The sequence below is a fragment of the Mercurialis annua genome, linkage group LG5, assembly GCF_937616625.2.
Source record: "Mercurialis annua linkage group LG5, ddMerAnnu1.2, whole genome shotgun sequence".
Taxonomy (NCBI): Eukaryota; Viridiplantae; Streptophyta; class Magnoliopsida; order Malpighiales; family Euphorbiaceae; genus Mercurialis; species Mercurialis annua.
Window position 1 is genome coordinate 14,399,251 of NC_065574.1, and position 123,204 is coordinate 14,522,454.

General features: G+C 34.6%; 5 protein-coding genes and 1 long non-coding RNA gene across 16 annotated transcripts in view; 3 read left to right on the plus strand and 3 right to left on the minus strand.

The window, feature by feature from the left end:
• LOC126679960 (uncharacterized) overlaps positions 1-1,728 on the minus strand; it is a 2,474-nt gene extending 746 nt beyond the window's left edge. The window contains exons 1-2 of one of the 2 annotated variants that reach the window (XR_007641013.2): positions 1,567-1,720; positions 238-325 (exon numbers count right to left, since the gene is read on the minus strand). This is a non-coding gene — a long non-coding RNA (uncharacterized LOC126679960). Of the gene's footprint in view, positions 1-174; positions 326-1,566 lie in introns of those variants that run through there. The other variant, XR_008790763.1, reaches the window with a different exon arrangement.
• A 17,346-nt stretch (positions 1,729-19,074) lies between these two features.
• LOC126680906 (lysine-specific demethylase JMJ26-like) lies at positions 19,075-41,587 on the minus strand. Of its 2 annotated transcripts, none has more exons than XM_050376188.2 (16): positions 41,428-41,587; positions 41,241-41,356; positions 40,906-41,002; positions 40,667-40,811; positions 40,312-40,375; positions 39,469-40,177; positions 38,006-38,332; positions 35,953-36,261; positions 34,681-34,753; positions 25,091-25,176; positions 23,752-23,871; positions 22,199-22,266; positions 20,348-20,586; positions 20,232-20,267; positions 20,029-20,159; positions 19,075-19,952 (listed from the first exon to the last, which is right to left on the minus strand). In XM_050376188.2, the coding sequence occupies exons 1-16, from the start codon at positions 41,548-41,550 to the stop codon at positions 19,260-19,262; spliced, it is 3,336 nt and encodes a 1,111-aa protein (XP_050232145.1). In that variant the 5' UTR covers positions 41,551-41,587; the 3' UTR covers positions 19,075-19,259. The 2 variants fall into 2 exon arrangements, with proteins under 2 accessions (XP_050232145.1, XP_050232146.1); XM_050376189.1 differs by having other exon boundaries at positions 41,436-41,582.
• A 31,420-nt stretch (positions 41,588-73,007) lies between these two features.
• On the plus strand, positions 73,008-79,595 carry LOC126680908 (alpha-1,3-arabinosyltransferase XAT2-like). Of its 5 annotated transcripts, none has more exons than XM_050376191.2 (5): positions 73,010-73,291; positions 73,549-73,635; positions 76,892-76,945; positions 77,496-77,558; positions 78,333-79,595. In XM_050376191.2, exons 1-5 carry the CDS (start codon positions 73,150-73,152, stop codon positions 79,502-79,504), a joined length of 1,518 nt encoding a protein of 505 aa, XP_050232148.1. In that variant the 5' UTR covers positions 73,010-73,149; the 3' UTR covers positions 79,505-79,595. The 5 variants fall into 5 exon arrangements, with proteins under 5 accessions (XP_050232149.1, XP_050232148.1, XP_050232147.1 ...); XM_050376190.1 differs by having other exon boundaries at positions 73,013-73,291; positions 77,490-77,558; XM_050376192.2 differs by lacking the exon at positions 77,496-77,558 and having other exon boundaries at positions 73,008-73,291.
• LOC126680909 (histone H3-like centromeric protein CENH3) lies at positions 78,984-82,944 on the minus strand. 5 transcript variants are annotated; one of them, XM_056105823.1, is made up of 7 exons: positions 81,716-81,860; positions 81,600-81,643; positions 81,370-81,516; positions 80,766-80,840; positions 80,351-80,426; positions 79,791-79,862; positions 78,984-79,379 (listed from the first exon to the last, which is right to left on the minus strand). In XM_056105823.1, the coding sequence occupies exons 1-6, from the start codon at positions 81,762-81,764 to the stop codon at positions 79,807-79,809; spliced, it is 447 nt and encodes a 148-aa protein (XP_055961798.1). In that variant the 5' UTR covers positions 81,765-81,860; the 3' UTR covers positions 78,984-79,379; positions 79,791-79,806. The 5 variants fall into 5 exon arrangements, with proteins under 5 accessions (XP_055961798.1, XP_050232157.1, XP_050232155.1 ...); XM_050376200.2 differs by lacking the exon at positions 78,984-79,379 and adding an exon at positions 81,886-82,944 and having other exon boundaries at positions 79,570-79,862; positions 81,600-81,640; positions 81,716-81,784; XM_050376198.2 differs by lacking the exon at positions 78,984-79,379 and adding an exon at positions 81,886-82,943 and having other exon boundaries at positions 79,570-79,862; positions 81,716-81,784.
• Positions 82,945-87,945: 5,001 nt separating this feature from the next.
• LOC126681511 (putative disease resistance protein At1g59780) lies at positions 87,946-96,860 on the plus strand. Its single transcript, XM_050377054.2, has 10 exons — positions 87,946-90,874; positions 91,528-91,644; positions 92,884-92,943; positions 93,853-93,936; positions 94,342-94,371; positions 94,543-94,567; positions 94,921-95,068; positions 95,291-95,366; positions 95,702-96,436; positions 96,522-96,860. The coding sequence occupies exons 1-9, from the start codon at positions 88,295-88,297 to the stop codon at positions 96,422-96,424; spliced, it is 3,843 nt and encodes a 1,280-aa protein (XP_050233011.1). The 5' UTR covers positions 87,946-88,294; the 3' UTR covers positions 96,425-96,436; positions 96,522-96,860.
• Positions 96,861-97,827: 967 nt separating this feature from the next.
• On the plus strand, positions 97,828-114,035 carry LOC126680905 (DExH-box ATP-dependent RNA helicase DExH3). Its single transcript, XM_050376187.1, has 19 exons — positions 97,828-98,320; positions 98,749-98,903; positions 99,030-99,117; positions 99,354-99,599; positions 100,067-100,162; positions 102,343-102,531; positions 102,624-102,783; positions 102,872-103,002; positions 104,464-104,637; positions 104,724-104,996; positions 105,197-105,391; positions 108,654-108,857; positions 109,036-109,105; positions 109,214-109,362; positions 111,530-111,838; positions 112,139-112,198; positions 112,317-112,469; positions 112,615-112,725; positions 112,918-114,035. The coding sequence occupies exons 1-19, from the start codon at positions 97,976-97,978 to the stop codon at positions 113,356-113,358; spliced, it is 3,549 nt and encodes a 1,182-aa protein (XP_050232144.1). The 5' UTR covers positions 97,828-97,975; the 3' UTR covers positions 113,359-114,035.
• Positions 114,036-123,204: the final 9,169 nt, after the last annotated feature.

Consider the following 123,204-nt stretch of genomic DNA (forward strand, 5'->3'; position numbering starts at 1 on the left):
CAGGATTCACACAGCACATTCACATGCAACCCATTCTAAATGCAATACTGGTGATCACACAGCACTATTGCCGCCCAATAGTAAGCACGTTTCAATGAATCTAAATCGGTTTCAACACTATGAATAGTTCATGCGATTTAAATTCAAAATAAAATAAAGCATTTGCAAATCATGTAAAGCAGTTCGCAAATATTTTTAATACTAATATTTAGCAGTATAAGTTGTAAACACACTCACAGTACTCGCTTATTCCAAATATAAAAATACCACCCGTCGAATATTCAAAACCTTTGCTCGCCGGTTTCCGCGACAAAACTCGCTGGATCTAATTTAGAGATTAAACATTAATAAATGTAATAACTCTAAATTCTAGGATAAACTCTAGACCGACTCAACCATATAACCACATAATCACAAACCAAATTTGATTCTGACTATCTATTTCCGCGTCATCGTATTTCTATACGATACACCACGTAGTTTATTTAATTCCATAAATAAACATAGAATTATAACTCCATATAATTCTAACACATATTCAATTCACATAATTTTCTAAAAACACACTTTTAGAAAATCTCATCAAACATATCACAATTCAAAATAACCAAAAATATTTTTCCGTAAAATATTTTTGACCCGGGGCTCGGCCCCCCCTTATTTTCTGCCAAAAACATTTCGGCACTAACTACTGCCAACTGAGTTTAGGACTGAGCCAACATGCTCTATCCCCTTCACTCAAACTCCGGTCACCGTATTCCGGTGGTTTTGGCCGGAAAACTCAAAAACGCTAAAAACGCTTAAAAATTCATTTTAAGCCATTTTAACACCGAAATTCACCAAAATCATTTTCAAATACATTTTTAATTTTTTTCTTGTAAAAACAGCAGCCCAAAATTTTAAAATATTTATTTTTCATTATTTTAGCCATTAAAACCGAAATATCAATTAATAATCAAAACCGATTATTAATCCGTCAAAACACTTCGATTAAATCACTTAAATTCCATAAATAATTATCATATGTATTTCCAGAAATTTTTCATGAATTTTTCTGCCCAGAAATTAAAATGACAGTTTTACCCTTTTTCATCAAATTTTAGCCGAATAGAGTTATTAAAAATTAAACCCGATTATTAAACCGCTAAAAATTAACCATCAACCATTTAATTAACATCAACCACAAATATAACTCATACATGAACCAATTTATTTCCAGAAATTAAAAATCCCTTTATTTACCATTTTTAAGCTATTTTTAAGCTTTAAAACAATTAAAAATTGAAACCCAACTAATTAAATTTACACCCGAATTAATTAACATTTTTAATCCACAAAAATTACACTTTAAAGCATATATAAATCTCAACATATAGATCAGCCCAGAAATTTAAATAAATAATTTAATTTTCACGGAAAAAATTATTTAAAACTGAAACCCATATAAACAATTACTAAAACCAACTAATTATCCATCAAACATCACATTTAAACCATCCTATGCATGTTTCTAACACTTAACCAATATCAGCAACTAAAAGTAAGGTTTTGAGCTTGAAATTATACCTTGATTCAACATGCAAATACACCTACACGATCTACGCAATATTCCCGACAATTTTCGTGAAGAAAGTTTTGAGAGAAAATCAAAGAATAAAGCTTGGTGTTTGTGGTTATGGTGTATTCGGCACCCACAAGAAAATGAAGAAGACAATTGAAGACTTGGGCACCAAGACTTCATATGGAAATATCTAGATATTAATTAGGTTGTTCAATTATTTACAAGTTTGCCGTTATGGCATTCTTGTAAATAATTCGAACTCTAGGGGCAAAATAAATTTAACTTTACCAAATATTCAAAAACATTAAATCACATCATATGGGCTGAGTTAAAATATTTTTGGGCCTTTAAAAATATTTAAAATAATTATTTTTACGGTTTTTAGTGAAAAATCACAAAATTCACTTTTAACACGTAAAATTGCCAAAAATCACATTTAAGGCAAACACATAGCAAATCACATTTTTACCCTTATAAATTCATCACGTGAATTTATTCACTATTTTCGAGGTCCTAATCAATTAAAATCGGACACTAGCGAAAATAAACACTAATAATTCTACGGGGTATTACATTCACCCCTCCTTATAAGAAATTCGTCCTCGAATTTCAAAACAAACTATTACCTTGAGCAAACAAGTGGGGATATCGTTTCCGCATATCCGCCTCTGTTTCCCACGTACATTCCTCAATTGTACGGCTCCTCCAGAGCACTTTTACCATAGGTATCTCCTTACTACGGAGTTTCCTAATCTGGGTATCCACAATTTCTACGGGTTCTTCCTCATAAGATAGTTCCTCGTCTATCTCAACCTCCTGAGGTTGAATAAGTCTATGAGGGTCAGGAATATACTTCCTAAGCATCGACACGTGAAACACAGGATGTACTTGCGACATCTCAGACGGTAATGCTAACTTATAAGCTACCGCTCCTATTCGCTCAATAACCTCGTAAGGTCCTGCATACCTCGGCGCTAGCTTTCCTTTCTTTCCAAATCGGATTACAGCTTTCATAGGTGATATTTTAAGAAACACAAAATCTCCGACTTGAAATTCTATATCCTTTCTCCTCACATCAGCATAGCTCTTTTGCCGACTAAATGCAGTTTCTAAACGTTGCTTAATCAACGGAACTTTCTCAGACGTAATCTGAACAATTTCAGCTCCTGTCAATTTTCTCTCTCCAACTTCTTCCCAACAAATTGGAGATCTACACTTACGTCCATACAACGCCTCATACGGTGCCATCTCAATACTGGAATGATAACTATTGTTATATGAGAACTCTACTAACGGTAGATACTCATCCCAATGGCCTCCGAAATCTAAAACACACATTCTTAACATATCCTCCAAAGTCTGGATGGTCCTTTCAGACTGTCCATCCGTTTGGGGATGAAACGCCGTACTAAAATCTAAACGCGTTCCTAAAGCCTCTTGCAGACTTTGCCAAAATCGGGATGTAAAAACTGATCCTCGATCTGACACAATTGACACAGGAACTCCATGTAAACTGACCACTTTGTCAATATAAATCTGTGCCAACTTTGCTGCCGTATAGGTAACCTTGATCGGAATGAAATGAGCCGACTTTGTCATTCGATCAACGATAACCCATATCGAATCAAAACCATGTTGCGACTTAGGCAATCCAACGACAAAATCCATGGTTATTCTTTCCCATTTCCATTCTGGTATTGGTAATTGTTGCAAAAATCCAAATGGTCTCTGATGTTCCAACTTCACCTGTTGGCATATCGGACATTTAGCAACAAATTCTGCTATATCCCTTTTCATACCATTCCACCAATACATCTGCTTAACATCGTGATACATCTTGGTAGAACCAGGATGAACACTATACTTAGATCCATGTGCCTCCATCATAATTCTCTGTTTCAATTCCTCTACATTTGGCACGCACACCCTTGTACCAAATTTCAGAATACCACCTTTCCAATTATACTCAGAGTTCATTCCCTTTTGAACTTCTGCAATAACATGCTTTAGTTGAGGATCCGTTGTCTGAAGTTCCTTAATCTGATCATTCAATGTAGGTTTAATCGTCATTTGAGCTAACAAACTTCCCAAATACGAAACCTCTAATTGAACTCCTTGATCAAACAACGAATGCACTTTTCTAATCATTCGTCTCTTCTCAACTAAAGTAACATGAGCTAAACTTCCTGCTGATTTTCTGCTCAACGCATCAGCTACTACGTTAGCTTTGCCAGGATGATACTGTATCGTACAGTCATAATCCTTTAGCAACTCCATCCACCTCCTCTGTCTGAGATTCAACTCTCTCTGATCAAATATGTATTTCAGACTCTTGTGATCAGTGAATATTTCGCATTTTGCTCCATATAGGTAATGTCTCCAAATCTTTAATGCGAATATTACTGCTGCTAATTCTAGATCATGGGTTGGATAATTAACTTCATGCTTTTTCAACTGGCGAGAAGCATAAGCTATAACTCGTCCATGTTGCATCAGTACACATCCTAACCCGATCCTAGAAGCATCACAATAGACTGTAAGTCCATCACTACCTTCTGGTAATGCCAGAACTGGAGCTGTCGTCAAACACTCCTTCAGCTTCTGGAAACTCACTTCACATTGATCATTCCAAATGAACTTCGCGTTCTTCTGAGTTAGCTTAGTTAATGGTGCAGACAACTTAGAAAAGTCTTGCACAAACCGTCTATAATAACCAGCTAAACCCAAGAAACTACGAATTTCTGTCACTGAACTTGGCCTTTTCCAATCCATCACAGCTTCAATCTTTTTAGGATCCACCTTAATCCCACTTTGAGATACTACATGTCCCAAAAATGCTACCTCTTCTAACCAAAACTCACACTTCGAGAATTTGGCATAAAGCTGATGGTCTCTCAAAGTTTGTAACACAATCCTTAAGTGTTGCGCATGCTCCTCCTCTGTGCGCGAATAAATCAAGATATCATCTATGAACACTATCACAAATTGATCTAGAAACGGTTTAAAAATCCGATTCATCAAATCCATGAAAGCCGCTGGTGCATTTGTCAATCCAAATGACATCACCAAAAATTCATAATGACCGTATCTTGTTCTGAATGCAGTCTTTGGAATATCATCATTTCTGATCTTCAACTGATGATAACCAGACCTCAGATCAATCTTTGAAAAGTACCTCGCTCCTTGCAATTGATCGAATAAATCGTCAATTCTGGGTAAAGGATACTTATTCTTGATTGTGACCTTATTGAGTTGTCTGTAATCTATACAGAGTCTCATAGATCCATCCTTCTTCTTAACAAACAACACAGGTGCTCCCCAAGGTGAGACACTTGGTCGTATAAATCCACGATCAATTAATTCTTCTAATTGATCCTTCAACTCCTTTAGTTCTGCTGGTGCCATACGATACGGAGGTATCGATATTGGACTTGTACCAGGAACTAGATCAATACAGAATTCAATCTCTCGATCTGGTGGTAATCCAGGTAACTCTTCTGGAAACACATCAGAATACTCCGAAACTACTGGTACATCATTCACATTTCCAACTTCCTTCTGAATATCTCGTACCAGAGCTAAAAATCCTTGACATCCTTTACTTAACATCTTTCTCGCTTTCAAAGCCGAGACTAAACTCTTTGGGGTTTCCAACTTCTCTCCCCGAATAGAGATAAGTTCAGTTCCAGGTACATGGAACGTCACTATCTTCTCTCTACAATCCACATTTGCATAATGTCGCGACAACCAATCCATTCCTAGGATGACGTCGAATTCTAAAACATTAAGCAACAACAAATCCGCAAGCAATTCTCGCTCTCCAATTAACACAGGACACGACGGATACACTACAGTAACGTCTATGCTTTCGCCTACAGGTGTAGCTACTAACAATGGGTTTTGCAAAATCACAGGTTGAATTCCTAATTTTAATGCAAAACTCGACGATACAAATGAATGCGTAGCACCGGGATCAAATAAAATTGATGCATCATGCGAGGATATTGAAAATATACCTTGCACTACCGCATTCAACGCATTCGCCTCTTGAGGATTGATCGCAAAAACTCTAGCCTGCCCTCCGCTAGCAGTTGCTCCAGATCCTCGTCCGCCTATGGTCCTTCCTCCACCACGATTACCAAAACCATATCATCTTCCTCGTTGTCCATTAAACACATTCTGGTTCTGTGCCTGCCCAGACACTGCAGGATATACAGGTCTAGGTTGTTGAAACACTGGTTGAACAACACTAGCACTTGAACCTTGTGGTCCAGACATAGGACATTCTCTAGAGAAGTGACCTTGCTGTCCACATGTGTAACAACCTCTCGTTGCCCAATAGCATGCTCCAAAATGCTTCTTCCCACAAGTATTACATAGTGGTACTGTTCCTCCTGAACCTCGTCCACTAGAACTTGATCCAGACATACTGAACCTCCTATCTTTCTTTCCCTTCTTAAATCCTTTACGATATGGTCCAGTGAACCTGTTCGTATTCGAACTAGCAGTTCCTTCTCTTACGAGCTCACTAGTAACATTGATCTTTCCAAATTGGATCAAAGTACTTTCCATCTGACGTGCACTATCGATGATTTGCACCAAATCCTTACTAACATCAGATAGCAATCCAATATATTCGGGTCCTAGCCCCTTAATAAACCTTGAATTCACCCTATCTCTATCCAACATCAGATCAGGTGTGAAACGACTCAACCTTGTGAACTCTGTCACATACTCCTGCACAGTCTTTCCTATCTTATTCAGACTCAACAGTTTCTCTCGATAATTCTCCGTTACTGAAAACGGCAGAAAGAAATTCTTAAATCGAGTGACAAATTCATTCCAAGTCATCTCTCCCATACTTGGTTGAATATGCCTTTGAAACCAATCCTTCGCAGATCCTTTTACTGACATCTCCACCATCAGTATAGACTGTCTTTCACTAGCATTAAGACGTCTAGCATTCATCTCTACTTCCTCTAAGAAATCTAACGCATCGTTCGATCCATCAAACTTCATGGGCTTGAGCCTCATGTAAGCCATAACGAGATCACGATCAACATTAGCACCAACTCTCTGCTGTTGGTAATCCAACTGCTCTCTGTGCATATTCTGCACTTCCGCTTGATTCGTTTGCATGGCTGCTATGCCAGCTAAAAATTGTTCGAAATCAAAGCCCGGAATATTAAAATTAGGCCCACGGCCTCTACCACGACCTCGACCACGTCCACGACCACGACCTTCGCCTGCTGCGGGTATCGCATCGTTATGAACGGACTCCTCATCATGAACATTCTCCTCTTGAATGTTTTCCTCATGCTGATCAGCCATTCTGATCAAAGCACGTCGTCTATTAAAAATCTATCTAAACGTTCTAATCGTATACTATCAGGCTCTACTTACTCCTAACAAGCATACAGACTCGATCCTAGAGCACAGTTGGGAATATTTAAAACAAATGATGACTTAACAAATGACATGACCGAAAATCCTATATGTTGCAGTAGACTCTATACCAATTTCCTAGGTTCACATTCCATACGGTATATAACAATGATACCACCTTTACTATCAACCACTTTTCGACTATCACTCAGTCGGTGGAAATGATACCAACTTTCATTACTCCTTTCATATATTAGTAATGGTTTAAGACTATAAACCATCACTTTGATATCAAACTCGACAATGGCCCGTTTTTCGACCATTGCTCTGATACCACCTTTGTCACGACCCGATTCTCGGCATCGAGACCGGCGCTAGGGAATGGGAGTGGTTGCTCCGAAACCCGTAGCAAGCCTTAAAAATACATTAAAATCACTTAAAATTTTTCGCGGAATTCAAATCATTTTCGAACATTTTAAAATCGCAGTTTAAAACGTTCTATTAAAAATTACCATTTAAAACATGCACATAATTTTTCTCTTTAATTATTGCATTTTAGTTTCAAAACCATTTCTCTATGGTTTATAATGCATCTCATTATGCATACCATCTTACTATGGTAATTACTGCATTTCACTATGCATGCCATTTCTCTAATGGACTTAACTGCATTTCACTATGCAGATGCGTTCGCCGCATTTTATTCAAGTGCAGTCGCCCGGACTTTCGCACAGCATTCACATATTACACATTATCAGAGTTTAGCGTTATAAAATATAAAGCATAAATAAGTCCAACGACTACTAAGGTATCACCGTTCATTATTCTAGCTACTGCAACTCTAGACACATAAAGGAAAGTCATTCTCACTTATTCAATCCAGGGATTTCCGGAACAAGAAATTGGAAATCCACACGTCAAACTACTCGCCTGTAAAAATATTAAATTCAACGGGGTCAGTTATAAAAACTGGTGAATGCGTACAACATGTACTAATAAACATTAATATGAAAGCAATGCATTCCAGATTACCGATTCATATGAAACCCTAAACCATGATTCATGTTCCTATATGCTTTCAAAACAGGAAACATAAATATTCCACATCATTTCATCATATTCGGGTTAACCTTTTCATGGCCGTATTTATTCATTTCTTTTTGTACTCTAGCCTGTCAAATCTGATCATTCATCTTTTACGTATGTGAAGGTCTTTAGACTCTTTCACCATACAACAGATTTCGGCAGTACATATATACCGTCGCCATTTCACTTTTTTAAAGGTTCAACCTCTCAGATCTCGGCAGTTTCTCTTTACTGCCTTTGGTCGTCTATATTCCGTTGCCTCTGAAGATCTGTTCACACAGAGTCTAGGCCGTCGCCTGACTTTCCAGGCCGTCGCCAGGATTCACACAGCACATTCACATGCAACCCATTCTAAATGCAATACTGGTGATCACACAGCACTATTGCCGCCCAATAGTAAGCACGTTTCAATGAATCTAAATCGGTTTCAACACTATGAATAGTTCATGCGATTTAAATTCAAAATAAAATAAAGCATTTGCAAATCATGTAAAGCAGTTCGCAAATATTTTTAATACTAATATTTAGCAGTATAAGTTGTAAACACACTCACAGTACTCGCTTATTCCAAATATAAAAATACCACCCGTCGAATATTCAAAACCTTTGCTCGCCGGTTTCCGCGACAAAACTCGCTGGATCTAATTTAGAGATTAAACATTAATAAATGTAATAACTCTAAATTCTAGGATAAACTCTAGACCGACTCAACCATATAACCACATAATCACAAACCAAATTTGATTCTGACTATCTATTTCCGCGTCATCGTATTTCTATACGATACACCACGTAGTTTATTTAATTCCATAAATAAACATAGAATTATAACTCCATATAATTCTAACACATATTCAATTCACATAATTTTCTAAAAACACACTTTTAGAAAATCTCATCAAACATATCACAATTCAAAATAACCAAAAATATTTTTCCGTAAAATATTTTTGACCCGGGGCTCGGCCCCCCCTTATTTTCTGCCAAAAACATTTCGGCACTAACTACTGCCAACTGAGTTTAGGACTGAGCCAACATGCTCTATCCCCTTCACTCAAACTCCGGTCACCGTATTCCGGTGGTTTTGGCCGGAAAACTCAAAAACGCTAAAAACGCTTAAAAATTCATTTTAAGCCATTTTAACACCGAAATTCACCAAAATCATTTTCAAATACATTTTTAATTTTTTTCTTGTAAAAACAGCAGCCCAAAATTTTAAAATATTTATTTTTCATTATTTTAGCCATTAAAACCGAAATATCAATTAATAATCAAAACCGATTATTAATCCGTCAAAACACTTCGATTAAATCACTTAAATTCCATAAATAATTATCATATGTATTTCCAGAAATTTTTCATGAATTTTTCTGCCCAGAAATTAAAATGACAGTTTTACCCTTTTTCATCAAATTTTAGCCGAATAGAGTTATTAAAAATTAAACCCGATTATTAAACCGCTAAAAATTAACCATCAACCATTTAATTAACATCAACCACAAATATAACTCATACATGAACCAATTTATTTCCAGAAATTAAAAATCCCTTTATTTACCATTTTTAAGCTATTTTTAAGCTTTAAAACAATTAAAAATTGAAACCCAACTAATTAAATTTACACCCGAATTAATTAACATTTTTAATCCACAAAAATTACACTTTAAAGCATATATAAATCTCAACATATAGATCAGCCCAGAAATTTAAATAAATAATTTAATTTTCACGGAAAAAATTATTTAAAACTGAAACCCATATAAACAATTACTAAAACCAACTAATTATCCATCAAACATCACATTTAAACCATCCTATGCATGTTTCTAACACTTAACCAATATCAGCAACTAAAAGTAAGGTTTTGAGCTTGAAATTATACCTTGATTCAACATGCAAATACACCTACACGATCTACGCAATATTCCCGACAATTTTCGTGAAGAAAGTTTTGAGAGAAAATCAAAGAATAAAGCTTGGTGTTTGTGGTTATGGTGTATTCGGCACCCACAAGAAAATGAAGAAGACAATTGAAGACTTGGGCACCAAGACTTCATATGGAAATATCTAGATATTAATTAGGTTGTTCAATTATTTACAAGTTTGCCGTTATGGCATTCTTGTAAATAATTCGAACTCTAGGGGCAAAATAAATTTAACTTTACCAAATATTCAAAAACATTAAATCACATCATATGGGCTGAGTTAAAATATTTTTGGGCCTTTAAAAATATTTAAAATAATTATTTTTACGGTTTTTAGTGAAAAATCACAAAATTCACTTTTAACACGTAAAATTGCCAAAAATCACATTTAAGGCAAACACATAGCAAATCACATTTTTACCCTTATAAATTCATCACGTGAATTTATTCACTATTTTCGAGGTCCTAATCAATTAAAATCGGACACTAGCGAAAATAAACACTAATAATTCTACGGGGTATTACACTATGGCCATATATAGAAATAGTTCTTGTTGGACCCCATATATCAACATGCAGTAAATCAAAACAATTCTCAACAACAGAATTACTAACAGGAAATGGAATTTTCTTTTGTTTGGCCAAATGGCAAGTTTTACAATGTGAATCTACAGGTAACTTGATCAAAGAACAATTATTCTGCAAACACTTTAATCTAGAAGTAGCTAAATGGCCTAATCTATTATGCCAAAGAGAATCAGTTTTAACAGAATTTACAACACAGGAAACATCAATCTCATCATTGTCAAAACATGTTTTATCAAGTTGATAAAGGCCTTGAGTCTTTCTAGCTAATCCAATCATCTTCCAATTGATAGGATCCTGTATTATACAAACATTTTTATAAAGAATCAAGCAATAAGAATAATATTCTGTCAATTTACTAGTGGAAATCAAGTTTAAAAAGAAATTTGGCACATATAACACATTATGCAACTTAAAGTGTTTACTAAACATAACTGTGCCTATATGTGTGACTGCAATTTTCTGTGTATTTGGTAAGGTAACATATATGTCTTTAATAATCTGATAAGAACTAAAAGACTCTAGTGAACAAGTTATGTGATCAGTTGCTCCAGAATCTATAATCCAAGCATTCATATCAGATTTATTAACATAAGTACAGGCAGAAATATGCATACCAGAATCTGTAGCTGCAGGAGTAAAATTTGTAGAGACAATATTAATCTTTGGAGAGCTTGTAGAAGCATTCTGTTGAAGCATACTCATCAACTGATTATATTGCTCCTTAGTAAAAGTTGGTGTTGAATCTTTGTCTTTGTCTTCAGATATTTGCCTTGTGTTAAACATCCCCTCAAATTGTCCATTGTTAGAAATATCATTATACTGATTATAAAACATCTGTTCTTGACTATTATAACCATTTTCTTGATCATCTTCTGTCAAGAATTCACCAACTTGATTAACAAACACTTGAGGTCTAGGTTTAGGCTTGTATCCAGGTGGATACCCATGTTTCTTAAAACATATATCAACTGTATGTCCAGAAAAACCACAGTAGGTACAAACTGGCTTATCACTACTTACTTGATTATATCCTTTTCTCTGAAAAGTCTGAGGCCTAAAATTTCCTGCATTTCCATTACCAGAAGGTGGTCTATTCATTCCATAAGATTTATTTCCATAGTTATTGGATCCATAACCAGAAAATTTTCTTTGAAAAGAATTTGCTTGAGTTGCAAATACAGCAGGATCTACAATCTGATTATTAACATTTAACAAACCAACTCCCATTTGTCTTTCATGTTGCAGAACTAATGAAAAAACTTTGTTGATTCTTGGCAGAGGATCAATCATAAGAACTTGTGTCCTAACATTTGCATATGAATCATTTAAACCCTTTAAGAACCTTATTATGTAATCTGTTTCTTGTTGATCTTTAACTACCTTAAGAGCATCACAGCTACATTGAGGCATACATTTACAAACAGGAATCATCCTAAGATTTGAATATTCATCCCAAAGTATCTTAAGTTGAGTAAAGAAATCAGTAACAGACATACCATTCTGCTTGAAGGCATACATTTCCTCTTGTAAATCTGATATACGAACTGCATCTCCTTGAGAGAATCTATCACATAAATCTTTCCATACTTCTAAGGCTGAATTGATCCATAAAACACTCTGTGCTATAGATGGTGATAATGATCTGATGATCCAAGAAAGAACCATTGTATTACAACGTTCCCAAATAGGATAGATTTCTTGTTCTCTTGATGGAATAGGGATACTTCCATCAACAAATTTAAGTTTGTTCTTAGATAACAAACACATTCTCATAGCTCTTGACCAAGAATTATAATTTTGACCGTTTAATGATGGAGAAACCAAGATTAACGAAGGATTTTCATTTGGGTGTAAGTAAAAAGGACTTGATTGATTATCAAAATCTAAATTTAATTGAGTCATTGAAAAGAAATTAGGGTTTATGAAAGAAAATAAAGAAAGAGAGATCAATTGACAGAAGAAACAGAAGAAGTAAAAATTCAGATAAAAAAGAAAAAGATTAACAAGAATTTGATTTCAAGAACCTGTAACAATGATTCAGAGATTTGCGAGCTGTATTGCTCTGATACCATATAAGAATTTGAAGAACTTGAGCTTATTGAAGCTTATTGCAGAAATTAAGAACAAGAACAGAGATTGATTTGAGAAGAAGAAGAATTGCTTTGTATATTGATTAAGAGAAATAAATTCTTTTATTAAAATACAAAAGAATGATTACATGCCTTTTTATATTAATTGACAACTGTCAATATTATAGGCAATTGTGCTTAACGGCTATATTCCTACAAAGCTAATTCTGTTACTAACAGAATTTACAACAGAATTAAAACTAACTAACTCTAACTAATCTATTCTAAAACTGAACCTTTATTAACATGCTTCAGTATCTCACTTCGAAGAAATTTGATTTTTTTGGATGTACAAACTTAAAAAAAAAAAGTATTACTTTATCCTGTTTAGTGTTTTAGTATTTTATTTTCATGCAAACAAATTTTATTTTTAATGATCAACCTAAATATAAATTTTAATATCTAAAATTAAAAAGGCACACCTCATCTATAAATATTTGTTGTGCTAAAAAAATGAGATCTACATTCTCCATTGTTTTAGCTTGTGTTATCAAACTAATAATATTATTACAAAGTAAAAGAATATTTTTATTAGAATTCATTAAAACTTTTATATAAAATAAAATTAAATTATCTTTTTATTGTTTCACCATTTAAAAACCACAGCTCTTATACTATTTCTATTTTCTTTAACATTATGCAAAAATGGTGAACTTTATTGTAAAATACCAGACTAATTTTTTAAATTTGAACCAGAATTGAATGAGAGAATTTTTATTCTAACAATTTTTTTAGTTTATAATCTTATGCATGTAGCTAATTTCAGTATAGCGTGGTGAATCAGTTTATTTAAGTGAAAAACTCCCATTTATTCAATCTCTTACTGCATATATCATGGTACATTATTGAACAAAGGATTAATTTATCCTTTAAATTTGACATGAAATATCAAAAAAGTAAATTCAAGAAAACAAAATTATTTTTTACATTGAACTTGGCATAACCAGCTTATTTTTTCTCCTCTAACAAAAAAAAAGGATTACCTATTGATTCTTCTTCTCTCTATGTGATCTATTTTTTTTATCGTTCAAAATCATCCTTACATCTATCGATTCTATTCCATTTCTTTCCTTTTACCCATTAATTTAAATCTCATCATAATTTATTATTGTGATCTACTGTTAAGTTTAGGATTTGTTCATTTTAATTTAAATGATTTGATAAAATTTAAAAATTTAAATTTATTTGATTTTAATTAATTCAAATACATTTCATACGTTGATATAATTTTGTGAAGTAAAATAACTTTTCTCAATTTTTTTACATTGAGTGTTTATCAATTAATATAGGGAAAAGGATCATTTATACTCTTATGATTTGGACACAGGATCAAGTTAGTCTTTAACGTCCAAAAAGATTCAAATATACCCTGACGTATTAAACAGTGAACAATCAGGCCTCTCGATTTTGTTTTTGCATCTAAATTAGACCCTGATTGTTCATTTTTTAAAATGTAGTTTGAACTTTTTCGAACATTGAAGGCTTATGTTATTCTGAAGTCAAATTTTAAAAATATAAATGAATCAAATTTTAAAAGTATAAATGATCCTCTTCTATCAGAATAATGGAAGGCAAATGTGATTTGAGGATTGTCCTCAAAATTAAAAAGATATTGACAATTATGTCTGACATGAGTAGGTAAATTGTTGAAAATTATAGTCACATTTAGTGATAATTGATAGATTGGTGTAGAAGTAAGAAGACAAGAATCAAAAGATGCATGTGGTCCTCCTAATTAAGTGAAAAGGGAAAATAAGCAAAATGGGAGAGCCAGCACATGGCGACGATTTAAACAAATCCTAAATCTACAATGAAGTATGTTTAAAAATAAGTTGCTTGTTTTATATTTGTCTTCAATCAACCGTACCATTTCGGTTAGAATTCTTTTTGAAAAGTTTATAGGTATACTTAATTTATCACGTCATCCGTAAGCTATACCGATTATATTATAACTAACACGTCATTAAAATGATAGCATCATTGTAATATCACTACTAAAAAGTATAAAAAATAATAAATGAAATTACAATAATACCATCAATAACGTGTTATAATGTAATTGGTTTAGTTTACGGATGATGTGATATACTAAGTCTATTATTTTTCTTCGAACAGTTAGTTATTTAGTAGATAGGTGGAACAATTGCAAATTATCCAAAAAGGTCAATTAGACAAAGTCCATCCCAAATGAAGTCCAAACCTAAGTCGGGCTCTGAGAACCGAGACAATACATCCGAACTGAAAACATCACAGCAGAAATATGACAAAAAAACTATGAGATAAATCATGAATCAGCATAACTGAAGTTAGGGAAAGAAAAGCCCAACTGGGAGATCAAGAAGAGGGAAACACAAAGAATCCTTTGACAATGGAATGTCTGACAAGGGAACGTTATCCTCGCATACCACGCACCTAACACATTCTTCAAAAAAAAATAACTGATTTATACACATTATCACACCTCCAACATACTTGTCCACATCAATTTTCTATATATACATGGATTCATGTAAAAAAAATCAGGTCAATACTCTTTTTTCACTCTATAGGCTGAAAAATTACCGACTTATTTTTTTCTTTAATAGCACCTTATTCTTGTAAAACAGTATACTATTCAATTATCACATCTTTCTCTCACTCAATACTAACTTGTTTGTTGGAGTTAACACCCAGAAACCATCTCTGGCGCTCTTGTAACCTGTTTATTTTTGTTCTCAAGTGGATCTCGACAGACTTGAACCATATATCGCTTGATGATTTATCACGTGGCACCGTCAGTGAAATTTTTTTTCCTTTTCCATGATTCTGTTCTTGTTCTGATACCTCACCAATCAGTCTGATGGAGGAAATAGACCATGTGTTGATCGAACTCAACCTTTCCACTGTGGCAACAACAGTGGGCTGCACTATGGGAACAACGTTAGGGTTGCACAGTGGTGGATGAAGAGTACCCTCGGCTCTAGCTAAAGTGTTGTTTAATTTCGAAGATGACCAGAGTGTAAGTAATGCTTGAGGTGTGAAAATGTTTCACTGACCTAAAGTATATTTCACTATGTTAGCGTATACTCCAGAATACAACAAAGCCCTCTACTTATTCAAAAGTAGAAACAGAAGTAACAGTGATGAATATTGGATACAATCTCGTATCTGAACTAATCCAACCACTAAACTTATTTTAAAATTTGAAATGAAAGATATTTTGTAAAGTAAAACTTTGTTAGCATGTTAATGAATATAGACTCGTTTTAAAAGAAAGGTTCAATGTAACTAAAAGATGCAGTGGCATAAAATCAGGAACCGAATGGTTTAATATTCAAAATAAAAACAGGTTATAAGCTTAGTCAAAAATGTGTGCAGATTTTAAGGGATCAGATAAGTTTTAAAAATATTAATTAATAGCAAAACATTTAATTGAACCTAACCCATTTTATATCCATCATCCACCCCACACCCAACTCTGCGGGGGAAGGGCGCGCAAGCCTATTCCCTTCCCTTCAATACACTTATAAAATCATAATATAAAATACTATATAAATTTAAATACGGTCTTTTAAACTTCCAATTTGGAATTTTAAATTTAGAAATAACCCTTTGAAAAACAAAACACAATAGAAAGTACACTTTTTCCATTGTTTTTGACTCGAGCGGGTAGCACCTTGTCTTCAGTTATCTTTGGAGAATACCCATTTCTCTATCATTATCACCTATGGCAAGAGCATCATTACATCCGGTTGTACATCCGCCGGGTATGTCACCATCTCTTTTTGTAACACCCACACCCCAAATGCCTCAAAGTTTCAAACAGAACTCATATTTTGGCTCTCACAAACCTTGGCTCCCCAATAAATGCAACAATCACTACCACCACGAAAACCAAGGCCGGAAACACTACCGCCTCTTCTCAAAATTAGTTTCACATTACGTGCTATGCACGTGACTCGTAACGTAACTTGTCAATGAACATATTAGTAAATTTATTATAATTATATCAATTTTTTATTTATAATTAATATTAAATTAGTTAAGAATTTTTGTATAAGTAAATATAATATATTCGGTTATTAATTTTTTTTTTCATACTGAATTTATTTTTCTTTTAGTTTTATAATAATCATAATTAAATAATTAACTTAATTTTATTAATAATATCTTTAAAAATAATAAGATAGAAATTTAAATAATATTATATTGACCAAATACAGTATTTTAATTTTGTAGTTCAATCAAATTAAAAGATAGGTATTCCTACTAACTTTGGAGACAATTTAGTTATTTTTTACATAATAAAAACTAAATTTAAAATAATTTATCTACATATTCTAATTACGACTTTAATTACAATAGTGATTAATTAAATAACTAATTAGTTAATGACTATAAAACCTTTATTTAGTAGTAAATTAAAGAGGATTATTCAGTAAATTTACCTGTCCTCCCTTCCCCCCTCACGCATCCGTGCTTCTATATATAGTATAGATTAAAAAATACATAGACTATCATTCTCGCAATTTAGCATCTTTAAAATTCAAAAATACATAGGCTATCATTCTCTTTAAAATTCACAAAATAATTTTCTCTTTAAAATTTATGATTTGTATTTAGAATTATTTTCCAAATACCTGTTTTTGCAAAGACATTTTGGCCCATTTTTTCCTATTTTCCAACACTACCTAATTTGCTAACTTATTTACCAAAAATACCCACTATATAAAAAAGGCTTATCTCATTTTAAATTAAACTTTTACATAGCCACTCTTTTTTTCTCTTTTCTCTATTTTCTCTCTTAAAGTTCTCTCTTCTTTTCTTTTTCGTTTGATTTTCAGTTTGTATCCTCTGGTTACTTTTCCGTTCGCGCTTCCGTTCATCTCTTCCGTTCGCACTATGGATTTCTCAACTCGTTTTTAGATTTATGTAATTTTTAGATTTTTTGTACTCCCTCCGTCCCAAAACAATAGTCCACTTTTCCCATTTTCACACAGTTTAAGAAATATAATTAATGCTCTAAATTTCCACAAATTTATCTTCATTTTTCCTATCAATACCCTTATTAAATGTTATGACTATAGGCTAATTGCAATAAATGATACACTTTAAATAAGGGCAATATAGAAAATAAACACTTTAAATTGTGATATACAAAAAAAGTGGACTATTATTTTGGGACGGAGGGAGTAATAATTTAAATATTTTGTAAATAAATTATTGTAGATCCATAATTTTTATTTATAAAATTATTCTATTATTCATATAATTATTTATTTTGTCTTAATCTTATTCATATATTTGTTTATTGCTACTGATTTTGTAAAGAACAAATTGATTTATGATGCATTTGTAGTAATTTTATAATATATTTACGTTTTAGTGTATTTTTGGTGTATTTATAGTGTATTTCTGGTGTTTTTCGGAATATCTATGTTTTTTCGTTGTATTTCTGCCCTTTTTTAGTATATCTATGGTGCATTTACAGTGTTTATGGTGTATTTGCAGTGTTTTCATGGTATAGACCACAAAAACACTAAAAAATGTCATAAATATACTATAAATACACTAATCTTACACTATAAAAACACTATTGTTACACTATAAAAAAATTTCAGGAAAGAAATCAATTAAAAAACAATAAATTATTAAAAACTGAAAAATAGGGTTGTGCAATCGGTCGGTTCGGTCGACCGAACCGAAAAAACCGAAAAACAAAATTGGAAACCGAAAAAGATATTTCTGAAATTAAAAAAAAAATCGTAAATAAAAAAATCAGAAAAGAAAATCAAAACTTGACAAGTAATAGTGTAAATAAATTACCAAAACATATATTTCAGAAAATTACCACTTTATATTTCTCTTAAACATATGAATTTTTTTCTAAAATTTTTTAGCAATTTTTCTCCATAAATTATGATTTCTTCTCTCTAAAATGTATGAATTTTCTCTCTAGAAATTTTCTTTCTAAAATTCACAAATTTTCACTTTAAAGTCTGTCTAAAATTTATGAATTTTCTCGCAAAATTTTATATCGAATTTTCACAATTTAAAACTTCTCTTTCCAAAACTAATAATTTTTCTCTCTAAAACGTATGAATTTTTTGTCATTAAAAAATTCATCAAACATCCTTTTTTTTTAATTCGTAATTTTTCTCTCCAAAATCTCTTTCTCTCACACTTATTATTTTTCTCTCTAAAGTTTTCTCTCCTTTTTTTTGCCAGCTAAAGTTTCATCTCATTAAAACTCGTAAGATTCTCTCTAAAATTTTATCTCACTAAAATTTGTAGATTTTCTCTCTAAAATCACATTTCACGTAGCTTCTCTTTTAAATTCACAAATTTTCTCTCGCCAAAGTTTAAATTTTTAAAATAAATTTTCCTTATCTAAAATTTATCTCTAAAATTTGCTAGCAAATTGTCTCACCAAAACTTAATGAGAAAATTAATATAAGTACATTACAATATGTATAGCATATCATATAAATAACTATTAATTAGTTTTTTATAGTTTAAAATTTGGTTAGTAATTAAAGTTTTAATATAGATATATATAAACAAAATGGGTAAACGGGCACATTAGAGTTGACAAACAAAAGCATGTCAGAGAGACGGGAGAAGTGAATGAAGGAGTAATTGCCTGAGGGTATCCCACTGAATTTTACAAGCATTCTTGCCTTCACAAGCTTTGCTACAAACTTCCACCAATGAGACCATCTCCTTTTTCTTGGGTTCCAATGAACTGTGAAGAGCCTTAAATTCCGTCATCAACTCCTCATAACGCTCACTCAAAGGCTTGCACTTCTGTGCTAATTCTTTAAGCTTGTCCTGACGTTCCTTAATTTCTACCTCAAGTCTAAGAGCCTCTGTGTTGATAGTTCTAATTTTTCTACCAATATTGTCTTTCTCTGCTGCTAAATCCTTGTAGGTTTTACTTTCCGCATTGAGAGCCTCCAATTCTCGGATGCTGCTTGATTCTGATTCCTCGTGGGATTTCCAAGAAATTAATACGCTGCCCGCTTGCTTCTCAATATCAGGAGTGATGGCAGAATCCTTCACATTCTGGAAAAATCTGAGAGCCGAAAGGAATAAAACTATCTGAGAATCTGTTATCTGTGAAATGTCAAGGCTGAGAATCTGTCTAATCGCAAGAGTCGCTCCCTCAATGTCATTGAGATGAGAAATATAAGATGCACTAGCTTCAGGAACAATAATTTCATCCATAAAGCTAAAATCATGGTGTTCTTGATCCTCCTCTACAATGGAGGAAAGCTTTTTAATTTGCAATAGGGGATCCTGCAACGAGATGTAAGAACATCACTGAAGTTTAAATGAGGTATTCTAAATTAAAAATTTGAAGCTGTGGTTGTACCTCATCAACGGGCTCATCAAATGATACAGAGGTGTCAAAAGCAGCTGTATCTCGAGAAGCAGACTCATGGTTTGGAGAGGATGAAGCCACGGGATGTGAGAGTATATCTTCCTTTATGTTTTTATTTTTATCTGAAAAGGAATTCAGAGGTTTAGCTTTGCTCCAAATCTCATTATCAGAAGAATAAAGGTGTAAAATATAACCTCGACTGCTAGAAGTTTTTTCTTTTTCAGATTTACCTGTAAGAAATGAAGAGACTTTAATGATGTTGACAAATTAGTTCGTAAAACAAATACACATGATTGGAAATATCGGATACCGGGCAATTCAGTTCCTTCCTGCTTTGTCGAAGCTTCCTTGCAAATCTCTTTGCTTGGTTCTGAGACATCATTATCTACCTCAACAGAATTGTCTGAGGTGTTTTTAAAATTAGATATCCCTTGAAATCTTCCAAGTCTTCCACATCCAATAAAAGATGCAGTTTTGAATGTTGCTTTGGAAGAATAGCTCTGTGAGTTATTTTTGGCTCGTCTCTTTGGAGTGGCAAACCTGTGAAAGCTGACAAATGTAATATACAAGTCAAATAAAGAAAGAAATTGCCTATTCCATACAAAATGTGAGGAAAGAAGAGGAATATCCACATACGGCAAGAAAGAGGAGTATTTCTACACAAAAATTTCAACAGAAGCTCTGCTCCAAACCTCCTTAACATAATACAAATCTAATTAAGGATGAATGGGAGAGTTTCTATACAAAATGCCTATTCCATAAAAAAAGACATGTATGCCTCCCCTAAAAAATTCTGACAAGTACGGCGTGTCGAAAAATATCATAGAGCCCCCAACAAACAGGACTTTAGAGGTAGTGAAAACACAAAGTAATTTCCTCTTAATGAAAAGAGAAAATGCAGGATCATTTTTAAAAAGAGTCATCCACCTAGGTATGTGCATCTCATCATATAAACTATCTGAGGAACTCAAAGACTCTATCTTCATCTATGGTTCACCCCTCAGGCATCAAACTCGCAACAGAGAGAAAGAAAGAGCGCCTATTAAAAAATAAAAAGATCAGGGAAATATGGAAAGGTTCATAACTGTAACACCCACAAATAACCAACTATTCTAGCAAATAGCTAGTCTCGGACATCATTACCTGAAGTGTGGTAAATAAATCCCCCAAAAAACAAACCCCAGTGCAACAAATTTTCCTTAAGAAAGAACTGTAGCCAACTCCAAATATTCTTTGAAAGGTTTGCTAGAAGAAGGATAGAGGATTAAATCTGCATAATTAGGCCGGAAATGGAAACAACTATAGAGGATGTCTTAAGGTTTTAATATTATGTGTTGAAATTTGGTAAATAAATTTTAGGCTTTCAAGGCCTCTCTCTTGAAAATAGTTGGTTAGTAATTCCAAAGAGGTTCATCCTTGAAATAGGTCTAAAATAGAGATACAATAATCGAATGAAGACTGCTACTCTGATCCTCTCAACAGATATATCTAATCCTTCCCACATGTAAGAAGCAAAATCCCTTGTCCATTACAATATTGTTTGTTACTGAAAGAAAATTTTATGCTTTAAACACCCCAGGCAAAAATATCACAAAGAGAAAAGACATCCTAACAAAATCCAATTGTTCTTTTCCACAATTATTCTTGAACCAAATAAGAACTTCAGCAATCTTTTCTGGGACATATATGTCGTACGGGAAAGAATAAATTAAGATTAAATGAAGTTTCAGAAAAAGAATTAGAAACGAGCAGAAAAAAGATTATATCCTCTTGCAAGTAAAGATTCAACGAATCAGAAGGGCCTTATGAAAAAGGAGCCAAAAACATGAGATATAAAAAAGAGGGAAGACAAAAACAGATAAATATCCCTCCCATAGTCCCAATAATAAAAGTTTAGCCATGAAGAAAAAAATTGCTGTCAGCAATGATTTTGTTTTCCAAATACTATGCATATGCACCATACAAAATCAGCGAAGAAAAATAAGATTTCTCAAATAAATAGCTCTAGCATCCGGGACTGACAGAGTCAGCATAATTTTCCTTTTGTGAATAAGATGATGGTTTCATGAAAAAACAGAACAAAACTAAGGATGAAGCAGCCAATGCATGCACAAGGAAGAAAAACTCATTCATTAGTCAGCGTATATTATTAAATACTCACTCTTCAATATCCTCCAATTCCAAAACATCAAGGGCCCATTTCAAAGCATGAACGTACATTTTCTTAACCTGTTTCGAGAACCATTGAACAAGTTAACACATGCTCAAAATTAGCAACTTTTCGATGAATATTATGCCATGCATAGCAAATTTTCTTAATAATGAAAATGAAAATAACGGAAAAAGTTGTTATGGTAATCCGATCCCGCAGGTAGAACATTTGAGATATGATATTGGGTAAGAGCTGGCTGGCAAGAGAAAAAAGGAGAATGCAAATATTGGTCCAATCTAAATAGCGAACTTATATGGTGATATATTAGAATTATAAATAATAGACATGTAAATATGCAGAAATCGGCACATTTAAGTGAATAATAAGCTTTTAATCAAAACATCCTATATTTTATGGCAACTTGGTCTTGTTAGATTCCATCTTAAAACCAATTGGTTTTAAGATGGAATCTAACATGGTATCACAGCCTTATCCATCCACACAATTTGAATTTGGCCCGGCCTATGTGAGATGCGGGGGGGGCAGGGGGGGATTGGTTGTTTGGTCCGGACACGCTATAAGTGAAGGGGAGTGTTGAAGTGGGAGTATCCCATCAATGTGTGTGAATGGACACGTGTTTAAATATTGGTTGGGAATCTCCACTTAACACCAATTGGTTTTAAGATGGAATCTAACAGGTCTCAGGTTTGGACAGCAAAGTCCGACTATTTCTGAGTTTGGAAGTCTGATTTAGTTCCCAGTGGCAATCTAAGTTTCCTTGCAAGAAAAGGGTACATCCTTTTTTTCAAAAAAGTAAAAGGGTGAAGGATCCATCACTTCATCCGCTTTTGGCCTTTTTAAAGGTGCTACTGGATTAACTTGCCAGAGTTGCAGGCTGCAATTTCTGGTTTACCAACATTCTAGAGTAAATAGTCAACAAGTGAACAAAAATAAAATAAATGTTTGATAATACAGCAAAAGGACATTTCTAGAGAGCTAGAAAATAACAATTAATTTTACAGTCAAACAATATGAAGTAAACATTCAAATATTTTCCATATGTTTTTTAAATATTCTATAAGACAAATAAGATATGTTAAAGGCATTTCTAGTAAAAGCAAAAGGAAGTGAATTTGACTGTCCAAATTTGGTAGAATATTTTGGCGGCACCCTCAAGTTTCTCATCTAAATGATATCGAAGAAGTCCATGAAACTCAAATCAACTCCCTTATTTACTCTAACATAAGTCCCATAATCCTAGCCATGCATATAATCCAGAGTTCAAGCCTACAACAAATTTAAGCAACAAAGGAAATTTGAAAGATACCAGCTATTCTATTATGAAACTAGATAAAAAAAACAATCAAATTGCATTGTGAAAAAAAAAAAGATAAAAATATACTGCAAAAAGATAAATAATAGACATTTAAAGCAAAAAAACCAATGCTACTACTGTTTTTGCCATCATACTTTCACCATTTCAAAACTTCAAGTTGAAACTAGGTAATAAGACTTACATAGATGTGAAATAGAAAAGTACTGTAATTTGTGACCAGCTATACCTCCAACTTGTCCTCTTTGGCTGGGTGGTTTTGGGGCAGTAAACAGATCTCATCCGTCAAACGGATACATTCACCAACATTTTCTGGTGAAACAAAGTCCAATGCTACCTTTATACACGACTACAAAATTATGAAATATGATCATTAGTCACTGAAAGGTAGGGATAAGTTTTGCCGGGTTAATCTATGGACAATATAAATTAATTTATGATGTTAATTAAGCTTAAACATGAAATAGGCACGCTTCACATGTTAATTAGAGAGCCAACTTGAATACTTCAAAATTTGCAAACACTTCCAAACAACAACCATCAGTAAGTGCCTTTCTACATGAATAAAATGAAGGGTTAATTACATAAAAAATCACGACCTTTGCACCAAGTTTCATTCTAAACACGACTTTTAAAAGTTGGCATTTAAAATCACGACCTTTCATTTTTTTTCCAAATCCATCACGGAATAAATATCCATATATTTGCTGACTGGGATACCGGAATCCCAGGTGGCATGACACGTAGGACTCCACATGGGAAACGCACCATTTCACATATGAAGTTACTTGCTTCAAAACGGAAGCCTCTCCTACTCCAGCCGCCCTCTCTCCCCGGTGTTCTTGTTCTCCAATGGAGAAGAGGAAGAACTTCTTCCTCTTCTCCATTGGAGAAGGCAAATAGCAAATCTGTTCTCCAACGAAGAACAGATCTTCTTCGTTGGAGAACAGATCTGTTCTTCTCTTCTTCATTCTACATTGGAGAATGAAGAACAGATTTGTTATGTTCTTCGAAGAACAGATCCCATTGGAGAAGACGGCGGTGGGATAGGGCAGCCTGAGGGGGAGACGGAGAAGACGACAGAGGCGTTTCACATGTGGAGTCCTGTTTCACAGTGCGTTTTGCAACAACTAACTACACATCTGAAACGGTGCGTTTCACATGTGAAGTCCCACGTGTCATGCCACGTATGATTCCGGTATCCTAGTTAGCAAAAATACACCGGATATTTATTCGGTGATGGATTTGAAAAAATGAAAGGTCGTGATTTTATATGCCAACTTATAAAAGTCGTGTTTAAAATGAAAACTAGGTGCAAAGGTCGTGATTTTTAATGAAATTAACCCTAAAATGAATAAGCACATCATACTCATCAAGCGTTGAACTTTAAATTGGATAGTCTTGAGAAGAGATGTCCCTTTGAATTATTAACAATTAGCACAACATGAGAAGGAAAAAATTGAGAGCAACGAAAACTCATATTATAACTAAATTTTACAACTCGGTCTTTTTGCACTTCCATTACCTTTTCCAAAGCTTCAAAAGTTTTGAAATGAAAAATAATTTACCTTCAAATTTCTCACTTGATGAGGACAGCCTGCAGGAATAAAGACTGCATCACCAAGTTTTTGGATAAATGTCCATGGCTCAATGCCTGCATCAATGAGCAAAAGTACACACTAAAACCTCATCAAGAGAGCCAAGAAAAAACAAGAGAAGAAATTTGACAATAAGAGATGAGACAAATGTCACGACCCAAATTATTGAGCCGAGACCGGCGCTAGGGAATGGGAGTGGTAGCTCCAAAACCCGTAGCAAGCCTAAAACCGTTATTAATTTTTCGCGAATTAAAACATATTATTGAATATAAAACGTTTTCAGACATCTTCTTTAAATAATATAATTCAAATATCGAAATATTGTATTCCTTTCCTGAAAACGTTTGCAGCACAATTCCTTAGAAACCAGGGTCTTACCGAGCGATATCTCATATCCAGCACCGCCCTGTTTCTGATCACAAACATAACCAATTCCTCTCAAGGCAATTGGTACTCAATTCAAACGGATAAAACATCACCTTTATAAATGACTTATTTATAAAATTATATCAGAGTTTACTTTTCAAATACCGTTTGAAATCGAATCATAAACTTTATACTGACACCTATTGACTACTGCAGCTCTATAAAACTCGTACTTTGTGTAAGCCAAAAGGGGCTGCCGACACAAAGGAGATGGTCTGTCTGATCCGACTCCGGTCACCTGAAAGGAAACACTGTGAGGGGGTCAGTATTTTGGGAAATACTGAGTGAGCTTGCAAGTTACTAACGGTATTAGTATAAACATATAACATCGCATCTCATGGAAATAATAGAATAAAACATATAAACATGTATTTGATCCGTGTGAAACTAATATCCTAGCATGCGACTCATCTCTCGAATAATCATATATCATTCAATCCAATCGTAAATATCAATTGCGAGTCCAACTCGCTGGTGGCCCAGCCACTAGATACGGGGACTTCCAGGCTACACCGTAGCCGAGTTCACTCTGCGTATCTAAATCATAACCCAATCGTAAATCTCATATTCATCAACAGCTCACAGCTGTGTCAAGTCATTTCTCAATGCAAACATACTAGACTGACTCGATACTGGTGATCACACAGCCTATTGACACCCAATAGGTAGCTAGTTTCATCGGATCGCATACTAGTTCTTATATACAGAATTTAAATAAACGTATGACATTCAATCAAGTCATATAACATGCGATGCGTAAAAACAGTGTACGTATTTATATAAAATTACTTTATATATAATACTCGAAAGTAAAATGCAACTCACAGTGACCGCTATTCCAAAATTGCATTATCGTCAATTTATCACGTAGGTTCCGTGAGTCATATGATCTCGTAGCTATTCTGGTTCGTCGTCCTGATAGCTTGTCGATACATCCGTTTCCTATTCAAATTACTCATACGTTTAATTCATAAACGTAAATTGAATACTAAAGTCCTAAGTTATAAACTTAGGTTAACATTATCGTATTCCAAATACGATTCTTAGCTTTGGTCGTGTCCTGACACTTAGTCGAGATACTTGTTATATCTCTTTTTAATTAATCGGAGTTCTTAATCGTTTTTAGGACCTAATATTGAAAATATCAAAATCCCCTTTCTTTATGGCTAAAAGTCCATTTTAGCCCCTCGGGCAAAAAGTTCATTTTAGTCCCTCGTGGACTCATTACATGCCCGCACAGGGTGGTGTGCGTCCGCACACCATGGGTGTGCGTTCGCACACCTGGGGTGTGCGTTCGCACACCATCACCGGTGTGCGTCCGCACACCGCTGGTGTGCGTTCGCACACCATCACAGGTGTGCGTTCGCACACCACGGGTGTGCGATCGCACACCACGTGCAACCTGAGCGCAGCCCCTGGAAACATCGTTTCCGGGCTTCCGTCATGCCATCTTCCGCCATACACATATAAAACCTCATTTCCTTCAAAACCCGTAACTTCGTTTTTCCAAAAACGCTAAAAACGATCCAAAATCATTAAAATCCTAATTATAACCAAAATGGCTAAATATTCGAATTTTCCACCAAATTCTCAGATTATTACCTTAAAACGATGTTTGATATCGGTAGAGAATTCGATTCTGAAGAGATTGTCGCTTGAATTACTTGAATCGGACGTCGAACGGCGAAACGGCGGCGAAACGACGTAATCGGCGATATACTCTCGTTCTCTCTGGAAGTCTCTCTTCCCTTCTCTGATTCAATTCCTTTCTTATATATATCTTGGCTAAAGTGCCCCTTTAATCCTTGTTCTTTTTGTTTGTTATTATTTATCTTTTAAACTTTCCTTTCTTACGATTTAGTCCATAACTAAATCGATAAATTCTTAAATGATTACTTTTACGTATTATTTATATCCGATAAATAATACAAAACTTAATATTAACATTTTCCCGTCAAATCTACAAATTTCCATTTTCGACACAAAGTGGTTAAATTACCACTTTGGTCCCTGTACTTTATTTTGAAATTTTCTTGACATTCCTTTCCTTTTAATTCCAATTCTAACTTTAGACTTGAACTATATTATTAAATTCCTCGCATATAATCTTTTTCAAAACCGACCTACTAAAACTTATTCATCGGAAAACTTTCCGATTTTGCCACTCTGGCAAATCTAGACTGGACACGTGGTCCAGTTAGATAATTTAATATTTTGGGGTATTACATTCTTCCCCCCTTATAAAAATTCGTCCTCGAATTTTCATATAACTCTTTGACTCGACTTAAATCCTTAACCTTTTGAACTTCATTCATCACTCCATTTCTGTACTCCTTGTAGATTAATGTTAACCGTCATTGACGACCTTCATGTTACTACCTTCTTCTATCGTGATGTCAGGTGTATTTTGCTGCCTCTTGATCCCTCATCTTTAATCTTTTCGCTTTGATCTTATATACATGACTCTTTCATCTGTTCTTTGTTTAACATGCAATACTATAGGCTCTTGTCCTTGTAATTGAACTTTCAGTTTATGACTGAAGTCCAATGATAGTTTATCTTAATGATGTCTTTTCACTAAAGATGATAACACTCGTCGCCCAATTTCTTCATTCGTTATCGATTGATGCAGACAACCCATTCGCTCGCATCTCTTAATTGTCACTGACTGATGTAGACAACTCATTAATTTACATTTACGACTCTTTGTTCTTAATTCTTTACGTTTGTCCAATATATCTCCTCCTATCATCGTTCCTTGTTGAGTGATGTAAACACTCAAATGACTTGTACTTCACTCCTTACGTAGTCTCTTTCGTACTGCTGTTGTCACCATCTGATTGCTATTCGTTGTGGTATTTGGAATCTAATCCCATTATCCACCATCCTCACTTATCTTGTTATACTTATGCAACTTCATCCTTTATTATTGTCGTTTATCAACTGTTGTATATGAGATATTTCTCATAGTGCATCCGTATAATGTCTTTGCTTTCCCTGCAAGGACTTACTTGATCTTCTTCTTTTATGTTCTTGTACCTTACGTACTACTTCTTTTGTCGTATTCTCGTTGACTTACTTCCTTTTCCCTAAATGCAATGCACTAAACATTGAAATTTCTTACCTCTTTTTACTTCTCATCATTCTGTTTCATCTTTCATTCGTTACATTCTTGGATAACTGTCTTTATTATCCCGTCTTCTATTCTACTTTACGATTATTGCTAACATCTTTTAAAGATTGTTAGTCTTACGTGATGTTTCTTTATACCACAGACACTTGTACATTGCTGCTTGATATCCCATAAGGAAGAGATGTTTAGTCTTTATGTAAACCTTCTTGGTTCAAGCGTAGCTGTTATGCATACGATCTTTGTACTAGGGAAACAATAATTGTTGTCATATTGGAGCTCCACTCTTGATCTATTCGGTGCATCTCGTTTACTTACTTCTAATGAAAATCATTAATTCTTTCAACTCTCGTCGTTGTGTGTTGCTTTTGACAGTGTCATCACTGTCATCATTCCTATTTATCGCATATATATTTCACTAATCTTCCAATTCGTCAATCTATTCTCTTACTTATCCAATTTCTCCCTGCACTTTTTGCGAAGTTCTTTGCTTATACGTATTATGAACGTAAACATTGTTTACGATGTTCATATCATACTGATCCTTATGATCATTTCGATATTCAAATCCTTTGGAATTCCGATATTAACTTTAGTATTAACTTTTAAGTTATACTCGTCCTTAATTTCTCGTTTACCTTTTTGTTTCATCTTATCTATCTTCTCTCTTCTTTCGTCGTCTTCTTAACGTTGATCGTCCTACGACCTTCAAGGATGCTTTTAGCATTTATCACTATAATTCACTATTCTTTTTCCATTCTTCCTTTCAATATCATATCTTAGTTTGACCTTTAATTCCCAAACTATTTCTCTTTTCCATATCGCGGTGTAAGGTTTACTCTTTACTGTCCACGGTGTTGTTATTTTCACTTGTTACTCCTTTGACTTCTTGTTTTTTTTTTTTTTTTTTTTTTTCAACTAATAGGATTAATAGTCTTAATGCTATAACCCTATGGTACCTTCCTTGTATTCCATATTCATGTTCTTATCATATGCCTCGATTGTCTTTTATTGCATTCTTGTTATTCTTCTTCATTATACCTTGTATCTCTTGTATTCTTGTTTTAACATCTTTAACCTCAACTATCAATAGAGGATCGCGATCTATTCCGTTCAACTTACTTGATATGTTACGCTCTCGACTACTCACATATCCACTTATTGTACTTTTACTGACAACTTAACTGTCAGTGGATCCAATCCTATGTCTCTGTCCTCTTTATCCTTCTTTGTTTCTATGTGTCTGCGACTACATAGAATTCCTTTTCTCTAATCTCCTTGTCAACTCTCCACTTAACTTTTCTCTTTTCTTTTTCTCGATCACTCTTATCGAGTTCCTTGTGACATACGTTGGTTATCCGTACTTTCTTAATACTTATTACCTTAACTGGTCTCTTATTATCCATGACATGCGTTTAAATCCTCATATCTTATTATACATACCTCATCCTTCCTTCCACATGGATACTTTCTTGTAGATATCTTACTTCTACCTCTGGTCTCATATTTCAATTTATCTGATGTTACTTTCTTTAGTATAGCTCAGTTCTGACATTAAGTCTCCTCTTCACATCCTTTTACGTATCTCAATGCATGAAGTTTCATCTATGTGTCAAACACGTTCGATGCTATATATTGCATCCTAACCATTCAGGGACTACTATTAATCTTTCACATCAATCGCACCATGTACTCTACTCCTTATTAGTCAAACTTAAAACTTAAGATCCCGTGCTTCGCGCACATCATTCACACTTATACTTGTCCTAATCTTTTCATCCATTTTATAATCGTAACTTTGTGGTGGAAGTTCCAACTCCTAATTCACTTATTGCAACTCTTGTCGTTTACCTCTTGATCTTTCTTATCATGCTTCTCAAATCACTACGTTCTATGAGAACTTGATGTTAGCTATACTTAATTGATCCAATTCCATGCTCCGTACTTTATATTCTTATCACTTGTCTACTTGGCTCGTCACTTTACCGACATATCCATTATCGATATTCTTATGAAATCTACTTCACGTTCTCGATTTGCCGATCATAATGGTTAACACTTAGGTCACCGTCTTAGGGACATCGTGTTCCAGTGACAACTTGATCCAACGGTTCACTAAAGAGTTGTCACCATCTTATTAAATCTAACGACTTTCTAATATTACGCAATATTCACATTATCCTTTCATAAGGGTAATCTTCTATCTTCAAGGTGCAAACTGTGAGTCTATTTCTATGCTCGACTATCCTCTTTCTTACTTCTATGGTGTAGTAGCATGATGTTCTAGTCACTTCGTTCAAAGATAGGAACATCCCAGTTCATCATTCGATCAGTTACATTTTGATACTCACATACATCTCACCATTCGCTTCTCGTATATAAACTTCATTCTTCTTACATACGTCTTCTCTTATATCGTAATTTAATATCTTTGACGTTCTGTCAAAGAGATACTTACTTTCTAACTTACCACTAATCTGGTACACATAACTTTCCAATACATCTATGATTTTTAGCTATAATCTAGCTCGTTAACTTATGGCTAAGTTCATATCCTAGAAGCATAACTTCTATATTCTCGCATTTATACGTATTCATTCGCCTCATGGTCTTAATCGCAGCTTGCTCGCGAGTATTTCACTTCCGTCACAGAGTTCTGGTCTAGGTATACTTACTTAAAAACAAAACTCCTTGAAAACTTTTTCAAATAAAGCGTCTCGTTTCAAAATTTAAATCATAGTTACATTAAATCTTAGCAAAATTGTGCACTAGGGTGATGACGTCTCTCATCCCCAAAGAGTTGCCACAGCTCACCTTTTCGTCTGAGCATAATGCATATGATGCATGTACTATTAATGCATGTATTCATTTATTGTTCTTTTCATTAGCAATGTATGTAGTGATGCACTTCTATCAATGTCGTGGCATTTATCAATGACTATCTCGGGTCTAGGCACAATTATGCTTTCAAAATCGTTTAAACAAAACAACTTTAGAAAGTTATAAAGTTTGAGTTTTGTAAGCTCTCTAGACCTTTAAACTCTGTATCTGGAAAGTTCTTCAACTTTTGTAACTTTGCAATCCTTCTTCATCCTATTGTTGATGCTTCGATCGATCGAATTCGACAGCATATGGCGTTATTCAATGCCAACCACATACGTGTTACTATCGAGTCATAGTAACATCGACTATATTCTAGTCATAGGGGGCATTGCATCTCCCCGAGATTCCATCTGGATATGCATGTCGCATATGCATATCCTATCGAAAACAAAATATACATATGCATCTCATATATGCATGTCATAGAAACAAGCAAGTATTTCTCGAACTAAACTATCACACTTATCGCAAAACAAACAATGAAAACTACCAGGATCAGACAGAACTCAACTCTATAGCTGCAGTAGTTCCTAGGTCACTTAACTAACAAAATACATATTAGCAGAGGTAACTGGACCAACTGCTCTGATACCACAATTGTCACGACCCAAATTATTGAGCCGAGACCGGCGCTAGGGAATGGGAGTGGTAGCTCCAAAACCCGTAGCAAGCCTAAAACCGTTATTAATTTTTCGCGAATTAAAACATATTATTGAATATAAAACGTTTTCAGACATCTTCTTTAAATAATATAATTCAAATATCGAAATATTGTATTCCTTTCCTGAAAACGTTTGCAGCACAATTCCTTAGAAACCAGGGTCTTACCGAGCGATATCTCATATCCAGCACCGCCCTGTTTCTGATCACAAACATAACCAATTCCTCTCAAGGCAATTGGTACTCAATTCAAACGGATAAAACATCACCTTTATAAATGACTTATTTATAAAATTATATCAGAGTTTACTTTTCAAATACCGTTTGAAATCGAATCATAAACTTTATACTGACACCTATTGACTACTGCAGCTCTATAAAACTCGTACTTTGTGTAAGCCAAAAGGGGCTGCCGACACAAAGGAGATGGTCTGTCTGATCCGACTCCGGTCACCTGAAAGGAAACACTGTGAGGGGGTCAGTATTTTGGGAAATACTGAGTGAGCTTGCAAGTTACTAACGGTATTAGTATAAACATATAACATCGCATCTCATGGAAATAATAGAATAAAACATATAAACATGTATTTGATCCGTGTGAAACTAATATCCTAGCATGCGACTCATCTCTCGAATAATCATATATCATTCAATCCAATCGTAAATATCAATTGCGAGTCCAACTCGCTGGTGGCCCAGCCACTAGATACGGGGACTTCCAGGCTACACCGTAGCCGAGTTCACTCTGCGTATCTAAATCATAACCCAATCGTAAATCTCATATTCATCAACAGCTCACAGCTGTGTCAAGTCATTTCTCAATGCAAACATACTAGACTGACTCGATACTGGTGATCACACAGCCTATTGACACCCAATAGGTAGCTAGTTTCATCGGATCGCATACTAGTTCTTATATACAGAATTTAAATAAACGTATGACATTCAATCAAGTCATATAACATGCGATGCGTAAAAACAGTGTACGTATTTATATAAAATTACTTTATATATAATACTCGAAAGTAAAATGCAACTCACAGTGACCGCTATTCCAAAATTGCATTATCGTCAATTTATCACGTAGGTTCCGTGAGTCATATGATCTCGTAGCTATTCTGGTTCGTCGTCCTGATAGCTTGTCGATACATCCGTTTCCTATTCAAATTACTCATACGTTTAATTCATAAACGTAAATTGAATACTAAAGTCCTAAGTTATAAACTTAGGTTAACATTATCGTATTCCAAATACGATTCTTAGCTTTGGTCGTGTCCTGACACTTAGTCGAGATACTTGTTATATCTCTTTTTAATTAATCGGAGTTCTTAATCGTTTTTAGGACCTAATATTGAAAATATCAAAATCCCCTTTCTTTATGGCTAAAAGTCCATTTTAGCCCCTCGGGCAAAAAGTTCATTTTAGTCCCTCGTGGACTCATTACATGCCCGCACAGGGTGGTGTGCGTCCGCACACCATGGGTGTGCGTTCGCACACCTGGGGTGTGCGTTCGCACACCATCACCGGTGTGCGTCCGCACACCGCTGGTGTGCGTTCGCACACCATCACAGGTGTGCGTTCGCACACCACGGGTGTGCGATCGCACACCACGTGCAACCTGAGCGCAGCCCCTGGAAACATCGTTTCCGGGCTTCCGTCATGCCATCTTCCGCCATACACATATAAAACCTCATTTCCTTCAAAACCCGTAACTTCGTTTTTCCAAAAACGCTAAAAACGATCCAAAATCATTAAATTCCTAATTATAACCAAAATGGCTAAATATTCGAATTTTCCACCAAATTCTCAGATTATTACCTTAAAACGATGTTTGATATCGGTAGAGAATTCGATTCTGAAGAGATTGTCGCTTGAATTACTTGAATCGGACGTCGAACGGCGAAACGGCGGCGAAACGACGTAATCGGCGATATACTCTCGTTCTCTCTGGAAGTCTCTCTTCCCTTCTCTGATTCAATTCCTTTCTTATATATATCTTGGCTAAAGTGCCCCTTTAATCCTTGTTCTTTTTGTTTGTTATTATTTATCTTTTAAACTTTCCTTTCTTACGATTTAGTCCATAACTAAATCGATAAATTCTTAAATGATTACTTTTACGTATTATTTATATCCGATAAATAATACAAAACTTAATATTAACATTTTCCCGTCAAATCTACAAATTTCCATTTTCGACACAAAGTGGTTAAATTACCACTTTGGTCCCTGTACTTTATTTTGAAATTTTCTTGACATTCCTTTCCTTTTAATTCCAATTCTAACTTTAGACTTGAACTATATTATTAAATTCCTCGCATATAATCTTTTTCAAAACCGACCTACTAAAACTTATTCATCGGAAAACTTTCCGATTTTGCCACTCTGGCAAATCTAGACTGGACACGTGGTCCAATTAGATAATTTAATATTTTGGGGTATTACAACAAATGAGATAGATAACCATATTCCTCTTTCAGCTTCCTCTTATGCTCTAGAGTCAAATAAATGGTCTGATCATGAATAGGATGAACAATCTATATCAGAAGAAGCAAATATTCAGAACAATTAGGCAAGAAGGCAATATCTACCACAAGACTTGCTGATAATCATAAACATAAACATAACTGGCATCATCTATTGAAATTGAACAAGTCACAGGTTTGCTTACACTTGTCCTTAAAGAAATGTACATGACTTGATTAATTATTTAGCACAGGTGGAAGACTCGGGCGATAAAGACAAAAATCATATATAGTATACACAGCCATCAAATATATTTTTAAATACAAGTCTCCTGGCCACAACTTTTTTTTAGGAACGGACACAGACCCAGAATTTTAAAATAATGGAATCAGTGATGGTGTTAGAGAACTAGGGCAATCTGTGAAGTATCTTGGAGAAAAAAGAGTTAAAATACTTGAAACTACACTAAACAAAAAAAATCAACTGAGTAATACGGGAATAACATAATCTATTAAAAAGTAAATAATCTGTTAGAAATAATGATAACTGTTGTTTGAACCTCACCTAACAGCTTGAACTTTTAGGTGGATTGGTTAATTGACATGGTATCAAATCCTTTATGATCGAAAAGTCTAGAGTTCAATATTTGGCAACCCTCATTCGATTAAAATGCATATAGTAAAGTGGGCTTATACTTGTTCGCGCTTCAAGCCCAATGGGCACTTGGGTGCGAGAGTGTGTTAGAGAAAATGAAAACTATTATCAGCTTGAACTTTTAAGTGGATTGGTTATTTGACAAAACCTAAAAGAAAGTTCTTTACTCCTTTATTAAGTCAATGTCATTCACTTCTTTATTATGTCCATTATTCGCTAGAAATTCACAAAACACAAGGCCCATTTTAAAAATTGTCTTTTGCAAGAAATTCAAAAAAATAGTAGAATACGTGCACCACTCTGGTGTCGCTTCCTTCATCTAATGCCCAAATCCCTCTTAACTTTTCATTTCTGCGCAGCTGTTGCACCGTGACTAATGAGCTGTAGCTAACAACTGTTTCGGCAATTTTGAGGTATTTCATTGCGGAACAGAAATGGCAGTATCAAATTGGAGGGCCAAATGTCATGTATTTATATCAGGCACTATGTTATCTAACACCTAGTATTCAAAATTATATGAACTGCTACTCTAAGAAGCATAAAATGATCTAAACACACAGTTCCGGTGAAAAAAAAGAGTATGCATAGCCAGATTGTCTTGTCAGCTCGTACATACCTTCTGCAATGGGCAACAGTGAATGTGCCTAAACTCTTTGAAGTGCTTGTTAATATATTCCTGCAACTTTGGAACATCTTCTCTCCGAAAGATATCCCAAACAGCACCTCCCGCATCAGGCCTCCCTTTGTCAATTGAAGTGCCACCACAACCATTCTGCATTTCAGCATCAACTTCTTCCTCCGGAGCCTGATTGCTACCATAAAGTTCTCTAAGGTCTTGCTTCCTGTGCTTTCTTTTAAGTCTTTCTATAGCAGCAAGTTTCTCAGGTTCAAGGATCACTTCAGCCGTTTGTGTTAACACATTTACCTGGAACAGCCAATTTTAGCATGAATCGGATGGTTAATGAGTAAAGAACCTAATGTGAATCTCAACCAATTAATAACTAAAGTACAAATAACAGAGCCAGCTACTAGAAGCTCATTGTCATATTAAATTGTGTTTGTTTACTGTTAAATTACCCTTAATCAAGACAAGGGTAAAAAATGAATAAATGATTCAAGTCCAGAAGAGATTTTACCTTTTTCATGTTAATAAACAAATAAGGAATAAAGAAAGAAAAAGAACCCTTCGTAGTAGAAACAAGAAACCAGAGTTACCACTTGATATAATTTTAAAAATTACTTACTAATTACTGTAGCAGAAATGTTTTTATGCAATCAACAATAATTTCCATTAACTAATTTTTCATTACCCACTTCCAAAAGAAATTCAAAAATGTGAAAAAATATATTTTAATTACTGAATTTCAAAACAGAAATCACAACTACTTGATGTTGCTATTCTCTCAGATATTATTTAAAACAATCATATCTAGTTTATCTTTTCCAAAATTTTCTTTTACGTTCCTACTAACAAAAGTTCATTATTCTTTAATGATAGAGACTTACAAACCTATCATTTGTCAAGTTGCAAACTCATTCTAATATGACCAAACTTTATCCAGACAAACTCAATACCCAAACATGTCATAAACTGCAACCCAACTGGAACCAAAAACGTTTGCAAATTCTAGTTTGTGCAAATTTATTTACAAATTTGTTTCAGCACGTCAACTAAACATAAGAATAGGTTACATCACAACATCTGATTACAGTCCTAGTTTGACCTTAATCGTGTCCTTAAAAATTACTTTTAATAAAGTGAAACAGCCACAGTCGAGAAAACAACTTAGTTACAGGGCAAATAAATTTATTCAAAATTAATTATAATGCTTCTACCTAAACCTATACCAGTTTCTAATGACCAAGATAATCTTATAGGGAAACATATACAGCAAAAAGAATACTTCCTAAATATACCCGTCAAAAGAAATTAAGAATACAGCGGACATTCCATAAACATTGCACATCATAACCAGGAACTGCGGAATGCTAATGATAAACACAATCACACTAGCCAGGAACATGCCATTGGTCCATTTACAAATATCAAGCATAGCAGATAGACATAAGGAAAACAGAAACGGTAAGTTGACTACTAAAGATAATCAAGTGTTATTAGTTGATGTGGGAAAATGGAAACCTTAGAACTTACAAGTTACAAATATATTAATATAATTGACTATAAGAAGACCTCACGTGGCTAATTACAAAAATAACAGCAATAAAATCACGATGACGAGTCAAGAATAGCATATGTTGTTCTTATGCCACAATCAAACATCAGAACTTACCAAATCAAGAAACCAGAATAATCTGCTTACATTCAAATGTAGAAATTGTCAGAAAATAAACATAGCTCGCCCATTATGAACTATGCTTTCGTTGCAATAATAGATGTACAGATTATTTTTCTAATGAAAATGCTGATTGCCGACCATCTTTGCCAAATGACTGCGCTACATGTTTAAGATCCAGTCTGACCAAATTAGTTGCCTCTATCTAGCTTAGTTAATCTCATTCATTCCGGCAAGATAAAAAATCTCATTCGTTGTCTTGTAGTGGCAGACACTAAACATGAATACAAAAAGCAGGATTGCGCAACAGGTTATTCTAAATTCATCCTATTTATAATAAAGAAATGTAGATGAGAAAAGGAAAGTTAAACACACCGTATCCGACATGTTACAGTGAAGCTTGGTCACAGAATCTCCACGCCCAAGTTCTTGAGTGCATCCATAAGCAATATATGCCTTTGGGCCCATATTTGGCTTCAAAGAGTCCTTAGGCAATCTGACAGCAAGGTTCAGAGGACCATTTTCAGGATGTGTGTACTCTTTAAAGGGCAAACAAAGAATAAATTCAGCACCATGTCGAGGCAAAAGTTCATCAAACGTAGTAGAGGGACAAACTTTCAATTTCAGTAATTGAGGCCAATCCTCTATGTCAAATCGGCCAGTCAAGTATTCCTGAAAGAATCTGTGAACATTAACATTTACCTGCATGTTGCCAAGAATTTAAAATCACTAAATAGATTTTACCTCCCAGTGACATTTTGATAGAAGTACATGCAAGTTAATGTAGAGAAATAAGGATACAAATTTCTCTAGAAAATAATTATGTAGCACAATCCTCTAAAGATGAATTTGGGCAGTTACATTGCAAACTAAAGAACCAATTTTTCTGGTTTATATGAAAAATAAGAAATTTCATTAGTTTAAGAAGGTAATAGGTCAAGCTAATAAAAAAACAATAATCACAAACTAAGCAACACATGCTTACTGACACGAGCAATTTGTTTTTTCTCAATTCCATTACACATCATTCTTTTATCCTATCAAACATGGCACGGCAGTATTATTTCACTATAAACCAACCCCAGAGAGCTATGGATCATGACTGAACCAACAAAAGTAAATTATTGCATGTGAATGATATGATATAAATATTTCCACGGTTATGATGAAACAATTTGATGTTCAATAGAAAGAGGCTTAGATGCAAGCATCAAATTCAGGAGCAAAATTAGAAGGCCTATTGGAACCCAACATTGCATTAGGTCTTTGCGTATTTCATGAGGCTCCCAAAGGATTGCCACCATTTAATCAGCAATTGACAAAATTAATTAACTGCCAGCATCAAATGCCTTTAGTCGCTGCTTCAACCTATATGACATTCAAAGATTTTCAACATGAATTAGAAGGTCACATGCATTCAAGAACTCTCAATGAAGGAAGCCCTTAAACTTGAAAAATACCAAATAAAATAAACTAAAAGAAAGACGGTGATAAATTGCAGTTAGAATCTATCTAAGCTAGTTCAAGTTAAGCTAGTTTCTGTTGGAATCCAATCCTGGAAAACAAACAAAAGAATAGATTAAGCTAGTTCCACTAAGCACCCAATTGCACAACATTGTAAAGATAGAGCAACCATAATTAAAACACAGGCTGAAGCTCTAGCATGCAAACAACAGTTCCATGTTGGCATAACAAACCATAAGAATAATTAATCTTAGCTAAAAGACCATACATCAGTGTACTTGGTGATCATGAGAAAATAAGAATAAATATAAATACAAAAATTATGCTAAGCAATTAAACTTATCAAAGTGTACCAGATAAAAAGCCATACTAACCTCACACCAATCCAAGCACTCAATAGCCTTCATATCCAAAAGTTTACATTCATTAGTTAGCTGGCGAAAGGCACGCCACATGACCATTGGCTCCCAACTCAACCCAGTTGCAGTTTCGAGAACATTGCTTACAATCACAGGCTCAGCTCTCATCCAATGGTATTGGAAATGGTTCAAATTCTCCTCTTTGATACTTTTGGCCCTCGGATTGTACAGAAAATTGTCATCAGAATCTGCTCGAGATGCTGCTTTTAACAATTGACTATTTCCTACGTCAATATCTCCATGGGAATTAAAACACGCGCATTGTTTTGATGGAATTTTAACCTGGTCAAGTTCATAAGCATGTCTAACATCTTCGGCTCTCTTTAATAACTCTGAGACCCAATTTCCGGGGAGCATACATTTCAGTTCTAAATTTCCAATACCACAACGGCAAGCAATGCTTCCATCTTCGTTTGCTTTCCATCCTGAATTTAACCCCTTGAAATTAGATCCATGTTCCAACAGTACCTTATCTGTTTTCACATATGTTCCCTCTTTACCATGTAAATATTCAAACCCCTTATCAATATACCCCATAACGACCTGCTGGGCACTTCCCTGTAGGTACCCATGACGGATCTCTCGGCAGCAGACAAGGCAGATATCAGAAAAGCAGTTTGAACAGCTTCTGTGATAATCAAAGATAGATGTTCGGCACTTGTCACTGCAAAACAATAGGGTGCAAGATGGGTATAGGAAGGGGAGACAGAACGCCAAACATGATTTAACTCCATTCCTCACAGAAGTTACAGAAAAACTAGACGAAATCTGAGACCTATAGAAGGCAAAAGACCTTACCAGTATCTGCGCTCATTATTAGGACAATTTGCATTTTGTATCTCTACATCTGCAGGAGAAAATCCTGCGCAAACACCAACAAAGCCTTTAATCATAAATCAAAAACAACATTTCCGACACATGCCAAAATCTTCAAGAACGCATGCACAGAGAAACTTAGGCATCCACGTGCTTATCCACAAAAAACTCAAAATGAAAACATCCTTCTAGTTATATCGAAACAAGGGTGGACTAAGCTTTTTATGAAAAGATTAATAAATAAACATAAAAGGTATGCCTCTAATTGCCCACGTTTGAAATACATACTAAGCTGGAGCTGCTAAGTTGAAAACATAAATAATGCAAGCCAAACTACCTGTTGCCCTAGCTTCAATATCTCTCTCCATTAATTGTTCTTCATCTAACTGCCTCAGTAAGGGAAGAAGAGCTTGGACTAAATATCTACAGTGCACTTGTTCCTTATCTTTATCAACTTTCAGCTCCCGTAGACGATTCAGGCGCTGCAGACAATAACAGGGGGGAAACAACAAATGACATGCTAAATTCATGATTAACAAGCACATATACTACTTATAGCATGATGGAAGAACTAACTTCTTTTGGAGCATCACGCAAGCAAGTTTTACAATTGCAAATTGTAAGACAGAAAGGACAAGCAGCGGCAGCTTCTTCCTGGGTCATCTTAGGATACCTAGAAAAACAACGAAAAGCTAGAGGGAATCAAGTATTGAGCAGAGAATCTTACAAAACCTATGTAAAAGTATCCTTCAAACAAAACCAAATAAAGGCAAACCATAGGCATAATCTCAGAAATAGTAAACTTAGATATCTAACCAATGAAATATGTTGTGAGACACCATCAATTGCAATTCTAAATTAAGAGCATGGTCTATGATTAAGTAATGGTAAAATGGGATTATGAATAATACCAGTTAGTCAAGCAGGGAACGCAGTACCGCTTCTTTTTGCAGGTTCGGCATGGAACAACCCCGCCCTTGTTATTCCTCTGGCATTGATGGCACCTTAAGTGAGACTCTTCTGCCAACTGCAAACTCAAAAGATTAGGAAGCGGACAACAAGTCAAAACAAAGTAGAACAGTTAAGAAACGAAATTACATCCTCACTGCGCTTAGGTTTAGCACGCGTATTCTTGGCGGGAAACTGTTCATCGGCATACTCCTTAGCTCTTAGTCTCCTCTTGTAACGACTGCTATTGTCTTCCCCATTCTCACCGCTCATTCTTGTTGTTTTTTTGCTTCTGAATGACCAAAATTGACAACAAAACTTCTGAAAACAAAAATGGAAATATGACAAAAATACCTAAAATTTTAAAAATATTTACAAAAACATCCATATACTTTTTTCATTTTCAAAAATGTCGACTGGTTAAAAAATATCAAAAATTGAAAATTATTTATAAACATATGATATCTATCATGTCGGTATAAATTCTGTAATATTAAAACTATGAACTAGAGAATTTGAAAATAGTATTTGGTTTATTATTTGTATAATTTCAGTATACTTTTGGTATATCTATAGTAATTTATGATATATACTCTAATATTGTAATACCCCAAAATATTTTAAGATAATTACGTCGTGCCACGTGTCGTGATTTCCGATAAATTAAAGTAAGGAGAATTTAATTTAATTATATCGGAAATTCAAGAATAAAATTTAATGAGTCAATTAGCGGGATTAAAGGAATTAATTTTGAAAATTTGGATGTGGAGGTATTTTGGGGCTAAATTGTAAATTTTGAAAAGTTTAGGGGCTAAAGTGCAAATTAGCCAATTAAGCCCGAAAATAGAAATTGGAGGATTTTCGATGAAAATCTATATTTTAAGTTAGTATTATTTATTTGGAGATAAATAATACGTATTTGAATTAATAGAAAGATTAATTGAATAAGTTTTGGATTAAATTGCAAGTTTTGAAAAGTTTCAAGGACCAAAATGCAATTTAGCCAGGTTATATATAAGATAACCTTCATAATGAAGGAATCAGATCCTTCATTTCCAGAATTCTTCTTTCTTTCCTTATCACCGTTGTTTTCGTACGGTTCGTCGCGCAGTTTCCGTTTCTCGTCCGTTTCCGACGTTTTATAACTCCAATTGATCGTATTCTCGAGGCGAATCACAGTAAACTTGACGTTTTACCGTTTCGTTGATTATATTTTTAGTTATATCGATTCAAAGTTTTAGGCCACGAAACGATTTTATCGTTTTATCGAGTTTAGGATTGATATATAACGTTTTGAGCTTAGAATACGCGTTTTGGTTGAGTTTGGAGCGTTTTTACGTATATAGCAGGTCGGGAACCCCGGAAATCGATTCCGGGGGATCGTGCACGACAGTACACGATCGCGTACTTGTGGTACACGAACGTGTACTTGTGGTACACGAACGTGTACCATCAATGGTACACGAACGTGTACTAAGGTACACGAACGTGTACCATCATATGGTACACGAACGTGTACCAAGGTACACGAACGTGTACCTCCCTGCACGAGCGTGCACCCTTCGATTCTCGCACCCTGAATCTTCGTACCTCGACTGAATTAATGGAATTCACGTATTGAATCGGAAATCGAGTAGTAGTTAACCTAATGAGGTTATAAGAAGATTGAATTGGGAGTAATTTACGATCCATAAACGAGTTTGATATCGTTTAATGGGATATGCGTGAGAAGCACGACGATTAGTAAGAGTTCAATGTGTCGAGTCTCGAGTCTAGAGTCAATCTTAGAATAGGATTCTGATGTGAGTCAAATGTTTTGAAATTGTTTTAGATCCAGCGAGGCAAGAAGGAGCTGGACCAGGAGCTCGGGAAGCTTGACGTTTCTAAAGCCCCGACGTATTTTTGGATAAGCGTTTTCTGTGAGTTTATACGATTTGCTTTTAAAGTATTTATCTAAGCAATTATTTTATATTGCTTTATATTGGAATTGCATGTTTTATATGCGAAACGCTTTTATGAATTGCGCATATGTTTGATTTGAAACCGGTATTGATCCGATGGAACGTGCTACCTATTGGGCGACAATAGGACTGTGTGATCACCAGTTTTGATATGACTCAGCTGGGAGCTGATGATGAATATGAGATTTACGATTGGGTTATGATTTAGATACGCAGAGTGAACTCGGCTACGGTGTAGCCTGGAAGTCCCCGTATCTAGTGGCTGGGCCACCAGCGAGTTGGACTCGCGATTGATATTTATGATTGGGTTGATCGATTGATTATTAGTATGTTTGAGGATTAAGGTTTCAATCGGATCCTGTACTTGGCTGCATATGATTGATTACGATTTTATGTTTTATTTGAATACTTATTAGTAAATGTATGAACTCACTCAGTATATCCCAATATACTGACCCCTCACAGATTTCCTTTCAGGATAAAGACGCTTTGAAGCAACGGACTTCTATCCTACTTCCAGAAGTCTGTATTTTTGAGTATGTAAAGAAACAGTACTTTACTCTTAGAGCTGCAGTAGATAAGTATTTTGTGAGTCAGCTGTAATATATAGTTTTCTGTAAATATAACTTTAACGTTTTAAAGTTTTAAACGTTTTACGCTTGCTGCGTTATTTATTTTGTGACTGTCAGAGGATATGTGTGCATGGCATGTGTGCTTCTGCATGACACGTGTTTGCTTATGTCATGCATGACGTTTACATTTCGCGAAAAATTATTTTACGTTTTTAGGCTTGCTACGGGTTTCGGAGCAACCACTCCCATTCCCTAGCGCCGGTCTCGGCCCTGAGATTGGGTCGTGACAATGTTGGTATCAGAGCATGGTTCAGTTACCATTGCTTATGTCAGAAGAGTGATTGATTTTCCTAGGATTCTACTGCAGCACATAGGACTCAAGTCTTGTTTTTGTTACGTATTCATTTGATTTTCGAACTTTCAGCTTTCCCTCTAGGATGTGGGTCTGTCTTACGTGTGTGTTCGCTTGTGATGAGATGCGCGTTTAATACGGTACGCGTTTGCGATAATATGTGATTATGTGGCTAAGTAACGCTGTTTGTCTTGGTCAGGATGTCTGACCAACGACAAGAAGTAGAGCGAGCTGCCGCTGCAGCACGTAATGTTATAGAAGGGGCGCGTGACGTCCATCCAGAAGCTCAAGATGAGTCTTCTGTTCACGGAGGAGGAGGTGGTCAAGAGGCCCAAGCGCAGGCACCTGAAGTGCAAGCGCAAGCCCAGCAACCTAATATTGTGGGTTTTGATCTGAATCAGTTCCTTACGGGAATTGCGGCTATGCAAGCCAATCAGGCTGAGGTGCAGAATATGCATCGTGAGCAACTACAGCAGCAACAGTTGCGTAACGTGGCTTTCACTGACCGAGATATCGTATTGGCTTATATGCGCCTTAAGCCAACTAAGTTTGACAGCACAGGCGATGCTCTCGATTTCCTCGAAGAAGTAGAACGTAATGCTCGACGCCTGCAAGCTAATGAGAGACAGACCATCATTATGGTGGAAATGTCATTGAAAGGACCTGCGAAAGATTGGTTTCAGCAGCATATTCAGCCAACCATGGATACTATGACTTGGGCTGAATTTGCAAACCACTTTAAGGAATACTTTTTACCATATGCGGTGACGGAGAGTTATCGTAGTCAGTGGTTGACCCTGAGTAGAGGCAATCGATCTGTGCAAGAGTATGTAACGGAGTTTACCAGAGTGAGTAGGTTTGCACCAGACCTGACTACAGACCCTGTTAGAGTGAACTCGAGGTTTGTAGAGGGTCTAGGAGCTGAATTTGTGAGTCTGACGTCTGATATCGGAAGAACCCTAGTGCAACTGATTGATAGTGCTAGGCAAATGGAAGTTTCTCTGATCCGTTTTGGAAGAATTCCTGACCCTTCCAATGTTGCACCTGTGAGAGATAATACGTTTCGCAGTGTACAGAGCGCACCTACCCGATCATATGCTGGGAGTTATTCTCGACCTCCATCACGTCAACAGAGAAATAAGAGAGCTCGGTATGGAACTAGAGTCAGTACTTCAGGCACCGGATTTAGTGCCAGATCGATGAGTGACATGGGAGGCGGAGTTCCTTTATGTCTGAACTGTAATAGGAGGCACTACGGCGCGTGTTACACTGCTAATGGAGCATGTTTTAATTGTGGTCAACGGGGCCATTTCGCTAGAGACTGTCCGAGGCAGATGCCCCAAGGCTCAATGACTACTGTAGTACAGCCTTCTTATCAGCAGCAGAGAACCGCGCAGCAGATAGCGTCAGGATATGATCAGACAGGAAGTACCTTTACTGGCCAGAGAGGCTGTGGCTATGGAAATCGTGGAGGAAGAAATGGCGGAGGACGTGGAACTGGTCAGACTTCGCAGGCTGGCGGAAGTCAGGCTAGGGTCTTTGCACTGAATCCTCAGGAGGCTCAGGCTTCCAACGCAGTGGTGCAAGGTACCTTTCCTATCGCTTCTCAAGACGCATTAATTTTATTTGATCCGGGCGCTACGCATTCGTTTGTTTCGCCTAGTTTTGCTAGTAAGTTAGAAGTGCAACCTGCGTATCTTAGGAACCCCTTATCCGTAGCTACCCCAGTTGGAGAAAGTGTGGAAGTTAGTATCGTTTACCCGTCTTGTCCTGTGAAAGTTCAAGGACGAGATTTGTCAATTGACTTGATTTTACTTGAGGTTTTAGCTTTTGACGTCATACTAGGAATGGATTGGCTAGCTCAGCACTACGCCAATGTGGATTGTCGAAAGAAGACGGTGACGTTTAACACGCCTGGAATTGAAGCGGTTTCAATTCAGGGCGATAAGATGGAATCTTCTACGAGTATTATTTCAGCTATTAAAGCTTGTAGTATGTTGAAGAAGGGATGTCAAGGATTCTTAGCGATAGTACGAGACGTGGAAAAGAAAAGTGTAAACTTAAGCGACGTACCAGTTGTATCGGAATATTCAGACGTCTTTCCAGAGGAATTACCTGGATTACCCCCAGATCGTGAGATTGAATTTTGTATCGAATTGGCTCCTGGCACGAAGCCGATATCGATACCTCCTTATCGAATGGCACCAGCAGAGCTCAAAGAACTTAAGGGTCAGTTAGAAGAATTATTTGATCGTGGTTTTATCAGGCCGAGTGTATCCCCGTGGGGTGCACCAGTGCTGTTCGTGAAAAAGAAGGATGGATCGCTTCGACTATGTATCGATTATCGACAGCTGAATAAGGTGACAATTAAGAATAAGTATCCGTTACCTAGGATCGACGATTTGTTCGACCAGTTACAAGGAGCGAAGTACTTTTCCAAGATTGATCTGAGATCAGGTTATCATCAGCTAAAGATTCGCGATGATGATATTCAGAAGACTGCTTTCCGAACTCGATATGGACATTACAAATTCCTTGTTATGTCATTCGGATTAACGAACGCCCCAGCAGCCTTCATGGATTTGATGAATAGAATATTCAAACCATACTTGGATCAGTTTGTGATCGTGTTCATCGACGACATTTTAATTTATTCACGTACAGAGGAAGAACACGCTCAACATCTGCGGATAGTACTACAGAAGCTAAGAGAGCATCAGCTTTACGCCAAATTCTCTAAATGTGAATTTTGGCTAACGGAAGTGGCTTTCTTAGGTCATGTGGTTTCACAAAGCGGCATTAAGGTTGACCCAAAGAAGATCGAAGCTGTGATAGAATGGAAACGACCTGAATCAGTTACGGAAGTTAGAAGTTTCCTTAGTTTAGCAGGATACTACAGAAGATTTGTACAGGATTTTTCAAAGATCGCTGTACCTTTGACGAAGCTAACTCAGAAAAATGCGAAATTCAACTGGACGGATCAGTGTGAACTCAGTTTTCTGAAACTGAAAGAGTGTCTGACGACGGCACCAGTCTTAGCGTTACCAGAAGGAACGGAAGGATTCACAGTTTACTGTGACGCGTCAAGAGTTGGGCTAGGATGTGTTCTTATGCAACACGGTAGAGTGATTGCATACGCTTCGCGACAGCTTAAGAGGCACGAGACGAACTATCCAACGCATGATCTAGAGCTAGCAGCGGTGATTTTCGCGCTAAAGATCTGGAGACATTATTTATACGGCGCTACGTGCGAGATCTTTACAGATCATAAGAGTCTCAAGTACATTTTTGACCAACGAGAGTTAAACCTCAGACAGCGGAGGTGGATGGAACTACTGAAAGATTACGACTGCACGATACAATACCATCCAGGCAAGGCCAACGTAGTGGCAGATGCCTTAAGCAGGAAGTCAGCTGGAAGTCTCGCGCACGTTACAACGACATGGCGGAGGCCATTAATCAACGAGATACATACGATGTTTAGCCAAGGAGTGGAGTTCGAGATCTCATCTCTCGGAAACCTAATGGCTCAGTTAACGATACGATCGACGTTGATAGATCAGATCAAAGAGTTGCAAGCAGACGACCCTCAATTGGAGCATCTAATTGAGGAAGTTCAACAAGGAAAGAGTCAAGATTTCAGTATCGTCAACGGAATCTTGAAATACGGCAGTCGAATGTGCGTTCCAGATGTGGAAGACTTAAGACAGAAGATCATGGAGGAGACTCATGGAACGATCTATAGCGTTCATCCTGGTTCCACGAAGATGTACCACGACATCAAATCAACGTATTGGTGGAGCGGAATGAAGAAAGACATCGCAGAGTTCGTGGCGAAATGCCCGACTTGTCAGCAAGTTAAATTGGAGCATCAGCGACCTTACGGATTTCTTCAGCCGTTACCTATCCCGGAGTGGAAGTGGGAGCAGATCACGATGGATTTTGTAACCGGACTACCCAAGACGCAAAAAGGTTTTGATTCTATTTGGGTAATCGTGGATCGTTTGACGAAGTCAGCGCACTTCATTCCTATCAAGACGACTTATTCTGCAGCAAAGTTGGCAGAGATTTATATCGATAAAATCGTGAGCCTACACGGAGTTCCCGTGTCAATCGTTTCAGATAGAGGTTCCGTATTTACCTCTCATTTCTGGAAAAGCTTACAAGACGCGTTAGGAACACGATTGAATTTTAGCACTGCGTTTCATCCCCAGACAGACGGCCAGTCTGAGCGGACGATTCAAACGTTAGAAGATATGCTTCGACTTTGCGTATTAGACTTCGGAGGTAGTTGGGATACGTACGTACCTCTAGTCGAGTTTGCCTACAACAATAGCTATCATTCAAGTATAGAGATGGCTCCTTACGAAGCATTATACGGTCGCAAGTGTCGATCCCCTATCTGTTGGGATGAAGTCGGTGAACGAAAGCTCACTGGAGCAGAGATCATCCAGATTACGTCAGAAAAAGTACCGTTGATAAAGCAACGTCTGAATACTGCTTCCAGTCGACAGAAGAGTTACGCGGACCCCAAGAGGAAGGATATCGAATTTCAGCTCGGAGACTACGTGTTTCTCAAAGTGTCACCGATGAAGGGAGTAATTCGTTTCGGAAAGAAGGGTAAATTGGCTCCGAGATATGTCGGACCATATCAGATCGTGGAGCGTATAGGCTCAGTTGCCTATAAGCTAGACTTGCCACAGGAGATGTCGCAAGTTCATCCGGTCTTCCATATTTCCATGCTTCGGAAGTATGTACCAGACCCTTCTCGAATAATTCAACCACAAGTGGTGGACGTGAGCGAGGAACTAACTTACGAAGAACGGCCAGTGCAGATTGTCGATACGCAGATACGACAATTGCGAACGAAAAGAATTCCAATGGTGAAAGTTCTTTGGAGAAGTCAATCTGTAGAAGAGTGCACGTGGGAGACAGAAGAGGATATGAGGCAGAAATATCCATATCTATTTACTCAAGGTATGTGGTAAATTTTAAATTCGAGGACGAATTTATTTTAAGGGGGGGTGAATGTAATACCCCAAAATATTTTAAGATAATTACGTCGTGCCACGTGTCGTGATTTCCGATAAATTAAAGTAAGGAGAATTTAATTTAATTATATCGGAAATTCAAGAATAAAATTTAATGAGTCAATTAGCGGGATTAAAGGAATTAATTTTGAAAATTTGGATGTGGAGGTATTTTGGGGCTAAATTGTAAATTTTGAAAAGTTTAGGGGCTAAAGTGCAAATTAGCCAATTAAGCCCGAAAATAGAAATTGGAGGATTTTCGATGAAAATCTATATTTTAAGTTAGTATTATTTATTTGGAGATAAATAATACGTATTTGAATTAATAGAAAGATTAATTGAATAAGTTTTGGATTAAATTGCAAGCTTTGAAAAGTTTCAAGGACCAAAACGCAATTTAGCCAGGTTATATATAAGATAACCTTCATAATGAAGGAATCAGATCCTTCATTTCCAGAATTCTTCTTTCTTTCCTTATCACCGTTGTTTTCGTACGGTTCGTCGCGCGGTTTCTGTTTCTCGTCCGTTTCCGACGTTTTATAACTCCAATTGATCGTATTCTCGAGGCGAATCACGGTAAGCTTGACGTTTTACCGTTTCGTTGATTATATTTTTAGTTATATCGATTCAAAGTTTTAGGCCACGAAACAATTTTATCGTTTTATCGAGTTTAGGATTGATATATAACGTTTTGAGCTTAGAATACGCGTTTTGGTTGAGTTTGGAGCGTTTTTACGTATATAGCAGGTCGGGAACCCCGGAAATCGATTCCGGGGGATCGTGCACGACAGTACACGATCGTGTACTTGTGGTACACGAACGTGTACTTGTGGTACACGAACGTGTACTTGTGGTACACGAACGTGTACCATCAATGGTACACGAACGTGTACTAAGGTACACGAACGTGTACCATCATATGGTACACGAACGTGTACCTCCCTGCACGAGCGTGCACCCTTCGATTCTCGCACCCTGAATCTTCGTACCTCGACTGAATTAATGGAATTCACGTATTGAATCGGAAATCGAGTAGTAGTTAACCTAATGAGGTTATAAGAAGATTGAATTGGGAGTAATTGACGATCCATAAACGAGTTTGATATCGTTTAATGGGATATGCGTGAGAAGCACGACGATTAGTAAGAGTTCAATGTGTCGAGTCTCGAGTCTAGAGTCAATCTTAGAATAGGATTCTGATGTGAGTCAAATGTTTTGAAATTGTTTTAGAGCCAGCGAGGCAAGAAGGAGCTGGACCAGGAGCTCGGGAAGCTTGACGTTTCTAAAGCCCCGACGTATTTTTGGATAAGCGTTTTCTGTGAGTTTATACGATTTGCTTTTAAAGTATTTATCTAAGCAATTATTTTATATTGCTTTATATTGGAATTGCATGTTTTATATGCGAAACGCTTTTATGAATTGCGCATATGTTTGATTTGAAACCGGTATTGATCCGATGGAACGTGCTACCTATTGGGCGACAATAGGACTGTGTGATCACCAGTTTTGATATGACTCAGCTGGGAGCTGATGATGAATATGAGATTTACGATTGGGTTATGATTTAGATACGCAGAGTGAACTCGGCTACGGTGTAGCCTGGAAGTCCCCGTATCTAGTGGCTGGGCCACCAGCGAGTTGGACTCGCGATTGATATTTATGATTGGGTTGATCGATTGATTATTAGTATGTTTGAGGATTAAGGTTTCAATCGGATCATGTACTTGGCTGCATATGATTGATTACGATTTTATGTTTTATTTGAATACTTATTAGTAAATGTATGAACTCACTCAGTATATCCCAATATACTGACCCCTCACAGATTTCCTTTCAGGATAAAGACGCTTTGAAGCAACGGACTTCTATCCTACTTCCAGAAGTCTGTATTTTTGAGTATGTAAAGAAACAGTACTTTACTCTTAGAGCTGCAGTAGATAAGTATTTTGTGAGTCAGCTGTAATATATAGTTTTCTGTAAATATAACTTTAACGTTTTAAAGTTTTAAACGTTTTACGCTTGCTGCGTTATTTATTTTGTGACTGTCAGAGGATATGTGTGCCTGGCATGTGTGCTTCTGCATGACACGTGTTTGCTTATGTCATGCATGACGTTTACATTTCGCGAAAAATTATTTTACGTTTTTAGGCTTGCTACGGGTTTCGGAGCAACCACTCCCATTCCCTAGCGCCGGTCTCGGCCCTGAGATTGGGTCGTGACAAATATTTAGATCATATTTATTTTTATAAAGTGATTGTTAATATAATATTATAAAAATAGGATTTTAAGTTTTAAAACGATTTAGTTAAAATATTTTTAATGAAATTATAATATTTTATTAATTGAATTTATATTTTTATTGTTAATTTAAGCATTAAAAAAATTAATTAAATTTCATCAATATTTTATATTATTGATTTAAAATATATATATTAAAATAAATTCAAATTTTATTTTTATGAAAACAATTACAGGGACTTCGTTTGTATAAAATCAATGTGTAATGATCTTATTTGTATAAATTAAAAATGCAGGGATCTGAAATTGAAAGTGCAAGGACCTTATTTGTATATATCAAACTAAAAAATGAATTCTACTCTCATTAACGGCGCGTGTACTACACGAGCTAACAGAAGGCTAACAGAGTGACTTCAGTTAGGGATGGAAATGGGGAGGGGATTCTCCGTTTCCCATGGGGATCCGTCCCTAATGGGGCGGGGAATCCCCACCAATCACCCCCTTGGGTACGGGGATGGGGAAAAATCATTCCCCAAACACGAGGATGGGAGGGGACGGGGAGTATAGTCCCCACCCCATGGGATCCCCATCCCCGTTCCCATGGGGACCCGATTTATATTTATGCATATTTATATTATATTATAAGTTTAAGTATGTTATTTATAATTTTAAATAATTTAACTTAATTTTTTTTATTAGTTTCTATTTAATTATAAATATATAATATTATAAAAGATAATAGTATTTTTTATAATAACCTTTTTTTAAAATATTTTATGAAAATAATAGAATTATTTATAAATTATATTTAATTGTACGGGGGCGGGGAGTCCCATGGAATGAGAAATCCATGGGAATGGGGACGAGGATATCCCCATTAATTAAATGGGGATGGGGATGGGAATTCTCCATAGACGTAGGGATGGGGATGGGATGGAGATGGTTTTTCCGTTTTCCCGTCCCCACCCCTCCCCATTACCATCCCTAACTTCAGTATGATAGAAGTGAAAGTGTAAAAATTTAATGATGCAATATTTTAATTCAGAGACCTTATATACAAAACAGCTGGGACATAAAGATGAATTAAGCCTTTTACTTATGCTAATCAACTATCATACTGTATTAACTTGCGGTTATTACACAAAGCCCTTTCTATATGCAAATATGGTAGATCAATTCATCAACTTTGAAATTTTAATTGAAAAGTATAATTTACTTTTACGGATCAATAATTATCAATTTATTATCCAAAATGTTTTTTTTAATGCAAATTAGGTTTATTTCTTTTAAATTTCTCTCAAAAACAAAAACAAGCACAAAATTATTCAAAAATAACAATAACAATAATACCATCAATTAACAGGTAAAATACATGGAATTGAGCTCACTAATTTGTATCACAATGCTCACAAATCATAAAATAATTGAATTCAATTATTGTAAGTTCATAGTACAATAGGAAAACAAGATACCACGACCTAGGAAAATTTTTATTTGTACCCTATTTTTGATTTTTATGTTTCGTTTGTACCCCAAAAATAATTTTTTTGATAATTTAATTAATTTAAAGATGAAAATATTAAAAACAAGATACATAAATGATTATCGTTAACGTTTTATTAGAATATAGGTTAAAAATGAAGGACTAATTTAAATTTTTTTTCAAAAGAAAATAGGTCAATTCAACTCATTATGGTAGAGATGAAACATAAAAATCAAAAATAGGGTACAATTGAAATTTTTTCTAGGTCATGGTATAAATGAGAAAAAAATTATAAGGTGGGTGATTTTTAACTAATTAAGCCTAAATTAAATGAATAAATCATTAGATACTTATTCATAATACACATTAAAAATTAAAAACTATGGCCATCTTAAAGTTCAATTTGATCAATTATGAATCCAAAATTAAGGATGCAAAAAACTTAAATTAAATACACATCTTTTCAATAGAGCCAACAATTGTTTCAGCTGGAGCAGTATTAACAGCGTTATCATCAGCACCCACACCAATAACTTTTTCATAAAAATTGCACATTATATCAAAATCAAACAAACTAAATCACCCTGTTATAAAATAATTAAAATCTGAGTTATGTATCAATTTAAATACAACAATGACTCAAGTTAAAGTTAAATTTATTTTCCTTATTGATGTTAAACTCTTATTTATTTGTTTTATCCTATTTAAATTATTTTTATTAAAATTCTTATTTAGTATAACTTTTATTAGAATTAAATTTGTATTTAATTTTGTAAATTTTTATTTCTTGAAAGTTAATGTTATAATTTTGCAATTTACATGTAATTACATATTAATGTATTCAATATCTTTATATTAAAAACTTTTTTAAATTGTATATATTTACATTAAAATTATATTTACATTTCTAAATTCATATTTTTATTAATAATTTATATTAAAAACTAGAGGGTTTTTTTATAAATACCGGAAAAAATGAAAATATTTACAAAGATTTATATTCATTTGTTTAATAGAAATATAAAAAATAATTATAAAAATACAAATTCTTAAAAAATATTTACAGAAAAACGATTTGTATATAAAATTTTAAATTTTCTAGTTTTTGAATTTGTTTGGTATATAATACGTATATAATCTGTTTATAATTTGTATATAATCTATATATAACCCGTATATAATACGAATTATATACATTTTTAAAATCAAACCTAAAAATAAAAATTCCAAATCTGAAAAACGAAAAAGATGAGGATGAAGATGAACTGAAAATCTAAAAACAAACTGAAAATTTGGAAACAAATGAAATATACAATTGATAATCAAATGTTAGAATTTTAAAATTCAAATAACGAATCATATACAATGAATCTTAGATCTATACCTACAATAAGAACAAAATTCTAAATCTATATATACAAATCCTAAGTCTAAACATACAAATCCTAGATCTAAACATATAAATCTGATTTCATAACATTTGAAATCTGATTTTAAAAAATAAATACGAACGACGGCGTGAGGAGGATGAGTAGCGGCCGCGGTAATAGTGACAACGAGGTGAGAAAAAGCGGCGGGGACATGAGAGCGACGATGTGAGGAGAAAGCAGCAATGTGAGAGGGGAGCGGCGGCGTAGGGAGAGCGGCGGTGGCAGTAAAAGATGGTGGATGTGTGGTTTCAAAGATGAAGTTTAATTAGGATGATGGCCATTAATGGAATAAGTAGAAAAAAAAATATGAATTAGGGTTTAAAAATAAAGAGAAAATAAAATTAGAATTTAGGTGGAGAATATAAAGAAAAAGAGGGAAAAGATATTTTTATTAATAAAAGAGAGAAGGTAATATTTTTGGAAATATGAATATTTTTATCAAAAAAAGGTAATATGTTTGCAAATAATTTAGCTTATTATAATATAGAGTATAAATCTCCCTAAAAACTATTGTTGTTGTCTTATTATGATGCCAATTCAAATACATTCGTAGTAATCCTACATTATTTAAAAAAAAAAGTTTATAAAACTACATTTGTTAAATTTATGGCCAAATAAATTAATAAGGACAATTTTAATAAATTTATCTCTAATTTTCAAACATAAAGTTTTGTCAAATGATAACACTTAGCCCCATGTAAGTGTTTAAAGACCACTAAATGACCTGTTAAAAAAAATGCGATAACTATAATTAAAAAAAATTGTTAAAAAAAATGTGATAACTATTAATTTAAAAAAAAACAAATAATTAAAAAAAGATAATTTTTTCATAAATTTTTTTATAGAAGTCCAAACTTTTCAATTTTATCTAATTTGTTCTGAAACACAAAATTTCATTTTAATAATGTCCATCTACGCAATTTTGTTAATGTGGCGCCTACATGGCGCTAATGTGGCATATCGCCAGATATTAGCGCCACATAAACAAAATCGCATACTTGCACAATTGAAACGAAATCTTTTCAGGATAAAGTGGACAAAATATATAGGTTTGTACTTTTATAAAACTTTCTTCAAAAGTTTGACATTTTTAGTCATTTGGCAAAAAAAAAAAGCTACTACGGAGTACTAATATATAAAGAGACTCATTATATGAAGATTTAAATGCACTAAAATCACCAACTTTCGCGTGTTTTTAGTATTTAACATAATCTTTTAATTTGTCATATTTAACATGAACTTCTAATTTTTTTACAATTAAGACCATGAGTTTATTTTGTATGTAAAACGACACTGTTTTGTATGTAAAACAGCACCATTTGGGTTAAAACGACGCCATTTTTCAAAGAAAACATAACGGTGGTCTTAATTGTAAAAAATTTAAAAATTCATATTAAATATGCAAAAATTAAAAAATTAAAAAGTTATATTAAATACAAAAAACACGTAAAAGTTGATAATTTTATGCGTTTAAACATTATATAAAACGACTCCTTTGGCACAGGATTTTGAAAAGTTATCATTGACCTAAATTTTCTAAAAGCTTGCATTGTTTTCTCATATGAATAATTCTTAATTAATTTGTAATATTTTTATCTACATTTGATAATTAAATGAGGTAGATACTCCTATTTATAGTTAAATTAGGTCGATACCTGCGCATTGCGTGGGTGAGATTAAATAACTTTTTTTAAGTAATATAAAATTATTTTGATTTTTTTAATGAAATACTAATAAGATACTTTAATTTATTTAGTTTTGTTTGTAATTTATGAATTTATCATAAAAACAACACTTAGTATGATAGTTAAAAAAACAAAACAAAACTGGGAGCATATAATATAATACATATTTAAAAAATATCGATACACCATGAAGACTTCCTTGAACCACCGCAGCAGTAGCAGCACCATGAAGGCCAGTAATCACATTTCATCTTAGGCCTCTTCTCCGACACAGGTGGATCATATCTGTAAAATGCCTACCTCTTGAAGCCACATCCTGTACCAACATATACTGGCCCTTGTACAATGCCTCTCTATTAACACAGAAAAATTAACAGGGAGCCACAATTAAACAAATTTATATTGTCACAAATACAATTAACACAGATTTTGTATTAAATTTATGCGACGCAATACCATAACCAACTCCATCTGAAGAGGGAAGCCTTTAATGTCAATTAATACAGAAAAAAATAAGAGTGAGCTGTAATCCGGAGAAAATAGATTTTGTATTAGATTTATTCGACGCAATACCATTACCAACTCCAGCTAAAGAGGGAAGTCTTTAATGTCAACTAAACAATCTGATTAAACATTACTTGAGTTGCTGATTTTAATATTTTCCGTGGTACAAGTGAGTTCTTTGGAAGATTGAAGACATAATAGGTTTTTTTGTTGGATGATGAAGCCAAGTGTTCTCTTCTTTTTGATTTTATATTAAAGTTAGAATTGATTGAAGGTGATTCATTGGTCTGTCATGTAACGGCTTGAAGATTTGATTGAAGGTGATCCATTGTTGTGGCACGTAACGTCTTGAAGAGCGCTAGAAAATAAAGTTTCTGGAGAAGGTTGATCGGTTGTCTTGGCGTTTGACAGTTTTAATAGATGTGGAAGACAAAGCTGTTGGAAAACCCCAAGGACGTGTAACATTGGCTAAACTGACTGAGAGAGTTAATGGTAGAGTCCAAATGTCATAATTTTAGAGTGCCACTTGTCAGGACCATGTTAAAAGTTTTTGTGAAGTTCAGAATTATAGTATAGTATAAGCTAGATATAGATATAGATTAGATCAGATGCCTTTTAGATATAGGTTGTACAGGTTTAATATAGAATTCAAATATTGGGAAAAGGGACAAATATGCCCCTATTGTTTAGAGTATGGAGCAAACAGACCCTTTCTGAATTTCGGATCTCAATTAAGCCCCTAACATTTAAAAAAAGAGCATATAAGCCCCTTTGTGTAATAATGTTAACAAAACATTAGTTCTGGCCTATGTGGAATGTTCATGTCATATTCTGCAAGGCCAAAAGGGGCAAATATGCCCTTATAGTTTAAGACGGGAGCAAATATCGAGCTATGTTTTACGACGGGAGCAAATAGACCTTTTATGAATTTTCGATCTCAATTAAGCCATTAACATTTCAAAATCAGCACATCCAACCTTCTTTGTCTAATATTGTTAACGAAACACTTTATGCTATTACTTCATGCTTACGCAGAATGTTCATACCTCAGTTAATATTTTTCGCGTATCCTACTCATTTTTAAGTTCAAAACACATTTTATTTTTAAATACAATTTTAGAGATCTTTTCAAACTTTTTCTATATGGGAGTTTCAGACGAATGGTACACATAGTTCTTTCTTACAAACAACACATTTGTTTATTGTCTGTTTTGAACCCAGCTGGATTCGAACAAACATACATATGATGTGCTTGTTAGTTCAAATCTAGCTAGATTCGAAACGACGAACAAAGATGGCTGTAAAATGATGTGACAGAGGTAAAAAAACGTGGTAAATACGGTGGACAACCAACAAAAAAATGGAGAAGAGTCGGAAGAGAATATATAATATGAAAAAGGCTAAAAAGGTTTCTAAAATTTTATTTGAAAAATAAAATGATTTTTAAAATTTAAAAATGAGTAAGTTACGTGATTTTCTTCCAGAGATATTAAATGATATGGACATTTCACGTAGCCATGCATGGAGTTCTACCATATTAGAAATATTATTTTGATTAATCAGTAAGAGTAATTGATTATAAATTGGTGAGAATGTGACAGCCCACATGCTTAAAAATGTGCTTAGGTTCAACCATGATCTAATAACTAGAACTAGTTAATAGGTGGTTGAACATTTACACTTATAAATTCATTTATATTTGCATTCCTTAGCACCGTGGGATTATCTTTAACATTCCCCCTTAAGTGCAACCGGGACTGGATATGTGGTTGTCACTTGAAATTGACTCCCCCTGAAACTGAATTTTAATTTAATATGCAGCGGCAATACCGAACCGGGCCGCCGGAAATGAACATCCAGACGGACAACCGAAAAATTAAAAATTCGGGCCAGACCCACTGAAATTTTAATTTAATATGTAGCGGCAACACCGGACCGAGCCGCTGGGAATGAAAAATTACAAAAGAAAATTCAGGAGCTTCATGACATGAAAGGAGAATCGACCGAAGCTTAACAATATATTTGTAAACATCAATATTTCATACAATTAACAATTCATGAATGAATTTTAAATATTTCATTTATATATCAAAATAATTTAACAAAAACAATTCATTAAGCAATCCAATAGGTGTCAAATTAATTAAAACTCATTTAGAAATAATAGCTAATTAAAATTGAGGTAGGTGGTTGAACCTAAACACATTTCATATACATGTGGATTATCACATTTTCATCTATATAAAATCAATTACTCCCACCAATATTTATAATACACCTTCAGGTCTGAATCCGCCATATATTTATAAATGCCTTCGAAATTACATAATGTGGTCGAAGAAATATCAATGGCTTTGAAACTGAAGTCATTGAACTGGTCGATGCCGTGTTTATAAAGTTGAAGGAGTAGAGCTTTATTGGAGCGGAGAGCGGTGGTGGTGACTATGCAATTTGTTTGGTAGAATTCGTCGGTGATCAAAAGAAGGTGACGATGAAGTTGGTTTGAGATAGGACGAGGTAGATAGAAGCTGGATTAAATAGGTAAAAGATGTAACTGTTCTACGTTTTTAAGTTGACAGTCAAAACTCCTGAACATGAAATACCAAAGGGCAGAAGTTGTTGTTAGATATTAAACTTGAAATAAACTTAACTAAGAAACGTAATTACTTAAAGTTGATTTAAGTTAGAATGAGTTAAAAGTGTTAAGTTTTCTTAGTTGAATTAATACATATGAAGTTACATGCATTTAAGTTAGAAGTTTATGTTAAGTCATTAAGTTAAAAATAAATAAATTTGTATACGTTCTATTTACAAACTAGTATAAATACCTATGTAAGCATGCAATTTAAAATCAAGAAAAGCAAATACAAATAGTTTAAAATAAAATTGCTTCCTTCCTTTCTTTTTTTTTTGTGTGGAGTGTTTTGTGAGTATTTTAATTAAAGGGCCTACCATCTTCCAACAAAGTGGTATTGGGTCATAATAGTGAAATGTCATCGAGAGGGAATTCTTTTTCTTTTCAATATCCATAACTCACTAAAACCAATTATGAGAATTGGTCAAATAGAATGAAAGCTATCCTTGGTTCCCAAGGTGTGTGGAATATAGTTGAAAATGGTTTTGAGCCGGTCGAAGATGAGGCGGCATTAAATCAAGTCCAAAGAGATGCTTTGGAGAAAGAGAGAAAGAAAGATCAGAGTGCTCTCACAATCATTCACCAAGGTTTGGATGATGATATGTTCGAAAAGGTGGCTATTAATACTACCTCAAAGCAGGCTTGGGAGACTCTTCAAAACTCTGTCATGGGAGTTGAGAAAGTAAAGAAAGTTCGGCTTCAAACTCTAAAGGCTGAGTTTGAATCACTCTTAATGAAGGAGAGTGAAACCATATCAGATTATACCACAAGAGTGTTGGTGGTAATTAATCAAATGAAGAGACTTGGAGAAAGAATATAAGATGTTCATGTAGTTGAGAAGATTTTGCGATCTCTCAATATGAAATTTAATCATGTTGTGGTTGTCATTGAAGAGTCAAAAGACACTGAGACCATGAAAATTGATCAATTATGTGGATGTTTGTGTGCGCATGAAGAAAGAATGAATCGTGGAAAACAAGAACATGTTGATCAGGCCTTGCTAACAAAATCCTTTAGCAAATCCAGAGGTGATTCTTCTACTAGAGGTGGTCGTGGACAACTCCGTGGAAGAGGCCGTGGTCGTGGATATGAACGTGGTCAAGGAAGAGGCGAAGAAAACTGTTTCAATGAAAATAGAAATCAAAATTTTCATAGAGGTCGTGGCAGAGGAAGAGGAAAAAGCAATTGTGGGGTATACGAAAGGAAAAATGATAAAACTAGAGTGCAATGTTACTCTTGTAGTAAGTATGGCCATTATTCTTGGGAATGTCAAAATGAAGCAGTAGAAGAGGAGACAAAGCTTGTAGAACGCCAAGATGATGAAGCAGGTCAAGCTTTATTCTTTCTAGTAAGGAAGAAACCAGGGTAATTAATCCTGAAGATCACTGAACTTTCAAAATTTTTTCATTTCAGTCACTAAACTATTTTTTTTTATTTTGATCACTGAACTTTCATTTTTTTTCATTTTGGTATTTTCCTGCCAAAAATGCTTAGCTGGCAGCCGGAATTAATTTTTTTTAACCTGAAAACTTGCCATATATGCATTATTTGATCCAAAAAGTCATTTTTAAAGTGAAATTATGTATGTATAATAAATTTCCAAAGTAAAACTTATAAAATCTGGTTGTCACATGTCAACTTTCGGCTGCCACCTAAGCATTTTTGGCCTGAAATACCAAAATGAAACAATGAAACTTTAGTGATCGAAATTTAAAAAAAATAGTTTAGTGACTGAAATGAAAAAATTAGAAAGTTCGGTGATCTTCAGGATCAATTACCCGAAGAAACCATGACTCACAAGAGTTCTTGGTACCTTGATAATGATGCCAGCAATCATATGACTGGAGATAAAAGCAAGTTCGTGGAACTCAATACTAAAGTTAGTGGAAATGTGCGATTTGGCGATGACACAAGGGTGGAAATTCATGGCAAAGGTACAGTTTTATTCGAGACAAAACATGGCAGTCATAAGCTTCTCCAAAATGTTTATTATTTTCCGAAATTGAGAAGCAATATTTTGAGTATTGGTCAGCTTTTGGAGAATGGTTGTAAAATTAATATGGAAGAGCGTACTCTTGGCTTAAAGATCGTGATGGTAATCTTATTGCAAAAGTGGCGATGACAAAAAATCGGATGTTCATACTGGATATGAAAGCAGGTGAAACTATGTGTTTGAAAGCTTGTGTGGAAGATACATCATGGATTTGGCATATGAGATTCGGGCATTTGAATTTTGAAAATTTGAAAGATATAGGAAGAAAGAAAACGGTGAAGGATATTCCGGTTATTGATCATCCGAGACAGTTATGTGAAGCATGTTTACTTGGAAAGCATTCAAGAAAGAGCTTTCCAAAGCAATATGTCTCCAGAGCTACCAAACCACTCCAGCTTATTCATTCAGATGTTTGTGGTCCAATTTATTCTCCATCACTTTGTAAAAGTTCTTATTTTGTGTTATTCATTGATGATTATACTAGAAAGACTTGGATTTATTTCTTAAAGAATAAATCTGATGCTTTTGATTCTTTTAAGAAATTCAAAGCTCTTGTTGAGAAAGAGAGTGGTTATAAGATAAAATCTTTGAGAACTGATAGAGGAGGAGAGTTTACTTCTAATGAATTTGCAAGTTTATGTGAGTTGCATGGAATTCGGAGGTTATTGAACGTTCCAGGATCACCCTAGCAAAATGGAGTTGCAGAGGGGAAGAATAGAACGATTCTGAATATTGCGAGATCAATGCTGAAGAGTAAAAATATGCCAGAAGAGTTTTGGGCTGAAGTAGTTGCATGTGTTGTGTATCTTTGTAATCGGTGTCCAACTAAGAGTTTGAAAGATGTGATCCCTCAAGAAGCCTGGAGTAAACAGAGCCTAGTGTGTGCCATTTGCGAGTTTTTGGATCTGTTGCTTATGTACATGTTCCAAAGCAACAAAGGTCCAAGTTGGATGATAGAAGTGAGAAGTTTGTTTTCATCGGTTATGATGAGAATTCAAAAGGTTATAGATTATTCAATCCTGATAATGGAAAGATAGTGACTAGCAGAGATGTCGAGTTTAATTGAAAACAATCGTGGGACTAGAGTTCACAAAAGGAAGGATCGTATGATTTCCTGCCTTACTTTGAAGATGAAGAACCAATAGTTCATGAAGCTGAAGTTACACCACCAGCTTCACCAGCTGCTTCATCCCAGACATCGACATCAACATCACCTTCATCAAGTTCAAGTGACAAGCCAAGGAGATATCGAAATCTTGAAGACATTTATAATGAAACTGAAAGGTTAGATGACATGAACTTATTATGTTTTCTTGCTGATATTGAAACTTTACGTTTTGAAGAAGCTAGCAAAGATGAGAGGTGGATTCAAGCCATGAATGAAGAGATTCAGTCTATCCAAAAGAATGATACTTGGAACCTTGTTTCTAATCCATGTAATCATCAACCAATTGGAGTCAAATGGGTGTATAAAGTCAAAAAAAATGCAAATGGTGAAGTAGAGAGGTACAAGGATAGACTTGTGGCAAAAGGGTACAAGCAGAGACAGGGCATGGACTATGAAGAGGTTTTTGCTCCTGTTGCTCGCATGGAGACTATCAGACTGTTGATTTCGCTTGCAGCTCAAAATCATTGGCAAATTCACCAGTTGGATGTCAAGTCAGCATTTCTAAATGGGTTTCTTGAAGAGGAAGTTTATATTGAACAACCCGAGGGGTATGTCATTGAAGGCTATGGAGATAAAGTGCTAAGACTTTAACAAGGCTATGTATAAACTCAAACAAGCACCGAGAGCGTGGAATAGTCGAATTGATAAGTACTTTTAAGAGAATGGCTTCCGCAGATGCATGCATGAGTATGCTCTTTATGTGAAAGAGCAAGATGGAGATTTGTTGTTTGTCTGTATCTATGTAGATGATCTCATTTTTAGAGGTACTAATCCCGATATGTTCAATGACTTTAAGAAGGCGATGGAACACGAATTTGAGATGAGTGATATGGGACTCATGTCCTATTATTTGGGAATCGAAGTGAAGTAGATGGAAGATGGTGTTTTCATATCACAGGAGCGCTATGCAAAAGATATACTTAAAAAGTTCAATATGTCAAACTGCAAGCCTGTCAGCACCCCTATGGAGATTGGAGTAAAACTTTCAAAAGTGGAAGAAGATGCTGGGAGAATAGATTCAACTTTGTTCAAAAGTCTCGTTGGAAGTTTGAGGTACTTAACTTGTACAAGACCAGACATCCTGTTTGCGGTTGGACTTGTCAGTCGGTTCATGGAGAAACCCACAACTTCTCATATGAAAGCAGCTAAGAGAATTTTGCGATACTTGAAAGGTACACTTGATTATGGAATCTTTTATTCAGTGTCTGATGATTTCAAGTTAATGGGTTATTGTGATAGTGATTTTGCTGGAGACATTGATGATAGAAAAAGTACTAGTGGTTTTATGTTCTCGATGGGAAATAGTGCAATTTCTTGGTGTTCGAAGAAGCAACCAATTGTGGCACTTTCATCATGCGAATCTGAGTATGTTGCAGATACTTCATGTGCGTGTCATGCAATTTGGTTACGAAGGTTATTGAAAGAACTTCACTTAGAGCAAGGAGAAGCAACCAAGATTATGATATATAACAAGTCTGCTCAAGCATTAGCAAGAAATCCAGTGTTTCATGACCGAAGCAAGCATATCGACACAAGGTATCATTTTATCCGTGAGTGTATTGCAAATAAAGAAATTGAATAGGAGTATGTGAGAACCGATGATCAGGTTGCTGATATTTTCACGAAGCCTTTGAAGTATGACAGTTTTCAGAAGCTGAGAATGATGCTTGGAGTTACAAGAGGTTCAAGTTTACAGGGGGATGTTAGATATTAAACTTGAAATAAACTTAACTAAGAAACGTAATTACTTAAAGTTGATTTAAGTTAGAATGAGTTAAAAGTGTTAAGTTTTCTTAGTTGAATTAATACATATGAAGTTACATGCATTTAAGTTAGAAGTTTATGTTAAGTCATTTTTTTTACCAAAGATGATTTCATTAAGAATGAATCGACTACTAGAGTCTCGATTCTAGCCACGAAATTTGGGCTAGAGTGTTACAACAAAAGAAGTTATCATTTAGGGCTTTCTTGGCAACAGTATGCGCCACCCAATTACAAGCTCTTTTCACAAAGCTAAACGAGTGTGCTGAGAGATTCTGACACTTAGCTCGACAATCTTGAAACACAACATCACAGTCAACATCCACCAAGGCTTTACCATGCACTGCATCAATAATGTTTTTTTGCGTCACCCTCAAAGATAGACTCTGAAAGCCCCAGCGTGCAGGCAAGGGCTACAGCTTCTCTCAAAGCTAAAGCTTCCATTAATGCCGGAGAAGAAATGCGAGAGAATTTTCGGGCAATCGAAAGCACGCACTTACCCCTGTGGTCCCTCACAACACAAGCAACAGTACCCGATCTTGTTGAGGCCAAATAAGATCCATCAAAATTGATTTTGTGGGCATGAGGAGGGGGAGGAAGCCATTGGGAATTATCCCCATTGTTTGCTACCCTCGAGCTGTGAAGGTTACCAGCTCTCATAGGTCGAGTAGACCTTTCCCATTCATCGTTGAGCTCCTTTGCTGCTTGCAGTACCTCCCCGGGGTCCTTAAACTCATCTCTGAACACTAAAGCATTTCTAGCCAGCCATATAGCCCAAAGATGCCACACTATAATCACCAACTTATTATCTCTACTGGCCATATCAGAACGAGAAGACACCAAGTGAAGCCAGAATTCTTTCATAGAGAGGAAGGAGAAATTCTGAACCTGCAAATTCATCGGAGGACTCAACCAAATGGACTCAGCAAAAGGGCAGTGAAGGAACAGGTGAGTTGCCGTTTCAGCAGCGTTACAACGCAGGCAAAGCTCATTTCGGCCAGGCAGTCTCCTATGCAAGTTGTCATTGGAGGCTAATCCATTGCTAAAGACTTTCCAAGCGAAGCAACGAATGTTTGGCGGGAGGTCGAGCTTCCAAAGCTGCTTCCAGTTAAATACACCATTTTCCTGGTTCCGGGACCTTGGGGGATCGTTGACACATTCATCCATTGACATTGAGAGATGGTAGGCTGACTTCACTGTAAACTTCCCCGTTTTGTTAGAGTCCCAAATCAGCATGTCCTTCTGCCCTGTATTACTGATTGGGAGAGACAAAATTGATGAAGCTTCTGAGGGCGAGAAAATCGAATTTACCAGCTCCGAATTCCAGGAACAAGTCCTATTGCAAATTAGATCAGAGACCCAAAAGATGTGACCGGGAATAATGGTGGAAGCTGCCACCGTAAAGGGAAACTTAGAAGGTAACCAAGGCGTTTGCAAGATGGGGATATCAGATCCAGACCGCACTTGCCACCTAACCCCTCTACTAAGGATCTCCCTTCCTTTAAGCAGGCTCTTCCATGCCCAAGACGCATTGGAATGAGGATTAGCCGAAAGAAAGGAGCCGAAAGGATAATATTTTTCTTTGAAGACACGGGAGAGTAATGAATCGCCACCCCTGTTTCGCCAAAAGGGCCAAGTTGAAATTCTCAAGGTCTCTAAACCCCAAACCCCCATTTTCTTTGGATATGCACATACGCCTCCATGAAACCCAATGCATTCGACGCTCTCCCTTTTTTTGACCCCACCAAAAATTGGAGATAATGGCATTGATCTCCTTACATAACTTCCTAGGCAATGCGAAGCAAGACATTGAAAAAATGGGAACTGCCGTTGCCACACTTTTAATTAAAACTTCTCGCCCTCCATGTGAAAGCACACTCTCCTTCCACCCTGCAACTTTTTGCCGAACCTTAGAGCAAACTTCCTTAAAAGTGGCGTTCTTGGATTTAGTGACAACTACCGGTAATCCCAAATATTTATCTTGCCCCCTAGGTTGGATACTCTAAGCAGCCCTGCAAGGTGAGTTTGAAGATCAGTTGGCGTATTCCTGCTGAAAAAAATCGACGACTTCTCCATATTCACCATTTGCCCCGATGCATCACAATATAACTTAAGGATATGTTGCACTACTTCAGCCTGCCCCTCGGATGCTTGAAAAAACAGTAACGAGTCATCCGCGAAAAGAAGATGTGTAATAGTCGGACTCCTCCTAGAAATCTGGACACCCGCAAGGGAATGATTTAATTCAGCCGTAGATAACAGCAAAGAGAAGCACTCGGCACAAATCAGAAAAAGAAAAGGGGAGAGGGGGTCTCCTTGCCTCAAACCCCGCGTTGGCATGATCAGACCATGTGAAGTGCCATTAAAGTTTAGCGAGTAAGTGACGGTTGTTATACAACTCATAATCCAACGGATCCACGTGTGGTGGAAACCCATCCTTCGCATTACCTTTTTAAGAAAATTCCATTCGATACGCTCGTACGCCTTACTCATATCGAGATTAAGTTTAAAATAAATAAATTTGTATACGTTCTATTTATAAACTAGTATAAATACCTATGTAAGCATGCATTTTAAAATCAAGAAAAGCAAATACAAATAGTTTAAAATAAAATTGTTTCCTTCCTTTCTTTTTTTTATTGTGTGGAGGGTTTTATGAGTATTTTAATTAAAGGGTCTATCATCTCCAACAGTTGTAGGGTTGTTATTGACTGTTACTCTGGATAAGTGTACTTAATAGACATACAGTGGCGTATTTAGAGAAACCCATTTGGTATAACTACGGTGAAAGCTATTTGTGAGCTCAGTTTTATACGAGTTTATGATTATGATTGTACTTAGCTTTTTAATTTTTTTTAATTATCGAAATTTATTACCGCTATCTCATTCCCTCTTCCTTCACACTTATAGAATACTTGTAAATATAGATAGACAATATAAAAATTTAATATTATTTTATTAAACCGACAATATTATACAAAACACAAAGAACAAATGTTATTTTACGATGCACACGTATTCATAATAGGGAATATAATCATATAAGTCACATTCTACAACTGCTACGGGCTCATCATGCATCCCACCAAAGTTAAACCAAAAATGGTTACCATGTCATAATCTAATCTACCAAAAAATTAAGCACATCAATATGGACGCCATTTGATTAGCTAAAATTCAATGACTTCACTCATTCATCTGCCGACAAATTTGCCTAATTATTTGAATTAATTCCTTCATTTGAAAAAGGGGAACAAATTACTTTTATAATGAAATTCTTGTAATGAATAATTTAAGCATGCTTATTATTATCCTCATATAAAATAAAATAAAATTATCTTTTTAAATTTTAAAATTTACTATTCTTTTCTAAATATTGTAGTTCCAATAACTAAAATCTCCTTTATGAGATTTTTTTTAGCTAATAAGCATTAGCAAATTTAAAAAATATAAACTTTTAAAATTTATTTATACAACCGTTTAATGTACAAAATTAAAATTTTATTTTCTCAAAAAAAATATCCCGATTCGAGTTAAAGTTAATCTAAGTGTGTAAATTTTAATGATGGCTTTTTACAGTTAGAATCCATTCATAACATTTTATAGTTAAATTAAAACATAATATTTCTATATATTTTAAGAATTTTCGCCTTCCGTAAGAAATCTATTCGGTTTTTAGTGGAAATTATTCTAAATATGTAAAGTTTAAAGATGTTTTATAGTTGAAATTCATTTAAAACAGTTCATTATCTAAATAGAAAAAATTAATAATTTTTCTATTATATATTTGTTAAAATAAATTGTTACGTGTAAGGGAAGAATACTATTTTATTTAGCATCTTTCTTCACTATTAATTTATAATTTCTAGAAAATTTAGAAAGAACATGCATGTAATTTTAGAAATTAAAATGTTCAACAAAACCGGGCCATTTAAATCGTGTTGTTTTGAGTATGTTGTACTCTATTTGCAAATCAATTAATCATGTGTTAGGTGATGTATTCCCTATAAGTTATTGCTACTGAAATTATTATGGTTTTAACTGATGAAGTCCAACAATATCTGTTATCTATTATATTGACAATGCACTTTTTTTCCCTAATTTTTTAATTCAGAAAATTTCATCAAATAGAATAGTATAAAATATTTTGAAAGATTCAAAAATCAAATCGAATCAGATAATCTGACATGTAAGACATTTTATCTATATACGAAAATAGAAAATAGATTACCAATCCAGTTCGCTAAAAACATTGTCGTCTCCATTAACCCTTTTCATCGTTCGCAAATCGATTTTTGATATTTGACAGTCATGACATCTAATTCAACCACTATTCAAAAAAATTATCATAAAAACTCTTCATAAAAAGAGACAATTAAATCTTTCACAAAAATATAACAAATAAACATTTTGCAATAATAAAACTGTCGTCACTAATAAAGAGAGACAATAAAATAAAACATTCAAAAAAATTATTGTAGTCTATAAACGAATTCGGCAATGTATTCAATTTTCTAAGAGTGATCCAAAGTCACTTACTTTTTTTTTTTTTGCCAAAGATAACAATATATAAATATAATGACAAAGGCCATCTCCTGAAGATGATGAACCAATCTTAAGCAAAAGAAATAAAAGTGGACTTCGCGGCTACTATTGAGCCATCCAAATACACATTCGTTTATCAAATTAGAATACGAAAGTATAAATAATTTGCTAAACGAACGGTAGCAATATAAATCAATAAACACTTAAAAGAGGGAATTACTTACCGTTAAAAAATATTAGTATAAATATTACCTTAATTGTAGAGCGTATTACTGAAATGTCGAGACCATTCAGAACAAAACACACCGCCATAGCTTACTTGAACATTTAAAAGGAAAAAATAGTATATAAAAAAATTAATTTAAAGCTTACCTTATAGTAGAGGCGGTCCATTAGTAGAGAAATTTCACCAATTGTCAAACGGAGAGAGTAAGAAGTGCTTGATAGGCCCCTCATTTAAAAGTATATGTCCAAAAAACAAAAAACACAAACAAATAAAATATTAACATTTATATTTATAAATTAATATTTTGTAAAACATTTAGACTAGTTTAATACTCTCATAAGGGGGACGTTTCAATTCCACTGCTTTGATATCACCACCATCTTATCTCCTTTCTTCAAACGCGGGTTCAAAATACTCTTTTACCTCTAATAATAGCACAGTTCCACTAGTAGACGACATAGGAATAGGAGCTAGAGGGGCCATATGAGAAGCCCCTCTTGCCTAAGTAAAAATTGTAAAAATACTATGTATATGTGATATAAACACCCATAAAGGGGATATAAACACCCAATTGGGGATGGAATTGAACTTAGTTGATTATAACATGTGCACTTAGTTGTTTCCAAAAAAAAATATGAGTTAAAGTTTAAAATTTAGTAAAATTAGACCCAGAAACTGAAACAGTAAAAAGTATTGATTTAGTTAAATTAGAACCAGAAACTCAAACATAAAAAAGAACAATTTTTTTCACTCGGGATTATTGAAAAGCCTAACCTAAACTAAACTAATCCCATCAACATTAAGAAAACCCATAATCTAAACCAAACTTATGGATTTTACTCTTGTTTTATACAGTCTTGTTGAAATTACAATTACGTTATATTGAAAATTTGAAATCCAATTTTAGGCATCAAAAATATTCTGACACTGATTATTTGACCAATCAGCAAAAAGAATAGTGGCACAAGAAATTAAGAGATCATTGCGGAAATGAGATCAACATTGAAAGAAATAGTGTTGAGAAAATGTGAAATCTGCCTTTTAAAAACTTACAAATCAAGCAATTGCCATATTTATGCAAACTGTTCATCAAATGCATGAAACTATCTCAGATTTGTCTATACATTTTTGTTTAGGAGATTAGCCACTACAATGGCATGCATTCAATTAGTTTTTTTTAATTTTCATTAGTTTGATTTTCATGACACGAAAGAAAAGAGAGACGATCATGTAAAACTCAAAAACTTGATTACTCTTGTATTTTAGCAGTTTTAGTATTATCAATTTTAAACTCTGATAAGGAAATCTTCACCAAATGGTAGCCGATTGATTGATGGTTATAACAAAGTCACTTACTTAAACAAGTAAAAAAAGAGACTATTACAAGTTTGAAATAAAAAGACAGAAAATTTTCATTCAGACAGAAACACATGAAAAATTCCCTAAGAAAATATGGGACATGCATCAAACACAAAATATGCGTGAAAATTCATAGCATTAATAATAATAAAGAAAAAAAAAGATGAATGGAAAATAAAATTTACAAAGAATGGAGATAAAACAAACAATCCCTAAAAAATGTACAAAAAATAAATGAACAAAGGATCACTTTACTCCCTCAATTTGGTAAAAAGTATTAAGAACATCAAAATTAGCAAAAAAATATTATTTTTATATTAAACATGGCAAAATCGGATCAAAAACCCCCTCCCCACCTCTCACCCAAGAGAGTGAAACACACTCTCCGATTTTAATGTTGGTTTTGTTTTCTAAGATGGTTTTTTAATGGAAAAAGTTTAAAATAGTCCTAATTTTTGTTTATCATTTTAAATTAATATTTATTAATTTTAAAAAACATAATTTAATCCTCTTAATTATAAAATTTTATCAAATTAACTCGCATATTTTCTATTTTTAACAAAAAAAAAAACAATTGCTTTTTAAATTTTTCCGTTTTCAGGCAAGTAGGAGCTCCTCCTCGCCTGAGAAGGAGCAGCAGCTCCTCCTTCAATATTAGGCGATCTGTTCTCGTCAAGAGCAGAACGCGCAGATCAGTTCTTGACAAGAAAATATCACAAATTTGTTCTTGAATCAAGAACATACCAGGTCTGTTCTTAAAAAACAAACACGAGGTCTGTTCTTCAAAAATAGACCGAGGAGTAGCAAGTTCTATTTCCGACGAAGAGGAGGGAGCTACTCCTCTCCGGAAATCAAAAAGAAATTGAGTTCTTTGAAAAATTTCAAAAAGACTCATGAATTAATTAGAGTTTAATTATAACTAATTAGAGTAAATTATGATATTTATAAAACTCACTCTCCAATTAAGGTGTCACGTCAACATAGGTGGAGTTTGAGCCGGTTTTGCCAATTTCAAAGTAAAATGATCCAGTTTTTTAATTTTGGACATTTTTAATACTTTGTGTCAGGGTGAAGGGGTAAAGTGATCTTTGTTCAAAACTAAAACAAAGATTCTCTTTGGCCAAATGTATTTTTAAAAAATTTATTATAAATTAAGCTTAAATGCACCAAAAACCATCAAATTTCGCGTATTTTTGGTATTTAACATAATTTTTTAATTTTGGCATATTTAATATAAACTTTCTAATTTTTTACAATTAAAACTAAGTGTGTTTTCCATTTAAAAATAGTGTTATTTGACATCTAAACGCCGTCGTTTTAATATAAAATGGTGGCGGTTTACATCCAAAACAGTGCCGATATTTTTAATTGCAAAATTTTGAAAGCTCATGTATGTTTTTGCCAAAACTAAAAGATTATGTTAAATACTAAAAACACGCGAAAGTTGGTGATGTTTAGTGCATTTAAGCCTAAAAATTATTATAATATATTATATTATATTTAATATTATTAGTCTATATATTATTTATTTTTATTTTTTGACATTCTATGAATTAATCTTTTGCGCGAGCGTATAACTAAGTATCTGATTAATTTGTTAACCTTGTATTATATGGCACAGTTAAGTATCTGATTAATTTGTTAACCTTGTATTATATGGCACAGCCTACCGACACAATTGGATCATTTACTTGCTTAATCACCTAATTAGTTAAACTAGACTAGTGAAAAACTACACACGTAAAGTCTCTTACTAGTAAACACAATACATATGATACGACAATTATTTTAGGGACAATTATTATATTTCTTTAATGTTATATTAATTTCTCTTTGGAGAAAAAAAATGTTATATTAATTTCTAGATTTTAAAAAGCTACTATTATTTTCGTTCTGACTTTTTGGGTATTAAGTAATTGAATTGTTTCTTATAGGGAGAAAAGTGGTGAACCTTTAAAAATCAGAAAAATATCAATAATTTTGGAGTAAATGATTAACCTGGTCCCTTAATTTGAAACTCCATATCTAATAACCCACTATTAGCTATTTTGTAAGTCAATTAAGAATAACATTTTTCATTTGTAAGTCAATTAAAAATAAAAATTATATAATATAAACAAATTTAGGGATTAGAATAAACTAATTTTGTCTTTGATTTACCTAAAAATAGAGAATGTTGTACTTAATTGATTAAAATAATTGAGATAGAGTGAATTGTTTGACTGTGAATCATAAGTTCAGAAACCGAATTGACACTTTACTCAATAATTTTAATATAAACTGGATAAATATACATATTAGACCCTCACGTGTGGTTCGATTTTGAATTTAGATCTTAATGAACTTTTTTTCGATAGAGTAAAAAAAAATTATATTGGACCCTCCGAAACTAAAATGTCACATATCTACTGGCCAATGTGAACTATCAAACCTAATACGTTAGCACAGAGTTGACCAGTTACTAACACTGTGGCATTTTAGCTTCGTAGAATCCGACGTAGTTTTTTTTATAACGTTAAGTATCTCTATCGAAAAAAGGTTTATTAGTCAAAATCGAACCAATCAAGAGGGTACAACCCGTGCATTTGGCCATTTAAACTTGAGATAAAGATAGTAATTATTTTAAAAAATACATAATGATTTTAGTTGATTCAATGCTATCAAAGCTAGAATCCAAAGCCGGCTCTAAAATGTTTGAGAAAATAGCACCTAACCAATCATGAAAATAGAAATGGTTGTTGCTATAGTCAACCGCAAAAGTCCCTTTCAAAGGCACAAGGAGAATCATTAGAGGGAGAGCTTACATGTAATACGTGGGGAGCAATATAGTTACATAATTTGAAATATATAACAACACTTAATAATAACTTTGGTTTATCATAATAATGTGGTACTAATAACTAGCTAGAAGGCTTGTTAGTTGAGCAAAAATGATGTATCAATCTCTACTTTCAAGAAGCTTTAGCAAACATGAGCAAAAGAGGTTGAAATATGGAGGATTCTTCACTTTTTTTCTTATTTCTTTCAGTTTCTTCACCATCTTTAAGCCGTATCTAGCTCCGCTTCCATTTTGTAAGTCCTCGTAAACACTCTTACACTTCTTTTTTTAATCGAGATCATCAATTATTATCGCTCAACTCAAATTATATCAATTCGTTACTTTTTCATTAAAAAGAAAAATTAAATCTGTTATTTCCCTCGTGTAATATGTCACCGCCTTTGGACGGTGCATTACGTAACAAATGTTAGAGGGAAATACCGGAATTTTAAAAATTTAGAGAGAACGGAAATGCGATATAAAAGAACTAAAGTTAGGTGCTCATTTGCAGTGCATTTGAGATTGTCAATTGGAGATGGCCAAAAGTTGAGAATTGTAGATGATACAAACAACTCTTACGAGCAAACAATGAGCAGGGGTAAATTTTGATCTATTTTTTATGCAACATATGTTATATGATCATAACCATGCTGCCAAATTTTTGTTTCTTGGTCGATTAAAATGTTCAAATCATTTTGGACTTGAAATGTCATTAATATTGCAGAAAATATAAACAATTATATGGCTACGTATGTGAGTGTGTCTAACGCTAAGCTTGGTTCAGAAAATGAAAAACAAAAGAATGAAATAGAATAACTATTTATTTCTATTCCATAATTTGATTCATTTGTTGGAGCATCAATGGATAAAATTTTATTTTTAACTTTACTATTTTTATTTTGAATTATATTATAGATTTTAAATTTTATGATGAATAAGTTAGGGGTTATGTTATGTATTTGGTTCAATTCAAATTAGAAATTATTTTTTAAAATCATATCGAGTCAAAAAGTTTTTTGATGAATTTGAGTCAAAATTATTAAATGAAAATATAATATTCCAATAAACTAGCTATGTTTATTATTTGGCTCGATTCAATTGTTCAGCTCGATTATACAAAAAAAATTGCAATTTCAAATAGAAAGGCATTGATCTTTTTTTTTTTTAATATTCTAATTTAATTTGAAACAATCCATCATATAATATTCTAAATCAAATCAAATCAAATGAGCCAGTTATGTTTATTATTTGGCTTGATTCAATTTTTCCAGTTTGATTATACAAAAAAAATTGTACTTTCAAATAGAATCACATTGAAAACTTAATTTTTTTTAATATACCAAATTAAATTGAAGCAGTCAAACCATATAATATTTCAAATCAAATCAAATGAACCCGTTATGTTTATTATTTGACTCGATTCAATTTTTCAGTTCGACTATACAAAAAAATTGTATTTTCAAATAGAATCGCATTGATTTTTTTTTAATAATTCAAATTAAATTGAACCAATCAATCAATTTGGTTCGATTATTTGACTTGGTTTTTGTTTTTACACATTCTGAATTAGACTCAATTGTTGAGAGTTCAGAATTCTAAGTCCATAGTGGGGTTTCAAGATTTCAAATTAAAGTTAGGATTTAGAATTTAGAGTTCGGATCAGAAGTAAGAGTCAAGGGTTAGTATTCAAGTTTCTGCGAGTCGGAATCCAAATAAATTTATATAAAATAAAATCTAAAATGAACAAATGAATCCAAAAAAATATTAAGCCAAGAAAAAGAATTCTTCAATTTCATAAATGGTTATAGTCCACAAATTTGTAGAATTATTACTTCACGAAAAGTCTATTTTAATTTAAAGTATGAATCAAAATAAATAATAATAGTTCCAAAGTATAATTATTTTATTCTTAATCAATCCCATGAACTAAATTATAGTCTTTTTTATTTAAAATTTATATTTAAAATTCAATTTGTATCTTGTCAAAGAAAATACCTTAATGTCATTTCATCAAATTAAGTTGGCAACCGACAGAAATATAATTTTAAAATGTATTGTCACATCGATTGTTATAGTTTTATATTCTTCAAGTTAATTCTTGAATTGCAAATGATGTACCAAATATGTCCAACAACATGATTCCACCCATTTGCCACATCACTTAATTTGTAGATAAAATACTAGGTTGGTTATCAAATTTTCAATTTATTTTTTTTAAAAAATATTAGATATTAATTTATTTCTAAAAATTATCAAATTATAACTTTATTTAAAAAAAATATCAAACATTAATTTATATCTCAAAAATTATCAAATTGTCAATTTTTTTTTAAAAAATACTGAACAATAATTTATTTTTAAAAGGTTGTCATATTTTAAATTTTTTTTATCAGTGAGAAGTTTTTTAATTAAATTGGAAATTTACTTCTGTGGCGAATAATTAGTTAAAAAAATTCGCATATAATTCAGATGATTGGAAAATTAAATTTAAAAATAAATTAATGTTTAATTATATTTCTCAGAGTATAAATCAATACTCGGTATTCTTTTTGAAATAAATAATGGTTTGGTAATTTACTAAGTATTTGATCCCTTATTTTGGTATAAAAATATTGAGATACTTTCATCTACATAAAAATTAAATATTCAATATTAAAAAGATTAAAAAATATTCAATTTTATTCCAATGATACATAATAAAAGGAGCAATTACCATTTTCTTCAGATATTTTTTTATTTATTTTTTTGATAATTTGATGGGGGGAGCGCCTGTGGGAGGAATTGAACCAACGACCTAACAGTTTACTGGGTAGCGCTTATACCATTTGAGTTATAGCTCATTGGTTTCTTCGGATATTAGATCATAATTATTAATTGTTCTGTGACTTTTAAAATTTAGTTATATTATTCTGATGTTTGATCAAAATTCATTAGTATCATATTTTGTTAGTTAAAGGATCTTATTATTAAAAATAAAATTTAACTTAATCCATGAATTTATTTTATGTTCAAAAATTAATAAATTACAAAACAATTCCAATAAAGTTTTAAAAATACTTTATAAATATTTAATAAACAATAACTTATTTTTATATTAAAATATATTTAAAATATTTAAAATTAAATTCATTTTTCTATAAAATCAATTAGATATAAAAAAATTGGATTCGGTTCTATTTAAAATTATACTATAATTTAATTTAATTTTGATATAATTTGATTTTGAATAAAAGAGATTAAATTTTTAAATTAAATAAAAATATTTTGAGTTTGAAATATTTTACTGAACTGAAATATAATAAATTTAATTTATATTTTAGTATTTTTAAATTTATTTTGAACAACTTGTTTCTGGACATTTTTAAAAAAATTAGAATGTTTATAAAATATTGTGGTTTAATAAGTTACTATAAAAAATTGAATTCTTTTAGTTTTATTTATAATTATATGGACCTTTTGAAAAGAAAAATAATATTAAACTTAAATTAAAATTTATTTTTACCAATCAGATAACGAGTCCAAGTCAAATAGTAAAACTAATAAGCAGAAGGGGGCAATGAATTTGATCAAACATTGGGCAGAAAACAACTTGCTTTTTGGAAGTGATGAAGGAGAATAAGTAATTATGATTTATTGTCAAAAAAAAAAGTAATTGTGATTTAATATTTAGTGAGAAAATAATAATTATTCCTTAATTACAAAGTTAGTTCTCTTGCGCAAAATTGGTAATGAGTGTAATTACTTTGATGCTACACTTCAATAATTTAATCATTAGGTTTTTATATTTATCAATTATGAGATTGCATTCTATATGTATCAATTCTTAACTAACTCATTTGATCTTTGATTTTTAGAAATTGCAAACAAGAGTGAAGAAACAATAAATAAGTCTCAGCCACTATTCAAGGGTAAGTTCTCATAATTAATCTTTAAAAGCATGTTCTGATGAGTTAGTTATATGGGCACTTGATTCAGAAGATATCTAAAGTTTTGTCTTGATTAATTTTATCTATTAAATTCTTTTTTTTTTGTTTCGATCATCATATATTATTTTTGAAAAAAGAATTTAACAGAAAATTTATCCGGCCAAAATATTTATGTGGCTGCTGGATTTTGCCACATGACAATCGGATTTTGCTACTTTTTTTTTTGAAAACTTGTCACGTATGCATAATTTTATTTTAAACTTGAATTTTTAGACAAATTAATGCATACATGAAAAATTTTCAGATAAACAAAAATAATATTTAGCTGCCACATAAACATTTTTGACCGAAAAATTTTCCCGTTAAAAAAGATAAAAGTATGGTAACCAAAAAACAAACTAAAATTTGATATAAGTGAAATGAAATAAAATGAAAGTTTGAATATTTTCAAGATCAATTACCCTAATTGTTTATTTCAAGTATAAGTATTTCATAACTGATTTTATAATTGATTTCAATTTTAAAGATGCAGAAATTATTATGAAAAGTACGTTAATGGTCAACCATAGCAACTTCGCTCCCCCAACAGCAGATGGTAAGATGGTATTCTCACATATATATATATATATATATATATATATATATATATATATATATATATATATATATATATATATATATATATATATATTAAAATTATTTTTGTAATATTTGTTAGGATAGCACTCACCTAAATCATAAATAAAAATAGATACTTGTATACTATCCGTATTGGGTTACTTCTAATAATTTTAGCAAATTTGAATTTTTTATTTTTATATAAATGATGAAAAAATATACCTACTTCGTCACAATTGTGATAAAGATGGAATAGTTATGAGAAATCGAATACTTGCTAAATTTTATGTCCAAGTATCGAACACTAAAAATAATAGTAAATCTAGGGAACGAGTGTAAAGTAAATACGAACTTCCCAATAAAATTAATGAACTTCAACTAAATTATGATCTCAAGTTACTCCAAAATACCATTCCACAAAGTTAAAATTCTTTTACTTCTAATTACCCAAAATATATTGCTTTAATTAAACATGCAATAGGATCAAATTAGATACATTTAGAGGGAAAAGATCAACTTTAATTTATTAAATGTACCTTTTTCATAGAGAAGTTAAGTTTAAAGACTTAAATGAGCTTTATTAGTTTAATTATTCTCCTTGATTGGGTCAAATAATGAATTGACTATACATGAAGGATTAAATTATTTATGAAATTGTAAACCAAACGTTGATAAAAGTGAAAAATAATATGTGAAAATATTAGTTTCTCAAAAAAAATAAGTGAAAATATTCCACTTTTTTCTTTTAAAGATGGCGACATGGAGAAAAGGAGTGAATTAACTGAAGCTGTATGCAAACTGATGGAAAGATCAGATTTCTGTGAGATAAAAGGAGACATTAGGATTGATGCAAATTCCTCAACTGTGTTCATCATCTCATCTGCAAACAGTACCACCACCCAATGGAGTATAAGGCCTTATGCCCGAAAAGGCGACTCAGCGGCAATGCGACGCACTAGGGAATGGTCAGTCAAACTAGTCAACGACCAACGTAATACCCCTAAATGCACTCATAATCACAATGTTCCGGCGGTCCTTTTCTCGCTCGGAGGATATTCCGGAAATCATTTCCATGCCTTCACTGACATCATCGTTCCACTTTACTCAACTGCTCGGCCCTTTAACGGAAAGGTGCAATTCCTCGTCACAGACAAACAACCATGGTGGATTGCGAAGTTCAAAACTATATTGAAGGCACTATCTAGATATGACATCATTGACGTCGATAATAGAGATGAAAATGTTCATTGCTTTAGCAGCATAACTGTTGGGCTTAAACGGAAATCAAGCAAAGAACTCACTATTGAAGCGGCGGAATCATCAATGAAAGAGTTCATGCGGTTCCTGAGAAGTTGCTACTCATTAAGAAAGAAAAGAGCAATTAAAATATTGAGAAATGGTATAATGAAAAAAAAGCCTCGGCTGCTAATCATTTCAAGAAAGAAATCACGAGCGTTTAGTAATGTGGATGAGATTGGTAGGATGGGTAAAAGGTTAGGTTACAAAGTGGTAGTGGATGAACCAGACGGGAACATTTCAAGATCGGCGCAAGTAATGAATTCTTGCGATGTAGTATTGGGAGTTCATGGAGCTGGATTGACTAACATGCTTTTCCTTCCTGAAAATGCAGTACTGATCCAAGTAGTTCCATTTGGGGGAGCAGAATGGGTCTCAAAAACATTCTTTGAAGATCCATCAAAGGCTATGAAGATACGATATTTGGAGTACAAGATTAGTATTCAAGAAAGTAGCTTGATACACCAATACCCTTCTGATCATGTCGTTTTGAGCAACCCATCTGTGGTGCAAAAACAGGGTTGGGAAGCATTTAAGTCTATTTACTTTGATAAACAAAATGTAGAAATTGATTTGAATAGGTTCAGACCCACTTTGATAAAAGCTTTAGAGCTTCTTGGGAGTTAAAAGCCTAACAATTGTAAATTAAAGTTATTTTTGAGCTAGGTATTGTATTTGTCCAGCTTACACACTTAAAAACAATTGTAAATTCCACGCATACATTGCCAAAAGCTGTCACAAAAAGATACATATGAATGCTTCCTAGTTGTGGTTAATATGCCCAACAATCATGACCGCATAACTATGAACAGGCATATTAGGGGACCTAAAACACTATTTACTAATGCACCCAAAATGAGACAAACAACTAACTACTTTTCAAAATGGTTATATTCAGCAATGATGCACTTGCCTATGAGGTAACACTTTCACCAAGGTCGCCCCTTCCCTCCAAGCCGTCGTGCCAATTCCAAATCCTTTTTCACTGCCACAGTAAAGCAATTGGAAGTTTCTTTAGTGAAGTGCTGATGCATACAGCCTCTCGAAGAATATCAAATTTAAAACAGCTAGAAAATCAAAGCCAATCTACATGGGTGATGTAAGATCATCAATATTCATGACACAAAGATTAACCAACAGGAAGGAAACAAGCTTGAGGATATTCATACTGTAATACATTGAAGTTACCAAGTCAAAGGAGGGATGCATGAAGAATGTTGACACACGAAAGAGAAGGCAAGATCAAAGCAGACAACTGTACTAAATTGCAACAAGGGGGCAACCCTTGCATCAATCAGGTTGGTGACTCCAACCAAAAGCAGAAAAAGAGAAGGCAGAACATATAGACAGTCAAATTTAGAATTGAAGCCCAAAATTTAAGTATTTAACATGCAGATAATTAACAACGTGAGAAACTTGACAAAAACCCACTCCAAAACTCGTAATGATAATAGTTCTGTAAAGTCAACTTACTTAACGTAACACGCTTTGCATGAATAGCACATAGCATTCCGTCTTCAAACAATTGAATCAAAAACCCCTCTGATGCCTACAGAAACCACACATTAAAAAGAAATAGATCCAACTGTAGTCTTAAAATATTCAGGGCCTAACCAAAATAGCAGTGAATTAATAAGAACCATAGTGGCAATAGATTTTAAGTATCAATTTCATAGAAAACTATGAAAATGACAGAATGGGACTAAAAATGTCACGATGTATCAATTTGCAACTCAAAAATTGGGTACGTTGAGCCTAAAGAGGAATCACATAGCAGTTATGGGATGTAAGACATGATATCATCCATTAGACAACAGTCCCAAATTTAGTTTATCATGTCGTTATATCTTTGTACGTTTGCAAGCACATATTTGAATATTTGGATTACCTCTTGAATTGCCATCAAAGCTTCAGCTGTCCAACGGTTAACTTCAGCAGAGAGTACTCCAGTGATATCTCTCACCTGCAAATAAAAGAGCTGTCAGCACCATCCAGTTCAAACCCCAATCTACAAACATAAAACGACTAAATGTATCCCGCGAAGCAATGCTAAAAAAGTTTACATGCTTAGAATCCTAATTTCAGTAATTGAAATGGACAAATTTAAAGAAAAAAAAAACATGCACAAGTCACTAGACCATAGAAGAGCATTGCAGAAATATCGAATCTATAGGTCAAGCCCATTCCGTAATTTTGTATTTCACCATTATGTTTGCATTTCAAGACAAGTGGACAATTGAAGCAAATCGGTTGAGCCAAATATTAACATAACATGATACAACCTACATAAGTCATACACTTGCAAGCTAGGTAGCATGGAAACGGACACGGAGGAACAGAATACTTGGACATGGACATGGCGAAACGGACTTATTTTATGGTTTCCTACGTTAAAAATGAAGTTTCCATCAAGTTTCATAAACAGGACACGTTGATTGAATGAAGTGCGTATGCAAAATTAAGTGGCATATAAATTAAAAAAGAAAACTGACCAGTCGGATGAAGGGAGCAGTAGGAATGAGGAGATTCCAGGTCTTCTGGAAGTGGCGAATTTCGCGGAGAGCGACTGTTCCGGGCTTGTAACGATGAGGTTTGGTTTTCCTTTGTGTATCCGGAGCCTGCGTTCTTGATCTTGTAGACTTGTGTAAAATAATCAATTAAAAGAATGAAAATTAATAAAATTAAAATAAAATCATGAAAAGCCCGTAGAGAAATGAAGTACCGGTGTTGCCGGAGAAGAAGGCGAACTAGGAGTCGGAGCAGCTGCTGCAATTAAAGCACATAAATTAGGGCTTAGAGAAGGGGAAATAAATTTAAAAATTTAGGCGGTAAACTTACCGGAGGGCTTCTTCCGAGATTTGGTGGCAGTGTGTTTCACTCTCGCCATCGTCCCCAAGCGCTACTCAACTAAACAGAGACACAGAGTCTACCGTTAAAAATCTTCAGTACAAATTTGAATTTTTAGGCTTAAATTTTAGATCAAAAGCTTTCAGGTTTTAGTTACTAACTTACTATACAGTTGCAAGGCAAAACCCATACGGAGGCCCCTCTACTTTACCACTTTTGTTCGAGAGGCTCCTACTTCAAAAAATTTCACTCCGAGATCCCTGTACTTGGCAAAATCAAATATTGAGACCCTTACGTGGATGGAAAATGGAGAGTGTGTCACGCTCTCCGTTAATGAGAGTGGTAGAAGAAAAAAGTGATATTTATATTTATTTATTTTTAATAAATATGACATGGTAATTTAATTTTTTAATCTAAAAGTAAAATAAATGCTGACTGGGCATCTTCTTGCATTTCTTTCTTTTTCAAATTCAACGGTGATTTACACTAATCTCAGTCCGGCCATCACCAACAAAAACCTCTAAGAACAAAAACCCATCCAGCAAACTCACTAATCCATAATCTTGTTTAATTGCAGTCTCAACAAAAACTTCTAAAACCCTCTAATCTCACACTCAATTTCATAACAAATACCAAACTCATCATAAATACTCTCGTCAATTTTCAATTTCTTCCCATTTCAATTGGCTCTCATTCTTAAACCCACCTAAACAAACAAACTCATCATCACTCTCAGTTCACTAACCCTGAATTTCTCTACAACTCTTATCATAATCTTTGACCTCTTCACTGACCATAGCCGCAGTGGCTCGGCGACACACACACGGCCAATTAATGGGTCGATGGGCTCTACTTGCTCCTCAATGCCGTTGATGCCGTTTGTGAGTGTGAGATTTGATTTGAGTAAGAAGTTGTAGTGGGAATCTTGATTGTAGAAGCGGAGGCGGAGACGAGTAAAGCTTTTTCTCTTCTATTTCATTAGAATGACGGTGGAAGGGGGCTTTTTGTACGGCTGGGATCTCTGGACTGGTTTGCTGCCTGAGGTGTTGGTGTCGTCTCTGAGCTCCGGCGATTTCGATTTTTAGAGAACTGATTGTACCGGTTGCTCGTTTGCTGCCATAGATGTTGATAATGAATTGTGAATTTTGGAAAATTAGAATTGAATATATGATGGTGTTAGTGTTGTCTAAGAATTGAACAGATTAGAGAAAGAGAGATGGTAGCGTCGGTGGAATCAAGAAGCAGAGGAAAATTAATTGATTCTTTGGAATAAAGATGAAGTGGTGGGCCCATTTTTTTAAAATTATTTTTGCTCAAACGTGACTATTTGAATGATGTGGACTATCAAACAAAAATTTGCTCCGTTAGTTAACAGAAAGGGAGAGTGTGACACACACTCCATTTTCCATCCACATAAGGGCCTCAATATTAGATTTTACCAAGTACAGGGATCTCGGAATGAAAAACTTTGAAGTAGGGGTCTCTCGAACAAAAATGGTAAAGTAGAGGGATCTCCGTATGGATTTTGCCCAGTTGCAATAATAAATCCCACCGGTCCGGTTAACTCAACGTTATTTGTAAACCGGTCTTACAGTATTATATTTTTTAAAATTATAAAATTTAAATTAATTTACTATCAATTAACTATTTAAAATAGTCTGAATTTTAAGTTTTATGGTTTTTAACTATATCATTATAAAAAGAAAAAATTTAAAGAATTAAATTTTAAAGTATCAAATTTTAGCAATAGTAAACTATTCAATTATAAGTAATTTATTTTTTCAACAAATTGAAATATGAATGATTTTTATAATATTGTACACTTCTATAAAGTTATGTATTTTTTATGAATTTTTTTTCCTACAACCCAAGGCTGCATGAGGTCCTGTTGCTTTTCAACATGGCTGCCATTGATAGGCTACTAATGAGTATTTACCAAATTTAAGACAAAATTGCAACTTTAATACTATAATTTATTACAAATTACTTTTTAATTATTCAGACTATTATTTTAATTAATTTTTTTAAACTATATCATATTACTATTCTATCTAGTAAATATATTAAAATTAATTAACTTTTTTAATTGTATTTTTAATTTTATTTAATTGATATCTTCATAATTTATAAATTAAATTTATTTTATTTAATTACTTAGCCAAAATATAACTAAATAAATTCACCAATTAAAAAATTGCAAGGTCTTAGAAAAATAACAAAAAAAATTATTAAAAAAATAACAAAATTAAATTTCTTAGACTTGAGGAACAGATCCGCCATGGATCTGTTTTTTCAGATGGCCGGAAAATTTTTCGTTCATATTAATCGGAGAAGATGACCGAAAAAATTTCCGGCGGTGGTGGTTGGGTCGGTTGTTGGGTTAATCGAGTGGTTTAGATTAGATTGGGTTGGTTTGTTTTTTTTTGTTTTTTTTTTGTTTGTTTTTGTTTTTTAAAATTATGAGTATTTTGGATGTTTGAAAATTTTAAGGTATTTTGTTGACGTGAAGAAGACGGCGCAAGGGGTATTTTCGTCCTCAGAGGGTTTAGCGAGCGCCGCCACAAACACTACTAGAAAATAGAGAGTTGCCGACGGAAATTTTTTGATTGAACGACGGATGTTAGCCTTTTACCAACGGAAAACTTAATTTACCGACGGATTTCAGCCTTTAGCGACGGATAAATCCGTTGCTAAAATGCAGTTTTCTAGTAGTGAAATATTATGGGGTTTTGTGATCGTTTTCAAACATTACGGGGTTTTCTCAAAAAATCAAGGGTCATGGGTGATTAAACGCAATTCATAACATAATAAAAATAATTAACATTTTTTTATTTAAATTTAATATATTAACTAGATAGAAATCTATCACATAAGCAATAATATGATATATTTTGAAAAGTTTAATTAAAATAATAGTCTGAATAATTAAAAAATAACTTGCAATAAATTATAGTATTAAAGTTGTAATTTTATCTTAAATTTGGTATAAACATTAGCAGCTTATCAAAGGCAGCCACGTTAGGATAGCAGAACCTCCTGCAGGCTGCAGCCTTGATTTGCAGGAATTTTTTTTTCTTTTTTTATTAGCACCAAAAGAAAGCAATTGCATTGCTAATAGAAGAGATACACTAACAACAACTAGGATATATATCGGTTGGTTTGGTAACTAAACCGAAATAACCATAACCAAATTAGCATGATTTTTTATAACCAAACCATAACCAAATTATTTTAAAAGTAAACCGTAATTTTGATTATTTCGGTTAACCGAATAACCAAATTTTATTAAAATTAATTATTATAAAATTAATTAAATTAATTTTAGTGCTAATTTGTAATTAATGTACCATTTTAGGGGAAATTAAATCCAGACTCTACAAAATTTACAAAAAATACCTTTTTATTTAAATAATTAAAAAAATAACATAATTTATTTATATAGTTCAGTTAATTCGGTCAGTTCGGTTAATTTAGAAGTTTCATATTGAAGATCGAACCGAACAAAAATAACCAAATTCTTTTAAATCTTATATCCATAACTGAATCGAATTAATCAGAAACCAATCCGAAATAGAATTTCAATTTGATTTGGTCTGTTAATTCGGTTATTACCTGAATACTGCACACCCCTAACTACAACAAGCCACCAAAGGCTAAATAAAAGAAACATGCAAAGAAAAATGTCTAAGAACTCCTCCTAAACAGGAATAACCAGAACCAGCAGAATACTCTTGCACATACTGTAAGAAACAAAAAGTTGAGCACTAACAACAAAGAGCACTCAGGAATCGCTGTCAAAGGTACACTCCGGGAAACAACAAACCATAATTCATCTAAATGCTTTTGAGGTTCCTCAAACACGCATCGTGCTTAATGTTGTTAAATTTTTGATCCACTGTCATTCTTCTAACATTGAAAATCAAAGTATGGATCCTTATAGCTCATATATGGTAAACCGAAGCACAAAAATTTTCTTTCTATTTTTTGCATTGCAAGACTTGCCTCTTGTCTTCTACAAACCCAACTAACTTCATTTTTTCATCCTAATATTCTCATGTTACAACCAAGCATCAAACCGACAATAAAACAACAACCAATCGTCAACAATACTTTTGTCAAATCTCAAGTGAGAAACTACAACCAAAGAATAAGTAGTTCATAGTTTCTACTTTGTCGTTATACATCAAGCAAATATCAAAATCAGTAATATCCCATTTAAACAGCTTATCTTTCGATTGAAGCCTATTTAGAATGGCTAACCAAGTTATAGAAGAATGTCTAGGGATATTCCATGCATACCAAATCACGTCATACCATGGAACTTTAATTTAAAGTGGAAGTAGCTTGCTCCAAACACTTTTAATGGAAAACTTTTCATTAAATATTAGCTTTCCAAATTACCTCATCAGCTCTCTTAAGACCTTCCCCCCTTCTAAGGTGCAATCATCAATAGGATTTGGCGTATTCCATTGTCCATTTCTCCATAGGTCATTTACCATAGCATATGTCTGAGAATTTCAGAATCTTTAATTCTAATATTTGAAAACAGCTCAACTACAAACTTCCCTCTAATCCATGGGACAAACCAGAAATAAAAGTAATGCCCATTACCTCTTACTCAAACATATGCTTGATATCATTTCTAATATTCAGAAGTTTCCTCCAACTCCAAGAACACTCGTTAGGCTTTGCTAAACCCTAAAAACTCAGCTTTTTAAGATAGTTCTCAGAAACACATTTAGCCCGTAGAGAAGGCTTTAGACTGTAAATATATCCCAAACATGCTTGCTAATTGCAGAAACGACATACCCTCATCATAGAAAAATTATTGCACGCAACCGTTGCGCCATGTCATTCGTGCAACAAACCAATGATGCGTAGACATGTTGAAAAATTAAGAATAAAAACAAATTAAGTAATAATTAAAAGATTTTCTATCGCAAATGCTCATTGGCTTGTTGTAAATATTAAATGTCACAACCAATACATGAAATAAACACTCCTCATCATATGATAATGATAAGGATTTTAACAAGGTTGAAAAATGGCAAACCTATAATTCTTTTAAAAGGTGGGTAAGATTGTACTTAATTAAAGTTTATAAGATAGAAAAATAGATAAAATATAAATTTTAAGGCGGACAATACTAAATTTTTTAAATAAATATACTATTAAATTTTATATTCATATATTTTTAAAGATTTAAAATAATAAAACGGATAACTGCCAAGTTTTTTCTAGATTCGTCCATGGTGTGAGATATCCATTTTGGAATAACCTAGAAATTTGAGATGATATAACATTATTACGCTGTATAAGGCAATTTTTTTTATTTGTATGGTTTATGGTAAAATTGTCCTTTTTATAGAGGTAACCACAATTTACAATTTGACGGTTCCAGTTCGGGATTACCGGGTCATGGATAAAAAAAATGAAACCATCTAGAACCGGCCGGTTCCGGTTCAAGTTTCAGCCGATTTAAGAATTTTTTTTTTCTAATTTAAAATTAAAATTAAAATATCAAAATATAGATCTCACTTGATTGAAACTAACATTAAGTATTTAAATATAATAAGATAAAAAAATTACTATAAACTAAATATTAAATTGATACTATTCAATTAAATATATTTAATACAATTAAGATCATTAGTCGTTTAAATTTATAAAAAGATAAATATTTGACTTTATAAAATCAATAATTAGAGCTAATCAATCCATAAACATGAAAAATTAAATATTTGGATAATATATATATATATATATATATATATATATATATATATATATATATAAATTAAATTGAATACATATAGTTAGGTATTTTAATTTTTGTTTAAAGAGTTGAAACTGGCTCTGGCCAAGTTAGACCGGGCCGGTTCACGAGCTGAACCGGCCCGCGGCCAGCTCTGAGATTTTCGGGCTTTAAGTTTTGTAGCACAGAATACACTATATGGGTTGTACTTCTCAAAAAAAAATTATAGTTTGTAAGTTATTTATAGGTATATGCATTTAGCCTCTATTTAGTAAGTTAATCCACTGGTGACTGGCAGGTTCAATTCTTAAAATACTGAATCATAGTACAATTCTGGCCGTTAAAAATAAAGAATCCATATCCAAAGACTAAAGTGAACAATTTCAGTTAAAATAAGACTACTTTAGTTGAGATTCTCGTCCTTGTCCCCCTAATTAAGAATTGGCTCTTCCATCCTTTCCTTGAACTTTCTCATACAGAAATGAAATGGAAATTGTGAACTCAATAAGCTTTGTGTCACTTGTTTTTCTTTCTATTGTATTTCTCACTCTTTTTTATGTTTTCCTCCTTGGCTAGCACGGACACTTCACTCAATCAAGTTTGTGTTCAAAAACGTGTCGACACCTAGCGTTTCGGACACAAAACTTCACTTTCAACATAGAAATAATAACACCATTTTGTCTTGTCCGTGTCCAAGTATATTGTTTTTCCGCATCCGTATCCGTGCTACCATTCCTTCTTCTTCTTCTGGCTTCAGTAAACCCTCAACTAACAGTTTCAATTAATCAAACAAATTCACTTTCAAGCCCACAAAAATGGATCGAAAGCTTGTTTCTTCCCTTGTTTTACAGAAGCTTTCTGATGTGCTAGTCAACGAGTCAGTTTCATTTCTTGGGTTAGAAGATAAGTTAGAGAGCATTGAAAGCAAGTTAAGAGAGATTGTTAATTCTGAGTATTTTGATTGCAAGAGAGATGTTTCTTATGACATTGAAGAAGCTATTGATTTCTTGTTGCATACTCCTCAAAACAAAAGCCAATCAGGCACTCTTTTGTCTTGTTTATTTTCTTTACTTGATCAAAACAAACTCTGCAAGAAGTTGGATCGTATTAATCTTCAAGATTTTAATGCAACCGGTAGAGCAAGTGGTAAAAAAGGAATGGGTCCATGGTATAGTATTTCAACTAGTTCTCTGTTTGCTATAAGAAAACAGCTTGATGTTGGTGACAGTATTATGAGTCCTCTTATATGGAAGGTTACTGCCTTGGCTAGTCAAGAATTAATTAGTGTGTCTGTTAGGAGACAAGCTAAGTGGGTTAGAGATGATATGAGGTTATTGCATTTTTATGTTAAATATTTAGAATATATAGAGCTGACAAGTGAAGCAATGGTGGCTTGGATGGAAGAAGTGAGCTTGTTTTCTTGTTCAGCTGATGATGTTATTGGGTTGTTCTTGTCTGAGAGTGGCAAATCGAGTCGTATGTCGCAAGGAAAGATTCGGAAGGAGATGGATCAAACGGAGGTTAGACTTCAAGAAATTATCGAAAGGTTTGATTCAATGTATATGCCACCACCTCCTAGACTTCCACCAAATATGCAACAAAATCTTCACGGTGCGTTGTCTTTTAATGATGATGAATTCGATGAAATAGATGGTGGACCACCTATTTCTTCAGGTAATGATGAACAAAACCAGCTTGTTATTATGGATAGCAATGCTGCAGCTGCTTCATCGTCCTCTTCTTCTCGTAGGGCTGAAATTCCTGATACTTCTAGTTTTGATAGCAATACGAATGATATTATGGAGTTGTTGCTTAGAGATGATACAAGTTGTCTTACAGTTTCAGTTGTAGGGATGGAAGGCATTGGCAAGACAAAGCTTGTTAAGTCAATCTATGAAAATCCTGTCATTAGAGATCATTTCCCTCATTGTGTTTGGATTAATTGGGTGCATGACTCGAATGTTAATCGCGTCATGGAGCAGATAATGGGTGCTCACTATTTGAATGTTAGACTTTTATATGAAGATTGGAATGATTTTTTGTGCAAGTTGAGGACATTACTAAATGATTTCTTAATGGATAAGAGGTATCTCATTGTTATTGATGGGGTATCATCAAAAGTCTTGTGGAATCAACTCGGGGCTGCTTTTGACGGCCTATCAGGTGGGACGAGAGTCATTTTTATTGCTTCCAAATTAGGAATAACTCCTGAAAGCAATGAGAGAAACTTCACTTACAGATTGCAATTATGGAGTGATGAGGAGAGTTGGGCTTTGTTTGTTCGTTCGCTGAATTCTAACGTTCCCTCAGAGCTTCTAGAAATGAAAAAGAGGGAAATCCTAAGAATTGCCGGTGGATTGCCCAAGGCAATCGTCAAACTTGCAGAACTTTTAGCCAGGGAAAATGTATGTGCCGAGAACTGGTCAAGGGTGCTCGAGAAGTTCAATAAAGATGAAGGACCTTGGTCGGGAACTTTGCAAGAGATGAACAAGAGTTTGCCGTTGTATCTAAGGAGATGTCTCTTTTATCTTCGATTCTTTCCGGATCATTTTGAAGTCCCTGTGAGAAGATTGCTTGGATTATGGGTTGCGGAGGGTTATGGGCATCAAAAGAATGCGACAGAGGAGTCTCCAGAGCATTTTTCAGAGAGATGCTTAATCGAATTGGTTAGCAGGAACATAATTCAAGTGACTAGAAAGAAGATGAATGGAAAATTTAAAACATGTCGCCTGCCTGAAGCTCTACGAGTTCACTGGCTGTTAAAAGCCAAGGAAGAATATTTTCTCCAACATAATGGCCATATTGGTGACAACTTGTCTTCTAGCATCGGTGCAATGCATCGTCTAGTCGACCATCTTGACCACAGGCATGCTAGCTTTGATCATATCCACGGAGACAGCACTTCGCGCTCATCTTTGTACTCTTGTTATAGAGAAACAGTTTCTTTTCTATCTTTTGATACTCGAGAAGGAAGCAGACCTGGGGAGGATGTAGGGAATTTTATTCAACGATGCATCTCTAGCAAGTGTTTCAGCGCTCTGTGGGTTCTAGATCTTGAGCTTGTTTATAAACCAAAATTGCCCAAGGCATTACGTCAACTAACTCAGTTGAGGTACTTTGGCTTGAGGTCTACTTACCTCGAGGTGCTTCCGTTGTTCATCAACAAATTGCTAAAGCTCCAAACGCTGGATTTGAAGCACACACGCATCAACACGCTTCCTAGTTCAATCTGGATGATGGAGGAACTGCGACATTTATACCTTGATGAGAGTTCGTGTTGCAAATTTGTTCCTCGACCAAAAGGCAGCTGCTTAGAGAATATACAAACGTTATGGGGTGCATTTGTAGATGAAAGTAGCCCAGTGAAAGATGGTCTGGATGAAGAATTTGATATTGTGTAAAACTCACTGTGTATTTTATTCATATAAAACAAGCTAATATATATACAAATTATAAAGAAGTAAACTACTTAAAATACAATGATTTGTTTCCTAAACAGAATAGGAAGTTTATCATATAACGGTAACATAATCTTTCTAGAATTGTAAGGTAATAGTCAGCTCCTATAATTATGCTTTATCATGCCCCCGCAAGCGCAAGGATCCGGAGAGGATACCAAGCTTGGACCTGTGAGATTCAAATAGCTTTCGACCAAGTGGTTTTGTAAGCGAATCAGCAAGTTGGTCAGATGTATGAACATGAGAAACACGGAGCAATTTCTTAGCAACTTGATCACGCACAAAATGGAAGTCGATGGCAACATGCTTCATGCGAGAGTGAAAGACAGGATTAGAGCATAAGTATGTTGCACCCAAATTGTCACAGTACACAGTTGGACAGCTTGGTAAAGAAAGACCAAGTTCAACAAGAAGGTGAGTTAACCAATTAACTTCAGCTGTGGCAGAAGCAATGGCCCTATATTCAGCTTCGGTAGAGGAACGAGCCACTGTAGATTGTTTTTTTGAACTCCAACTAATAGGATGGGCACCGAAAAACACCACATAAGCTGAAGTAGATGTCCTGTTATCAATATCACCTGCCCAATCAGCATCTGCAAAAGCAACTAGAGAGAAAGAGGATTGACGACGCAAAAATAGTCCATGATCAGAGGTGCCTCGAAGATACCGCAACACTCGTTTTACAGCATTCCAATGATATGTTGATGGTCGATGCATATATTGGGATAATTTATTAACCACGAAGGAGATATCTGGGCGTGTGAGGGACAAATACTGCAGTGACCCAAGAACTTGACGGTACTCTGTTGCATCATGAGAAGGAGAACCATCATCAAGACTTAATATTTCACTAGATGACATGGGAGTATGAACAATACGGGCCTCGTGCATATTAGTCTTGACTAAGAGATCTTGTACATATTTCTTTTGAGAAAGAAATAAACCAGAGCTGGTGCGAGTGGCTTCCACGCCTAAAAAGTATCCAAGATCACCAAGAACCTTCAAGGAAAACTTTTGAGCAAGAGACTGAATAAAATTATCAATGGATGTGGCATGACTACCAGTTACAACAATATCGTCAACGTATACAAGTAGGTAAATAATATGACCATCATGACAAGAAATGAAGAGAGAGGCATCACATTTAGAGTTGACAAAACCTTGAGTTAACAGAAAAGAGCGTAGCTCATTGTACCATGCTCGTGGAGCTTGACGGAGACCATAAATAGCTTTCTGCAATTTACAGACATGAGTAGGGAGTTGTGGGTGAACGAAACCTTGAGGTTGCTGCATAAAAACAGTGTCAGTAAGGGTACCCTGCAAAAACGCATTATTAACATCCAATTGTTTCAAAATCCAGCCATGCGACACTGCTATACTTAGGATCAGTCGAATAGTAGCAGGTTTCACTACAGGGCTGAAAGTTTCATGGAAATCAATGCCGGGCCGTTGATGGAATCCTTTCGCGACAAGGCGAGCTTTGTAACGAGCAATAGAACCATCAGTATTCTTCTTAATTTTATAAACCCATTTACATCCGACAATATTTTGTGTGGTATCATAGGGAACAAGGGACCAAGTGTTGTTGTTACATAGAGCGTGGAATTCTTCGGCCATAGCTGTTCGCCATTTTGGATTTTTGTTAGCTTGAGTAAAAGAGGTGGGTTCAGGGAGAGATATTGAAGAGGTAGTGGTGTGAAGAGTGAAAAGCTTTTTTGGTTTAAAAATCTGATTTTGTGCTCTTGTTACCATACGAGAGGGAGGAGATGGTTGAGAGATAGAGGATGAGGAGGATGGAGAAGAGAGGGGATTTACTTGCGAGTTAGAAGGCAGAGCAACATCTTGAGAGGGAGACGAAATAGGAGCAGCTCTAGAGACTTGATTAGATGATGTGATAGTGGCGGGTGGGTGGTGTTGATTGTGGCTGACCTTCATTGGAATATAAGATGGCATTGTGGCGACTTGTTGTAATGGAACATCTTCATCAGATGGAGTGGGGCGAGAAGGTATATGAGTATTAACCTTGTAAGACCCTGTAAGATTTTCATTAGTGAACATAGAAAGCAAGTTGTTATATATGTGACCAGTAACTCGTAATTCATCAGATGAAAGTTTTTTAAAAGGGAAGAAATTTTCAAAAAAAACTACATGACGCGAGATGAAAATTTTTTGAGATTGAAAATCATAACATTGAAAAGCATGATGTTTAATTGAATACCCCATAAAAGCACATGGTCTAGAGCGAGGTTCTAACTTGTGAGCAGTATATGGTCGTAGCCATGGGTAGCACAAACTTCCAAACACACGGAGAGATGTATAGTTCGAATGGTGGTTAAAGAGTTTGTGATAAGGTGTATCGTGATTGAGAGTGGGTGTGGGTAGGCGATTGATCAAGTATGTGGCTGTTTGAAATGCGTAGGACCAGAATTTAATAGGAATAGAAGCAGTATGCAGTAAGGCGAGACTAGTTTCAACAATATGTCGATGCTTGCGTTCGGCAGAGCCAACATGCTCGGGTGTATATGGTGGAGAAGTGAGATGTTCGATACCAAATCGAGAGAGAGAGTGAGAAAGAGACTGGTACTCACCACCGCCATCACTATACACAGTTTTAATTTTAGTATCAAAAAAATTTTCGATTAAATTTTTGAATTGTTCAAATATCGTTGGGACATCTGACTTCAATTTTAAAGGATAAAACCATGTATATTTAGTAAAATAATCAACAAAAATAATATAATAGCAAAAACCATCAAAAGATTTAACCGGAGCCGGGCCCCAAACATCTGAATAAAGAACCTGAAATGGTTTATCACAAATGATTGATGAAGAATTAAATGAGAGTTTATGACTCTTAGCACATAAACAAGAATCACAGTGTTCATTATTACTTATAACTGAAATATTACGACTAGCGAGTAGCTTTTGTTGAATCAGCTGTGAAGGGTGTCCAAGACGCTTGTGCCATAGTTGAGAAGAAAGAGCAAGAGAAGCATGAGGTTGAGAATTGTTGACATCATGTTGAGGGTGAGATGGCCAGACATACAAATTGTTCCTATTCCGGCCGCGGGCCAAGTATGCCCCCGTGCTCAAATCCTTCACAAGAAAATCATTAGGAAAGAATTCTATAGAAGTATTATTTTGTTTGCAAAATTGTGAAACAGAAATAAGGTTCTTTTTAATTGAAGGTGCACATAAAACATTATCTAGTGTAAATGAAGTAGATGGTGAATTAACATTAGAAGAACCTGTATGAGAGATCGAAATTCCATTACCATTGCCGACAATTACATCCTCACTGCCGGTATAGTCAGAGTGCATGGACAGATTTTGTAGATCAGATGTGATGTGATGCGTAGCTCCAGAGTCGAGTACCCAATTGTTGTTGGATGTTTTATTATCAGTACCAGCAAAATGAGCTTGTGGCCATGAAGGTTTGCCTCTTGTGCGACATGTTTTTGCTCCATGCCCATGTTTATCACACAATTGACAAACAATGCTTGATGATCCTAAAAAAGAGTTTGGCCTCCAATTAGAGTAAGAATTATAACCGGTATGAGAAGTTGTACCTGAGAATCTCGAGTTTTGTCCTTGATTGTAAGTAGGACGAGGCTGCTGTTGGTGTCCAGAGTAGGTAGTGAATGCAGGATTTTCAAATCTATTATTTGTGTTGTGGTAGCTCCCTTTGTTGTACCTTTTTCCCTTTCCATAGTAATTTGAACCTTTGTGAGCAACTTGAGCAGTGATTTCACTTTCAGCGGAATTTGGATTTGCTGGGTTTTGAGTCAGTTCTTCATCTAGTAGTTTATCATAAAGATCATCAAAAGTTATGGGAGTGTCTCGAACTCGTATAGCAGCCTTTAATTCTTTGAATTCATTGCCAAGTCCGTTCAAGGCATGAGCTATGATTTCAGCGTCACTTAATGGATGACTAATCAATGCTAGATCATCCACTATGCCTTTGATTTTTGTCATGTAATCAGCAACTGATGTACCTTCTTTTTTTGTGTTCATCAAAGTAGTGAGAAGGGAGAGCATACGTGTGTTGGATTTGTTGGCAAAGCTGGACTCTAATTTTCTCCATGCCTCAGTTGATGATGAGCAATTATTGATGGTGGGGGAAATAGTACTGTGAACAGTGGCTTGTATTCCCAAGAGAACTAATCTATCTTGGCGAAGCCATAACTGATGATCAGGTTCCGTATTTGGAGGACAGACGTGCGAGTCATCCACATAACCTAGGAGACCATACCCAAAGAGTAAGTTGGTCATCTGGGATTTCCAAGAGGAGTAATTCACTCCACCTTTTGCTAGCTTGAATGGTATTTGAGAAGAAGCATTCAAAGATATTAGGTTTCCACCAAGAGAGTTTATGTTGTTTCCGAAATTAGAGGTTGGTGTTAAAACAACAGGACTTCCACCAGTTCCTGTATTCTGAGCTGACATTAATTTATCAGAAGATGATGAATCAGTCATTGCTGAAAATTGAAACAGAATAGAGAAAAAAAAAGAGGGAGAAAAGGAAATAGAATAGAGAAAAGAAGAAGTAGAAGAGGAAGCAATAGAGGATCGGCTATTCAGAGATAGTAAAGCTCTGATACCATGAAGAATTTGATATTGTGTAAAACTCACTGTGTATTTTATTCATATAAAACAAGCTAATATATATACAAATTATAAAGAAGTAAACTACTTAAAATACAATGATTTGTTTCCTAAACAGAATAGGAAGTTTATCATATAACGGTAACATAATCTTTCTAGAATTGTAAGGTAATAGTCAGCTCCTATAATTATGCTTTATCACTGGACACATTTCTGAACATCAAAAAATTGAGTCTAACTTGCAAAATATCTGAGCCATCTCAAAATGAGGAAGTGTCTTCACAACTAGATGCTGTGGCAAATTGGATTCATAATCTAAATCATCTTCAGTTTTTGAAGTTGAAAGCATTTAATGAATTGAGCAAGCCTGCAGCTATACACTTACAGTCTTTATCAGGGCACATGGATCTCTCCAGTGTTCATTTGTTTGGAAACTTAAAGAGTCAAAATCTTATTTCCGAGTTCCCACAAAACCTCATGGTTCTTACTCTATCAGCATCTGGACTGGCGAAAGACCCAATGCAGATGTTGGCAGGACTTCCTAGCCTGGTGAACTTGAGATTGTTCTCCGGGTCCTTCACAGGACAGAAAATGGTTTGCACTTCCAGAGGATTTCCTAAGCTCCAAGTTCTCAAGTTATGGGAGCTTGATCCGCTAGAGGAATGGAGCATAGAGGAAGGCGCATTGCCTGGTCTAAAATGTTTGGAGATCAAATCCTGTCGACATTTGAAGATGCTACCTGACGGGTTGCAGCATGTTAAGACTCTCTGCAAACTAAAATTATCAAATGTGCCGGTGTTGTCAGCAAGGATTAAGGATAATGAGGGTGAGGATTGTGATAAAGTTGCCCATCTGCTTAATGTCTACGTCGACAACTGCTGATGCAAAATAGAAGTATGTATGACTCTTACTTATTGTTCTTCAAATAGTCTTTTATTTCAGTTTACGTCACTAACAATTACTCGTGTTTGATGTATAGGTATTCGTCCTGTAATTCATGCTCCGGACCTATTTACTGCCAGTAGTATGATCATAATGCACATGGAGTTCTCTCTTGGCTTCTTTTTTTGGTCTGCTTCATATATATATAAATTGTTATCTACTATATAATAACACCGATAGCACGTATGATATTGTGAAATCTGGTGCTAAGACGAGGTTTAATGAATATTTTTTGAGACAATTTTAATTTACAAGCATTAATGCTTCTTCAATTTAATTAGTCATTTTAATCATTATGGTCAGCTACAAGTTGTTGCTATTATCGCGTCATTTTGTTTATCGCTCCTCTCCAGTCTTTTGTTGTTTGATGTTGCAGATATTCGTGCTTGCATATGTTACTATTTTTGCTGCAACTCTTCGCTAGAATGACACAATGACTTGTTTGCGACGCCCTCTGTATTATCAATATCAATATACTGAGATTTTTGGTTCACTGGAAAACATTGTTATACATGAATGAATATGTTGATAGATTATTAGTTATTATTATTGGAGGTTTTCTTTTCGAGTTCCATTTTATTGCAACATTGGTTCTCCTGAATATATTAAGCCCAAAATCGAATAATTATACTTAACTGGCTGTTACTTATCAAAGTGCAAACAGTGCAGTTAGTATTTTTTAATGGATGAAAGTAACCTTTTTGTACACTAGTGTTTTTTCATGGAAATGGTTTATATATGCCCCTGAGTTTGTTCTTGGCTGAAATACACTCACAGCATTGCAAAACTGTCCTACTTACACAATTGTTTTTGTTACGGGTTAAATAATTTAAATTTTCCGTCATCTCTTACCTATGTGGATGACTCATTAATCCTTAGGTAAACATTAAGGGTGTATTTCAGCCAAAAATAAACTTAGTTTATGCTCTCAATGTTTATCCTAAAACCCGAATTTCTTTATACACCTAAGCCTCATTAAGAGCAAATCCGAATTTTGGGGTAAACATTAAAGCCATAAACAAACCTTTTCCCGTTTTTTCATATTACATAAATAATTTTGTGATTTTCCGGAGTTGTATTGTGTTACTTTTGTCTTCTGCAATTTTATTGCGTTTTTGTATTTTTCTAAATATGCAGCACGATTTGTTTATGATGGTTGGATACTGAATTATTATAATATTACAGTATTTTACGCATGTTGATCTTGAGTTGACGTTTGTTGATCTCTTTTAATAAATGAAAGTATTTGGTTGATTTTAGGAAAAACAAAAAGTAAAGGGAGTAAATTAGACATATAAAAAAGAGGAACACTTATTAGTAGAACTTGTCAAAAGTATAAAAATATCTGTTGCAGCCGTAACCGGAGTTGCCAGTGTACTCAGAAAGAACACCATTCATAAACTAGCTGAAACGACAATGTTTGGCTCTCTTTATCAGCTAACTTAACCAGAATTAAACCCTTAAATTTCTCCAAATTACACCGCCGGCGACATGTCCTGCTACTCATCAATTTTTCAAGGTTCAATTAGAACCTCCCCGGTGATGTTGAGAACTTCATTTGCTCTCCGCTCATGTAAAACCCTAAAGCAGCAGAAACAGCACTCTTTATTTTCATTAGCTTCTTTGTTTAGTACGACTAATCATCGCCAAACCCTAGCTTCTAGGCTTGTTTTATTGAATTATAAGCGTCAGAGAGCTGACAGGGGTTCTGCTTCTGTTGGGGTTTTGCCTTATTTGTCCCTGCAGAACTTGAATTATGGGCGTTTTGCCTATCAGGATGTTTCTAGTGACGATTCTGATCGTGAAATTGGCTCGAATTCGCAGGGGAAATCGCAGGTCGGTGATTATGCTGCGAATTGTTATAATTTGGTTATTATTAGCATTCACATTCTGTTGTTGTGAAGTACTGTATTTTTATTCAATATTTCATTCTCATTCTCATTCTTAATAAATTGAGTTTAGTTTGATTTAAATGTGCCATTTTTTGTCTAACTTAGACGTTTGATAGTTATTCGATGAGGACATGTGTAAATTGTCTTTTCCATTCGTAAAAAATGGAATAACTTTTGCTATTTTGATGAGAATGGATTATAGATTAAGTAATTTATACTCTTGTTTAGATTGTAACATGGTACCGTAATTTGGGATTGCACTCCTGTTTAGAAGTATATTAGTGTTCTGTTGCAAATTTTATTCTCCTACTTATGCTATTGCTTGTTATGAAATATGTAAAAAATGTCATGGAATTGATTGATGTTGGACAGAGTGGTTCCACCCTTGATAACATCGAGGATTGGAAATGGAAGTTAACCATGCTACTTCGGAACAAGGATGAGCAAGAAGTTGTCTCGAGGGAGAAAAAAGACAGGCGGGATTTCGACCAGCTTTCAGCATTGGCAACTCGGATGGGCTTGCATAGGTATTCAATCTTAAATATATATTCTATGCATTATAGTGCATTGCATTTTCCTTTAAATCTGTTGGGAAACATGTTTGAAGGTAATTAAAGCTATCACATAGTTTCATATGAAATCTGTTTTTGCAGTCGTCAGTACTCAAGAGTTGTTGTCTTTAGTAAAGTGCCGCTGCCAAATTACAGACCTGATCTGGATGACAAGCGTCCTCAGAGAGAGGTATTCTCTCTCATTAATTATTTTTTTCGCCAATTTTATTCTTTGTGGGATAGCTTATGTATGAATGAAAGGAACTTGTTATGTTTTTAGTGCTTCTTTTGTTTCTTTATATACAGACTGCAAGTGAGCAGTGGTTAGTCTGAAGACCAATTAAAATATTGTGCATTATTCTTGAGGATACAACGTTTTGTAAGACATTTTGCAATTTGATAACTAATTCTCTTGGGAACCTACAGGTGATCTTGCCTTTTGGGCTGCAAAGAGAAGTAGATTACCATCTCAATGCTTACGTTTCCAAAAAGTCCATGAACAGTGGAGGTTTGTCTGCAAATGTTCTGTCACGATCAAGCGGCAAGAAAAGCATGTTTACTACTGATGGACTCTATGGGCAGCCAGAATCCTCGACACAAAACAATGTTGTCATGGAAAAAATTCTAAGGCGGAAAAGTTTGCAGCTACGTGCTCAGCAACTAGAGTGGCAGGTACCTTTAACCTGACAAGTTGGTATGAAATTTCTAACTATTGTATGGTCTCTACGCTAGAGGCGGGGGAATGCTAAGAGGCGCGGGCCTCCGGCGCTGGTCAGACGCGCCTTAAGAAAAATAGGGCAACTTTTGACCTTCTTTTAAATCAAAACAAAAAGTGTAATTTTTTTTATCAGTTATTCAATTCTTATGATATACCAATTCACACCCATGTAACTCTATTTTTTAAGCTATCGTTCAAAACATACACTTTTCTTCAAAATGCAACGAAGCAATAGTTAGAGAAAAAAAGAAGAAGACATCAAGACAGCATCTTCTCTTCTTATGATCATGGTGCTGTTTATATATTTTAGTATGCTAATTTTTTTCCAGCACCTTTTGAAACGCCTCACCTCGCACCTCTCACGCATCTGGCATTATAATCACACTTTTTTACATCCTACTGGATAACTTTTTCTCTTTAGGAATCTTCAGAGGGTCAAAAGATGGCTGAATTTCGCCAAAGTCTTCCTGCATATAAAGAAAGGGAGTCATTACTAAAAGTTATATCTGAAAATCAGGTAATGATGATTATTAAGATTCTGCTCAGCTTCTTGCACTTCTTACTTTATGGGTTTGGCATGCTAGGAAGTATCTGATCGGTTTAAGAAAATCAAGTTAATTTGTACTGTCAGTGTGTGTTTATATGCTGCTTTTGTGAGATTCTACATGATATTCCTTTGATTAATTTGTTCTTTTTTTTTGGAACTTCTAGGATTTATTGAATTACTTTCTTTTACTGCTGTATGCTAAGGCTCTCTGTATGCTTTTATTGAAACTCTTTTCAGAAATGAGATGTTATAATTTTGTGTCCCACCTATAAGATAGGAAATCAAAGGGGAGGGAGGGGGGGGGACCAAATCACTGTGGAATGGGATCTGGGGAGGGTTGAAGTTGGTTTCTCCTTTTTAGGAAAATTAAGGAGATGATTGTGTCTCAGGTTGAGATTCCACTTCATAAATTTATGTAGACTGCTCCACAACTCTTCAAAGTTTCTTTCGGTCATACCAAATCACAAGCACCACATCAAGTCAATGGAGAAAATTTCTAGGCTTATTTGTTAGTTACTACAGTTGCTTTAATTATTTTGGTACCAAAAAAATTGCATTTAAATGATTCTTGAAGCAGTAAAAGTGAGCATATGGAGAAGTTATTCACAGCAGTGTTATTAAAAGCGCTCGCCTGAGCGCCTAAAGCGCTCAGGCGAGGCGCCACAGACTGATGGCGCCTCCAGACCTTCCAGTCGAGGCGCCTTCAGTAAGGCGAGCGCTTTATTTGCTTAAGCGCTCGCCTTGGCTCGCCTTGGAAGATGGAAAAAGCACGCTTTATTTAATTTTTGTTTTTTACGTTTTTTAGGTGACTTTTACTCTAATCTAGACATTCCTATTTGATAGCCTTAATTAATGCCTTAATTAATGCTTTAAATGGATTTAACTTAGGAAATTTAAAAGTCTTTTAGGAAGTCTAAAAGTCTATTCAAGTCTCTAATTAAGTGTTTAGGTTTAAGTAAAACACAATAACTTCAAATTAAAATATACGTTCAGTAGAAAAAAAAGAGCAGAGCCTTTTATTCTTTTTTCTCACGCTATGGATAGCGAACCTCAACCATGCACTGATGGTTCAACACCCACTAAAAAGAAGAAGGATCCAGGATGGAAATACAACTACTTGCAAATGATGGAAATCCATTAGAAATTTAAGAGTTTTATATTTATGATTTATGATTTTTTATTAAATATATATATAAATATGTATATTTAATATTTTTAGGTATTGGCGCCTTACTTCGATAAGGCGAGCGCTTTTTTAGCGCTTCTCGCCTCGGGCGATATATGGCTATCTCGCCTTGAGAGCGCCTTGCGCCTTGCGCCTTTAACAACACTGATTCACAGCCTTATTCGCAACATGGTAAAATATTTAAAATTAAAATAATTTTCTTGATAAGTACATATATTTTCCTTTAAAATTGATTTTTTGTAAATGGCATCTCCATTCTTTCTATTATTAAAAGTTAAAAAAATGTAATTCAAAGACTTTTTTTCAAAAATTTAGGAAATATCTCCAAAAACTAGTTTTAAGTTATTTTTAGAAATTTTCATCTCCTAAACCAATCTTAAAAAATATTTCTAATAAATTTATTATTTATATATTTTTATTTCTTCTAGAAACTATTAAAAATCTGCAAAATTAATTAGAAGAATTTTTAAATGCTCAATTTCTCTATAATCATTAGTTTACATATTTTAAATTAATTTTATAATATCCGTTATTATATGTTAACTTGATTTTTAATATTAATGTATATACTAAACCATTATGAGTTAATTAAAAAAATATTTTACTTAGATTTAATGATTGCTTAGTTATGAATGTACAATTTGTAACTTATTGATTTGTTTATGCGTTTAACTCTTATCAACTTAGTAAACTATTTTTTTTTTTTTGTGAAATTTTTAATAGGTAGAGTATGACATATTATGAATTTCATGTGACTAGTTGCATTGAAAAGTATGCCACATGGCAATGTCATATTATAAGATTGCTCTCTCTCTCTCTCTATCTATCTATATATATATATATATATATATATATAGATATAGTTATAGATTTGTGAAATGGACAATTGATTTTATATATGCTTTAATAATGTGATTTTTGTCTCTGAATGGTTGATATATTAAAAGACAACTATGCGTTTTAGGTGGTTGTTGTCTCGGGTGAAACGGGTTGTGGTAAAACCACACAACTCCCACAATACATACTAGAGTCAGAGATTGATGCAGCTCGTGGAGCTGCCTGCAGTATCATATGTACACAGCCCCGAAGAATATCAGCTATGTCAGTGTCTGAAAGAGTTGCTGCAGAACGAGGGGAAAAACTGGGAGAATCAGTTAGTTCCTACTTCAAATGAGACGATTCCTTCTCCAAATAAATGGGTCTGTCAATCTCTTTGATTTTCACTGTTTTCTTCTGCTTTTGAAGGTTGGATATAAAGTTCGGCTGGAGGGAATCAAAGGAAGGGACACTCGCCTTTTGTTTTGCACCACTGGCATATTATTGAGGAGATTACTAGTTGACAGAAATTTGAAAGGTGTAACACATGTTATAGTTGATGAGATTCATGAACGTGGAATGAATGAAGGTGAATTGGAATTTGTTTGAGTTAAGCTATTGGTGATTTTTTTTTATCATTTGGTACTTACACTTACATGTCTATCTCTATTTGCTAGATTTCCTTCTTATTGTCCTGAGAGATCTCCTTCCTCGTAGACCGGAGCTGAGGTTGATTTTGATGAGTGCAACCTTAAATGCTGAGCTGTTCTCTTCCTATTTTGGCGGTGCTCCAACAATTCATATTCCAGTAAGTCTTGTGGTGCTAGTTACGTTCTGTTCATTTGTTTATAAGAAATACTTCAATTTTATGCTGGTTTTTGTCCTCGCCTATTTTCTGTATTAATTTTTCTTTTATTTTATTTCTTCTTTTCCGACCCTTGGTAATTTATTTACTCAGGAAAAAAAAATGCTAATCTACAGAATAATATGAATTACAATAACCGAAGAACAAGCTTTAATGGCATGAATTTCTGAAAAGCTCATTGACGTTCATGAAATAAGCATGAATTTGAACATTACTCACTTTAAAAATTCTATTCTAGTTCTATAAAAGAAAACAATGATATCACTTTAAAAACTCTCTTCTAGATTAGCATACTCGGACACTAATATATATGGTGACAATTGCTGAATTCTTATCATGCATTTTAAATGCTATTGTTCCATAATCCATATAGTACTAGGATTGAATTCCTCTTATTGGCCGAGTTTAGATAGTTGATATGTAGAGATTTACTTTAATATAACAGTTGAGAAGCCTGCTCACACTTCTATATGGAGTTCTTTTCTAGGGACAACTTCATGAATATTTGGAATCGTATATTAATCCCTCATAAAATCATTCAGTTATTATTCCAAGCAACAAAAAAATACACAGATTACTCTGCGAGCTTCAGTACAGTATGTCAGTATCATACTATTTCACATATTAAATACCTATTGTAACGAATTAAATTTACTGAAGTTATTGAAATTATATTAAAAATTACTGAAATTACATTTAAATATTATGAAACTATATTTAAAACATACTAAATTAGAATTTGATGTACTAATATTCTACTAATGCTCCATATAAACCTCCTCATACTTGTCTCCATATAGAAATGGCTTCTAGTTCGTTCTTTCTTTTTATCTCCAATGGGCTCTTTAAAATTGTCAAACTCTTTAATTGAAAGAGTTTGACAGTAATTTAGAAGTCCAATGGACTCTCTATTCTTTAAATTTTAGGGTAAAAAGTGAAAATGGCTCTCCATATTGCTCTCCACATTGGACTCTCAATTATTTAAATTTAGAGTAGAGAGTGAAAATGGCTCTCCAAGTGAGCCATTTCATTCTCTAGTCTTTACTTCATTTTCCAAAGGCTAGAATTTCAAATTTCATGATAAATTGTTACCTTTTCTTTTAAAATATAATATTTTTTAGTCTTTCGTTATAAAAACGGAATAAATAAATAAATTAAAAATATATTAATATTTACTACTTTTTATTATTATTTATAAAAATAAAATTAAAAAAAATCAATTGGACTAAATTAAAAATACTCTCTTTATTTTTCAAAAGATGCTCTTTAAAATAAAGAGCACAATTGGGGATGCTCTAATTTAGATGTGATTGATTTTAGCCTATTAAACCTCTAGCCTCTGCAGATATACTGTATAGTTTTTCCAAACTGTCCTACATCATGGGTTGAGTTTTCTGTTTTCAGGGTTTTACATTTCCTGTTCGAGCACAATTTCTAGAGGACATTCTAGAAATAACTGGACACAGGTTGACTCCATATAATCAAATCGATGATTATGGTCAAGAAAAGGTTTGGAAAATGCAGAAACAAGCTCAATCTTTCAAAAAGAGGAAGAGCCAGATTGCTTCTGCTGTTGAGGTATAATAATAAGTTCCAATTTTCTATGCATGGATATTTTCTTTCTCTGAATCTGAATGTTTATCTCACTTTTCACTTAATCACAGGATGCCCTTGAGGTCTCCAACTTTAGGGGATATAGTTTTAGTACCCAGGACTCTTTATCGTCTTGGAACCCAGACTCAATTGGTTTCAACCTCATTGAGCGCACACTTTATCACATTGTTAAGAAAGAAAGACCTGGGGCGGTATTGGTATTTATGACTGGCTGGGATGACATTAATTCTTTGAAGGATCAGCTACAAACTAATCCTGTCTTGGGTGATCCTAGCCGAGTACTGTTACTTGCATGCCATGGTTCTATGGCCAGCTCTGAGCAGGTGATATCATCATTTTCTAAATTTTTTGATGTTATAATTAGATTATACATAAATCTCAACTTTTATGTGCTTCTTCTCTTAATCCTATTAATTCAGTACCTCTAATTTATTCTTCCCTCCTTTTCATGAGCTGTTTGAACATATTAAATTTCTCATCCATGATATTTATTTCCTGATTTATTGTTTCTCTTCTCATGCAGAGGTTAATATTTGACAAGCCTGTTGATGGAGTGCGAAAAATTGTTCTGGCTACTAATATGGCGGAGACTAGCATTACCATTCCTGATGTGGTCTTTGTGGTGGACTGTGGAAAGGCGAAAGAAACATCATATGATGCACTAAACAATACTCCATGTTTGCTTCCTTCATGGATCTCAAAAGCAGCAGCTCGGCAAGTAAGTCATACTCAGCAAATATCTACTATGGAGATGCATAAAAAAACATATGTATGATCAACTCTTATTTTCTTGTTATTAGGATTAATTAGCAAACTGATGTAAGAACCCTTCCTGAGTCTAGTTTCTACTGATTTTGATATGCTAAAATCTATTACAGGACATGTGATTTCATATTTGAATAATAAGAGATAATAAAGAAAAAATAAATTTTTTCCTAAGAGTAAGAATCAACACTTAGAAAGAGTTCAGGCAAAAGGGTTCAAGGCAGTTACACCTGGGTTGGGTGAATGGCAACACAATTCAGAATAGCAAACTTGCTTAATTCTATTAAATTCCCAAACTCTTTATTTATAATAATACAACTTACAAGGTAACATTTATATAGACTCAAAAGAAACAATAAACATCTAGAACTAGTATTCCTTGTTAAGAAACTATTTGAGAATAATTTATTGTGTATTATGTTCAACAATTACATATGTTTGGTGAAAAATACCATGTTTGACAATATAATTTTGAAAGGTTTTGATAGATATTCCTTAGCATTATCTCGTCTTTCAATTTTAAGGCAACACTAATACGTCTTATGTATCTGAGGTTTGAAATACTGAAATATGTTAGGAGACATCTTCCTTTCAATTTTAAGGTTGCAAGAACACGTCTATCAACGCCATTTTCGAAAGGTCACCTCCTTCATAGTATCCGATTTCCATCATTGTCATTGAGTTGAGATCCAAGTAGTAAGTTCCGATGATCTTGAAACTCTAAACAAACTGGCATACAGCAGCTTACTGTGTCCTACGAATATAGTACCCGAAGCTAGTTGTTTTATTAGTCTAAAAACTATGCTAAAATCTGAGATTTTAGATCTGAATAATAAAAGAGAACATATTAAAGATAGGAGTTTTTTTTTCGAAGACTCAACACTTAGTAAGGATTTAGGCGATCACACTTAATGAGGGGATTTGACTTATTAGGATTATTTTAGTAATGTAATACTTATTTAATGAAAACAATACTCCCTCCCTCCGTCCCAAAATGATAGGCTATTTGATCAAACACGGTAATTAAGAAAAATATGGTTAAATTAGTTATAATTTGTTCTTTGACTAATTTTCCATTTTTATCTTTTTACATTTTCTAAATATATAAACAATATATTAGTGATCAATTTTTTTACTGGTGCATTTTGCATTGGTAATAAAAATGAAATTTATTTTGTGTTGGAATGTGAAACTATTAATTCATTTAAGGATAAATATGCATATTTATTAGGGGAAAATAAGACTTTTAGTTTTAAAATTGTTTACTCAAAATAGAAGGTGGCCTATAATTTGGAACACCCAGTGTAGTTAAAGGCGCTCGCCGGTGTACCTAGGTGTTTAGGAGAGGCGCGAAAAATTGATGGCGCCTCTAGACCATCCAGTCGAGGTGCCTTCAGTTAGGCAAGCTTTATGCGCTTTAGCGCTCGCCTTGGCTCGCCTGAAAATATGGAAAAAGCGTGCTTTTTGGAATCAGACTCGTAAGGTTAAAAGAACTAGTCGAACATTAAACTAGTGGTAATTAATATGGACAATTTAATAAAAATATATAAAAATCAAGGCATGTTTATTAGTTTCTTAATCTATGTGAAATGACCAAATGCGACAAATATTATAGACCGGAGGGAGTATTTAAAAAAATTAACCTATTTATTTCTAAAGAAATAAATAATAACGGGCCCAACAAATGATACTTACATGCATACATGCTGCTAAAAACTACTCCCTCTGTCCCAAAATAGTTGTCCACTTTGAGAAATTTTTTTGTCCCAAAACTCTTGTCCACTTCCAAAAAGTAACAATTTTAAAATCAATCTTCCTATTCTATCCCTATTTAAATTTCACTAATAAGGTAAATTGAAAGTGGACCTACATTAAACAATGGTATAACAAGAAAAGTAGAGAAAAAACTTTAAAATTCATAATAATAATTATGTTTTCTTAAACTGTGTGATAAAGGGAAAGTGGACAACTTTATTGAGACGGAGGGAGTAGTATTTATTAAATTCTCTTACTCTTCAAAATATAAGGTAAAGTATATATTGGCATAAAAGAAACCCTAATTGAATTAGTATTTAGGAAAATTATAAACCAAGTAAAACTCCTAAATAAGTTTTTAAGTAATGTAAAAGAATCCTTAAAAACTACTTCAACAAAGCTAGAAAAATAGAAATTGAAGTGCATATTAGGTCCATCATTCTGTTGGCTTGAAATACCCCCTTGGGTGTTAAAATTGTAAATACAAGATGAAAATTCAAAATTTTCAAAATATTTGCATTTTTGTCTTGACTTCTTCCTTGTCTGCGTCACAAATGCATAACCAAATTATTTGCTTCTGAAAATTTATTAGTGTCCGAGTATGACGCAATATCTTTCAAATGTTAATTTTCATACACCTCACCTCTTTTTTTAACCATTTGATCTGTGAAAGCTCATGCGCAGGTTAGAGTAGTACAACTTGTAAGTTTGACACTTCTCATCAGTCATCCTATCCATGTACTTAATGTAGAGCAATTGTACTTAAATAGTGATTGGTGTGTGTTGAAAGAGTGAAAATGTGGATTTTGGTTGAGATGGACTGTGTATGCATATAAGCAAGGAGTTGAAACATTTTTCGACTCTTAGATAACTATGTGGCTCTCTGTTTTGTAAGTGACGTCTTTTATAAGAATAATCTAATCTTTTAGCATAAGTATGATTAAGTTGGTTAACACTTGAGAAGCATGCCTCTCCTCAGTGGTCTTTTGATAGCTATAAAGTGGTGTAACACATGGCTTTCTGATCTATTGACGCTAAATATTGTCATAAGCAGTAAAAGTTCATATTGCAGTTGAATTGATATTACGTTGCAAGTGTTAACTAAACAATAGTCCTCCATGTTTTGGCAAAGATGGTAAGATCTGCAGAAGAATAAAGTTTGTTCTAATTTTGTAGTTAACTTCATGAAAATTCCTCATCAATTATGTGCCGTTTCTTGTATAATTACTCTAGTCTAATATTTGATTAATGCCCAAACTTGCTATATAACAGAGTAAGAAAAAGGCTTTATATTTAATGCTTGCAGACACTGGCTGCTTCTATGTCAAAGTTTTCTGTAACTAAACTGGTTTATAACATAATCCGTGTTAGGTTTTATGGTTGTCCTGGACTGTTACTACCAGTATGCATTGACAGTTTGAACTGGCCGTGTTGTTATTCTGTTCTCTTTATTTTTACAGAGAAGAGGAAGAGCTGGTCGCGTTCAACCCGGCGAGTGTTTTCATCTTTATCCTAGATGTGTATATGATGCTTTTTCTGACTATCAACTTCCCGAACTTTTAAGGACACCATTGCAATCTTTGTGCTTGCATATTAAAAGTCTCCAGCTTGGTAGTATTTCAGACTTCCTCTCTAGAGCATTACAGCCTCCAGAACCTCTATCGGTAATTCTTAATTTTGTACTTTGAAATTTCTTGAACTTACTGCAGTATATTTAGCATGCTTCTAAATTTCCTCCCTCAAAATGCTTGAGAGTTACTACCAGGTTCATGCATCTTAGTTTTTTCTTCATCAAAGTATTCATATATGTTCTTCAATTTCTGAATGTATGTTGAATTTTAGGTTCAAAATGCTGTTGAGTATTTGAAACTGATAGGAGCTCTGGATGAGGATGAAAATCTCACAGTTCTAGGTGCATATTTTATTTTTCAATAATAATTCTTTTATTTGATTTTTAGTTTCTCAAGGTAATGATATAGTTTGCGGTTTTAACAAAGATAAGTAACTGGTTGTATTTCAGGACGTCACTTGTCTGTGCTTCCAGTTGAGCCTAAGCTTGGCAAAATGCTCATCTTAGGGGCCATTTTCAACTGTCTGGGTCCGATAATGACTGTTGTTGCTGGTCTTAGTGTAAGAGATCCATTCCTGATGCCACATGACAAGAAGGATGTAAGTCTTCCATTATGACTTTGGTTCATTTTAATTAATTAAATTTTTGGTGGCAGAAAATTCACCAACTATGATTTTGATATTTGGCCACTTAAATACTTGAAAGTAGCCAAAACACACATTTTGAATCTTAATCCTTAGCAGCTCCTACAAATTTGATTGGTTGTTATGTAGTGATTTGCCAAATTTTTGCTGACTCTACTTGGCCATATTAGAGCTCCTAAACGCAATGCTAAATTGCGGTGCTAATGCTACAATTTAGCATTGGATCTTATAATCTGATTCCAATGCAGTGCGATAGTGCTAAATTTAGTATATGCGATATCTTATGTCAAATTTGGCACCAGCTATAGCATATGGTAAATTTTAACGTCCAATATCAAATCCATCATTAATTACAGTTTTACCACTAATAATTTTTTTTTTGTATTTATTATTTTAATATCTTGTTTTTCTTTCTTCTTTTTGAAGTTTATGCTTCCCCTTTTTATTTTTACGATCCCAATCAATTTGTTTTTTAAATAATAGACCACGCAATAATAAAATAATTTATCTTTATATAGTCCATCGATTCTCTTAAAATATTTTTGTTAAAGTAGCTCATTATAATATCAATTAAAAGAATTCTAAACATATGATTGAAAAAAAATATTAAATGATAAAAAAATTTAATGGATAATATCATAGTAGTGATTGTAATGCTTCCTTTTAACATTTTGTATAGGAGATAAAATTAAAATGCTATGCTAAATATATCATTTTTAATTACTTTTTCATGCTAAACTGAGCATAAAATATAGCATTGCATTGGGGACGCTCTAAATATATTAAAGAAAAACACTGTCATGTAAATAATCCCTTTTTTTATCAAGCGTTTGTTGAATCATCATTGTTTAACGATTGAGGCTATCTGAAAGACTTGTACATTATTTGACATTCATATCATACATGCTGGCAGGGCTAATTCCAGGTATTCTCAAAGAAGCAGCCAAATTTTTATTATGACGATCTTTTCATATTTTGTTAAACTGGAAATAGATGACCTTGTGATATGATATTTAATCGTTTACTGAATTACTGTCCTATGTAATTTTTATCTAAATATAAATTTTTACATGTTTTATGTGCATAGACACTCGTAGAGAGGGATACCTACTAGCAGTAGATGTGCATTATTGAAATTCACCTTGTAATTCTCAGTTCTTAGAGACATGGTGACTGCTCAAATACTGCAAATAGGTTCTTGAATCTAGACCTGATTTCAAGATATCTCATGTCTATAACCCTTATTTTTCCTTCTTTGAGTTCCATGCACATTTTGAATTAAAGGAAATCTTTGGTTCCACTTTTTCTGGATGGTACGGGGTGGGATTTCTTCTCTCTTTTTTGGAGTGACTTAAGTTATAGAGGGGAGATGCTTAGGGTATAATTTTCTGGTTTAAGTGATAATTATCATGGGTCTGAGTGATTTTGAGTCTAAATATACCTGTTCTTGAAATGTTTTACTTTTTGGGAAGAGTCAGAAGAAAGGTTCATTTCGACCCTCCAACTTGGGACTTCGTGGCTTTGAAAAAAAAAAACCTCAACATGTCAGTTTTGGGTCATTTACACCTAAACTAGTGTTAATATAACGTCAGTTTTGATGGTCAAAGGTGGTAACTGATCCAAAATTGACAAGTGGAAGGGTTTTTTTCTCACCGAAAGTCACGAACTTGAACTCTTTTTTTCCCCGAGTTGGAGGGTTGAAATGAACCCTTATTGAATTTACTGCAGTTGTACATATTTTTGGATTGACTAATGCCAATTCTATATAGGTTCTTCTTGGTTTCTACTTTTTAAATATATAGTAAAGTGGATATAAGTCAGATCCAAAGTCCGCTCCATCAAAACATAATTAAGAACCTTTTCTCATCAGTCCACTTAACAAAAGTGAATAGAATTCATTGTGGTTAGCACATCTATGCCTGAATGTCTAACGTGATGGATTTGTATTTACAATTTATCCACTATTCCACTTATATGCTTTCTAGGTCATTAATTTCATTGCGACAAGCATGCTGAATTTGATGCATCTCGTACTAATTTTTGAATTATTACCTTAAGTTTCTTGGAGCTTATTTTTCTCATCGTGGCTATAAATCAAACTCTTATCTCTGTACTCCTTCAGCTTGCAGAGTCTGCAAAAGTACAGTTCTCTGCTAGGGATTACAGTGACCATCTTGTTCTTGTCCGAGCATATGATGGTTGGAAAGATGCTGAAAGACAACAATCTGGTTATGAGTACTGTTGGAAAAATTTTCTTTCTGCACAAACTATGAGAGCCATTGACTCTCTTCGAAAGCAGTTCTTTTGTTTGCTCAAAGATACTGGTCTCATTGATCATAAAACAGAGGACTGCAGTACGTGGAGCCATGATGCACATCTTGTTCAAGCTCTCATCTGTGCTGGTTTGTTTCCTGGGATCTGCTCGGTTGTGGTGAGTCATGGCATACTTCTTCCATTTTTCTATTTCTGTTTCAGTACTCCGTGCTCTGATAGATTCAAGAAAGCTTTTTATTTTCTTTCCTTGTTATAGTCTCTCCTTGTATCATTTTGCATGTGTTTTTTGTTCAAGTGCAAGGCTAGGCTAGTTAAAAGGAGGTTGATGATTTTCGACTTTATAGGAAAAAATCTGGTTAAAATGCAGTCTACATTTTAGATTTAGAACATACATATAAGCATGTAGTTTGAAATCAGCTTGACTTTTCTTATGGAGATGTGTCTGTCTACTATACAGAACAAGGAGAAGTCAATAACATTGAAAACAATGGAGGATGGTCAGGTGCTTCTGTACTCGGTAAGTCTTTTTAGGTACTTTTTTACTCCTTAAGTGCAATTTTCAATGGAGGAGACCACTGAATTTGGAATTCTCTGACTCTTCAATTCTGCCTTCTGACTATGTATTTTTTTAATAGAATTCTGTTAATGCTGGCATACCCAAAATTCCTTACCCGTGGTTAGTTTTTAATGAGAAAGTAAAAGTGAATTCAGTCTTTCTGCGTGATTCAACTGGGGTATCCGACTCTGTGTTGCTGTTATTTGGTGGAGACCTATCAAGAGGTGGACTAGTAAGTTATTTAATAAACTTCTGCACATCTATCCTGGTATGATTTGTTTCTACATAGATGGAAGATGCTGCTAAATGCTCTTTTTTCTCATCAATTTCTATGGTGTCTTGAAATTACAAAAACATGTACTTTGTTTTTTGAATAGGATGGACACCTGAAAATGTTGGGAGGATACTTGGAATTTTTTATGAAACCTGAGTTGGCAGATACATATCTAGGCTTAAAAAGAGAGCTTGAGGAGCTAATTCAGAAGAAAGTGAGTGCTAAACATTTATAGCTTTCTTTTTGGACAATTTGATGGACTCAAACTATATAACTTGTTTGGAGGTTCTTATATGTGTTTCATAGAAATTTCCTTGTTCTCTGCGGATTGTACCTTTCTAGTCTTAGTATGTTGATCCATTTGTCTCGTCTCCCTGTAAACACTGATTTTGTATGCCTTGTGCAGCTTCTGGACCCCAATGTGGATATTCAATGTCACAATGAGCTCTTGACGGCAATAAGATTATTGGTATCAGAGGATAAATGTGAGGGTAGATTCGTATTTGGTCGCCAGCTGCCAGCATCATCAAAGAAGATGAATAAAGATGGTTCATCTGGCAAACTGCTAAGTGACAAATCTAAAAATGAGTTGCAAACTGTTCTTGTCAGGGCAGGGCATGACACTCCCACCTATAAGACAAAACAACTAAAAAACAACCAGTTTCGCTCCACTGTAATCTTTAATGGACTGAACTTTGTAGGGCAGCCTTGCAGTAGTAAGAAATTTGCAGAAAAGGATGCAGCTGCTGAGGCTCTTCTATGGTTAAAGGGTGAGGTGCATTCATCTTCTAGAGATATTAACCATGTTTCCACACTTTTGAAAAAGAGTAGAAGAAAAATGAGATAAGACGATGAAGCTATGAATTTTCAGTTACTTTTAAGCTTTGTGGCGAGGACAACAGACCTCCTCGGCCTAGCTGAAATTCTAGTAAGCTGGATAGTGTCCGGAATTTCCAATTATGGAGTCGCGTGAAACAAAACCATTGCCAGGTAAAATATATAACCTTTTCTGTATGTAACCATGCTAGCTAACATGCATCAAAACCTGAGGGTGGAGGCTATACATCCTGACTTGATGAAAGAATTACTGCTGCATTCCTATTTAGAACACATTGTTCTATTTGCTGTCAAAAGTAAAACACGGACTTGATAAAATCTCGGAGTTCTTGTTTATGGAGCCATGATAGCTGGCATAGATCAAAACCTGAAGCTGGAGTGATGAGTGCTTCACTAAGCAATTACCTTACAATTATTTTTGAAGAAGAAAACAAGGTAGAATTCTTCTGAAATTTGTGTCCCTACTAACTTCTGTAAATCACCGTTGCCATCAAGAATAATGTCGAGAGGCGGATTGCGGTTTTAATTATTTGTCAGTTGTAATAGGTGAAAAGAATCTGACCCTTTTTCTAAATGTAATATGAAATATACATATGTAGATTTGATGCTATTATTTTCTGTTTGATGTATGCTCTGGTTGTTGATGCAGATAACTGCGGGTTTAATCAACTCTTTTTGTACAGTTTATGATCCCCCGCGTCATCTTTCCGTGGTAATTACCATATTCCTTGCATTGTAACTGTGCCTGCTTATGCTGCATAGTTTTGTCTAAACAAGGAAAAATGCATTTTATCAAATGGACTGTTGAAGACCGTGGTGCGTAAACAATAACCTGCTGGTGTTACAAAAATGGCCACAGGAGAGCCCCATTGATGAGTTGGACTTCTCTAAATCACCCTTCTGGGTACATGCTATAGGTCTACCTCCCAACATGATCAACTCTCATAATGCTCGTAAAATTGGGGGGCTCTTTGAGGAAATGCTTCTGGAAGAGGCTAGAGATAACCAGTTCCTGGGTGATAATGGTACCATGAGGGTCAAAGTTGTGGTCAGAGTGGACAAACCCCTACGTACGGGACTCTATGTTCCTTTGGAAAATGGCCAGCGTAAATGGATTGATTTTGTGTATGAACGGATGCCAGAAATATGCTACAAGTGTGGGATCATTGGCCACTATACTTATGCTTGCAAAACCCCAGCTGATGAGCTGCCCAGTTTTGATGCACATGAATATGGTCCTTGGATGAGATTCGGGTCCAACAAGAAGCCACCGGTGAGATCCATTGCAGGGGACAACCTTACCAGAATTGCTCCGATGAGCATTACAACTACTTCCATCAACCCTAGTATGGGGGTGGGCTCTCAACTGGCAAGCTTGGCCCAAGACCGGTGGGTGGACAGGAACCCTAGAAGCATGGGGAAAATACAAGATAAGGGGAAAGGTAAAGCTACCTATGGTAAAAAGGAGAGCCTAAGTCAAAGGTCTGACATAGCCAACTGGAATGAAGAAAAAAGAAACAACAGACCGTTGATAATTGGTAAGACTGCCTCCTTAACCCAGGAGATCGGATCAGATACTATTTTTGGGGAGGTGGCTGCCGTACCTCGTAATAAGAGTTCTGACGCAGCTGTCCATACCCAGAAATATACCTTGGTGGAGTCAAAGGTGGAGCAGATGGAGAGTATTGTTGGGCCGGGCCAACCCAAGGGCAAGGAGCCAGATTTGTTTCAAAAGTATATTCTTGATCCTTTTAACTGTGGAGAGAGCCCAAGATTTACCTGTAGCCAAGACCCAACCGAAGGAACAGTCCACAGCAACACAAAGATACTGGAGGAATTGGGCCTGCTACATTATTTCATGCACAAGTCCATAGCAGCCAATAACCCAACCCAAGAAACATTTACGAATTCCCAACACCACTTCCCAACCGTTAATATTACTACTCAGACAACCTCCAACGCTACACACGTTGAGTCAAATCCTTGCAACCCCCTCCCTACCAATGATCTCATACAACTGGGTAATAACATCAGCTCTCAAACTGCTGCGACCCTCTTATTGCCTCTCCCAGCTCCTCCTCTCAACCCAGAAGCCTTAAACTCCCCTCTCTGGCGCCGTCGACAGTTGCCATTGGTGCCATCGGTGATTACTACCTCAAAGTCAACTCCACATCCTCCACCCCCTGCTGCCCTACCCTTCCAGAAGGCTGCTACAGGAGGACTACCTACACCGGCTGCTTTCACTGAGATAGACAATGTGACTGCCCAACAGTGGATTGACCCTCAAGCTATTCCTCTGAACCACGCTCCGACCCGTAAGAGGATCAAGACCCAGGCGAGACAAAGAAGTTTAGTTACAACAACGGTGGCTGCTACAGACTCAACCACTGATCCACAACTTCCAACTGGGAGTAGTAAGAGAACCCGAGATGACACGGGCCAGGAAACAACAAAGAAACAATGCCTCATCCCTATATCCAAAATGGTGGAGGGTTCCAGCCTCAATGGACCCCAAGGTGATAAATGAAGCTTCTCTTGTGGAATTGTCAGGGTGTGGGGAACCCTCTGACAAGCCACAACCTCAAAGGGATTTGCAAATCCCATTCCCCGGAAGTGGTATTCATCTCTGAAACTAAAAACAAAACTGATAAGGTGCAAAGCTTCCTGAGAAAATGTAATTTCAGAAATTTCGTATGTTGTGATGCTAGTGGGTCCTCAGGTGGTTTAGCTATTGCTTGGCAAGAGTTATGTAATGTTGTAGTAGTGAGTCAAAAAGAATTTTACTTTCATGTGTCTGTTGTTAACATGGAAGATGGTATTTTATGGAACTTTATTGGTGTTTACTTGGCTGTCTCCTCTCCTATTCGAACTCAGCAATTTCTTTTTCTACAAAATTACATTAACAGATTAAATGGGCTGGTGGTGGTTGGAGGGGATTTTAATTGTATTAGTTGTGATGAAGAGAAACAAGGGGGGAACCCTTGTAACCGGTTGAGAATGGAGGAATTCACCGAATTCATCTTGGATTCAAAGTTAGTTGATTTAGGATTCACAGGCCATCCGTTTACATGGAATAACAAACGGGCGAGGGGAGCAAACATTCAAATGCGCCTAGATAGGGTCATGGTCACTACAGATTGGATGAGAGTCTATCCTACGGCAACAGTAGTTCATTTAGCTGAAATAGGCTCAGATCACAGACCCCTCCTTCTTGATTCTAAGCCAAAGCTAAGAAAGAACAAGGGGTCCTTCCACTATGACCAGCGCTGGGTTCAAAATGGAGAAGCAAAGGAGGTTGTTGCCAACAACTGGCAGGCAAGGAGACGCGATGGGAATTTAATGAACAGTCCGGACAGCCTTCTCTTAGTACATGAAAACATTAAAGCATGCAGGATAGGGTTATCTTCTTGGGCGAGGGAGAAAAGATTCAACGCAAGTAGAAACATTATGACACTGAACAAGGAAATAGAGGACCTTCACATCCAGGGCTTTGCTCACAACTCTGAACAGATAAAGTCCCTTGAAGAATCATTAGCAACGGAGGTCACTAGGGAAGAACAATTCTGGCACCAGAAAGCTAGAAACAACTGGCTGAAATGGGGGGATAGGAATACGGCCTTTTTCCATTCAAAGGTAGTATCAAGAAGAAGACGTAACAACATCTCTCAGTTGAAGGATAGTGCAGGCAGGATGGTTGAGGAGCAAGACCAGATAGTCCGAATAGCAGTGCAACACTTCAAAGAAATATTCACCTCTTCTTCTCCCACGGGGCTAAGTGCGGCACTGGCAGGTATCCAGAATCGGGTATCGTCGGAAATGAATAGAAGTCTCACTCGTCCGTTCACAGATGAGGAGATTAGAAAAGCAGTCTTTGCTATCCATCCGACTAAAGCTCCGGGCCAAGACGGGATGACGGGACTCTTCTATCAAAACCATTGGGATATAGTTAAGACAGAAGTTTGTTTGGGGGTAAGACAATTCTTTGCGGGGCAGAAGCTACCTCGAGGCCTTAATCATACTACCATTACGTTGGTTCCTAAAGTACTAGTTCCTACAACCATGTCGGATCTTAGACCCATTAGTCTTTGTCCAGTATTTTACAAAATCATTTCTCGCATTTTGACGAACAGATTACAACCCTTCATGTCAAAGATTGTTAGTGAAAATCAAAGCGCCTTCGTCAGAGGTCGAAATATCTCGGACAACATCCTGTTAGCGCATGAGTTGACGCACCATTTAAAAACTAGAAAGGGGGTTAAAAAGTTTGAACTGGCTCTCAAGCTCGACATGAGCAAAGCATATGAAAGGATTGAATGGGTGTTCGTTAAGAGGGTTATGCGGAAGATGGGATTCAATCATAATTGGATTCGATGGATAATGGAATGCATTTCAAGTGTTACCTATTCCTTAAAATTCAATGGTTCGTCACATGGGTTTATAAAGCCAACCCGAGGCCTTCGTCAGGGAGATCCTCTATCCCCATTCCTCTTCCTGCTATGCGCAGAAAGCTTCTCGTCTCTGTTAGCTCAAGCCGAAGATCACAACAGCATCAATGGGGTGCAAATCTCACGGCAGAGTCCTAAGATATCTCATTTGTTGTTCGCGGATGACTCACTGCTCTTCTTCCAAGCTAACCGAATAGAAGCAGATGCCATTAACAAAATCCTTCAACTGTACTGCAAAGCATCAGGACAAGAAATCAATTTGGCAAAATCAACTATCCTCTTCAGCCGCAATACACCCCAAGATGTTAGACTACTGCTGAAGGCAGCACTTAATGTTCAGAATTGTGGAGGGCAAGACAAGTATTTAGGGCTTCCGTCCCTAGTCTCCAAGTCTAAAGCTGCAACGTTTGGTGAAATCTGTACTAAGGTTCGTCAAAAGGTGGCAGGATGGAAAGGCAGCCTGTTATCATATGGAGGGAGAGAGGTTTTAATTAAAAGTGTAGCCACGGCTATTCCGGTATATACCATGTCATGTTTCCTTCTTCCTAAAAGGTTACACAAAGAGATAAACAAAATTATTTCAAACTTTTGGTGGGGACAAAAGAATGGTGAGCGACGTATGCACTGGATATCATGGAGGAAGATGTGTCAATCAAAGGATCACGGTGGCATGGGGTTCAGAGATCTCGAAGACTTCAACCTTGCTCTCCTTGCAAAACAAGGATGGAGATTCATTACACAACCTGATTCCTTGATATCTAGGGTTATGAAGGGAAAGTATTTCCCAAACAACTCCTTCTTAGAGGCGGGATCACATTCTAATGGATCTTGGGCATGGCAAAGTATTTTGAAAGGTAGACGAGTACTCAACTTGGGTGTTAGGTGGCAGGTAAGGAACGGGAGAAGTATTCGCCTTAACCAAGATTCGTGGATTCCATCTAGATTGAGTAACATGGAGACCACGATTAACGACCTCCCTCCTCAAGTCACTCGGGTCTCAGACTTGATTACGGGATCACCTAGCTCGTGGGACACTAATCTGGTGGAAACAATATTCAATCCTGATGAAGCTGCTGAGATCCTGCGCTTACCACTGAGTACCATGGGTTTGGAGGATAAAATTATCTGGCAATATTCTAACACAGGTGGGTTTAATGTGAAGACAGCCTACCATGCTCTCCACTCCCATGGAAACACTGCGATGGGTTCAATACGCAGCTCAGAAACGCCGGATGAAATCAAGTGGCGGGATATTTGGAAGCTAAATTTAACCCCAAATGTCAGAACTTTTGTGTGGAAAGTTTTGAACAATGGTCTAGCATCGAATGCTAATATCAACAGACGCATCCCGTCGAAGGAAGTACGGTGCCCCCGCTGTAACTCAAATGAAACCACTGTTCACTTACTTTTCAGGTGCCCTTTCGCCGAGACTATTTGGTTGGGATCCAATTTGCAGGTGCTTGAGGTCTGTCAACCCCAGGACAGTTTGAAGAATATTTGGGTGAAGCTTGGAAATAAGTTCCCTGAGACTAAAGAAAAGATCATATTTCTCTCTAAAGTTTCTTGGCTTATGTGGGTAATTTGGCAGGCTAGGAATGCAGTGATCTTTCGTGAAACCCATGATGAACCTGCTGAAGTTATTGAAAGGGCAGCTATTTTACAAAATGAATTTGATCGTTCAAAGAGGAATGCTCGCCACTTAACTTCAAGCTCGATGCCCCACATCCCTAACACTACAAGCTCTGCCTGGCAACCCCCTCCAGTTAATGTCTTCAAAATAAACTTTGACGGCGCCTTTCAAAAGCGAACAGCAACGGGGATTGGAGCTATGGTTGTCCGGAACCATGTGGGAACAGTCATCAACTCAGCAGCACTCCGTTACTCAAATGTCACAGCACCGGCAGTCATTGAAGCCATGGCCTTGCGAGATGCAATCAATTTGGCAACAAGGCTTCAACTCCCAAAAGTTATCTTTGAAGGAGACGCTAAAGTGATTATTGATGCAATGACAATGAACTCAGCAGTGGATTTTAATTGTGATATTATTGTTCAAGATTGTAAGGTGTTAGCTGAGAGTTTAATGCCGCACTCTTTTCAGTTCGTTAAGAGAGCAAACAACTGGGTGGCTCATTTGTTGGCCAAAAAAGCCCTTAGAGATCGTAGCTTTTGCTGTAATAATCTAGCCCAAATTATGTGGCTAGAATCGAGACTCATGTAGTCGTTTTTTCCCTCATTTTAATGATTATTCATTATTCCGACAAAAAAAAAAAATGGACTGTTGTAATGGACGCATTATCATTTTTTAATTAGGATTATACTAAAAGTCAACATCATTTTGATGTTTGTTTTTTCAGTAAATAAATACAAATGTTGCTGGTAATTAAGTTTTAATTTATCAAAATGGATTGATGGATTGGGTTACATATTATAATAATTATTATTATTATTATTTTGAAAAAGTGATTGATGGATCAGATTATGTATTATCTATACTATATATAAAAGCACGGATTGGGGGGCATGCAAATTTACTGAATAATTACGTTACGAGCCACGTGCATAGCACGTAATGCGAAACTAGTTATTATTAAAGATTTTCACATTTTTTTAAAGAACACATGGATGCTTTATTATTTAAAAATGAAAAACTAATGTTACTTCATTAGTATTAAAATAATTATGTATGTTATATTGATTGCTAAATTACAAGTTGAAGTTATATCCTCAATTTTGTCCGTTATTTCTTTTTTGATAAATAACAAATTCTATTAACAATAAAGAAATGATATGTTATATATTAAAATTTATATTTTTCTTTTAATAATCCACAGATTATATTAAAAATGAAGAACTGGTAAATAAATGATAATTAGATAAAGAACTACTTTCTTTAACATAATTATTTTATATAATAAATCATGAACTTGAATGTAAAGTAATATAAATCTTTTATAGTAGTATTATTATTTTTAATTAATAGGTACTCCCGTTTATTTTAGCCATTTTTGTATAAATTAATAAATATATTTAAATTATAAGTAATTTTACTAAATTAACTCTTTTTTGAAATTTGTTGACATTTATAACCTAAACTCTTTGTTATAGTATTAAACAAATGTTTTTTTATTATAAAATTAAAAAATCCTGAAGCGACAAAAGTTTCAAAAAATTCTGCCGATGGCAGAATTCTGCTTTGGTGAAGCATAATTCTGTTCTATCGTGGCAGTAATTCTGCCATTAATGGCAGAATTCTCGCTCGCAGGAGCTACGGGTCATCTACACATCAAATATACACACCATAACTCTCACAACTGACCTCTCAATCCAAATCATACATCAATTACACTATAGCTATTCAAATTATCAAAAATCAAACTTAAAACCTAACATTTCAAATCCAAATAACTCAATAATCAATCCATCAAACTACAAATTAATGAGCTTAAGATCTTTACCTTTACTTGTTGATGATTTTGCCTCAAAAAAATTTAGAGCTATGGTGATCAATTTTTGAAGGTATTCGGATCGGGAAGTGTCCAATGCACATAATGGCCCTCCAAAACCATATGATAAAACTCACCCACTAAGTCTCTACTCTCAAAACTGGACCACCTCAGGTTATCTCTGTAGTTGTACACCTATCTTGTGGTAGGGTTGTCAGATGGATTTTTCTCTTGCAGGAGCGCCCAAATAGCACACGACTTAGCTTGTGCCGTTCTCATATATCGCACAATCTATTTGGACTCGGGACTCAGTCCACTCATCTGACGATGTCCCTCAGGATACACAACTAAATCATAGTTGTGCATACTCGTAATCACAGGTTTTGCAACGACTATCCATGCAGCTCCCACTACTAGAAAACAGCGTTTTAATAAAGGATTTTAGTGACGAATTCAATTTCCGTCGCTATTTTTTTTGGTTCGCGACGGATTAGCGACAGATCTAAAATCCATCGCTAAACACCCATTTAAATTGGCGGGAGTGATCCCGCCAACTTTAGCGACATATTTCCGTCGCTAAAGTTGGCGGGAGCAGTCCCGCCAATTGTTTTGATAAAATTTAGCGACGGAATTTCGTCGCTAATTATTGGCGGAAACTCTTCCGCCTATTTTTTGCCGCAATATAGCGACGAATTTCAATTATTGGCGGGAATTCTCCCGCCTATTTTTTTCCGCAATTTAGCGACGGATTTCAAAATCCGTCGCTATATTACGCCTTTTGCGACGGAATTTAGCGACGGATTTTAAAATCCGTCGCTAATTTGCACTGTCAATTTTTTCAAAAAGGTATTAAAAAATATTATTTAAGATAGTATTAATAAAAAATAGTAATTAAATTTTTTTAATTAAATTTATGTTATTTCAATATAACGGTTATATTTGTAAAATAATAATTAAACCTTATTTACGAAATAATAATTACATATTATTTATTAATTTAAAGTATATAAATATTTTAATAAATTATTAATTATTAAAAAATAATCTTAGAATGCGGGATTAAATTATGGAAATAAATATTTGTTGTTTTTAGTTACATTTAAGTATAACTAGTTTCGCATTGCTCGTAACGTAACTCCTCAATGAACATATTAGTAAATTTATTATAATTATATCAAATTTTTATTTATAATTAATAGTAAAAGTAAATATTATATATTCGGTTATTAAATTTTTTTCCATACTGAATTTATTCTTCTTTTAATTTTATAATAACCATAATTAAATAATTAACTTAATTTTATTAATAATATTTTTAAAAATATAAGATAGAGTTTTAAATAATAATATATTGACCAAATACAGTATTTTAATTTTGTAGTTCAATCAAACTGAAAGATAGGTATTCCTACTAATTTGGAGACAATTTAGTTATTACATACTAAAAATTAAATTGGAGATAATTTAGCTACCTATTTTAATTAGGAATTTAATTACAATAGTGATTAATGATATAACTAATTAGTTAATGATTATAAAACCTTTATTTAGTAGTAAACTGAAAAGGATTATTCAGTAAATTTGTCTGTCCCCCCCAATCTGTGCTTTTATATATAGTATAGATATACATAAATATATAACATGAATATGAGCTGGTTAAAGTGGAATTATGCACGAGAGAACTACAAGGTTAAAGAGTATTTGAGTGGTAGCAATGGAATGAGGTGACCTACTCGGAAATTTGCGAAAATCGACAGGTGGGTGCCGGTGGGTGATCTAACACGGGTGGGTGAGTCACGGAGGGCGTGGATGGGTGATTAATTAAATAAAAAATTTATTTTACGATTTAATTTAAAAATATAATTTTTTTTAATTTTTTTAAAATTAGTGACGGATTTAAATCTGTCGCTAATTAGCGATAGATTTAGAATTCCGTCGCTAAAACGGAGACTACTATTCGTCGCTAAT

Bases quoted from the DNA above. Each gene is read 5' to 3' on its own strand.
- LOC126680906 (XM_050376188.2), bottom strand. From the start codon at position 41,550: ATGAGCGGTGAGAATGGGGAAGACAATAGCAGTCGTTACAAGAGGAGA. The intron at 22,267-23,751 runs GTATAGCTGGTC...TTCTCGAAACAG, and splicing joins CCAAAGAGGACAAGTTGGAG to GTTAAGAAAATGTACGTTCA. The intron at 20,587-22,198 runs GTGAGTATTTAA...TACATTTGTCAG, and splicing joins GAATTGGAGGATATTGAAGA to CTTTCACAGGTTTGCCACTC.
- LOC126680905 (XM_050376187.1), top strand. From the start codon at position 97,976: ATGTCCTGCTACTCATCAATTTTTCAAGGTTCAATTAGAACCTCCCCG. The intron at 105,392-108,653 runs GTAAGTCATACT...TTATTTTTACAG, and splicing joins CAAAAGCAGCAGCTCGGCAA to AGAAGAGGAAGAGCTGGTCG. The intron at 109,363-111,529 runs GTAAGTCTTCCA...GTACTCCTTCAG, and splicing joins TGCCACATGACAAGAAGGAT to CTTGCAGAGTCTGCAAAAGT.
- LOC126680908 (XM_050376190.1), top strand. From the start codon at position 73,150: ATGATGTATCAATCTCTACTTTCAAGAAGCTTTAGCAAACATGAGCAA. The intron at 73,292-73,548 runs GTAAGTCCTCGT...GCTCATTTGCAG, and splicing joins TCTAGCTCCGCTTCCATTTT to TGCATTTGAGATTGTCAATT. The intron at 73,636-76,891 runs GTAAATTTTGAT...TTTGATTTTTAG, and splicing joins CGAGCAAACAATGAGCAGGG to AAATTGCAAACAAGAGTGAA.
- LOC126680909 (XM_056105823.1), bottom strand. From the start codon at position 81,764: ATGGCGAGAGTGAAACACACTGCCACCAAATCTCGGAAGAAGCCCTCC. The intron at 81,517-81,599 runs GTACTTCATTTC...ATTTTACACAAG, and splicing joins CTTCTTCTCCGGCAACACCG to TCTACAAGATCAAGAACGCA. The intron at 79,863-80,350 runs GTAAGTTGACTT...TTACTGTGGCAG, and splicing joins TGCAAAGCGTGTTACGTTAA to TGAAAAAGGATTTGGAATTG.
- LOC126681511 (XM_050377054.2), top strand. From the start codon at position 88,295: ATGGATCGAAAGCTTGTTTCTTCCCTTGTTTTACAGAAGCTTTCTGAT. The intron at 94,372-94,542 runs GTTTGCCTCTTG...GATTGTAAGTAG, and splicing joins ATGAGCTTGTGGCCATGAAG to GACGAGGCTGCTGTTGGTGT. The intron at 95,069-95,290 runs GTGAACAGTGGC...CAAAGATATTAG, and splicing joins ATGGTGGGGGAAATAGTACT to GTTTCCACCAAGAGAGTTTA.